The 144,179-nt window shown below is 41.2% G+C and overlaps 1 protein-coding gene, 1 long non-coding RNA gene and 1 pseudogene across 2 annotated transcripts; 2 read left to right on the top strand and 1 right to left on the bottom strand.

The window, feature by feature from the left end:
* The first annotated feature begins 31,626 nt into the window (after nucleotides 1–31,626).
* LOC101529915 (GTP-binding nuclear protein Ran-like) lies at nucleotides 31,627–32,258 on the top strand (annotated as a pseudogene).
* Nucleotides 32,259–69,516: 37,258 nt separating this feature from the next.
* Nucleotides 69,517–106,262, bottom strand: KCNK1 (potassium two pore domain channel subfamily K member 1). Its single transcript, XM_004578530.3, has 3 exons — nucleotides 105,031–106,262; nucleotides 73,761–74,156; nucleotides 69,517–70,694 (listed from the first exon to the last, which is right to left on the bottom strand). The coding sequence occupies exons 1-3, from the start codon at nucleotides 105,383–105,385 to the stop codon at nucleotides 70,435–70,437; spliced, it is 1,011 nt and encodes a 336-aa protein (XP_004578587.2). The 5' UTR covers nucleotides 105,386–106,262; the 3' UTR covers nucleotides 69,517–70,434.
* LOC131481260 (uncharacterized) lies at nucleotides 91,327–95,018 on the top strand. The gene is made up of 3 exons (XR_009246192.1): nucleotides 91,327–91,465; nucleotides 94,332–94,547; nucleotides 94,794–95,018. It is a non-coding gene; the product is annotated as an uncharacterized LOC131481260 (long non-coding RNA).
* Nucleotides 106,263–144,179: the final 37,917 nt, after the last annotated feature.

Raw genomic sequence — 144,179 nt, 5'->3', positions numbered from 1 at the left:
TCTCTTCTCTTCCTGTCTCTTTTCTTTTCTTTAAGATTTATTTATTCATTTTGAAAATCAGAGTTACAGAGAGGAGAGGCAGAGCAGAGAGAGTGATAGCTTCCTTCAGCTGGTTCATGCCCTTGCTCACCACAATGATCAGAACTGGACCAGGCCAAATTCAGGAATCAGGAACTCCATCCAGGTCTACCACATAGGAGACAGAGATCCAGACATTTTTAGGTCATCTTTTCTGCTTTTCCCAGGTTATCAGCATAGAACTGTGTTAGAAGTGAAACATCCAGGAGAGGCACCAGAGCCCATAGGGGATGCCTGTGCTGCATGCAAAGGCTTTATGTGTAAGGCTTAATGCTGCACCCCTGTCTCGCCACCCCTGAACCAACAACACTTTTCAGGAGACCCCTTTGTCTGCCTGACAGATTCCTCTTCTTGTCACTTACATGTGTATTTCTCAGGGCCTGGTTCTGGATTTTCTGCTCTTCTTTCTCTACGGTTACCAATTACACTTGCAAAATTATTCACCCCAAATTTTCAGTTACTACTATTTCCTGACCCTCAAATCTAGAATTCCAATACAGATGTTTCTCCTGAGTCTCACTTCCATGTCTGGTGGGCATCTTTGATTCATAATATCCAAGGTTGATCTTGGCCCTCTTAGGAAAGTTTGGTTCACTATTGCCTTAGATGACACCATGCTGGCCTAACAGGAAACTTTCCCTCTTGCCTATTCATCCAAATGCTTAATTTCTTTACACCATGTCCTCAGAAAGGACTTTAATTTAGCATTAATTCTAATCATTTACTTGAATCTGCCAGCATTTCCTATTCTCCTTCTCAGACTCAATTACCTCACAGTGATGAAATAATATTCTATCAGTTGGTAACCTTTTATGAACAATTCATACAGTGTAGGCCAAAGTCATTTTCCTTAGAGGAAGTGAAGAAAGGATGTATGATGGTACTAGAAAACCTTTTCTTCCGTTCTCCCAAATCACTTGATTTTTATTGTAATATGATGATATTCTTTTGACAACTGTTGGGCACATCCCTATTCTGGGTAGGTTCAACAACAAGTGCTAGTGATGCAGAAACAGAAGGTTGGCCTTGTCCCTAAGATGCTTACAGAGAAAAGGAGGGCAGTGACAGAGGAACCGTCTCTATTCACTAGATAGTCCTTCAACAAATAGCCAGAGGGTCATAGGAGAGGAGTCCGATCAGTGCCATGTGGCAAAATTCCTGGAGGCAGTAAAATCTGAGATGAATTTCAGTTCAATGGGTTACTCATTTCTTTTTTTCACTTCAAATTACTTCCCAATTGTTCCTTAAGAACAATATGATCAACTATTAAATTGAACATAAAAAATCCTGCTTTTATTATTGTAAACATTGGAATCCTAGAGTTTGGCATAGGAAGAAGATGATACAGACCAGATAAAATAGAAATTAAGGGCCCGGCAGCGTGGCCTAGTGGCTAAAGTCCTCGCCTTGAACGCCCCGGGATCCCATATGGGTGCCGGTTCTAATCCCAGCAGCTCCACTTCCCATCCAGCTCCCTGCTTGTGGCCTGGGAAAGCAGGAGAGGACAGCCCAAAGCTTTGGGACCCTGCATCCATGTGAGACCCGGAAGAGTTTCCAGGTTCCCGGCTTCGGATCTGCCGTTGTGCTCACTTGGGGAGTGAATCATCGGACGGAAGATCTTCCTCTCTGTCTCTCCTCCTCTCTGTATATCTGACTTTGTAATAAAAATAAAATAAATCTTTAAAAACATTGAGAAATTAAGAAGAAAGCCAGCTTCACCAGACTATGTCTTATTTTCAGAGAATCAGATGGTCAGGCCAGCTGCATTCTGATGGAAAGACAGACTAGGTGCTACATTGAACATGTTCCTGGCCTGCCCCATTTACAGATGCCACTCCTTATTACTGTGAGAAAACACAGCACATTGTCTATGTAAATCACAGAGCAATTGTATCACAGAGAGCAGTGTGCCACCTCTAGCTTTCTGAGAACCATGGTAGCTCAGAAGCTCCCTGGACCAGCATGAGTAGGTTACAGAAAAAAGAACACCCCCATCCTAACTTCATGTGTGGCTGTTGAAAAGCTTCATTCTAAAATTCAACCTACAATCCCATTTTGATTGCTGGCACACGCGGTGATGTAAATTGATGAAGAAGCAAGTCTAAGCTTGTCATCTTCAGAAATGTCTTCCTCGTTCTATCTCCATCTTATCTTTAACACTGCAGAAAAACTGAATGTACAAGTGGATAAAAGACATGCATAAAAACTAGAACTCTGACCCACAATACTCACCCATTTGCCAAGAAAATCAGCCCATTATTTACAGTTCCCTCATCAGAAAGCCAGCCTGCTATAAACCAGACTTTTCAGAATCCAGCCTGCTTTTCTAGTAACTATCCAGGAAGCAAAATAATAGCTCCTATAACAATCAGCTCCAAATGTCTAGGACTGATTAGTTTCAGCACCAAACACAGATTGTGATGACCTTTGAGATCCCGCCAAATGACAACCCATGTTTCTCTGTTTGGATCACAAAGCCTTTGTGTGGAGGTATCAACTCCCCAACTGGAAAAGTCTGAAAAATGTTCATGCTTACAGACAAGAAATTCATACAGGGTTCAAATCAGAGGAAGAGGAAAGAAATAATTTTCTAGAATCTGTATGCTTTATAGGAAGAGGAGATGTTACCCTTATTTTGAGACACTTGCTGAATTTCAAAGCTGAGATCATCGCCAAGCTGCTGCAGACAACATAGGTTTAAAATCCCAACTTTGGGGCACAGTTTACAAAGATTAGATGCAGCTTATAGCTGTATCAGTTCACTGCAGGAGCAATTTATATCTGGAAACTACCAAGAAATGTGTCCTTCTCCAAATGTCATATGATTTCTAGCTACTGGCATAACTAATTCAGTCTAACGTGACAATGCTTGTGTTCAGAAACAAGAAACAATAACAATGGGAACAAAATTGGCAATATAGTCCAGGGGGAAGTGTCATGTGTGTGACCCAATCTCACGAAAGCAACATTTTGACAAATAAGAATCAATAGACTTTAATGAATGCATTTACCAGATGCAATCAATGATTACCACCAATGAACCATCTGATTAGGGTCATAGAGTATGCCTTTAATTCACTTACAGGTTGATAATCAAAAGCTGAGCCCTAAGATTCTGGTACCTTTTTTGAACATATTCAATTATACATCCAGCACTGCTCATGACATAGGACAACAGATACATCCTTCTGTCTTCCATGGTTGTGGTAATAAATATATGGTAGAAGAATGCACTTATGAGGAGAGAACTCTGTGATGGGCTATGTTTCCTCTAGAAGAAAGCTTAGACTTCAGAAGAGGGAAATGACATCACAGCATGCTCTAGAACTTTCTATAGTACACTTTTCACAGGGTAGTTATCCAGCACTGGTATGTAAAGTTGGTTTCATTTATTGTATGTGGAGTTTATATCGGTGATCTAGATTATGATGAAATGCAATATGATTTTGCTAAAATGATTTAGAATTTTGACAAGTTAACACTTTACTGCTTATTGGTGAGAATGGTTTTACCAGGGCATTTTTTTTCAGGGCCTTGCTTTTATTTATATTTTTGGGGGGTTCTTTTTTAATTTTATTATTATTACTATTATCATTTTATGATGCAATTCCATAGGCTCCTGGTATTTCCCTTATCCCAGACCCAATTCCCCCCCCCCGCCCACCTAGTTCCTCTACATCATTACTAAAGTATAGTCTTCATACACAGTCATATGTCCTTCATTGCGGGCATGGAAAATGGCAGAGAGTCCAGCCTTGTTTTTAAAGAGGAATTTTATATACTTAGTTTGCACAAGCCCAAAGCACATGAGGTTATTGAAAGAGCCAGTTCTATGCTAGGCACCACCGCATCTCATCTCCAGTATAGATTTATTAGGAAGGAGCACCAGGAAAGACAACTGCTTCTGAGTGGATTACATCTCAGGAAAGAAAAGTCTGTTTTGAAATCCTGGCTCAGTGTTGTACAAGACAATTGCTCCCTCCCATACTCATGATGAAATGCTTAGAAAAACACAAATTCTCTAAGATATTTTGAAGTCTGTTTTGTGCTCTGTCTGGTTGTTATATCATGATGGGACAACCCAAAATAATGTTTCTCACATATAGTTTACAATATCTCAAAACATCTGATTCATAAGTTCCAGTATAAAAACAGGATAAACTTTCTAATTATGGCTGAGTTCCACAGGAAAACTAAAATGGAATTCAGGTATGGTAACAATTAAAGCGCATATTTATTTTGCATTAGATATTTCATTATGAAACTGTGTCACATAATACAATGTAATTAATGAATTAAAAAAAAGAATGAAAAAAAGATGAAGGTAACGTAGAATTTCCTATTGGAAGAGATCTGTAAAGAACATTGTTTCTCTCCTGCTTAGTCTAACCCACTTCTGTGAACTACTTCCTAGTCCTAGAGAGAAGACACCAAATTCAAGAGTACTTACAGGGTGTTTGATAAAACTAGGACAAAAAAAACCAGAACCTTCATGAAGGTGGGGAAGACTCACCCTCCCCCCCATGGATACAGCCCCCTAAAGGTGGCAGGGAGTGTGGCCTTGCTTTGATGCTGTGAAGGTCAGCTCTTTGTGGCCCCTGGCTACCGTTTCAGCACTGTCTCTGTGAACAGTTCCCACAACTGTGCCGCTGGAACTGCATTTATGAGAACATCAGTAAGAAGTGTGCTTGGAGACCTCGTGGGATTCCTCATGGGACTTTGAGAAGAAAAGAGATGCCCCGGCAGGGGGTGGGGAGAGAAAGCACTGAGATTCTAATAAATAATGCACACATATGCTGAGAACTCCTGAGGAAGCGGGGATCACAGAGACATCATTTATTTAAATAGATGATACCACTTGTTCTATTCATATGAAGTTTGTGCTACTGATTTGAGATTAGGTGTTACTGATTTGATATTTAATATTCATTTTGCATTTGTTTCATTGCTGTTGGGATGGAGTTTTGCTGATTTTTCTCAATTATTCTTGCTGATTTCACAGTGATGACAAAATCTAACAGTAAGTTCAGAATCTCCACCAAAAGACAATATACACATTGGGTACATGGCTGAAGTCAGTATTTGAGGGTTGGAGGCATAGTCTGCAATTAGATGAAAATGAACGACCAATATGCAGACAAAAATAGTTATCTTGACCATAACAATGATTCACGGTATTTTATTTATTTACTTACAAAGTTCAAGAATTTTCATATCTCTCTAAAATACAGAGAGGTTGGCGCACACCCCAAAGGTCCGTGGTGTCTGGGACTGGTCCAGATCAGTCAAATACGATCAAGGTCTCTTACATAGGAGGCTGGAATCCAATTTACTGAGCCATCATCAGATCCCTCTAAGAATTTTCAGTATCAAGAAGCTGGAATAAGGCACTCGGAAAGCCAGGCATTCAGATACAGGACACTGATGTCTTCAACAGCAGCCTAAATGCTAACTCCAATTTAACAGACATTTTAGTGGGGTTCTGTTTCTGCCAGGTTGTTAGAGCCGTAGAGGAATAAAGCGCTACCTTTTTCCGATGAAGGCGAGCAATTTGAACATAGATGATTTCAAAGCAATTCTAGGAAAGAGAATTTGTGGAAAAATAACACCTCTTGCCTGAGGACTTGGAAAGGTTTTACTAACAGGGAGACAGTAGAACTGTTAATTTGAAGGAAAGGTGTGAATATATATTGTGTTAATCCACTAAGCATTCACCTGCCTGTGCTTAATATTCTACTGGATGTTCCAGGAAATATGACAGAAGCATAGACAAGGTTCTTGTTCAAGAACTTCCCTGCTCATGTTGTTTGGATGTGAAATACCATGCCTTAAATCCCAAAAGCAGAACAGAAATAAATATGGTGGTTCTTCAGAGAAAGAGACTCACATGGCAACTCTCCATAGGTTGTCTTTATTTCTTCCTTTGTAAAAATTAATTTGCCTGTATATTTTGTATCATCAACTGTTCTTCAGGTATTATATTCTGAAATACAACATTTGTCTGACATTAGTCTTTGTGCATAAATTATATAAGTTTTGTATGGATGTATGCTTCCTGTGTGTTGCTACCTGATCCTGGCTTCAACATTTTAGATATCAAATTCACCCAAATTTGCATCTCAGTGGTAACAGACATCCATTATCTTCATTTCTAAGGGAAGGAAAGCAAGGGCTCAAACAAAATGAAACAGAAACAAACACAGACTTCTATCTCATGGAGTAAGTTTCATAAAAAGAATCTCAATATTTTATGTATTTCAGGAATGATTTTGAATAAAGGATATTCTTTGGTGTACAAGAAAAAGAAGCTAGGTATCAGTTCAGTCAATATGCATTAAAACTGTCTAAAGGTAGATATAAAAATCCACATAGGCATTCCACTTTATTGCAAGAATGAATTGGTACAAGCACAGGATTCTCTATTAGCACATTCCAATCATATAGTATTGCCTAGATTTGTACATTTCTCTAAACATAGGAAATACTGACCTTCCCATTTCTTATATCAGATAGAAAACCAGAAAATACAGGAAATACCATTCCAGATTTGCAATGCTTTTCTCAGGCATCTTGGAAATAGTATTTGTGGTGATTTAAAAAAAAACCACACCATTCAGGGTATGTAGGATTCACACCGTGCCTGACACAACACAAAGAATTATTTCTACTGGTTTACTCTACTCATCTTATTAAAAAATCCTGTAAGAATCAGTGAAAATGCAGTAGTGACTTAAGTTCAGCAAAGATTGGCTTTTTTATGTAGAAAAAATTTTTAAAATAATAAAATGCAAGAATTCTATGAAAGCTATAACCACACATGTAAGAACTGAGTACTAAATCTCTTTTTTAATGAACTTTATTTTTTGGAGCAATTTTAGGCTTCCAGAAAGAGTTGAAAGTAGAGGATTTTTCAAGTGCTACCTCCACCCTTCCCTTTCAATTTACCCTTGTTTTTAGTATCATACTAGCATGGTATATTTGTTGCAATTGAATCAAAATTGATAAATGTTCATTAACTGAACAGGATTCACTATTTGCATTGTACATTCTATGGACCTTGACAAACGAATAATGATATAAAGTTATAATACCATACAGAAATATCTCTGTCCTAAAACCTCCACCACACCTCTAGTAATCACTGATTTTTACTGCTCTCCCAATTTATCTTTTTCAGATTGTCATTTTATATATGGCTTCTTTTGAGTGATGCCTTCGAGTTAGGGTTTCTTAGGCAGCAAAACTATTCCACACTGTTGCAATAGGCATTTGACCCATCTGCTCATGTTCCCCCCAACCTCAAATGAAGACAGAGCGTTTTTAAGACAGCAGCCCCTCTACTCAAAATACTAGTTGCCATCCCAAATCATTTCACTACAGCTTTCTTAAGAGACAGAAACCATTTCAGTTTATCTTTGCTTTTGCTGTTGTTGTTGTTTTTTTTCTCATAGAGAAAGAAAGGAGTTCATGAATAAAGATTAAATTCTCTTTTCTTTCAGCTCCCTTAGGAGCTCACAAGAGATCAAAACTCAGTCAGGTACATGATTATTTGTCACAAGGTCCCCTCATCTCTGAGAGAAGGGCTTGTTTTCCCAGCTATTATCTATAATTAAACAGACTCTCATATATTAAAAAACTCTTCATGCACATCAGATAATGCTGCCCAAGCTTTTCCCCCCTGTTACGATTGTTTTCTTGACAATCATAAATCATTTTTCCTGTTCTTCAGATGAAGAATTAAAGATTGGGGGAGAAACAAGAATTCCAGATTGAATTCTGAGATGAGACATACATGTACTCCCAATCAACTGATTTAAAGTGTTTGAATAGGTATTATTTGCTTGCTTGTTGGTTAACTCTTGTGTATACGCTGGTGGAGGGTATTTTTTTTTTTTTTTACATCTAATTAAGTTGTTTGATCAGTCTGATAGGAATGGCAAGTAAGAACTTGTGAGAATTCAACTGTAGACCACTTTCAACTGAAGTTTTATTTCTTTTGTAAATATAAGAAGCTTTCAACTAATTTTTAAAAGATTTATATCTATTGGAAAGCTAGAATTACAGAAGAAGAGAGAGAGAGAGAGAGAGAGAGAGAGAGAGAGAGAGAGAGAGAGAGAAAGATTCCATCTGCCAGTTCACTCTTCAAATGACCACAACGGACCAAAGCCACGAGCCAGGAACTCCACCCAGATCTCACATGTGGGATACGGGCCCAAGAACTTGAGTCATCCTCCACCGCTTTCCAGGCCATTAGCAGGTAACTGGATCCGAACTGCAGCAGCTGGAACAGGTTCCCATGTAGGATGCTGCCAATGCAGGCAGAAGTTTGACTTGCTAAGCAAGGCACCCAGCAGTTCTCAACTGCCGAGCTTATATCAATGCAGTCTTGTTGTCATGGGAATGCAAACTGCCGATGTTCTATAAAATATGTTCTCAAGTAAAACTTCCTTTTTTATAATTTCTTGAAACTTTGAAGTGTCACTGTTATTTATTTTATTGATAGAGGGAATGAGAGAGAGAGAGAGAGAGAGAGAGATTTCATTCACTGGTTTACTCCCTGCTTTGCCAGGCAAAAGCCAGGAGTCAGAATTCAGTGTAGATCTGTCACACAGGTGGCAAGGACCAAAGCACTTGAATCATCACCTGCTGCCTTCCCTCCCAGAGTGACCATTAGCAGGAAGTAGAATGGGAAGAAGAGGCAGGACCCAATCAAGCACCCCATGAGGGGTGTGGATGAACCCAGCAGTTGGGCCATACCCATGAGACATCTTAAACCACCTGTGCCATACTCACCCTGCAAATGAAACTTCCTCTTCATTTACTTTCTTAGAGTTACTTGGTAGAATGGTGAATTCTGGTTAATATGGATGAACTAGCCTAAAATTTCGGAAAATTCAATTCTGAATTACTGATGCTTTAGGCTGCCATGCAAAAATTTGTGGAGACACCTTAGTCCCAGTGTGGGAGCCATCACATGCTCACCTCCCTAACTCTCTCACATTCTAGAATTCTATGGAGAATTCGAAGTCTGCTCACTACAAATCAAGGCAGCACTGTCTCTAAAAAGAAAGAGGTGGAAAGAGATTGCTGGAGACTTGCCTTCTTTTTGAGCTTACGGGACAACTACAGGATTCATTGAGGCTATGGACTTCATATTTCCACAATATTCACTGTGTATTTCAAATGCAGAGTTCAGTTGTTGGAACCTACCCTTCTGCACCATAGGGCCTCATCAGCAGGCTGAGGTGTTTCTCCTTTAGATCTCTCAGGATAACATTGTTCCCAATAATTCATTTCCCATTCTATCTCTTCTGGTCTCAGACTGCTCCCCTACTTGGTGTGTGCCATCAGCTCTCTGAACATTGTTTCTGCTTCATTGCTTGAGTTAATCATTGAATTTTCTGTATAAAGATGATTTTAAAGTAGTTTTGGTATTCTTTCCTCTTCTTCCTTTTAGTCGTTATTATGGGAAAATGTAGGAAGTAATATTTGGCCTGACTATTGGACAAAATTATCACAAGGACCACTTGAGAAAAAGAAAGTGTGAGGTGGTACATTTGCAAGGGATTATTCTTGCCCATCTTGTGTTTATCTTGTTTTCATGTCTAAATCACATTTTTGCAGCATCTATCCTGGCCTGGCTTAGCTTGTGCAAGCTCACAGGAACACATTCATAAGGTGTGAGGAGTTCTGAAGTCAGCTATTAAGCCACTGATAGCTTAAAATAAGCTGTGGTGGAAGTATTTACACCATAGGAATTGGCAAAAAATGCAGCTGGAGAGAGGCAGCATAGCAACATGCCATAATGAATAGGAAATCATTGCAAGCTGAGCAAGTGAGGGCATGAATTCTTTGATGCTAGCTATGCAATGAGGACTTGAAGGGCAAAAGTGACTCAGCACAGGGCTGCAGTCAAGTGCAGGTGATTTAAGATGTCTGTGTGACTTTCATTTGCCCCACAATGTGGTCATGGTCTTAGATACCAGGAGAAAAAGATATTACGTAAGAGAAAGGAAGAGAACCATCATCTAATGTCTGTAACCTATCCTTGCTGGATATCACATGACAAAATAATGGGTCCCAATCGCCCATTCATCCATCTACAAATACCAGGGCTAGCTTCCAGGTAGCTGTCCTGCACTGCCCTCCTCTGAAACATTGTCTTAGGTTCAGTTTCTCAAAATCCCATTTGCTGTTGTTGCTGCTTTTGTTTTATTTTAAGAAATACTTTTTTGGACACTGATCATTTAGTCCAAAGCCTTTGTCCAATTACATAATTGGTTCCTTAGAAAGTGCTTTAGAGGTTGACTCCAGCATAAGGCATGCAAAGATTCAGGAAACAAGGAAAATATGACTGATGTTGAGGCTACATGAGCCCTTCTCAAAATATCAAGGGACATAGGACTTGATCGGCAAATGGCTTGGGGAAGTTTTAAATGCACACACCTCTGCTAAAGGGCAGAGCAAGCAGTGTGCAGTATATGGGGCTGAATAAATAAAGCTGCAGTGAAGAGCCCATGAACTGGGTCACCTTATGGTGCAGGAGTGTTGCTGGGCTTGTCGGTCTGTGACTCTCCAGGGTCAGGAGGCATCCAGGGTGCAGCAGGGCTGCCTTTGAGGCAATGTGGGACCCGCAACATCTGGTGTGTGAAAGCAGAGACCCCAGGACACAAACGGTATGATGTAGATCTCAGTCCTCTGTTTCAGAGAGAGTGCGGATTTTAGCTTCTGCATTGACATTCGCATGTACGCACCTTGTGCCCATTCTGTTTGCCTCACTGAAAATCCTCACTCCCTTCCGCCTTCTCACGCTGTTCAAATGCACACTTAGCAAGCATGTTATAGTCTACTGTATTATGTATCAACAGAAAATATAACCCCAAGAGAATGAATAGAGTTTTCCTTCTCATTTATATTAAGTTGAAATGATACTTTTTAAGAGAAAAAAATTTGTAAGAGAGCCAAGAAGGCTATGCTCCAGGATAGTTTCCCTCCCATTGTCCATTGTCCATGAAGTTAAAAAAAAAAAAAACCTTTAAAATAACGTCTACCTTAGCTTTTAAAGCAAACGAAGTGAAGCATAGTTTGTCACCAACATCGCGCTAACCTGACAGCTGTGTTGTGCTCTTGTGCAGCCACTAGAGGGAGCACAAGTCAACTAACACGCTGTGTCCTCAGAGCCTCGGGAACGTTGGAGGATGGTCACAACTAAATGTGGGAAGATGTGACATCCATCCATCTTGGCAGCTGCTCTGTAAAAATACTAAAAGAACTGGAAAAGAACTAGGTCATAAGACTGCGAGTGCAGCCTCCATCCTCAGCGTGCCCATAATTCCTGGAAACTCTAGGCACACCAAGAGGGGCCAGTAAAATACTGGTCTTGATCCTGGGTGAAAATCTTAAGCAAAACAGAATCCAGGGACACACAGGGCTCAGGAAGGACAACCTCTTCGTACTCTCCTACTCTGGGGCTGCTGGAACATGTGTGGATTCCAAAGTGGTATAGGAAGGGTGTGTGTGTGTGTGTGTGTGTGTGTGTGTGTGTGTGTGTGTGTACGTACTGGACACAGACTCTGATTGGCTAAATGTTTCTTCCTGTGGTCTGTCCACTCTCAGGAGCTGGCGAACGTCTCACAAGTTCCAATCACCAGGAACAAGGAGGGCAGCAGCCAGGTGCTCTTCGGTCTTTCTAAACTAAGGTGAACAGAAAATACTGTCTACACTCATTGGGTGAAATAGATAAGCAGTTTATTTCTGCCAGGAAAACAGTAACATGCCCAGGTTACATGGTCACTTTCTCAATTGTTTTCTGAAAGGAGGACTCTTCCTTTTTCACACTTAAACTTCAGAGCAAGTTAGACACCCCCAAAGGATGTTGGATGGCCTAACAAAGAAACCCAGTAAGTCGATGTTAAAGAAAATATTCATATGAGGAGGCAGTTCTTAATTTCATTGTCACTTATTTAGTACCCACTACAGGCAGTTGGGTGAGATACCTTCCAGGGGTTGGTGGACAGATAAATGCATGATGTAGGAGTTTGCCATGTGGTGGTCATTCAATTAATGATTTTTGAATGAATAAGTGAGTGAATAAATGAATGAATTCCCTGATGGAAGAAAACCCAGAATCCCAAGGAATCATGAAAGAACACATAGTCTTGACTGGGGGGAGAGTGGGCTAGGAGGAGGAAGCACTGAGCACAGTGGGAAAAGATGGGACTTGATCAAGTCCTGAAAGATGATGACAGCCCAGGGCCAAGGATACGGGTGTGGCAGGGAGCAGAGAGATCAGATTCTCTAGGCAAAGAGAGGCAAATGTCTCAGCCAGTGGATTCTGGAGAGATTTCATCGCGGTTGGAGTGGCAGAATAGACAGCAATTCAGGATCGTTGAACTATCAAAACCTCTTGAGAACTTCATGGCATTGTGAATTTCTATTTTTCTTCCTGCTGTTGATTTTATATTGTGACTTTTCATTTAATGGGATGTATGATAACTGTATAATGGAGACTGTCATGTCCAGATGTGAGGGTACAATACATTGGGCATCTCTACTTCCAGATCAAAAATGGACTCCCTCCCCCCAATGAAACTGTTTACTATATCATTACACTGGGATCTGGACTCTTTGCCATTGCCCATGCCTGCAATGATGGACATATGACTGTTTATGAAGAACTATACTATAGTTAACTCAGTGGGGGAGGGGAGGAGACCTGTGATGGGGATAGGGGAAATCCCAAGGCCTATAGAATTGTATCATAAAATGATAATAATAATTTTAAAAAGAGAAGCAAATGTTTAGAACAAATGTACTGAAGAAGCTACAGGTTGCTTAGTGTAGAGGAACAGAAAGATGAGCAAGATATTACAAAGGTCTTTAGGTAGAAAAATTCATTCACGGGTGATTCTGACATTTGATAAGCATTGGTAACAGTAACAGCTAACAACTAGGACAACACCAAAGGCTCTCTGCATGTCAGCATTTTAAATTTCACATCCACCTTTGGTAGTTATTCTTATATTAATATATTTTTATCTATAACTACCCTCATTTCCAAGAGAAGAAAGTGAAACGGAGAGAATTTTTCATTGCAGTCTCATGAATTTAATGTGTTATTACCTGGAACCTAGTAATATTTCAAAGATGATTAAATCCTTTTATATGACAAAGGAAACAATTGAGAAAGTGAACTGGCCTGCTCTTATTCTACAAAGAATGGAAATTGGAAGTTAAACACAGTTTGTATTCCAAAATAGAGTCTCAAGCAATTTGCAATTCTTGTTTAAATTATTAGGAGATCTGGAGCTATTAGTTAATCTACCTTCCAATATACTGTTTAATATAGCACTGAATAAATGATGAAAATTGGCAATGAATGAGTGAGCAACTAATAGCTCTGATAGTATTTGATTTATTTTTCTTCAATAAAGTTGCATAAGCCAATCAGCTGCCTGAGTTAGCATGGCAAACAATCTTTTGTAAATGCAAAGCTGTCCTTTTTTTCTTTTTATACTGCCGGGATTTGCTTGATTGTTGGACATCAAATAATGATGTATGGTTCAAAAGAATGAATACTTTGCCATGTTCATTTATAGTACAGAGTCTGCTACAGGTTGACACATGGCTTGACCTCATTTATGCAACACTGATAAGCTATTCAGAGAGTGCAGCTTTAAAATGCTGCACCATGAAAATGGCAGACTGGAGTTCATAGATGGACTTTGGACCCAGCAGTAATACAGCATGTATATGGAGTTTGAAGAAACATATTTGCCACATGCACAATCATCTAAAACTTACCTTCATCATGTATACTTGACAGGTGAAAAAAGTGACTTGGGAGAAATAATAAGCCAATGTTTACAAAATAAGGTACTGTTTTGGTGTACTGTGTTGTGGTGAAGAGACTCAACTATTTGGCAAAATGAATATCCTGTGAAATGGATGTGCTCATGAGTATCGAAACAGATATTTCAGATGGCTTTAACATAAATGAGTGAAAGCTGCTGCTATTGGATTAATTTTTAAAAGTGGTCAGCATTTTGCTCATTGAAACAAGTCAATTCCAAAAAGACAAATATCGTATGTTCTCTCTGATATAAGGCAACCTTTATGCAAAATATAAGGTCAAGAGCCTTTTCGATACTGTTTTTGCTACCTCTCAGAGGGTCTGACAGTTCTGTTTTTATTTCCATGCTTTCAAAAGTTTTTGTTTTTCTTAATTTCATCACTGACTCATAGATCACACAATAGCACAGTTTATTTCAGGAAGGTCTTTGATTTCTTTTTCATGTTTTCAGTGACACATTGGTCATTCAGTAGCATGTTATTTAATAAAATTTTCTATTTTTCTCTCTGATGTTGAGTTTGTTTTATGGCTTTTCACCTAAGGGATGTATAACTGTGTAGTAGAGATTATCACACCCAGATATGAAGATGCAAAGATACAATGCTGTGTGCATCGTTACTTGCAAATCAAAAATGGACTCAATGAAACCAGTGAATGTATCTTGACAATAGGATGCTGAACTCTGCCATTGTCATTCCTAAAAATATCAGGATATACTTAAATAACAGAATTATGGACTTATGACTGATTGTGAAGGACTATACTATTGTAATGATACAGGGGAAATTAGCTGAGGGGTGGGAAGCAGGAATTTGGGGAGGGGCAAAAGGAAATCCTGGAGTCTATGGAACTGCATCATGGGATGATAAATAAATAAATTGTAAGTAAATAAATAAAAAAAAAACATTTTAAAAGTGGTCAAACTTTAATTATATGCAAAATTTAAGAATATTTTTTTCCAACCCATTTTGTGATCTAAAAAAGTGATAATGCATCACAATACAGAGAGATAAAAGATTAAAACAAGAATAGGCGTTCTAACAAAAGGTAATATAAGTAGTGAATGATTGGAAAAGACGTTTGAATTCAACAAGAACATAAGATGCACCGGTTAATATATAACACTTTTGAAATGGTCATTTTAATGCATTTATTGGCAAAATAGCAAGTCAGTTTTACATTTTTGGAGGACTGTTTGGAATATTTAAAATATTTGTACTAAAACATGTCAGGATGAAAACTTTGTTGTCAGTAGGATGTTTATGTTGGAAGCATGGGACAAACTGAAGTTGGGAGTAGCACTGAAGGGGAAAGAAGCATAAAAATAAAAGAAATTAGGACTGAGCCATCACATTTTTGTGTGAGCATAAATATAAGGAAATAAAGGCGATTGAAACAGTTGATAGAAGAAAGAATACCTGACTTCTATATCATAGCAGAGGTATTTTAAAGTCTGTCTTTTTCCAGGTTACTCCATTTCAAAGACTTTAATTTAAAATACATATCCTAAGAAAAAGCTAGCAACAAAAGAACATGAAACATGGTAGTGTATAGTTAAATGGAACATTGCACCTGTAGATGATGGGGTATTATGCAGGCTCTGAGAATCTGAAGTTTAACTTATATAAATTCATAGTGGCTTACTACATAATTACTTTTAAATGGAATTTAAAGCTCTGTGTAGTAGTGTCCTCGTTTTACTTTAAATATACAAATAAGGAAAGAGCAAGAGTGTAAATCTAACAAGATTTTGGTGGTAGTTGTGTATAAAAAGCCAAATGATGATTCAGTGGCTAAATTTCTCATGCTACACGTGTCAGGATTCCATGTGGGTGCCAGTTTGTCTGAAGCTGCTCTACTTCCAGCTCCCTGTTAGTGGCCTGGGAAAGCAGCAGAGTATGGCCTAAAGTCTTGGGACCCTGTACCCATGAGGGAGACCTGGAAGAAGCTCCTGGCTCCTGGCTTCAGATTGGCTCTGCACCAGACATTGTGGCCACTTGGGGAGTGAACCAACAGGCAGAGGATCCTTCTCTTTGTGTCTCCTTCTCTTTTTAAATTTGCCTTGCCAATCAAAATAAATAAATCTTTTAAAAAACAAATAACAATTAAAAAAAATAAAAGGCTAATGCAAAAATTACTTCTATGTTTCTCCAATATGATTTTCTGTATTCCACAAACAAGAGATTAGGTACACTTTTTAAAGTTGCAAGTAAATGAAAGGTCAATTATGAAAAAAGATAAGACAAATAGATGGCTTGGATTATTTTAATGTAGAAAGAATACAAACACCTCTACTAAGGTTTTCTAGCTGAATGTCACCAAGCCATCTATCTGAAAGTTTGGGACTACTTTCTGCTTGTGTATCTCATGGTCTTAAAAAGCCCTCTGTAGTTTGCTTGGGATTAGATAATTCTAACTCAAATTTCATCTGCTCTCAGGACCATAGAATGTCTCATTAAGTAATCATTTCTCATCTTATTCTTTTGAAAAAATATTGCGTTTTAATTAAAAAAAAAAAAAACAGAGCCACAGAGAAGAGACACAGAGAGAGAGAGAGAGGAATTTCTACCTATTAGTTCACTTCCATATAGTCCTCAGTGGCTGGAGCTGGGCTAGTCTGAAGCCAGGAGAGTCTTCCAAGTTTCCCTTTGGGTGCAATGGGACACAAGGGCCTGGGTGCTCCTATGTTGCCTTCCATGGCCATTAGCAGGGAGCTGGGTAGGAAATGGAGCCACCAGGCCTCAAATTAGCACCCACATGGGATGCTGGCATCTGAGGCAGAGGCTTATCTCTCTGTACAACGGTGCCATCTCCACTTTGTCCTCTTATTCAAGCACTTGCCTTTATTTGTTCCTAGCCAATGCCTTGAGTCAGCAGCAACTCATATTACCTTATAACTTATGTACATAATTCAGACTTCCCTAGAAAGTAGCACTGCCATTTAAAACTTTTTGCTATGCTCTTTGGAAAATTCCAGAACATTTTGTACAAGAGCAATTAAAATATGAAGGCCCATATTCTCCCTTGGGTAATAAATCATTCACAGACTGACTTGTCCCTTGTAAATTAGTGCTTTGGTTAAGTTTAGTAGCTAAAATTAAGGCTCTTCTTTGTGAAAATTCACTACGAGCTTTCGCAAATGGCATTAATAACTTATACTTCGAGTTGCATCTAGAAAAATCTATGATGACTCATAAAACAATGTGTGTATTAATGTATTTATGAATATTCCCCCTACAATTAAAATATTCAGTGTCATTGGATGGAGACAATATCCTCATTTATGGGCTAAATACTACTATTTTTATAGATGTAAATCTTAGTTATTATAAGAGTGTTTGGTCCTTCAAAGCTCAATACTTACTCTTCAGTGTTAAATTTCTGGGATTACATAAACATTTAAATGAATTTAAGTAATTCAAAGCTAAAAAAGTCCTGCTGAATAGTTTTCGTTAATCTATACTTTTAGTGGCATCTGAGTTTGGTGGTACAAAATGAAGTGGCAGTTGAGGAACACTGCGATCAGTGAAAAGGGAACGGATGTTGATAACACACTCTGTAGCAGAGAGGTACAGTCATGGCCTCCATCTACAAGTCAGTAACACGAGAGCAGGAAAGGCAGAGTAGGTGATACAGGTAGGGGAGACTGCTATACCCCTAACTGGTTTAATGGACGGCAAGTCTTGTGAATGTTTGTCTCTCCTCTTATCTACTCACTGCCCTGTCTCTATGATGTGATATCTACCTATCAGGTGAAAATGTAAATTCCAAACTGAGCTGTGTACCCAAGCTTTAACAGAACATCCACCCCTGACACATAAACACTGTCACAGTGTATCAACAGATCAAGGTATTCTTTGAAACAGTTTTTTTGGCAATGCCAGTTCATTTTGTGAACAAATACAGACCTTCAAGTGACTCTCTAATCTTCTCACAGCCACAGTTGTTAAACTGCCCCCAGGATTGACACACATTTCTGCCTTGGAGTAATGTTCCCTGAAGTCTGTTTAGTATTCTTAACTCTCAATGAACTCCATTCACCAACTTCTGTAATATCAGAAGAAGATGGGTCATTCTCTAAACTGCCAAGCATGTCTTATCAGGCACTGAGTTTGTGGTAGGTATGAGTCAATTCTCTTAATGCTACTAGTAATCTACTGAGCTGGTGTTTTAGTACCACTTTACAGAAGAAAAAACTGAGAAATTAAGTAGAATTTTCAAGGTCATATAGAGAGAAGTGAAAGATTGGAATGAAAGCTCGGCCTGTCTGGTTCAGACACCTGTATTCCTGTGGCTCCAAAGGTTTGTTTGAAACATTTAAAAATATATATATATATATATTTGAAGTCAGTTACAGAAAGAGAGAGAGCCAGAGAAAGTGATCTTCCATCTACTAGTTTGTTTGCCAAATGGCTGCAGGCCAGAATGGTCAGTCAAAAGTCAGGATCCAAAAACTATCCAGTTCTCCCACATGGGTAACCCAAGTGCCTGGGACTCAACTGGAAGCAAAGCAGCCAGGATCTGAACCAGAGTGTCAATATGGGATGCCAGTTTTGCAAGTGGCATTTTGATTCCTTGTGCCCCCATTCTGCAATGGTTTGGAGCAGAGCTGAGCTATGATCGGGAGGCAGAATAGGTGTAAATACCTCTTACTGTGAACCATAAAGAATACTATGGTACTTTTTGAAAGTAAATGGTGTTGGAGAAGAGGCCATGTGCAATTAAGAAATAAGAAATGAGACAGACACAAGGTAAAGACTGAAAGCAGGTGCCAAGAAGGAAGTCCTCTTCACTAAAGCCTCCCGACCTCAATCCTTTATTGAACTGCTTGGGGAATCAAATTGCAGCAGCTGATATGACACAAATGTTGGTAATCATGTTGGTATTCATGTTAACCAGCGGATGCTTGATGATCAGGAAGCAACAGTGTGACCCATGCACGAAGTCAGGACCTTACTCTCTCAAGGATATCCTGAAACACACAGTCCTGTGGCCCAACTACAGGCCCTCACCCACAGGCCCCGCCTTGGTCTCGGATTGTGTGTGTGTGTGTGTGTGTGTGTGTGTGTGTGTGTGTGATTATAAGCAGTCTAATGGATGATTGATTAATGATCATATCACAAGGTCTTATTACAAAAGGTACGAATAATTAACCACTGCCTGAAGAATTTGACCTCGGTCTCTGGCACCAGCAGGCTGTGAGCTTACGGTTTCAGACACAGTCTATCCTGCTCTTCTTTAGCAAGTCACCCTGTTATTTTTTACAAACTGCCTGGGACAAAAGGAGACTCTGAGCTTCCCAGATGTGTTAGTTTCAAATGTCATGAAAACTCCAGGTTCAGATCTTGTAAGCAAATTTTGACACTCCTACACCACAACCAGAGAGCAGGCTACCTGGTACTTAGTACTTATTTTCTCAATGACATGAAAGACATCTCAAATGTGAAGAAGTGATCTTCCCTCCCATGTAGGCAAATCATAATGCGTCTACATACAAGACCTGGGTGTCTATGGTTTTATGCTGGCCTTGATACTAATAAAGCCTGAATCTAGTTGCTCTCTGAAAACTGAAAAGCAAGGACCACAAGGGAAATGTTTTCTATTTCAATTGTGGTGCTGAAGATGTGATTATATGTGTTTTCTAAAAATTATCAGGCTAGACATTGGAAAACGGGTGAATTTGTGTGTGTGCAAATGATGCCTCAGAAAAGCTGCTAAAAATGAGTGAAGAAAAGATTGGATTGTTGATCTCATTCAAGTATTAGAAACATTCTTGAGAAGCAGAAGACAAACTTGAGCAATGGCTCAAGTGGGGATCAGCTCCTGCCTTGTCCTCTTTTTATTACAGATAAAAAAGACATAACTAGGACACAGCAAGGTGTTAGAGTTTCATCTGATTGGTGAGACAAACTGAGGCAGACCATTTAAATTCTGATTTCTAAAAAAAAGATTTATTTTATTTGAGAGGCAGTGTTACAGAGAGGAAAGGAGAGAAAGAGATAGAGGGTGGGAGAGAGATCTTATATCCATTGGTTCATTCCCCAAATGGCTACAACAACCAGGGTGACACCAGACCAAAGCAAGGAGCCAGGAACTTCCTCAAGGTCTCCCGTATGGGTACATGGATCCAAGCATTTGAGCCATCTTCCTCTGTATTAGTAGGGGACTGGATAGAAAGTGAAGCAGTGGGGACTTGAACTAGTGTCCGTACGCAAGGCTGACATTGCAGGTACAGACATAACATGCTATACCATAGCACCAATCCCTTGGGTAGTTATTTTATTTTTATTTTTGGATTTTATGGTACAATTCTGTAAAGTCTGGGATTCCCCTCCTCCCAATTCCGACCCCCTAACTGATTTTTCCCATATGGTCACAACAGTCTTTGGTAGTTACTTTAAAATTCGTGCCGATAAAAGTCTGAAAAATTAAGACTAAAAATAGCTGTTATATTCTGAACTATTGGTTAGAAACACATTTTATTGTATACTGTCTTTCAAGAGGGAATCACAATTCCACCCCTCCAAGAAAAAAATTGGAAAAATGTTAGAAATATTTTGCCAGGTTGGACAAAGGAAAGCTACACCTCAACCCATGTGGGCAAAGAAACATGAAGTTATTCATCCAAGGAGGTTAATTACTGTCATGTGTTTCTGAGATGATTTTGCACTCATTCCTCTCACTTTTTTGAATAATAAAGGAAATTGTGATGTTTGTATGATATTACAGATCTAAAGGAGAGACTAACATTGCAGCACAGCAGGTTCGGCTACCACCTGCAGTGCTAGTGTCCAATTTGGTGCTTGTTAGAAAATTCACCACTGCTACACGCTTTTTTTTTTTTTAAAGATCTGCCTATTTTAATTAGAAAGGCAGATATACAGAGAAAAAGATCTTTCATCCACTGGTTCATTTCCCAAGGAGCCCCAACAGCCAGAGCTGAGGTGATCTGAAGCCAGGAGGCATGAGCTTCTTCCAGGTCTCCCACACATTCTCTACTGCTTTTTCAGAGCCACAAGCAGGGAGCTGGATGTGAAGCGGAGCAGTCTGGACATGAGCCGACACCCATAGGTAACCCAGCAGGATCAAGGTGAGGATTTAGCCACTGGGCTATCGCACCAGGCCCTGGCTGCTGGAATTTCAATCCCACTCCTTGTTAATGCACATGGAGAAAACAGCAGAGGATGGCCGAAGTGCTTGGGACCTTGCTTGCTATGAGGGAGACCTAAATGGGGTTCCTGGCTCCTGGCCCACTCTTAGCTCAGCCCCGCCCAATGTGGCCATTTATGCCTGAGCCAACAAATTGAAACTCTCTGATATGAAATGTGATGAGTTTCAACTTCCTTGAAAAAAATTTGCAAAGTAAAGCACATTTTTTTGTTAGACTGAGCGTGTCCACTGAGGCCCTCAGCAGGTATGCACAGGAGAGGACAGCAAGAACCCAGGTATTGGGTAACACTCTTAGTGAAAATCTAACCTATGTGTCCATATTAGTTGTTCATGCTAAGGATCAGGCTATCCTCAATTTGAGCAGTTCAGGAGTTTATCTTGTTTTCAACTCCTTTTAACTCTCACTAACTCTAGAATGGCTTACTGAATAGAATAATACATGCAAATGGTTTTGGGCACCACTGAAGGGAGGCATTGTCTCAACATGGAAGTGGAAAAGCGGATGTTTGTGCTAAACTCTGAGGTCCCCAGAGGAAAACAGAGCTGTGAAAATGCAAATCAACTCTCTGTCCTGGGTTGCAATCTTAGTAGCTGGGAAGGAAGCAAACCTTGCTGCTCTCTCTGGTGGGCTACCGGGAATCTCTTTTTTCCAGTCTGGGGAGAAACATACAGTTTCTGTCAAGCTCACACTGTCAAACATGAGAAAGGTTGGCTCTCAGGGCAACAGTTTTGGAAAACATTACTCAACCTCTAAACACCAAGGACCTTTCCCTGCCCCCCCCCCCATAATAACAACAAAAAGGATAAAGCAAACAAAGACGTTGACAACAAAAGACACAGTGAGGCTCCTAGGACCCCCAAGTTTGGATGTTCTCACTGGTGGCTGAGCAGTTAGGTGACTTGAAGCTCCTTGAGACTTAATTCAGCAACATCGCCTTTTTCCACAAATTAGTAGGTCAAGGAAGATGGCTTAGAATTACATCTGGACACAGGGATGTGCCTCACTTTCCTTCCCATCACTCTAAATGATAGATGTCTCTGAAAACTCATCAATTGAGGCGATCCCCTATAATCTGCCAATCCTAAATGCTAGAGGCTGTTGGAAACATTAAATGCTAGAGACTTCTGGGAGATACAGTTTAAGCAGTAGAAGGGTAAAGGAGTACCTGAAACCAAACCCCTATACTGTAAAAGCAAGGCCCAGGGCCATGCTCTTTTCCCTTACCCCAGGTATCCTGGCCTGTTCTTTTACCAATAAGAATTTGCTGATGAAAGAGGGTGATTCTGCCTGCTTTACAGGTTTCTAGTCAGCAGGCTCAAGGAGTCATTTGACTCTCCGAAAGAAAGAACCCCAATGGCTGGTATTGTCCAGAATTTCAGGTCTGGCCAGAAATGTAACTACTGAATTCACCAATTCTTGTAACCCCTAGACACACTGGAGCCCACCCGGCCATCACACATTTCTTAAAGAGCCTGACATCACTGACCAACCAAAGCAGGTCCATGACTTCCACTGGCCAATCAGTAACTTGGACATGAGCTGATCACACATCACTCAGCCCCAATTCCGATGTATAACAGCCTTCACCCATAACTGCTCTGGGAGGGTCAGGAATTAAGCAATAGCCGCCTGGCCCTTTACTCTGTGTTTTGTGATAACATTTGCTTTTTTTCTACCATCCCAAAGTCAGTGATTGGTTTTCTGCATGCCAGGTGAGCGGACCCAGTTTAAGGGTTCTACATCAATGCCCCCAACCAGTTCGGGGTGTTGTTTGGTAACATAACTGTTATCAAGGGACTGTGCTACTATGATAGTATGGAGAAAAATGGTGGGAGAAGAAAATGTAGAGGGATGAAGAGAAGAGGGAGAGATGAGCCCCTATATGTATGAAATTGTATTATGGAAAATAAAAAAAAAGAAAAGAAACCTTTTTTTAAAGTCAGGCCCAGACCAAATTGTGGCCAGTGGTCTTCCATGAAGGAGATGGAGCAGAGATGGTAATTATTCTGCCTACAGCTGAGAATATCATCAATCCACATTGACTGGATTGACGCAAAGCATGGGGCATAAAGAAAAGAGTGGCTGGGGCAGACCTCCTGTGAATCTCCTCAGGTGGGGTGCTGAGCTAGGAGGAAGGAGACCCGAAGGCAAAAGCATGGGATGCAGAGTCATTTTCTCAGCCTGACTTAACTTCCTCATTTATCCTTTTGCTTCTTATTCTGTTTCAATCTCTGTTTATATTGCCTTTTCTACAGTGGTTGTTTGTCATACTTCTTTCAAGGCACCACTATGAGCCTTGCCCTGAAGCTGACAATTTCTGCTCAGAAGCTCCTGAATCACTGCCTTCTGGAGGAAACACCTGGCTTCCATAAAGCTCAGACTTTGTACCTGCTTTCTCTGTCACTTGCTTTTCCCTCTTCCCCAGAATTAGACGAAAGTTACTTTTTCACTCATTCCTGCTCTCCTCTGCTCCTTTGTTTCTAGCCTTCACTTTTTCCTGAGCTCTAATATTGCTTCACTTCCTAGGATTCATAAATGATGAACTCACACCGCCTCAAGTTCTGATCATGAACTTCACAGTTATCTTCTCTGTTCCCTACCACCATTAAAAATAACAACAACAATGAAAACCACAGCAATATCAAACCCAGGTTTTCCTCTAAAGCCTCTCTTATTTTATTACCCACACTTCTGTCCCAATATTTATAATTCTGTATCATCTCTAACATCGAAGAGGCCCATTATTAGGATTTTAAATTTCAGGCTTTATCCAGCCATGACATAGGAGCGCGATACTTCACATACTACATACACTCAAAAAGAATCAAAGTCCTGATCTCACCATACAGCTTGTCTTCTGAAAAGCTTTAGCTGGCTTGGACCAGAAATGGTCACCCCTGTTTGTCACTGTCTGCTCACACTACAGGGGGCTGCTCTCATGTCCCTCACCACCTAAGAACATTAGGCTGGCGTTGCTGCAAGGCTGGAGAGACTATAGGCCTCTCAGTGCAGTGTCAGAGTGAGAAAGGCGTTCGTGGCTAAACCCTGTCCAGCAGACTTCTGTGCTCTGGAGTTCCTGCCAGGACCTGCCACATCCATTTCTCACCTTCCATTAACCTGCCATCCTTTCTGAATCATCTCCAAGGTAAAGAATCAGGGAAAACCAGTAGTCTTCAGCCTTTCATTTTTTCCCAGAATTAAAAGAGAACAAGAATGAATTCATAAGTAAAAATTCCATAAAACCAAAGTCTTCTAAACTGTTAAAATAAAATTTAAAATTGTTATTTTGTATTAATAAAACTTACAACAAAAAGTAAAAACCACCTCAGTAGCACAGGACGTGGAAAAGTGTATAGTAAATATCACACCAAAGGCACAGTCCATGGAAGAAGGAATTGATAACCTGAGTTTCATTAAAACTCAAATTTTTTTTGGACATTAAAATGTATATATATATATATATATATATATAATGGACATCGTTAAGAGAAAGAGAAAACAAACCACAGACTGGGAGGAAATATTAGTAAAACAAATATTTGGTAAAAAAAAAAATCCAAAATATACCAAGAGCTGTCATCACAGAAGGAAAACAAAACAGCTGAAAGCTGCACCTGGGTTAAGGTGATAATAACCTTGGGGTAAGTGAGGCTTCTGCTTCTGGTGCCAACATCTCATTTGAGCACTAGTTCATGTCCTAGTTGATCCAGTGGCCTGCTTGTGGCTTGCTTATGGCCTGGGAAAGTAGCAGAGGATGGTCCAAATGCAGTCATGTGGGAGACCTGGCAGAAATTCCTGGCTCCTGGCTTCAGCTTGGTCCTTGACTTTAGATCCACTACAGTCGTTGTGGCTGTTGATGGGATGAAGCAGCAGATGGAAGACATCTCTGTGTCTCTGCTTCTCTCTGAAACTCTGCCTTTCAAAATAATAATAATAATAATAATAAAATAAGATACATTTAAAAAAATACTAGTCCCACTGGTTAGCTCAAGAGTTGGGGTGGTGATGGACTAAGCTAAGTGTGATTAACGAGCCTGCCATCACTCATGGGTGAAGGAACCGACAACAGTCTGGGCTGGACAAGGCAGCATCACCTAAATGTGCATCCTGAATAGAGTGTGGTGTGGGTCGGGCTGCAATGTTCACCAGCTCATACAAGGCCAAATGGAAGGCCAGACTATGCTGGACACTGGCCTAACACCCACTGGCATGTATGAGAACGGGGTCTGGGAGTGGGTCAAGTGGAGGAACTTCGGAAACTCCCCTGGTGGGTCATAGCTCCTGCTGGTGAACACATGGTCCAGACCTGGGGGTTGGACAAGCTGGGCAAAGGAGTGCCAATGGCTGGCTAATGTGTGGGTTGGTAATGGAACAGGGTGGACCGGGTAGGGCCGAGCAAACCTTAGTTCACAAGCAAAAATAGAAATCAGGATGGAACACAGATCATGCGGGGCTAGGCTCTTACACCTACTCGTCTGCATGAGCCAGGGATGCTAAGCCACAGCATCTAAGGCAAAGGCCAAGACAAGTGAGGGACTATGCCAAGCTGAGTCAGAACAACCACTGGCATGCATGCAATCTATGGCTGGGAACAGCCCCGTTTGGGGAGCTAAGGGGACACCCTAGCTGGGTTGGGGTTCCCACTGAGGAGTGCGGGGGCTGCATTGGGGGCTGCATCCTGGTCTGGATATGGCTATAGTCTCTCTTGGCACAAGTGTGAACTGGGACTGGATGCACCAGGCTGGGCTAGACTCCAGCACCATCTGGTATTCTGGAGGACCAGGGTAGATGTATGACGGACTAAGCTAGGTCTCTGCCCTTACTGAGTCATGTGTGAGCCTTGGCTGGGCTGAAACATCCAACAGTAAGAACCAGAATGGGTTGAAGGCCAATCAAGAAAGGCGACTGTTACTGCCGGGACAGGAGGTGGACTGAGTAGGGCTGGCTCATGCACCCACTGATATGCGCAAAATCTGGCATAGGGAGAGGTTCTGATGAAGGAGCCTGGGCAACTCCTCTGGCAGGACACAGTCCCTGCAGGTAAATGCAAGAAGTATGATAAAGGAACAGCCCAGACCCGGCCAGGGAAAGGTACCCACTGGCATACATTTGGTGCTGATGAAGCACCAGAACAGTGTGGGTTGAACCAGGTAGGGTGGCAACACATACCAGTACACACTATGGCTGGGATTGGATGCCTGCTGGGCTGGGCTAGGCTGTAACCCTCATCAGATGGAATTGGAAGTGGGCCAGGCCAGGCCAGGCTACAGCATACATCCAAATGCCGAGGTGAGGCGGGCCATGCCAGACTGGGTCGCAGTGCTAGCAGGAACCAGGGAGGGAGGGGGTAAAGTTGGTAAGGGGAATGTGGAGGGCCTCCCTGCTGGAACACCTCGCTCACTGGAGAGCATGAATTGGGATGGGGGCAGAACAGCCCGGGCAGGGCTACAACGCTTATTGGCCTCATGTGAGCCAGATTAGGGAAGAGCCAGGCTTGGTTGACTGATCCTACTGGTGCAAACATAAAGCAGAATGGCTGAGGGCTGGTTGGGCTTTGCCACAGCATCAGATAACAGATGCTGGCACCAGTGGCTAATCTGTCAAGTTAAACTACAGAACCATCCAGAAAGTGCATGATCCGGGAGTGGGAGTGACCTAGGAGGGAAATAGTGGGCACCTCCCTCTTGGGTTACCACTCCCACTGGAGAACAAGAAAACCAGGCCTGGGGCAGGGGTTGCTGGACAGAACAGCACCCACCAGCATGTGTGTGGGCTGGATAGTGGGGCTGGTTGGGTTGAACCAGGCTTCAATGCCCATTGACATGTATGAGAGCTGAAGGGGATGTGTGACAGACTAGACTAGTCTGCTGCACATACTGGCAAGCATGGGAAGCAGGGCAGGGGGTGGGCCTGGTGGGGGTTATTGTGGGTCACTCCGACTAGACTGCAGCTCCCACTGGTTTATGTGAGGGCCGAGTGTGTGGAGGACAGAATCAGGCTGGACTATATCACCCATTGATTCCAGTGGAAGACAGGGCAGGAAACAGAACCAACTCAGCAATTTCAACTACCAGCTGATTGGGACGATGGACTGTACCAGGCTGTGTACTTGCAAGTACACACAAGAATCTGGGCTGGGATCACCTCAGACAAATTTTCTTTGGGGATCTCCCCAATCGAACTGCTAGACACAATTTCTAACCATGAAGAGAAGTGCAGGTTTCATGGTCTGCCATGGAATGAAAGTGTCAGAGCCAAGCCTTCTCAGAGGTTCAGACGGAGCAGTGGACAGCATAACCAGGTGCACATGGAGGATATGGTAGTCTATCGGAACCTTCAGAGAATACCTGGCACCACAACAGAAGACAGAACAAATCAATCAACTACCCCAGCCATATGTTGGCAGTGAAAAACTGGACAAATGGAGACTCTAAGGTGACTATGTCAATCAGTGGCTTCTGCAGCGACTTCGTTGTGCTTGGAATGGTGAGATTCGCAATTCACAACTGTTGAACTATCAAAACCACTTGAGCAGGTCCCTCAGAGCATGCCCCACATCAGGGACCTAGGATGGGTGGGAGGCTGGGTCGAACTTCTCCCTTTATCTCCCCCTTTACCCCAGATACCGAAAAAAAAAATGTAGAAATAATAGTCTTACCCACTTTCCTTAGTCCTTGAAACTTCGTGCCCTAATTAACTATGTAAAGATTGTAAAAAATAAAGAAAAAAAGATGAATACGCCCCTAGTCACAACAAAGATGAAATGGCAATGATTGGGTGAAGGCTATGGATCTCTAACTTTTAGTGCATAGACTACAGTAAAATTTAATGCAGTATTGGACACATGTATGCTTTTATGATTTCTTAAACCACAAGGTTGTAAAGCAATCTGAGTTTGTTTCTTATATTGGGACTCTATTATAATAGTGGTGGAACTTCAGGGGAGTTTTTTAAACGACAGAGCCAGAAGCCAGGCGCTCCCTCCAGGTTCCTCCAGTGGGTGGCATGGTCCAATTGTGTGAGTGATTATTGCTGCCTTTCAGGGTCTACCAGAGCCAGGAATCAAACTCAGGCATTCTGCTATTTCTTCATCAACTTCATTCAACTGTTAGCTGAAGGTTCCACACCTTTACGATTCTTCATTTTCTATTTATTGCATAATTTTTGGAAGTTGTCTGTTGATGCGTATGAAGGTTTTTTTTCTGTCCAAAAATGATGATAGGCAGAATGACCTAATTTTTCTTTTTTTCTTATGATTGTAAATTCACTAAAAAAATACATTGCAATAGTCCCGGTAAAAGAAATGCTAGCAATATAAGTTTAAAACATTTTTTTCACAAGGTTCTCTCATTATGTGTCCTAGACCATAAATCATACACTTGGTTAAAAAAAAAAAGTAAAATTACAGACATATTGAAAACTCAAATTGGTTTTGGTTAAATGGGTAAAGAAGTTAAACAGAATGTGTTTGAGGAAAGCTGTTTAATAAGACTTATAAATAATGGAAGAATTTATTTCTGCTACTTATTACGTGAAGGATTTTTGCCTTGTACTTTATAAATATCATAATCACTCTCATACACAATTCAACACCAATTTCAAATTCTTAAAGATAAATTAGCTTTGGAGAAAAGTCAGTAAAGATGATGCTGGAAATGGCACTGCTGCTATCTACTCTTTCAATGCAACCGTTCTCCTTTTTTGTCTTATAGAAAACAGTAAGAAAAGTGTAAAATATTCAGAAAAACATAAAGCCAAGGCTAAAATGACTTATAATCCAATCATTTAGCTAAATGTGATTTTGATCTTTTAATACATTCTCTTAAAAAGGTGCACATAACAGCAAAATTAAGATCATACGGTATTTCCATTTTGCATTTGTGTGTGTGTGATTAGCTTTATATCAGGAAGTTGTTCTTGTTACTGGACATGTCCTTTCAGCAACTTGATTTCTATTGTTTTTTTACTTTAGTGACAGAAATGTGATACAGATATATTTTTAAAATATTTATTTATTTTATTAAATAGGGTTACAGAGAGGGGAGAAAGGAGGGTGGAGAAGAGAGACATACACAGAAAAAGAGAAAGATTCCATTTCATTCTCTATTACACTACAGTTCATGGCTGTAATGTCAAGGGCTGGATCAGGCTGGAGCCAGAAGTCTGGGATAGCTTCCAGGTCTCACATATGGGTACAGGGACCCAAACATTCAAGCCATCTTTCACTGTCTTTCTAGGCACAACAGCCATGAGCCGTGATCAGCGGAGCACCTAGGACACAAACCAGTAGCTACAGGAATTCTGATATCCTATGCAACAGCTTGACTAGTTATGCCACAATGCTGGCGCTGATACAGAAATCTTAACTGATGTCTTAACACTAAGCCAATTGCCAGCATTCCAGCTTGATTTTTAGTTGTCAATTAACATACCAACATAGAGATGTGCAATAATTTATTTAAAGCATGTCATAATTTTGCAACTATTATTTTCATTTTTACCTAATACTTCATAAAATAAATGTTTATAAATTAAAATCAATGACTCAGTCTTGCAATAATAGCAGTTGGTTGTCTCTCAAAGCCATCCTTTCTTTTCCAGTCCCATCATTTCCCATTTCTCTTATTTGTCCAATGACTCTCTAAGCAATGTCTTTGTCCTCAGACTTTCTTCCTTCAAATGCATTTTCTGTAAATTAAAGTAATCTTCAACTTTAATTTTCATTGAAATTTTAAAGTTTGAAAACATATTTTTAGCAAGGATTTGGAGAAATTGAAACTCTTACACTACTGGGATCTCAATTGATAATTTTCTGTGAAGGGAATTTTGATAGGTCTACAGGAATTATGAATTCTAAATTCAAAATTTATATAGCTTCTGCAATACCACAAGTGATATTAAGGTGACTACTAGGAATTCAATCTCAGAGCCAGCACTGTGGCATGGCAAGTTAGGCTGCTGCATATGATGCTGGCATCACATGTGGGTATAGGTTTGTGTACTTGCTAATGTACCTTGGAAGGCAATAGAAGTTGGCCCAAATATTTGGGCCCTTGCACCTGTGAGGGAGACTCAGCTGAAACTTCTGGCTCTTGACTGTGGCCTGGTTCAGTCTTTATCATTGAGGTCATTTGGGAAGTGAACCAGTGGATGAAATTAATCTCTCTCTTTCAGTAAATCCATCTTCCAAATAGATAAATAGAAAGAAATTCATCCAGGAGAGACTCAAGATGACTAAATAGTGAGAAGTTGTGCTGAAATCAGCCACAGAAAGAAAACAGGAAAACAAAGGAAGAATTGAGTTCCCAGGGGACTGATTGGGAGCCATTTTCATTGGAAAAGTGGCTAAACAGAATAGTGACCTGGGGGCAGCAATGAGAGAGGACAGACACACCCCTGCTGGTTGTACCACCAGCCACCACTGCATCTATGCTACAAACATCTGGCTGGGAAACACTATCTTGCCAAGAAAGGGTAGGAAGGCAAGTGCCTTGGACTCTGTCACTAGCCACTTTCACTGGGGAGAGTTCTACAGACCTGACTTCAAACCCAATATGGGGATCTGACAGGAGTCTGAGCAACTGCTTTGCTCTGGAAAGGAAGTCATATCACTCCCCCTGCCCCCATCAAAGCTCCACTCTGCTGTGGTAGTCATTACTGGGTTCTGTTCTGACTTGGGGAATGGTGCGCAGTCCTGTTGCTGCGAGTGGCTGCCAGAGCAAGATAGAGCAGTTTCCAGGGCAGAGAGCAGACCCTTAACGCCTATGGCTGTAGGAGTTCTGGACATAGGCCCCAGAGCTGAAAACCTTTTGAGTTTCACTAGATTCCTGTGCACCTGCATGACTTTAACATGGAGACTCAGAACTCCCTGCACACTAGGAACAAAAGTACCAGGAGGTATAGTAACACATTGTGAAATAAGTTGGTGCTCTGGGTGGCAGGTGTGCTTGAGTCGGTGAACCATGCTAGCACCATGAGCTCACTCAAAGGTGGAATTCAGTTACTTCATTTGCTTGTGGAGAAAGGCAGGGATTTCTGGTACACCAGTCAGCATTAACTTCCCATTGACTGTAGCCAGACACTCCACTACACCCTTCTTGGGTATCACCCTGTATTTTTGCCCCACCCACAAATGGTGACCAGAACTCCCTGATCCTACCCTGCACACAGCACTAGGGCTCAATTCTAAATTATAGGAGGCCCATGGAGTCCCGGAGACAAATCTTCAGAATTAAAGTATTCATTCAAAAGGAAAAATAAAAATTCCACCAGATGAGAGAGAAACAAGAGATACCTCAGGTGTGAAGAATCAATGTAGAAGCATGAACAAGAATATCAGTATAACTCCACAAAAGGAACACAATAATACATTAGTATCTGACTGTGAAGAAAGGAGAATAATGAAATGTCCAGTAATTAATTTCAAAAGAATGATTGTAAAGTTATTCAAGAATACAGGAGGAGCTTCCACCATCTTTCCAGCCATAGTTGGATGGGCTCGCAGATGCTTTTGGAAGACAGCGCTATGACAGCCATGCAGGCAGAGCCCCAAATACAGTTCAAACTGGTGCTGGTCCGGGATGACCACACCAGAAAGACGATCTTCATGATTTTCCATCTGACCAGCGAGTTGGTGTAGAGGTCCAACCGCTCATATTCTACACCACTCAGGGCTCCATCAAGTTCAGTGTCAGTGATACAGCCGGCCAGGAGAAACTCGTTGGCCTGTGGAATGGCTACTACATCCAAGTCCAATGTGCCATCATCATGTTGGACGTGACGTCCAGAGTGACATACAAAAATGTGCCCAACTGGCATAGAGACCTGGTGTGTGTGTATGAGAACATTCCCATTGTGCTGTGTGGCAACAAGGTGGATTTAATTAAGGTCAGGAAAATGAAGGTAAAATCCATTGTCTTCCACCAAAAAAGAACCTCCAGTACTATGACATTTCTGCCAAAAGTAACTACAACTTTGAGAAGCCCTTCCTCTGGCTTGCTAGAAGGCTGGTTGGAGACTCCCGACTTGGAGTTTGTTACCATGCCTGCTCTTGCCCCGCCAGAGGTGGTCATGGACCCGGCATTGGCAGTGCTATAGGAGCACAACCTAGAGGTTGCTCAGACAAGGGGCCTTCCACATGAGCACGACCACCTGTGAGGAAGCGAGGCTGGAGTCCAGTGTCAGAAGTCTAGTTTTATAGGCAACTCTCCTGTGATGTCAGTAGGGCCGTGTCGGGGCCATCTCATTGTCTAGCTAAGCAGAACATATACTTCATCTGTGGAATGCTGGAGGAGATGAATGGACGCTGAGTGGATGTACCAGTTAATAAATATCTGCAAGTTTTGAACTTGCATACTTAGTTGTTGGGAATGCAGCTGTTTTCTTGTCAAGTTTCAAATACAAGACTGTTTATCAGTCACATCACAATATCCAGTGGCAAAATATTACTTGTTACTATCATTCCTATTCCTTTTCATTTAGAATCAGAATAAATCTGTATTTCAAATATCTAAAAAAATAAACACAGGGAAACAGTCAAATGGAATTAGAAAATCATATGTGATATGGATGAAAATTCTACAAAAAATATTCTACAAAAAATGATTATTAGAAATGCAATACTTTAGATAACAGTCAATAAACCAGAAAGTCATCTTGTGAATGTACATACATACATACATACATACAAATAAAATGAAATGAGTTTATATAAGGTTTTAAGTCCCATTTTTTCCTGGAACAATGTAAATGGGAATCGATCTAAATGTTTGTAAATGAAATAAATGCATCTACCCAATGGAATGCGATAATTTAATTTTTAGAAAATTCTTCATATGCCAATATGGAATAAAAATCAAGATATTCTTTTTAAATTTTTTTACTTATTAGATTTTATTTATTTGGGACTCAGAGAGCCAGAAGGTCAGGCTAATAGAATTTTTACGCAATTGTTCACTCCTCAAATAGGTAAATAATTCTTTTTTAAAAAGTCCCTCTAAATCACTTCTCCTGTGAGCTCTTCCTTCCCACTTCTTGCCTTGTGCATGAATGGACTTGACTCCTAGTGCTCTAACACCTGTCTTAGTGCTTTGGCTTTATGCCATCACCTCAGAAGGGCAGCCTAGTCATGAAATGGCTGTTCAACCTATGTTCCAAGTCATGGCTAGTACTTTAATCTGAACGGTGTGGCTCTGTCTTGCTTTATCTTTTTTCAAGTGAAATCCTCTAGTCATTGCCTACTTTATAATTCCCAAATTGTCCTATGGTGAAAAAACAGAGGCTAATTTCCAGAGAGATATATAACATGGGGCATGTTTCAGGGCTTACTCTGTAATAATTAGTTCTTGTTACTTTTCTAAATGAGACTTTCTTAGTTTTCTCCAGAAAGTGCAGCTTGGACATAAAACAGTAATTTCATCAACTCTCCTCAGAGTTAAATCGGCATTACTTTTCTTGAGTTACAAGTGGAAAAGTGGAAATGCAGACTGTGTGCTAAGCATATGTTAGCCATCTAACAGTTATTCATGCACAATAGCACCACTTTTAATGTTTTATTCCAGTAGATAACTTCTCACAGATTTACTAATCCATGTGTCCTCATTAGTAATGCTAGTGACATACAAGGTAATGAAAAACTTGACTAAATACAAGCAGCGAAAATTAGAGTTTAAATTGTTGCATGTTTATATCTATGCATATTATAAAAATGCGTTGTGGAAGGTCACTAAGTTGAGAGTCTGAGTGCTGGGCCTGTCTCTGATTAAAAGCTGTCATGTATCTCCTGGATGAATGTTCCTGAGTTCCCCTAACAAATATTTGGGAAAAAAATTCATGAAATAAGAAAAAAAAAAACTTAAAAATGATTACCTTGTAATTCAATCCACCTAGTCATCATTTTTCCTAGGGACAAGGTATCAGTACTATTTAACAACTGGGAAATTAGGTCAGGGTTATGTAGCCACTAGATGGATTGGAAGGCAACCACACTAAGATGGAAAGTATGTTCAGATCTGTGCTCTGGGCGGGGGGTGGGAGGTGCGGGAGGAGCACCCCAGATGAAGTTCCTGGCTTCTGGCTTCAACTTGGCACAGCTCGGCCTGATGTGGCCATTTGACGAATGAACCAACAGATGGAAGATCTCTATGATTTTTTTCCCCTCTCTGTCTCCCTGCTTTTCAAATATAAAAAGAATTAAGATACCATTGTATGATACAATATTGTCATAATAACTGAGAAATTAATAATAACATAATAAATTTAACATGTTTATTTCCCTTATGAGACACAAACTATCTGTGCCAAACTTTCTGTACATAAAAGCTTCAGAAACCGACACTATGAGGAGGTTAATACATGCATGAACATGAGTGTATTCTACAGAGGTAGGGTTTGATTTGGCTGTCACACATGCATAAATTCATGAAAGAAAGCATTAAAAAATAATAGCACTGAAGCACATTTTTACAGGACTTTCTGTAATTTTAAATCCATTTCGGTTCTTTTGCTGTGACACACTGATCCTCTATCAGACAGTAACATAGTTGAGCTTCACTCTTCAATTTTTGCCCATTAGTCCATGGCATCACAACCGCTCTGCTGTGGCAGGACTGGCCCTGCCAAGAGCACAGAACGCTAAGCGAAAAACTGCTGCTATTTCTCCTCATTCCCAGAATGATTAAACTGTCATTTACATGTTGTTTCACCTTTTCTCCACTTGACTACATGCAAAACGGAAGCAATTTAAAATACCCTATAAATGAAAAACAGCAGCAAGCTGCCTCCTTTTTGGTGTGGGTTGCCAGGAATATTGATGCAGGTTCTTTCTTAAAGCACTGGGCTAGGCTTCAGCCTAACCCCCTCTTGGAAATGGTCAATTTCATGTGGGTAAGTAAATGGTAAAGTGAAGTCATACGAGAAAGTACTACAAAATGACAGCCAGAGGCTAGAAAGGCAAAACAGCTGATTGAAATTGGGCACTTTCTCTTTTGGTTAATGTTTCACCGAAGCATTTTATTTCTTTTCCGATCACTAAAGATAAGGATCTAATTTCTTTCCCATAAAAACTTCAAGGAAGAGCCAAGTAATAACATTAGTTATTCCGAGGATATTATCTTTGGAAGAGTTAAGCAATCTTTGATGTTAGAAAAAAATAATTTCTGATCATCTCCTTTTATTTTAGCACCATGCTTTATAATTTTTCCCAGTACTTCTCTCATGCTTTATTTTTTCCTCAGGAAGATTCCATGAGAAGCTGTTTTCCATGTATTAATTTCTATTGTCAACAAAGAGATCATTATGGATCCATTTGAAGTAAATGACCTCCTTTCTCATTTCCAATATGACGCTGTATACACCTCACCTGATGGATTCCTAGAGAGCTGAGTTATGGTGCAGTGGGTTAAACTGCCACCTGTAATGCCAGCCTCTATTATGAGCTCTAGTTCAAGTCCCAGCTGGTCCACTTCCCATCCAACTCCCTACTAATGTACCTGAAAAAATCCGTGGAAGATGGGCCAAGTGCTTGGGCACCTGTAAACGCATGGAAGACCCAGATGGAGTTCAGGCTCTTGGCTTCAGTCTGGCTAGCTCTGGTCATTCCAAAGTATAACAGATTTGTCTCTCCCCATTTCCCCCTGTAACCTTAGCTTTTGAGAAATTACATACGTCTTTTTTTTTTTATTAATTATTTTGCATTATGTGACAGTTTCATAGGCTCTGGGAATCCCCCCACCCCTCCCAACGCCCCTCCCCCCGGTGGATTCCTCCACCTTGATGCAGTATTACAGTTCAAATTCAATCAAGAGTCTTTCCTTGCAAACGTACATACGTCTTTTTTTAAAAAAGATTTTATTTTCATTACAAAGTCAGATATACAGAGAGGAGGAGAGACAGAGAGGAAGATCTTCCGTCCGATGATTCACTCCCCAAGTGAGCCGCAACGGGCCAGTGCACGCCGATCCGATGCCGGGAACCTGGAACCTCTTCCAGGTCTCCCACGCGGGTGCAGGGTCCCAAATCTTTGGGCCGTCCTCGACTGCCTTCCCAGGCCACAAGCAGGGAGCTGGATGGGAAGTGGAGCTGCTGGGATTAGAACCGGCGCCCACATGGGATCCCTGGGCGTTCAAGGCGAGGACTTTAGCTGCTAGGCCACGCCGCCGGGCCCACATACGTCTTTTTAAAAAAGGTTCAAGAGTTGAGTTTCCAAGCACCTTCACCTAACATTGTTCCACATATTTCCACAAATTCACAAAACAAACAGAACTTCCTGCCTGTCACCTGTTAGTCATTGCTAGCAATGGAGGGAATCTTAGATGAAATTGCCTTCGACCTCCATCCTTCCTAGCATCCTACCTAATGTGAAAACAAAGTGATAGCTTCTCTCATCAACTTTGATTGTTATGTAGTCAAACCTTACATAAATCATTTCATATTGCTTTCTAGCTGGACATAATTTATATGCTGTCACATTAATATATGTTGCTGCCTTAGTTGACTGGATTTAAAAATTGCTTTTACTAATACGGTGATTCATTTTACCTCAAGCTTAAAGAAGGAAATGTTTGTTTTGAGATAAAAAAATAAAATTCACATTTGGCAATAAGATCATAGAGTTCAAAAATATTATATTGATCCTACAAAATAAATTAGCCAACAAAAAGATGACTCCTTCATCTCTGGCATGTTGTTTAAAGACTGTCAACTTTGAATATATTTTAAAATGTGTTTCACATACTATATAGTCTTCAATAGAAAAGTAAATTCTAAGTGTCCATTAGAATAGTATCTATAAAAGAAATCATGGAACTAACTACATCATTGCAATATCACTTATCTCAAGCACAATAAACTGGAGTAGAAAGTAGTCAAGATTATAAAAGGTTACTTCAAAAAGTTTTGGAAATTAGAATTGATCACTTTGGTGCAAAACATTTTTTGAAATCACACTCATGATGAATTTTCAAAGTTCATAAAAACATGTATTTGAAAAAATATTCATGCAGGTATATGACTATCTTCAACACAAGAAGAGGTTTTTAATTATGATGGATTGTTACATTTAATACAAAAATATGAAAATCTGGTATGTATGTGTGCCACCGCCCAGCAGCGACACTAAAATGACGGGACATACTCTGAGCGTCTGGGAAAAGCCAAACCGCAACCGGACCCTTCACTGCCAAAAGCAGCTGCGTTTAAACCCTTCTCTCCGCTGCCCTTTTCTCCATTGGCCTTAGCTTTCCTCCCTGCTTCTCCAGCCCTCTCTCTGCCACCCTTTTTCCCACCCGTCCTTCTTCTGCTTGTCCCATCTTTCTCTGCCGTAGTTCCCCTGTCTTTCTCATCGTCGTCCCTGTCTTCTCCATCATCGTCTCTCTCTTTCTCGTCGTAGTCTCTCCGTCTTTCTCCGTAGTCTCGTCGTCCCAGGCCATCCTCCCCGCTTTTCCAGCCCTCTCTCCACCAATCCCAGGAGCGGCTTTAGCACCCCACTCCCCACATATATGCATTTAATAGGAGGGCCATTCCAGAAAATAGCAGAAGTGAAGGTATGAAGAAACTATTTCATAATTATTTTTAAATCTCTCCTATCTCAATAATTGATGAAGCACTTTGGAAAAATCAATAAAAATGGTAAAGTGACAATAAAAGCAATCTGGCATAATTGATATTTATAGAACCTTGTATCCAATAACTGGAGAGTAAATATCCTTTTCAGATCTTCTTGAAACATTCTCCAAGTCAGACTACACACCAACCCATCAAATAAGAGACAATACATTTCAAAGGATTAAATTTATACAGAGAACACTTTGTAATCACAATAGCATTAAGTTATACATCCATAATCATACAATATCTGTCTACTGCCAAGGAGTAGTCTTCTAAACAAAACAAACTGAATTTCCTTGGATCAGTAGGATTAACTGAGATCATCAGAGAGGAGTAACTTTCAGAAGAGAGAGCCATAACTTCATGTATCTAAGAAGTCTCACAGCAAATTACCAGAAAATCCTAAAATGTAAGAGACCTCTGCTCATGTCATTGTCACTACCACCAGATCTAATTAGAACTGTGTGCACCTACCCCAAGACATTAACCAGGGCAAAGACTTTGATCTAGGACTTCTCTAGAAGAAACAAAGCCTATTCTGTTCTATCTCTAGTCATCCATTAAGTCAGTTTCTGTCTGACACTCGGTACCCGCCCACATATCCTTAGATTCCCAAAGCTCTCATTTCTTAAGAATGAAGATCATCATATTTTAAAACCTTTGTCCTGTGTAATGGACTGTGACTCCTTTCTGTGTGTGGCTTTTTGAGCTCTGAACCTTCTCTCACTTGTAGGAAGAAGGTGTAGAGTACCCCCAGCCACAAGCAGAGGGCAAAGGATGTGTGAAGGACGAAGAGAAGCCCAATGAGAACTAAGGCAGGATGGGGGCTCTCCCGCGCACAGGATGCAGTGTCACTGATGTAGCTCTCTCATTGGCATGCAAGCTGAAAAAAGGAGCAAAAAGGGTGTACTCTCCTACAGGCCAGGCTTTGTTTGGTGGGACAGGGAGTAGCTCAGTTCCTAGTGATCCTTGCTGTGTGGCCTTCCTTGGCATTTCTCCAGCCCAGCTGAATGCCTGTCTTCTCTCTGTACTATTATGACGTAGCCCTCTAGCATATGAGGTCTTCTTTTTTTTAAGATGTATTTATTTTTATCGGAAAGGCAGATTTACAGAGAAAAGGAGACACAGAGAGAAAGATCTTCCATCTGCTGGTTCTTCACTGAACAAGGGGTCGCAGTGGCCAGACCTAAGCCGATCTAAAGCCAGGCACCAGGAGCTTCTTTTGGGTCTCTCATGCAGTGCAGGGTCCCAAGGCTTTGGGCCATCTTCTATTGCTTTCTCAGGCCACAAGCAGAGAGCTAGTTGTGAAGTGGAGCAGCTGGGACATGAACTGGTGCATGGATCCTGGCACATGCAAGGTGAAGATTTAGCCACTGGGCCATTGTGTCAGGCCCAAATGAAGTCTTTTTAGACATGTTTGGGTTAATAAACCTGGAATTGCACACAGTACAAAATAAAGTAGGAATTTCATAAATGAGAAGGGATCTTTATAAACGTAGGAAAGAAGAGAGAAAAGAATGGGAGAGAAGGACTCAGGGAAGCAGGACAAAAGAGAACAACACTGGGAGAAAGAAAGGTGACAAAGAGAAATGGAAAATTTCAAGTAGGAGTTTCAAGGCAAACCTCTGACCTTGAAGATTCTTTCTCTGCTGATAATGACTTGGAATTTCTCAGGAGAAAGGTAGGGCCTCTGAGCACTCACCTTGCTAAAATTCTCTCTTGCGACTGCACCATGCCACAGCTCTAGCGAATAGCATCCATTCTTTCGCATTTCCTCCCAGCACAGCACTTTGAGCACAGAGTTATTCTGGGTGCCACAGCAGCAGAGATCAATGCCTGCTCAGTGTCTCTGACCTTGCTCGTGAAGAGGAGCTCTTTCAGGTGACACAAGTACAAAAGGCAAGTGAGCAAAGCCATGGACATTTTGATCTGCTAAATATAGACTGGCACTTTGAAAAATGCTATCTTGGCTGCTGCTCTGCCTATGAGGAAAGACATGGCGGTCACTGCCAAGGGCAAAGATACAATTTTGGGGGGACTGTGTGAGACTCAAGAACCTCTAAGGAAATGAAGCAGATCTTTTACAATGTATCCACTGGATATTACCATAGTAGACTCTCTGCATGTTGCGTTTCCTCAAGTGGCTGTAGAATCCTTTAAAAACAAACAAGAAGAAGCAACAAAAAACCAGAAAAAAAATCTCTGTTGTTTTTCAGTAGCCTTGTAATTCGGGAGGAATGGTCAATGTGGTTTTATAAATGGGGAAACTGAGGGCTAGGGGCTGGGCATCACTGTTGCTGAATTCTTCTGAGGGAAGCAGATGTTGTGGCAAGCAGAAAAATGGTCATGTGAGATAAGGCCTCTTTCAGAAAGCAGAATGGCATTGCAACAAAAGGGCAGATGGCTTTTAACAGCATTAAGTGGCCAGGATGCCAGCGAACTGGATTCCTCACCGGCTAAAGCTGCACTGGGTCATGAAGTCTCACTCAGCTTTGTCCATCTAGGTAACAGCAGAAACTGGAACTCAACAAGGAATTATTTATCTTCAATCTACAGCTTTTACCTCCCAGCCAGTCATGTGGCTCCTACTCTAGGTGGCGTGAAAAACTGATTGCTCAAAGCCAAGCTGTGAGTCTCCTTGGAATTTTTAACAGGTGAATGAGGCATGAAGCTGGAAGGGAACAAATCAGAGTGGGCAATGTATTATATCCCAGTATCTTTAACTAAGATACACAATGCTTCCTTATTCAAAACCAAAATAGATGTCTCATGCTTCTATGTTTGCATCACTGTACTAAAATATAGTAATAAGTTTGTATAGACAATTATTTTTTAAGATAAATGAGTCAGCTACAGAGTTTCATTGTGTCATGAATTGTGGTATCAGAGCGTTTAGTTCAAACACATCTCTACCACTCATGATGGAGGTGACATTGGACAAGTTACTTAGCTTATGCCTCCAAAAAAAAACAGGCGGGGAGCCAAAAATAAAGCTGCTGATACTCAGAATATTGCATCATGTACATGTAAGCTGGCACTTGGTAAATTGTGGGTAAATCACTGTGGTTCTGACTGCAGAGAACAGAGAGAAATGTAAAGAGTTTGTCTTTACAGAACTGTGCAGAGAGGCACCGAGAGAAACAGCATTACCTGAATTCACTCATGACCAGGAGCTGTGGGCAGTTAGCCCGGAGAGGTCTAGAGTCTCTCAGGCAGGCAAACAGGGCCAGGTTCTACGGGACTGCGGTGTACTGAGTGTCCTCAGAATGTTTTTACTCTTTGCATGAACAGAACAAGGATGTCCTACGTTCTGAACCCTAACTTGTAGCAGCTCTGGGAGTTAGCAGGGGCCTGGAGAGTTGCCGTCCAGCTATGCACACAAGCCCTTTGCTTGAGCACAGTGTGGCTGACATGTTGATTGCAGATACTGAGACACACAGGGTCTCTAGAGACTCAAGTCCCGTGCGAGAGAAAACTCTATGTTTGTCCTTAGTCCTGTGCCTTCCAGAAAGAAAATCAGATCAAACAAGGGCAGTAATAATCCCTCCTGGCAGGAGGCTCCTTTTTAATCTTTTAAACAGTGTCTGCAAGGTAGGATAAGGAGCCCAGCTGCTGGATCCTGAATAGAATTACAAACGCATGTACCCATTGGACATTCATTCATTTGCTCAGTGAACACTTACTCAGTGCTGATTGGGGGGAAAAAAAGGACTTGGGATAAGTATTCGGGTGGTTCAAATGTTGTTTGGCGAGATACTGAGTGTCTAAAAGCAGTCACCCGTAATGACACAGCCAGCAGCAAGAACTGCTGGATCCAGTTCTAGTCTCTAATGGCAAGAACCACCCAGGTTCTATTGTGATGGTGTCTCTGGGGAAAGACCTCTTAGAAGGGGTTCTTTGAGACAACGAATCTCTATTTTGTGGGTCCACTGACTTTGGAGTAAAGATAGATACACTGAAGTATAGCCTCCCAGGCAATATTGAGTGATCCATTAATAGAGCTCAAAGTCTAAGACAATCACATCACTAACTGGATGATTTTTCCTGCCACATCTCTGGGAGAGGGTGAGAGAAACAAAGGTAGGGGTTGTCAACACCGTTTGAAAACTGAATTATCATCAGTGCCCTGCCCATCTTCTGCAGCACAGGAGGATAACTCTCCAGAGAGCTCAGAGACTAAAGGAAAGGAAAACACTTTTCTTCCCCATGCCACCAAGAGATTAGAGAATGTTTTACTCTTTCATTTGTGAGTTTTATATATACCTGACCTCTAAAAAACTGTAACTATCATTTCAAAGCCTGAACACCAAAAGAGAAAAAAAGTCTTTTCTGCATAGACAGAACTTTGCTCAAATTCTCATGGATGTAGTCTTGAGTATCTGTGCTTCATATTGAAAAAAAAAAAAAAAAACAGAGAGAGAAGGAAAAAGAAAAGCTGAAGCTAGAAATTTATAAATTTGGCTACTTGGAATTTGGACAGAACTTCCTCTGAAAATCAGTACTTTTAAGTGAAAATAAAAGGAAGTATCATTCCAAAGAACCTGTTCCCTAGTTCTGAGACAGTAGCAGGAACAGCCAATGACAGCCTCTCAGATAACTCTTGGTGGTTCCTGGCTCTTGACACGTGTGCCTTTGAGCAGTCCTTTCTCCCTGAGCATAAGAGTCTGAGTACTATTTCTAACGAGTAACGAGAAAACAGCAAAAACAAATGGATGTCACTTCTGACATTTAGTCCCAAAAAGACTCCAACTTTCCAGTTGCTTTTCCCCCCCGAACCGCCCCTTCCCCTCTGATCCTCACTCTGAGGAAGAAGTCCTATTGAGAGACTACTAGAGATACCAGAGTTGGCATATCCAGCTATCAGCCAAAGTGGCACTGCATCCTACAACAGCCACCACACGAGGGTGCTTAGAAGCGGACCTTCCTCAGCCAAGCTTTCAGATGCAACAGCCCAGCCCTAGGACAGCTCTGAGAGACCCTGGAGCAAAGGATACAACTCATCTGTACTTAATTCACAATCTACAGAAATAGTGAGATAGTCGATACTATTTTCAAATTAGTAAGTTTTTGGATAACATGTTTTACAGTAAGATAAGGATACTTCGGAAAATTTGTAGAAATTGGCAATGGGATAAAAAGACAAGTTATCTTCTAAAAAGATTGAAATACATGATTTTGTCACATTACAAAGAATTTTTGAAGACTGTATATAGGAGTTTCAAAATCCTTTTACACTGAGATAAACATTTTGTAATTTGTTTTTCATGAACTCTCTCTGTGTGGTTCTCCTTCTCTCTCCTTTGTAACTCTTTCTCTTAAAAAAACTATTCTTTTTTTTAATTTAAATTTATTAGAATTTATTAGGAACACAGTTACACAGAATAAAGTTTAGAAATTCACCAATGATGGTCAACAATATGTGCTTCTTTGTGGCTTTTTTTTAAAACCATAGTTCTCATGATTCAAATTTATTCATATTTCAGTTAGACTTAACACAGCTTCACAATGTGGACATTACAGGATTCCCATCAATAAAATTAATGAACACACATTTCGGATGAAAGGCATAGAGCGAATAGAAACTAACACATTGAAGGAATTGCAATAACTCTGAATTTCTGTACATTACAAAGGAGAAGGAACAGAATCTCTAAGCAGAAAAGAGGCACAAATATCATTTATGACTACACACACAAAAACACATACATCCACTTCAACATCTATTCTTTAGGGAAATGGCAACATGAAACCAAATGTCAACAAAATGAGAACACGCAATGAAAACAAGAAGCCATTTCCCAGTGAAGCTTATTAAAAGACTAGGTTTTCCTGTTTGTTTTCCCCAAGATGAGTAAAAAGAGGGATGCTGGCTGGGGGGGATGCTGTTGGCTTTGCTGAAACAACGTCACAGAGTCACACTAAGAGTAACCCAAAGAAAAAGGGTCCTATCCAAGGTACGAACTAGTCGATAAGCAACGGTGAATTTGAGCATACATAGAGTCACGGACTTTTAAATACAATTACTCATGTGCAAGTACCACGGTCCATTTCTGCCTCAGAAACTTCATAACTGAAAAAAAGAATACAAGCTCAACCAAGGGGGGTGGTTTGAGAACCTAAGGGAAAAAGTAGGTGCGATACAGTGTGATAACAGAATTTGAAACCAGTTACATAGATGAATTTGAGGGTTGCCCTGCATCCGTAATCTTTCTAACTAACCTCTAAGGTGGTATACCAGGTATGACGTATTTCCCAAAGGGAATATACACATGAATTTTTCAACATTTATTATGCTGACACAGGCTTGTTTTTTTTCTTTACTCACAGAAGTGCTCTCAATATCTCCATTTAAACTTTGTTATAAGTAAAAATTCAGTTATTTTAAGAATATAAAAATCAACCAGGCATCACCTTTTTAAGGCAATGCACTGAATACCATCCAGATATTAAAATTCCAAGTGAAAACAAACTAACTGAATAAAAAGAAAGTGTTTAGAATATGCTTAAAGCTGCATACTTGCCTCTGAATCCATTATTTCAGCCTTGTGTGTATTTTAATTTTTGAATTTGAAGAGTTACGTGCTGCCCTGGTACTACGTGAGCTCTAGTTTGAAAAGCTAAAAATTTCCCAATTTTTAGGATATATAGCTTTAAAAACACTATTCTTTAAAAATTTTTCGAAGTATCTTATGAAGGAGACCAAAAGAATATTTCAAGGTCCAGCATCTTGGCACAGCACATTAAGCTGCTACCTGTGATACAGGCATTCCATATGGAGTTCTGGGTCCTCCATTTCTGATCCAGGTCCCTGCTGATAAACCTGGAAAACAGTGAAAGGTGGCCCATTGCCACGCACGTGGGAGACCTGGAGAGTCCAAGGTTTCTGCCTCTAGCCTGACTCAACCCCAGCCATCTCGAGAGTGAACCAGGGATTAGATCGTTGTCTCTTTCTCTGTGTCTCTGTTTTTCTCCCCCTCTCTCTGTGATTCTACCTTTCAAACTTAAAAAAAATAAAGTTTATAAAAATTAAAAACCTCTAAACCTGGAATGGCATTATTCAAAAATTAAGAAGACAAGTCATATTCTCTGGAAAAATAATTGCAAAACATTTTTAAAAAAAGATTTGCATCCAGAATACATTAAAAAAATCTGTCAGGGCAATAACTAGTATTTTTAAAAGAGCAAAATATTTGAACATAAACTCACCAAAGAAAGCACATAGATCACAAATAAACATATGAAACAACACAAATGCAACTGAAAGTCATTATGCTAAGTGAAAAGATCCAGACAAATTTCACTTACATGACATTTCAGAAGAGACGAAATAAAAGAAATGTTAAAACACATTAATTAAGGCATGGACTGCAAGGATATGAGAAAATGCTCCATTTTAATTAAGATGATAGTTCTATAACTACATATATTTGTCAAAACACATCCAAGTGTGCACTTAAAATGGTGTTGTGTTGTGTAATCTACACAGCAGTAAGTTGGCACAACAACATTGTAAAATGAAGGACTTAAAGTTCAAAGAGTTTAAGTTAAATAAACAAGCTCACACAGATTCCAGGTAGGAAAAAAACAAAACAAAACAAACAATAACAAAAACAAAAAACCAGCTTTTAAATCTGGATTAAACGAGTGTAGAAAAATTCCCAGGGGGCATTGCATTTGGATCTTCAAGTCTCCAACAGGGTCATGCCTGGGGTTTTCACATAGTGAGGGAGCCATGGCCATATGGGTGAACCATATGTAGGTGTTTTGGTTGTGACCCCAATTCAGGCCCTAAGCAATAGCCAGATATGTGAAAGAATATGCTGCCAGATGGTTCTAGTGCTCAGCCACTGAATCTAAGAGCAAACTTCTCTTCTGTGCCCTGTTTGAATTCTACAACATTCACAAACATATTAATACAGTTTCTTCTGCCTATAGGTCTTGGGGTAGTCAGTTATGTAACAATGATGACTGAACATCGGCTATGGTAAAGAGCCTGAGGTTTTGTTCTTTTTTAAAGATGTATTTCTTTTTTAAAGATTTGTTTAATTTTTATTGGAAAGGCAGCTATTATAGAGAGGAGGAGAGACAGAGAGTAAGATCTTCCATCTGTTGGTTTACTCCCCAAGAGGGCCACAACAGTTGAAGCTGAGTGGATCTGAAACCAGGAGCCAGGAGTTTTGTCTAGGTCTCCCACATGGGTGCAGGTTCCCAAAGCTTTGGGCCATCCTTGACTGCTTTCCCAGGTAACAGGCAGGGAGCTGAATGGGAAGCAGGTACAACACTGGCCTCTAGAGATAATAATTTAGTGCCTATCTGGGCATCCCTTAACAAAGTCAAGTGACAAACAAGTTAACCATCAGAATGTGAAAGTAGAGTTGAGGCATTAATCTGCATGAATTATAGCCCTTCTGTGGAAATGTACAGAATCAAGCTTTTAGAGTCAGGAGACATAACTTATTCATGTCACATCAATAACATCTTTTGCCTTCATTCTTCCCTCTCCAGGCCTGATAATTAATCAGTTTCTATTAACAATAAAGCACAAAGGTGGGGAAGAGATGAGGAAGGGTAGGTATGGTGGCTCGGTGGCTAAATCCTTGCCTTTCATGGGGAGGGATCCATATAGGCAGGTGCAGTTCATGTCTCTGGCTGCTCCACTTCCCATCCAGCTCCCTGCTTCTGGACTGGAAAGGCAAATATAGGATAGCCTGAGGCCTTGGAATCCTGTACCCATATGGGAGAACCAAAAGAATCTCCTGGCTCCTGGCTTAGAATCGACTCAGCTTTGGCTGTTGTGACCACTTGGGGAGTGAACCAGTGGATGGATGAGCTTTCTCTCTGTAAATCTCCCTTTCCAATACAAATAAATATATCATATGTAAATAAATAAATAAACAAACAAATAAATAAAATAAAGCAAGCAAGGGCTGGTGCAATGGCTCAATAGGCCTGCCTGTAAGTACTATGGGCTCTGGTTCATGTCTCAGCTGCTCCACTTCCCATCCAGCTCCCTGCTTATTGCCTGGGAAAGCAGTCGAGGATGGTTCAAAATATTGGGCTCTTCCACCCATGTGGGAGATTGGGAGGAAACTCCTGGCCATTGACCATCTGGAGAATCAATCAGTGGATGGAAGATCATTCTGTATGTGTCTCCTTCTCTCTGTAAATCTGCTTTTTTGATAAAAATCAACAAATATTTTGAAAAAAAGTAAAACAAAATGTAACATTTTTAAAATATCATTACTCTGGCTTAACTCCAAAGATTTATGACACAACTGGGTCACAAATTGGAATGCACTGAAATCTTTAATTTCTATATGGAAAACCATCCTCTCAATACACATGTGACTGCTATATCAGTACAACATGAACTTTTATCATGGCATATCTCTGGCTTTTTAAATTTCTTTGTACAATAGCTTGTACCATCTTAACTGATACATACAGAAACCTAGCAAAAGCCTTACCTACTAAATTGAGTATATAGGATTTATAAATTTGATTTTTCTGGTAGCATATAAATTACTTACTAAGCAGATAATAGGATTCTGTTCAGTGCCATCCAATACATGAAAATGACAGAGTAACTCTAAGACTATTCAGACATAATAGAAGACATTTAACTCTTATCAAATATATATATAAGAAGTTAGAATGAATGTAACCAAGCACAATTTTTATTTTTTGAGAAAAAATATTTTATGGAGCTGGCACTGTGGTACAGTGAGTTAAGCTGCCCCCGGCAACGCCAGCATCCCTTATGAGTGCTGATTTGAATCCTAGCTATTCCACTCCTGATTTAGATCCTTGCTAGTGTGCCTGGAAAAATCATAGGTGATGGCCCAAGTGCTTGAGCTTATACATCCATGTTGGAGACCTTTCTGCAGTTCCAGATTCCTGGTTTTGGCATGGTTCCACCTCAGTCACTGAGGCCATTTGAAGAGTGAACGAGTGATTGGAAGACCTCCCTCTCTTTCTTATTCTGTCTCTCCTTCTCTTCAAATCAATAAGTAAACCTTAAAAGGAAAAAATTTTTGATATTCATAGTGATTAGTAATGCTCTTTCTAGGCATACTCCATCAAAAGAAGCATCTAGTACTAGAGCAAAATAAAGTAATGCTATTAAAATAATGTGTTAGATACAGGAGAATACAGTAATATAGGGTTAGTTTTAAAGTTATGGTATTGTTTTGTAGAGATTTTTAGAATGAACAAACGTTCATCTTAATGAAGAAGAGCAGTGAGTGATTCAAAGAGAAGATCTCTTGAGACAACTAGTCTATTGCACAATAGGCCAATTAACAGGAAATTGATGGAAGATTCCAGAAACAACCATGAGAATCATCATCTGGGCCAGGGACAGCACAACTGTTATAGTGGTAGAAGGTTTAATTCGGGTTAACAACCTACAGGTGGACATGTCTATGAGGGTACCAGAGTTGTGATCTGCCTGGCAGGTATGCCAGTGCATGATATGCCACATAGACTAGCTCTGGTTTTCCATAGCAAGCACAGCTATCTGTTCCTTGCCATGCATCTTCCTTTTCAACTTTGCATGTTATTTGGCCTTGGAAGTGTATTCATGACTATTTTAAAAGTAAGACTCCTCCTTTACAAACATTCAATTGTTTCATACTCTTGACAATTAAGCCCATCTTTTAAAAAATTACTATGCATTTATTCATTGGAGAAGCAAAGAGAAAGAGAAAGCTCCCAAATTTACCAGTCACCCCAAAAGACTAGGATTAACTGATTCTCCCACATGGGTGGAGGATTCTCTGATTATCAAGGATCTGGAGTAAAGGGCTGGAGCTGTGTATCAAATTTTGGTGCTTCAATATGGTACCCAAGTATCTTCATCAATAGGCTAAATGTTCATGCTCAAATCCTGAAAGCCAAATGAGAAGATGGAGCTGGTTGATTGATTCAATATAAGGTTTCTTCTTTGACAATTATACAAGGTATCTATGACTAGTACAGGGTGACCTTGGCTCACAGATGCAGAGTGGCTAGTCAGAGTGTCCTGTACATGCTAGAACAGCTCTATCAGTCAAGAAAATGTGACAGGGCCTTCAGGATTATACATAGCCCAAAGCTCAGGCTACTGTACATCTGACTAGCAGAGGCATCCTTCGTCATTAAGAACAGTTCATCATGTGTTTGCAACATGTGACAGCATTCAACCTTCCTCTGTCCATCTGCCTTGCTGAGTTGTATGGAGAAATGATTCATTCAGATATGACTGAAATGACAAGTATATGATTTATCAATGCATTGCCAGGCCTTGCACCAGCAAGAACTGTTTTCATGGGCCTATCTTCAAGGATCCACTTTCCCTGGGAGCAGCATCATTGATGAGCTTTACAATGTTCTAAGGCTCTACACATTCAGCAGCAGCACGGGGTTTATTTTATCTCCTAACTGAGAAGTCTTAATGGAGACCCCAGTTGTGTGCTTTGTACTGAACTATGTGACCACGATAGCGCCATCACCTGGATGACCAATCTAGACTGAAAAGTGAAGATAGTGACAAGGACAAAGGGAGGGACACACAGGAACAAATTCTTCCTCCTGACATCAAGGGATCCTAAGATACTTTCTTCAGCAACATTGGTTTTCAGTTGCAAGGAACGGGTTCTTCATTGCATTTTACAAAAAGCACAGCCTTGGTAACCAGGCCCAGAGTAGCTGTCACATAACTGCCAGCTGCTGAGTGAGGACAGCTGTCAAGGTCTCCGCTTTCCTTCTGCATGTGAGTGGGGTTCCTGTCAGGTTTGACAGCAGGCTTTGAGGTCAGAGGGAAACAGCAGAGTACAAGACTGACTCAGAAGAGCTCATGGAGTACAAAAACACTTCATCACTTTAGCAATACAACAATCCCTAGCTGGAGATGTTTCCTTCCACCTGAATGCAGCAGTGCTGGTATGTTCTATTTGTTAGGAAAGCATCTGGGAGCTGAAAATTCTGCGGGAAGGGATCTAGGGAGAATCAGCACTTCTCAGTTTAAAAATGCACATGGTTGGGATGTGAAAGATGGTGGATAAAGCTTGCCTGTAACATGTCGTTTGCTCTCCCATCCTAGCATTGCTCACATTGACTGGGTGCTTTTTGCTTGTTGTGGCACATTGCAGTATCCCTAGGATAGTTTTATTTCCTGTGGAATTCAAGGTACATTCACATTTTACTTACTTCAAAGATGATATAGAAAATAACAGGTCATGCAAGAGTGGAACAAAACCAGGACATCCACTCACTGGTCCTATGCTTGGAACAGACTGTTGGGGTCTGGGAGTCCCGGGGTGTGCCAAGCTGTCATCCTGTTTGTTGGAAAAGAACCCCTACTGCACAGAGCAAATTGGCGGATTGAGTCTGAACTAATTTGCAGACTTATCAAGGAATGCCATGAATACAATCTCATTTCCATGGCACATTCATGCTTGAGAATTTGGAAGCTGAATTTTATCATTTGAGAAGGAGAGAATCTGTCATGTGCCTTGAAGAAAGGACACATTTTAGCTTCACAGAATGGCCAGAGCAGTAGTAGGTGGATTGATGTGTAACAAAGGCCTCGTTTCTGTCCAAAAGTCTCTCTTTACTGAGACAGCAAAGATGCCCCACCTCCCCTCTGGCTCTTTTGGCATCAGCTGCTGGGCTAATCAATTTACAACTGGTTTACACGAAGGCTAGTCCCAGTTTCTAGACACAGTGTAATATTACAGATTCTTATGATTTGGCTGGGACCTCTATCCTTTCAGCTGGATCCCTATGTGTTTAATTGGGATCATGACAGCAAATATTCAATTCATGGCAACTGAATTCCAACACTTGAGTGCTTACTTCATCCTATATTGTTCTACCTCCAAGAAACAAAACTTTTGAGCAATTTATACACTAAGAATACATTTCTAATTTTCAAAAGCACAAATGAGACCACAAAATTAGAGAAGATATATTCTCATCAATCTCTACCCAAACTTCAAAGTTGAGACTCCCTTACTCTTCATTCCAACTGCAGTTAAGAATAGAGATATTTTAAAATTTTATATAAGTTTTTTTGGCTAAAAGCCTTTCCCCATAGGAATTCTGTTTGTGATCTTGCTCACCACACTGAAATCTCAGCCACTTATTTTTAAAAGTTATTTTTATTTATTTAAGGGTCAGAGTTACAGAGAAAGGAAGAGAGAGATGTGAGAGAGAGGAACGAGAAAGAGAGAGAGAGAGAGATTTTCCACTTGCTGGTTTGCTCCCCTAATGGCCACAATGACCAAGGATGAGCCAGACCAAAACCAGGAGCCAGGAACTTCATCTGCATTTCCCATGTAGATACAGGGGTCTAAGCATCCGGGTCATCCTCCAGAAGCATCAGCAGGGAGCCGGATCAGAACAGGAGCAACCAGGACTCTAATGCTGCCTATATGGAATGCCAGTGCTGCAGATATTAGCCCAACCTGCTATGTAACATCATTAGTAACACTCCTCATCCCAGCCCCCAGACACTTCTTAGATGGCAAAAATTTCAACAGTAATCACTTGTGGTAATGGCACTGGCATATAGCCACTTATATAAGACACTAGGATGGTGGGAGTGGGTCACACCAGCTACCACAGGAAGAGATGTCCTTGCCTGGTGATTTCTTCAACAAATACACATTGATCATATAGCAAATCTAGGGACAAAACAAAACTCCTGTTTTATGGAATTTGTATTCTTTGGAAGAAAAATAAGCATACAGTAATAAAGCAAATGACTAGCTATTCTTAAATGGCTTGAGTGTGACGAAAATACTTACATACATACATACTAGGATGTGGGAGCGGGAGGAGAATCTGGGGCAACCCGAGTTGCTATGAGGAAGCTGAAGTGGGAAGAAGGATGAGGACTGAGACAGCCATAGTATGATCTGGGAAGTGGAGCAAAGCAATGTCATTTGGATTTTATTTTCCCATTGGATTTAAGAAACCACCTTTGAACCTCCAAAAAGGAAGACAAATATGCTGCATTTATCATTGTAAATTGACATTGATTTGAAGACACACTTTGGTTAAAGTGGTATATGTTAAGGGGAAAGTGTTTCATGTAAGTGGGTAAGCTGCTCCTTCGGCTGCCCATGACCCGTATGGAAATGCTTGTGTTTGAAGCTTTGTTATTCTTTGCTCTGTATCCTATTGCAGTTTCCTGCTAATGTACTCTCTGGAAGACAGCAGGTGATAGCTGAAGCATGTGGGTCACCCTGGATGGTTACTCACATTTTTTTCTCCTATTTCTTAAGGCGTTGTGGGAATTTTCAAGTATGCATAAAAGTGAAGAGAATAGGGCCTGATCTGACAGCTCAATGGCTAAATTCTCACCTTGCAAGTGCCGGGACTCCATATAAGCACCAGTTCGTGTCCTGTCTGTTCTACTTCTCTTTCAGCTCCCTGCTTGTGCCCTGGAAAAGCAATAGAGGATGACCCAAGTCCTTCGGGACTACATCAAGCTGAGAAGCTTCTGTACAGCAAAGGAGATGATCAACAAAGTGAGGAAGCAACCAAGAGAATGTGAAAAATCTTTGGGCATTACACAACTGGTAGGGGACTAATATCCAGGATTTACAAAGAGCTTCAGAAACTTGGTGACAGCAAAACAAACATTCCTATGAAGAAATGGACGAAGGAAGTGAACAGACATTTTTCAAAAGAACAAATTCAAATGGATACTAGACATGAAAAAATGCTTATGCTCCCTAGCAGTCAGGGAGATACAAATGAAAACCACATTGAGATTCTAACTAGCTCCAGTGAGATTGGCCTATATTCAGAACTCTACTAACTGCCTGCTGGCATAGATGTGAGGAGAAACTCACTCTCCTTCACTGTTGGTAGGAGTGTAGGCTGGTACAACCACTATGGAAGTCAGTATGAAGAGTGCTGTAAGAACTGATAATTGACTTGCCATATGACCCAGCTACGCCATTTCCGGGAATATATGCAAAGGAAATGAAATCTGCATATGAGAAAGTGATGTGCAATCCTACATTTACAGCAGCACAATCTGCAACAGTAAAAACAAGGAAACAACCCAGATGCCCATTAAAACAGGAGAAGAAAAGAAACTGCAGTATATCTACTCCATGGAATACTACTTAGTCATTTAAAGGAATGCAGTTCTATCATTTGCAACCAAACAATCCCAGTTTGAGACCATTGTGCTTAGTGAAATAAGTCAAGCTCAAAGGGATAAATATCATATGTTCTCTTTGATATAGGCAACCTTCATGCAAAATATAAGATCAATAGCTCTTTCAATACTGTTTTGTTACATCTCAGGGGGTTGACATTTTCATTTTTATTTTCACTCAATCAAAAAAGTTTTTTCCTCTAATTAACCTCCTCACTGACCCATAGGTTACACAGTAGCATCCTTAGTTTCAAGAAGGATCCTGATTTTCTTTTTCAATTTTTCAGTGACACATTAGTCATTCAGTAGCATGTTCTTTAACTTCATGCTGTTGTTAATCTTCTATTTTTTATTCATATTGTTGATTTTATTTTATGACTTTTCATTTAAGGGGATGTATATAGTAACTGTATAATATAGACTATTACGTACAGATGGGAAGATAACATACAGTATGCATCTCTACTTTCAAATCAAAGAGGAATTCCCAATGAAACTGTTAAATATATATTGACAGTAGGATGCAGGATTCTCTGCCATCATCCATGCCTACAATGTCAGGATACACTTAAATAACAGAATGGTGGACTTCAGACTGATTGTGAAGGACTACACTATTGCCATGATATGGGGAAATCAGTGGTTGGGGAGGGGCCTTGTGGAGTGAGGGGGAAGAAAATCCCAGAGTCAATAAAACTGTATCATAAAATAATACAATAAAATAAATTTAATTTTAAAAAGAACCTATCAAAGGACCAGGTACATAGTAAATTCTTAATAATTACACATGTCTTTTTCTGATACTCACCATCACAGGGGAAAGGATGAAGACCCAAACATGCAAAAGAATTTTCTCAAATCCCTTTGGAATATGGAATCTATATGAAATTAAATAATGCACAGAAATTATCTTAATGTTACATGGCATATAGTAAGTATCCCCTTAAATGTAAATTCCATCAAACAAAGATATTTGTTTCTTCTGATCATTACTATGACCAATGCACATAGAATTGTCTACTGAACTGTAGAAACACTGTAGTACTAGCATTTGTTGTAAAAAGAAATACTAGTTCTCTTTTCTCATTTCTAGTTTGTCATTCTGTGTGACCTTGGCATCAAAACATTTCTGCTCCTATGTATCTTGCTTGAGTATATTGTGGGTTCAATTTTTGCCACACACAAAAGATAAGGAGGCTTGGAGACAGCTTCTGTTCAGTGGTCTGACAAAATCATTTAATAGCAAAATATAAAAATATACCCAGGGAAAATGAGAAGCATGCAGTGTAAGTTGCAGCCAATTTTTTTCTGGGAAAGGGATTAGGAGAAAATATTGAGATTGGACAGTCTTACTCAAGGGAGCAGTTTTGAAACAATAGCAGAAGGATCTAGAAATAAATGTCATGTGGGTACATAGCAGGTGGTGACATAGAAGGAGGAGAGAGGAAGCAAAAATTAGAAACAGCAGGGACAAAAGCTGTAACTGGCACAAGCACAAACACTGAAGTGGAAGCTGGCACTAGAGCAGGATTAGGTTGTAGGAACACCAGCTGACTACCATCAGGACAAATGAGCCTCAAGTCAATGCTAACAATGGCAAAAATAAAGGAGAAAGAGAATGTCACCTGAAGCAGAAGTGATTTTAAACTTAGAAGAACACATCATGTAACGCTCATTCATTCATTCATTCACTCATCCATGCATCATTCGTTAACTCCTCTAATAGCAGTGCATGTGGTAGGCACTGGGCACTGGGCCTGGAGTTTCTGTGATAGCACTTACAGTGGAAATGTTTACCTGGTATGTCAGACTTCCTCTAAATGTATTAACAGAATAAACAAAAGAAGATTTTGAACATGGTTCTTTTGGACACCAAGCACTGTTTATTCTTCTTTTTTTTAAAAAAATATTCATCCATTTTTATTTTGAAAGATAGATGTGCACAGAGCAGAAACAGGGAGGTAAAGTGAGAGAGAACTCTTTCATCCACTGGGTCTCTCCCCAAGTGACTGCAATGGCTGGAGCTGAGCCAATTTGAAGCTAGGTACCAAGACCTTCCTCTGAGTCTCCCATATGAATACAGAGCCCAAATACATGAGCCATTCTCTCCTTCCTACCCAATATCTAAGCAGGGAGCTGGACGGGAAGTGGAGCAGCTGGGATCTGAACCAATACCCATGTAGGATGTTGGCATTGACAAGCAGAGGATTAGCTTGTTGAGATGCCACACCAGCCCCCTGTCACTGTTTCTAAAGGAACACTAGGACTCCCAGATAGGGTAGCTCTGTGGGATTATTAGGACTGTTTGTGTTGTATTTACAATGCTTTTATCAAACAAAAGAAGTCTCCATTTCATTGTAAGCTTTTTATTAATATAAAAAAGGCAGATTTCATGTTTCATAGGTATGATTTAAGAAGATAACTATACTTTCCCCAGCCTCTACCTCTACCCATTTTATTCCTTACTTACATTTTTGGTTTAATTTTTGAAAAAACGTAATTTCAGTCCATTCTGTTATCACAGGTAACCACTAAGGTAATATTCTCAACTGGTGCAATACTGATCAATAATCAATCTTGATCTCTTGCTCTGGATGAATCAGAGATGAGTGGATCAATGCTCCACAGAAATGAGGAGTTAGGACAAGGTCTACAATAAGTAGTCTTTAGTCAGTGCACAATCAGTGAGAATCTGCTCCCTAATACAGAATTCTATGACTCACTCTGAACATGGACCGAAAGAGCACAACATCGTTGTTGAAAGACTTAACTGACAAGAAAGCCTATCAGTCATGTGTTGGTCTTTCCTTATTTACTGATGCAGACAGTGCTGAGGTTGGATGTGACTGGAGCGTGTTCCCCAAGGGGTGAACAGTTGGAAGCTTGGTCCCTCATGTGGTGGTGTTAGGAGGAGGTATGGGACCTTTTAAGAGCTAGGGCCTGTTGGAAAAACAGTAGACCAGTGAGGGGACCACCCTCAGAAAGAATTAATCTAGTTCTTGTGGGACTGTGTCTAGTTCTCATGAGAGGGTGTCAGAAAAGAGCAAACCTGGCCCTTCCCTGTTCTCTCTAGCTTTCTATCTTGCCCTTGCCAGGTACTTGCTTCTTGCACTATGACATCATGCACCATGTGAGCCAGTCAGGGAGGCCCTTGCCAGAACCAAGCAGCACTGGCTCACCTCTGGATCTGTGAGGTGAGCTGAATAAAAAGATGTCTTCTTTATAAAAGACCAGCGTCAGATATTGCAGTATAGTAATGGAAAATGATCTAACACAGAGGGCAAATTACTGATGGCTGTTCCTAGTGTACCTTAGCTACATTGGCTCCCATGCCTCAGTTCACCATGAGAGTGAGACTCCTGTCTACTCATGTGATCTCCACCAATGCCATGGTGGGCATTTTCTCCAACCTCCACCACCGGGCAATGTCAAAAGTCCTGATGCTACCAGGCCTTTTCTGACATCATCTCAGGAGGACTTGAAGAGGAAGGGGCCTCGTTACCTCAGTGGAGTGGAGTCAGATCCTACTGACATTGTATGTGTAGGGGAGTGGGGTATGAGTAGACTGCGTATTCTCTGTTGAGCAGTCCAGAGTTCTGAAGCAACCTTCCCTATCACCACTCTGGTAGTCATTGAAGCACATCATGCCAGCCTGGGGAAGGGAGCAGCCCACACTCTCTGCTAAATATGCACTTGTGGGGAGGGTGGCACCACAGCTGCTTCCCTGTGCTGGTTGGTTGGTGTGTCTTCCTTCAGCCCACTGCCTGCTTCTGCCCACTCTTCAGAGTCTTTCTGCCTTTATTTTATACATACAAGAAAGGTTGTACCTAGAGGAAAGAACAAGGTAAAGCATCTCTTGAGGCCATCTTCCTGGATGCAGTATTCCAAATGACTTTCAAAAGTGGAAACAAAGACAAGAGAGGAGCTGGGGGGAGGGCAATACTACAAAGAAGGGAAATAAAATTTAAACAGTGAGGCTGACTGTCAAGTGCCACCATGGAACCTGTGCTAACACAGAATCTGCAAGCTCTTTGCAGGCTCTTCTAAATGATGTCACCTTTGTCATTACAAAAGTGTCCAACCACCTCAGAAGGTGATGAGACTGTTTGGAGAAAGAAGACCAGATCAAAGGCTTAGAAGCAAGCTACTGAACGGGTTACAGCCATGTTTGGGAATTCTAAGCTGTGGTTATTACTGTTGTCAGATGCCGTTCACTCTGAGAAGTGGACAGTCGCGGAGTGGAGCCCTCCGTGGTCCAAGGCCTTTCGCCCTTGCTTTGACTTGCATTCCCATCACAGGTACATCTCACACCCAGCTGTCATCTACACCTGGTTCCCGAGAGCCCTCTCTGGTTTGCAACGATTTGGTGAAGTACTCCCCCAATTTAGGTACTCCCATACCTTGAGTCTAGAACTGATTTGTGGGAGGAGGGATCCAATAGTCTCCCTTCTAGGAAGCAGAAATATCTCAAGTTTCGAGGCAGTGTTTGGAGTCCCCAGACTCCCAGGCTTTTCAGGTCAACCACTAAGAAGCCAAGGTGAGAGGCTCACCTTACCAATTGGCTGATGGTAAATGCTGTTACCATTGCATTCCAAGTCTGGCCCAGCCTGGAAATGAGAGGATTACAGATGACAGATGGGCAACTAAGTCCACCTTGCTGCTACATCTGAGACTCTTTTTCTTTTGGAGAGTAAAGCAGTGACCACAGATGATGATCTTTGAATTATCTGTGGAGGAGGGTTGTGGGGGAAGACACACCTCTCCTTCTTGGCGGAATAAGGGACTCCCAGGATGATTCTGTGACTGGGAAGCAAGCATGGTCTCTTGAACTGTTCTTACCCATCTTTAGATCTGATCATGTATTTCAAATTTCAGGTCACATTTCAAATGAGTATTTTAAAAAAGTGTTAGCCCAATGACGATTTACATTTAAATAACTTGAGCCACCTATTCTAGTAGCATTCAAATTTTATTTTAATTATCTCCTCCTGAGAAGACTCTTATTATAAAGAGATGAATGGCAAAAGAGCTAGTGAGCTACACAGGGAAAAAGAATAGCATGTCGCTTGAAGAGAAACAATAGGACAGTTTCACTTAATGTGTTTAAAATAGTTGAATCAGAAGAGCTAAAAAGTTAATCTGTGTCTGTAACCTGAAAATGATCATATCATCAGTAGCACTACAAGAACCAGGCAAAATGTAGCTTACTCTAAACCCATCGTGCCCAACCCAATGACACAGTTCTATTGATAAAACTAAACATGTTTTGTATTTCTAGAGTCTCTTTATTTTAGTCACTACACTATTTTTCATTACTCTAGTGAAATGGCTTAAGTAGGATACTTTAAAGTTATTTTTTAATTTTTATTGGAAAGTCAGATCAGAATTATAGAGAGAAGGAGAGACAGAAAGAAAGATCTTTCATCCACTGGTTCACTCCCCAAATGGCCAAATGGTTGGAGCTGAGCCAATCTGAAGCCAGGAGCCAGGAGCTTCTTCCTCAAAGTCTCCCACGTAGGTGCAGGGTCCCAAGACTTAGGGCATCTTCTACTGCTTTCCCAGGCCACAAGCAGGAAGCTGGATTAGAAGTAGAGCAGGTGGGACATGAACCGGTTCCCATATGGGATCCCGGGATACTTGTAATGAGATTTAGCCATTGAGCCATCATGCTGGACCCCTGAAGGAGGATACTTCTATTTTTTTAAGATGTATTTATTTTTATTTGAAACTCAGATATACAGAGAGGAGAGACAGAGAAGATCTTCTGTCCATTGACTCACCTCTCAAGCAGCTACATCGTCTAGAACTGAGCCGATACAAAGCCAGGAGCCAGGAGCCTCTTTTGGGTGTCCAACATGAGTGCAGGATCCCAGTGTCTTGGGCTATCCTCTACTGCTTTCCCTGACCACAAGCAAGAAGCTGGAAGGGAAGTAGGGCCACCGGGATTAGAACCAGCACCTATATAAAATCCCAGGGTGAGCAAGATCCCAGGACTCCAGCTGCTATGCTATTGTGCCTGGCCCAGGAGGATACTTCCTGAAGAAAAGGAGTCTTTGTGCACCAAGAAAGAGCATGCACCTAATCAATCCCTTTTAAACCTGAAATAACAGAATTTTAATTATTTCAATAGGTAGTATAAAATATAAAATCCTCTGCCTACCGGCTAGAGTCCTTGCCTTGCTCATACCGGAATTCCATATGGGGGCCGGTTTAAATCCTGGTGGCCCTGCTTCCCATCCAGCTTCTTGTTTGTGGTCAGGGAAAGCAGTTGAGTATGGTCCAAGGTGTTGGGACCCTGCACTCATGTGGGACATCCAAAACAGGCTTCCAGCTTCTGGCTTTGTATCAGCTCAGCTCTAGACGGTGTAGCTGCTTGGGAGGTGAGTCAATGGACAGAAGATCTTCCTCCCTGTCTCTCCTCCTCTCTGTATATCTGAGTTTCCAATAAAAATAAATACATATTTTCAAAAAGAATCCTGGGCCTGGTGTCATGGCCTAGCAGCTAAAGTCCTCGACTTGAATGCACTGGGATTCCATATGGGCGCCGGTTCTAATCCTGGCAGCTCCGCTTCCCATCCAGCTCCCTGCTTGTGGCCTGGGAAAGCAGTCGAGGATGGCCCAGAGCACTGGGACCCTGCACCCGCATGGGAGACCCGGAAAGAAGTTCCTGGTTCCTGGCTTTGGATCGGCACAGCACCGGCCGTTGAGGCCACTTGGGAAGTGAATCATCGATGGAAGTTCTTCCTCTCTGTATCTCCTCCTCTCTGTATAACTGCCTTTCCAATAAAAAATAAATAAATCTTTAAAAAAAATAGTATTCTCCTTCAGGGCCCTGCATGTGACTGGAACACCCTCCCTTTCGTCTTTCCCTAATTCCTCTCTGTTCACCCATTGATAAGGTCAAGTGACCCCTTTCAGGTTCCCTGAGCACAAGACTGCTTTCCTGCTGAGTTACCATGTTAGATGGTGCTAGTCACAGCTTAGTTCCCCTGTGACTGACTCTGAGACTCAGGTTTGTTCCTATGAAGCATGTTGATCAGTGTTTCTGAAGCAACCATTGCAAGGGAGAAAAACAAAGGAAGCAGGTGAGAACACAGCTGAAGCAGATGTCTCAGATGACTCCATGGGGTGCAATGGCACTGGATGAGCTTTTGGACTTGTTTGGGATGGAGTAGAGGGACTGGGCCATTGTAACACCTGTAATTATTGACAGGAATAGGTGGTAGTTTCTGGACTTCTTGATTCTGCTATGGAGGAAAATACACTGTCTTCATTTCAGGGATGTCCAATACAGAAGAGAAAATCACAGACATGATGGTTGTTAAGCACAAAATGGTCATCACAGTACTTGGGTAGACAAAATCGGAGAATGAATGATATGTGGACTTAACGGAATACCCAGCACTGTCATCATCAAAAAGAATTGATGTGCACTGAGGTTCATACAAAACTACAACTTCACCGGGCATGCGTTTATTTTTTCATTAATGCTTCAAATGGCATTCAAATATTCCGCATAGTTCCAAGAGAAGTGTTGTGAACATTAACTATCTTTGTGCAGTAAGAGAAAGCAAGTGAAAACAAATTCATGGTTGATAGCCTGTTTGTTATTATCTGGACATAAATCATGGTGAGGCAGAATAAAACGTTGTTTTAGAATTCTGTCCCTTATAGTAAAGGATTGTAAAATGATCTTCACTCTGAACAGGTTTCATCACCCCAGATGCAGAATTAAATCTCAGCACAGACCCTGGGGGTTCGCTCCTGAGGTCTGGTCTCACAGCATGGAGGGCGCAGACAAATGCTCAGTCGGTCTGCAGGGTGTCTAGGATAGACGAATGGATTCATCTGACAACAAATCTCCAGCAGTTAATGAAGTGGGATAAAAATATGTAGCATAATGTCTGCTAGAATATCCAGATACAATTGACTCTCTAATTAGCCAACAGCATTTTATCAAAATAACCTTCTGAAAGGAAAACTCATAACACAGAAATAGGATGACATTTGATGTCACATTTGTGTTTATGCATATATGCATATTAATGTTATATGTAAGAATTATGTAGAATCCAAATATAATAAGTAGATATGACTAAACATTTCAGAGGTTGTAGAGAGGCACATATCCTTTACTTCTAGTTACTAAACTGTATACTTATTTATTAGCACTTTTTTTTGTAGGCACTTGAGTCACCATTCCTTTAATTCCAATGTCAAGACTAAAAGATTCTCTTGGTTTCCTAATTCAAGTCCTGCTCTCAGAGACCCCTCAAGCCCACCTCGTAGTTAACTATAATTGTCTTGTTCCTCAGCTCATGTGGGTCTTTCCACCAGTTGACACGATGGTCATCTTTGAGTCCAAACATCAGGTTTGTACACATAATTTTATTTCTGTGTAAAAGATTCCATTGTGCCTCACTGCACGTTGTTGACAACCACCTCTCCTTCCTTTCCAGAGGATGGTTATTTTAATTTCAGGTTGAAAATTTCCATGTGTAGTCTGTAGTCTTTATCCAGCCAATATCCCTTCTCAGAAGATGTCAACAATGGGGATATGGCCTCTCCAAGACAGAGAGGCTTGTGGAGGCCTGTTCACTGTTTCAGTTCCTTAGATTCCAGGGCAACAGCATAGTGAAAATCGCCAACCATGACTCGCCCTCTCCTCCAAAAAAAAAAAAAGCATCAACCATTCTTGCTCTGTAATAGAGGTCTGTCTGCCAACTGCAGCACCAGCCATCAATTACAGCAGCCTTTAAAATCTAGCCTGGTCACTGTGCAGTTGGTGGGGATCAGCTCCATTCCAGCATTAAAAGTCACACTGTCCTAAACCATGATACACCACATAATATACCACATATGTGTTAAGAGATAACAACTGCTTAGAGGAAGGTTTTTATAATTTAAGGGTGAAGCATAAAAAGAGGGTGAATGCAGCAATTCAAGCCAATGATAGCCAGGTAGCACAAGATCAAGTAAAGCAGGTGGTAACAGCGTAACACACAGATGTGTTTCACCATTCATGGACATACTGCAGCTCTGAGCTCTGGGTTTCTATCAGCTGCTTAGAAAGGAGAGAGTCAGTGCCGAGTTATGTATGTGAAAACATTTATGTTTGTATATATATGCCATTATCTAAATATTGAAAGCAAAAAGATGTGGAACCTCACAGCTCAGCTGATTTCTTCACTTAATAAAGCAAAAGGAAATCACATGAAGATTCAACTGATTTACACCAGAGGTGAGCAGTACTCTGATCTTCACGCCTAGAGGACAGCAAGGTGACCTTGGTGTTCAGAAATGACATTTCTAATTTAGGGGAATTTGCCAGGTAAATTAATCCCCTAAAACAAATCTCAGTTCTATTAGATGAAAATACAGTGGTCCTCCTTTATTTGGGGTTTTGTTTTCCCAAAACTGAGGTCAATTGAAGTCCAAAAATATTAAATGGGTAATTCCAGATATAAACAATCCAAACAGCTTCTACTTCACTCTTCTGCAATGCTCATCCTATTGTTAACATGTATTGCTATTAATCTAGTACTTCGCCTGGTTTATAAACTGAGTTTTACTATAGGTATGTATGTAAAGAAAAGGGTGTGGTATGGCTATAGTTCAGTGCTCCCCACACTTTCAGGCATCCGGTGGGAGTCTTGAAATGCATCCCCTGCAGATCCTGGAAGCAAACTGTGTGTCTTAGTTTACTGTTTCCTTAAATGAAATACTTTAAATGTGATTTAACATTGTGATAAAAATTGGGTTATTGAAACACCAAAAGGCATGTTATGCCTGCATAGAATACCCTTGTGCTGCCTAAAGGCTTCCTTTCAGTCTTCCAGGCTGGGCAATCAGGCACACTGCTTGCCAGTGTGTAGGTATTTGCAAACATCTAAAGGGTTTCTCAACAAAGTTACATGATTTTCTGTGGGTTGAGAAACCAGAAGAATGATTTCAGAACTACGTTTGAAGCTGCCTGAGTATGCTGAGTAGGGCAGAAAGGACTTACCTCTTATTCAGTGTATTTGGCTGCTAGGCCATGAAAAATTCTCTTACTTCAAAGTGATTTTATGGACTGCAGGCTTTTTATTGTATTTTAGAAAGCCAAGGTAGCTTGACAGTGCACATTAGGTAAGTGAAATATTATGGATTTGTCTTCAGCATACAGTTTCCTGTTCACCCTCATCCAAATTTCCTTAAGCTAAAACTCCTGAAAACAATGAGTGGCTACAGAAGAAACTAAATGTATTATGGAGTCAGATAAAGGAAATGATCAACACTGTATCCTTTTGATATCAGCTGTGAAGTTGCTAAATTTTTGTTTCTGAAACTACATCCTGAGGGGGCCATCTTCCCACATCAAGGACAAGAGGGACTTCGTGGCAAGGAGTCCCAAAATGAACATATCATGCCATACAACGGGGACACTCCACTCTTAGTTATGAACAGAATGTCACCCTCCAGTGCATGCCTGTGCCAATTTATAGTGAACTGTTATTCTGGGTAAGTATTAGCTATATATTTTTTGTAAGAGACATTTAAACTACTGATAACTTTAATAGGTTAAAGAGGCTTTGTAAGAATTTTTCCAGTATTCTTGAGGTCTCTCAATTCATAAACACACAAATCCCCTCATTCATTATCTAAAAGGCACAGAATGTGAGGCGGGTGTTTAGTCTGGTAGTTAAGACACTGTTCCTTCTATTGGAGTGTCTGGCTTGAAGTCCCAGCTCTGTTTTCAGTTCCAACTTCATGCTTATGCACACCCTGAAAGGTAGAGGGGATGGATCAAGTGATTGGGTCCCTGCCACTCAAAACAGAGACCTGTATGAGTTTCTGGATCATAACCTGTTACATGGTCATCTGAGGACTAAACCAGCAGATGGAAGCTTTGTCTGTTTCTCTACCCTTCAAATTAAAATTTGAAAAAAAGTCAGTCACAACAATGCATATGTCTAGAAGCACACAGTTTGTAGAAAGTATAAGTATGCTCATGTTTCAGGAAAAAGAATAAAAAGAAAAGCAGTGGTTTTATACCTAATCATTCCCAGACATTTCTTATCTAATATCACACCAAGTCAGTCTGTTTAGAAATCTGCCCTCTGTTCTTCCCACCTGTCTTCCTCTTTAATCTTTGAACAAGTCTCTTTTTATGTGTCTTGAGGGGTTACTGCTGCAGAAAGAAACCACAATCTTGAAGGTGGAATGAGCTGGCCAAATCTTTACAGGATTCTTTTGGAGATTGCTTCCATGCCTTGGTTCATGTTCCAGGGGCCTTACAGAGGTTGAGAACTTTTACTCTGCAGTACTCAGTTCTGTCCTCAGAACCAACATTCCCTATCAGGCATTGTTCACCTCCAAGTACACACAGGATAGCACTCTGTTTAATGACAGTGATCTCTGGTGTTGTTCTGAAATTCAGTCCAGCAGGGGGTCTTGAACCCATTTCACACTTACCACTCAAAACCCTCCCAATTCACATTCCCCACCAAGTGCAGTCTCTCATCTCCCACTCAAGTGTCCCCATTGTCAGTCCTAACACAGTTCTAGCACACTGTCCTTCTGGCCACTGCCCTGCGCCAGTGGACCCCAGATTCATCTGGGAGGTTGATTCAGAGCTCCTCGGGGTTGACACAGCTCACTCGTCCCTTAGTATGGAATCTGGTCAGTGGCTGAGAACAAAAAGACAGGAGAGGGCACTCAGCTCTGTTGCCTATCTGTCAGGGCAGAGAAAAGCTCAAACTCCACTTCTGTGTTTGCGTCTCACCCTTCACACTAACAATAGCAACAATGTGAAGGGCTTTGACGTTAAGTGTATTCTTTGCCTCCAACTCACAGACACTTCTTGAATGAAGTCCCATGCTCTATTACTTATTAATGACACTCAGATTCAGAATTTTTCCCTTACGTGCTTCCTCGTTTTCTGTACTTTGAATCCTCTCTCATCTTAAAGTCAAGTAGTTGTGGCACATCAGTTGTTGTTTCTTGCACTGTGTATCATATAATGGCACCCTCCAAGTGTAACCCATCACCTGGGAGATTCATAGTGCTCAGCACCTCAGGCTGCTGCGCCATACCAGACATTGTGATCACAAGAAACTTTGCATGATCCAAGCCTCTGGGCTCTTCCTTCATCCATAATCAGTAGAGGCAAGGTCAGAATGCAAGAAATGGGACATGTCTTCCAAAACTTCGGCAAGGAGCTGCCGATCCTGAGGTCAGCATGGCAGAAGCAGGGAAATGCATAGTGAGCTGCCAAATTGGGATGACTCCTGCTTGTAGTCTCCAGATGTGGTTTCGTTGCTTCAAGACAAGACATGATTTTATGCAATAAAGGATCGTGTTTCATAAGTCAGGGGATATGATGGTCAAATATCTCAGGGCTGGTAACAGTTTGCTCTTGATGCTTGACACAGCAAATTACAGTGTGAGTGACCTAACGTGAGGAGGCACTACCCTGCAGTCAGAGTGCTTGGTTGTCTCATTAGCTTTTTTGTTTAATTGTATAAATTTTATTTTTGATAATTTTTACATATAAGATTAGGGTGCAAAGGGTCAACAGCTAGAGGAAAGTGGGTGAGATCATTGTTTTCACATTTTCTTTTTTCCTTCCTGCATCTGGGGGGAGGGGAGAAATAAGGGAAGAAGCCATACCAGCTTCCCAACCATCCCAGGGTCCCTGACGTGGGCCATGCTCTGAGGGTCCTGCTCAAGTGTTTTTGATAGTTCAACAGTTCTGTATTACTGCCAATCTTGCCACTCTAATAACGATGAAAATTTCTCCAGACTCCACTGGCTGACATAGTCTACCTTAGACTCTCCATTTGCCAAGGAATTCACTTTCACTGCCAACATTTGGCTGTGGGTAGTTGATCGATTTGTTCTGATCTCTGTCCTTTGTTATGGTATCAGGTATCCTCTGTAAGCTCCACTGTACTGTCAAATCCTCCATGTGCATCTGCAGATGCTGTCCATTGCTTTGTTCATGGCCACTGAGGAGGCCCAGCTCTGACACAAGCATTCCACAGTCAGGCCATGGAATCTGCCATTTTCTCCATGGTTGGAATTCTGAGTCCAGTGGTTCAGTTGGGGGAGATTCCCAAAGAAACTTCATCTGAGGTGATCCCAGATCTGATTTTTCTACGTGCATGCTAATACATGGTCCGGTAAAGTCTGTCGCCCAAATCGGCTTTCATGTACACTGTTAGTGGAAATCGCTGGGTTGGTTTTCTCCAGTCCTGTCTCCCACACAAATTAATGAGTGTTGTAGTTCAGTCTGGTCCTTCCCACCACACACTCGGCCCCCACGCAAACCAGTGGAAGTTGTAGCCTATTCAGAGTGACCAGCAATAACTCCCACCAGGCCTGCTACCTGCCCTGGTTCCTGTGTTTGCTATTATGAACAGCAAACTGGTCCTCTCTGTCCCACATCCCTTTCAGCTCTCATACTTGTCAATGGGCATTGAAGCCTAATTCAATATAACCAGTCACCCTATCCATGCATACACGTTCCGTCAGATGTCACTCTCTGTCTAGTCATGCCTGTCCCAGTTCTGGTTCTCATGCTCACTAATGGGAGTGGCAAACCAAGAGGGAGGTGCTCACTGTTTCGCTAATGTGTTCACTTCCACTCCTGCATCTTGTACTCTCCAGGTAGTACTGCAGTTTAGCTCTACAGAGTTTTTCCTCCATGCTAGCATCTGCTAGCTGATGCTGCGGGAAAGCCTAACCAACCCTCACCCACTCTGGTTTATGCATGTACCAGCAGGTATAGTCCATCCTGCCTGGCTTCCCTGCAATGCAGTTTACATGCAGGTCAACAGGTGTTGTAGACCTGCCCAGCCTTATCTGGCCCCATCCCAACTCATACTCTCCAGTGGGAATATTGGCCCAGCAGGGAAGCTCCCTGCAGCCATCCTACTAGGCTTGCCTGCTCTCCCCAGATCTCACGTGTGCTGGTTGGGCATTGCAATCCAGTTGCATGGCCTGCCTCACTCCAGCATTTGCCAGTGGGTGTTGCAGCCTGGCCTGGCCCGCCCCCAGTGCCAGCTCACGCTGGTGAGGACTACAGTCTAGCCAGTCCAGGCAGCCCCCAGTCCCAGCCCTAATGTGAACTGGCTGGTATTGCAGCCCACCCTCGCACGAACCACACACCATTCTGGCTCTCGGATTTGCCAGCAGGTAATATGAACTGACTCAGCCTGGTTCACCTCCGACCTGAACCAAAAGTAAGCCCGTGGGTACCATAACCTGGCCTGGTCTGGGCTGCTCCCTTTCTTGATTCTTGTGCTCACCTGCAGGGACTGTGTCCCAGCAAAGGAGTTTCCCAAGCTTCTCCATCAGAACCTCTCCCAATGCCAGATCTCACACACACTGGTAGCTCTGTGGGCCAGCCCTACTTAGTCCACTTCCTGTCCTAGCAGGAAAAGTAGACTTTCCTGACTGGCCCTCACCCATTCTGGTTTTTACTATTGGATGCTACAGTGCAGCCAAGCCTAGTCCACACCCAGAGACAGCTCACGCATGTCTCAGCAGGGCAGAGACTTAGCCCAGCCCATCCTACACCGATCCTGGCTCTCATGATCACCAGTGGGTGCTAGAGTCTAGCCCAGTCTTGCACACTCCAGACCCAGTCCACACCCATGCCAAGGGAGACTGAAGCCATGTCCAGACCAGACAGCAGCCCCCACTCCGATCCCGGCGCTCTCCAATGGGACCCACAACCCAGCCAGGGTGTTCCCTTAGCTCCCCAACCATGCCTGATCCCAGCCTCAGATTACGTGAATGCCAGTGGTTGTTCTGACCTAGCTTGGTATAGCCCCTCCCCTGTCCTGGCCTTTGCCTTTGAATGCTGTAGCCTGGCCTGGCCCATCTGGCCCCCCCAGTCCCAACTCTCACTGGTGGGTGCTGCAACCTGGTTCTGCTCAATCAGTTCTCATCACTGGCTCATGCAAACCAGTAGGTATGGCAGCCTAGCCCAGCATGACCTGCACTCCAGCCTTGTTTCTGCACTTGCCAGTGGGCTATAGTTTGCTTGGTCCCACCTGGTCTACCCCCTTCCAAAACCAACTCACATACTTGCTGATGGATGGAACTACCATGCCCAGCCTGCCTGACTCCCAGATCTGAATCACGTGCTCATCAGTGGGAGCTATGACCCATTAGGGAAGTTTTCCCAGGTTCCCCCACTTGGGCAACTCCCAGACCCAAATCTCACACATGCCAGTGGGTACTTCGCCCTTACCTGGCATGGCCTGCCCCATCCGTCCCGGCCTTTGTATGATCTGGTACAGCCCCACACCCTGTTTTAGGATGCTCATGCAGGTGCTGCAGCCTGGACTTGCCCCACTTGTTCCCAGCCCCAGTACCTGTGAGTGTCAGTGAGTTCCATGGTCACACTTAGCTCAGCCCATCACCATCCCAACTCTCAAGCTAACCAGTGGGACTTGTATTTCCACAGGTTTGGGCCCACATATCCCCCACAGAATCTGCCCCCAGACCTGGTTCACTTGCTTGCAGGTTGGTGTCCTGGCCAAGTCTAATGTGATCCATCCTCTGATGTGACACTCATGGTCAAGTACTGGGATCTAGCCCTGCCAGAGAGGCCCATCGCCATAGCTTGTGTGTGCACTAGCGTGTGGTGGTCAGTCATGTTCCATGCTAACAAGCCCAACCCAGGAATCCCATGTGGGCTGGTGTATCAGTCTGACCCATAAAGATCTTTAGGTCTTTCTCCTCCAAACCACCATGTCTCAGTCTCCTTGTTTACCTGCAAGTGCAGTGGCCTTGTCATTGGGTGTCTCTCAGGATTCATTCTTCAGCTACACGTACAGTGGCCTTATTCATGGATGTCCCTAGGCAGTAATTCCCCCAAGATCCCAGAGCTTGCCACCAGATGTCTGGCAGACAAAACCTGGTGCTGGTTTGCACTCTGGCTGCTCCTAAGCCCAGGACCTTACCCCCCGCCTAGCACCAGTGGGTGGGGAGCTATGATCCCCAGTAGAAAGCCTGGCCCAGCATGTGTCTGTGGCTGGTGGATCCAGACACCCGTGCCATTGCTCAGACTTACCTGGACTCTGCCCACTATGTCTCATTAGCTTTTAAGCAACCAAACTCACCACCTGGGAAGCTTCCCATGGGAGATTAAGACTGGCATAAGGTGTCACAGGCATTTGTTATCACACTGAATCTCTCTTATATTTCCTTCTAAAACATTTAATAGTGGAGTAGCCATTTATCCTAGAGGCTAAGATGTCAATATCCATTATTGTAGTAACTCAGATTAATATTTGGCTCTATTCCTGACCCTCTCGCTTTGTGCTAATGCACACCATGGGAGGCAGCAGTGAGGGCTTGTGATGTGGACCCCACAGGAGAAACCTAGATTGTATTCCTGCATCCCAACTTTGGCCCTGGCCCAGATCCAACCACTATAGGCATTTGAGAAGCAAAGCATTGAAGGGAGCTCTTTCTGTTTCTCTGACTCTCAAGTTTAAAAAAAATCAAGTAGAAAGTATTAATAGTGTTCTGTGTACCTCAATTATGTGCTACCTTTAGGGTTCTTGTCAGAGAGTGCATATATTGCATACTCCTTCACAGAAGAAAACACTTAATCTATTAAAGCACAGGATTTCTATCAGCTATGATTTTTATTTATTTCATCTTATATAGTCAGATTAATGTAACATAATCTGTTTACTTGAAACTTTTATGTTCTAGTTCTGGATTTTAGTATTAGGTTACTTGTAAATCACAATGTATTTTCAAAGCAAAATAGCTTAACCTTTTAACAGGTCCTATTCTTCATTGCCTGCTCACTTCCAAAAAAGGACTTACAAACATATTTACACATCTGATATCAAAATATTGCAAGAAAATAGAAACATTTATTGTGACAGAGCACTGCATTATTCCTGCTTAATTTTCTTATTTATCTTCTACAGCAATTACAATTGTTCAGTATAAAGAGAAATCAACAGAAAAAGAAATATCTATAATCTTGGATTAAGAAGTAGTATTCTGGTAACCTAAACTCTATGTACAGGATATAAACATATTTATATTTTACATGTACACAGTTAATGATTACCTACTCATATAAATAGTAGACTTAACCTACAAAAATAACCATTTAGCACAGCACATGCAAACTAGAACACAGAAACCTATTTATAAGACACCTCTATGCCTTTCAGTTTTAAATATAAATGTCACTGCTATTTAGCCATCAGCTAAATCATTTAAATGCAAACCACAAAGTCCCCAGTTTTAAAGTATAAAATAAGATCCTATCCACAGCTGCACACTGTTTCAAACTTTTTCCTTCTAGCAGTAAAGTCTAGATAATTCTACCATAAGTGAGTTAAAGGCACACAGCCCATTTCTTCAGAGAGCAGACCTTCCTCCAGGCCCAAAGCTTCTTTTGTTCTATTTTTCCTTCGAAAATATTGCAAACAGTAAATATCTAATAAGATAACATCCCCTTGGCATTTATAGTCTCGTAAAAATGAACAGTGAAGCCTATTCCTCAGGCCCTGACCCTGGGTACCCAGTATGATGCAACGAATCCTGTGTTCAGTGGTTGGCAGAGCCATCTGTACAGGCAGATGATGGAGTGGCCACAAAAGGCTCATTCTGCTTCTGATCCTCTTTCATGCCTGCAACTTGGTCTGTGATGGAGGAGAAGGACAGCTGGTCGTGTTCTATAATGTGCACTTGATCTTCGTCCTTGTCCTTCTTCACATAGAACATTTTCCTGAATTTTTTCAGCTCATGGAGTTCACAGAAGGTTTCCAGAACCACCAACATGGCAATCAGGCCAAGTAGCAGGTAACCTATGAGAGAAACAGTGTCAGTGGCATCTAGTCAAAGCCAACTCCAGTCTCACATAGCTTACTTAACTCAGTTCCCCACAAGCCAACAGACAACTCCACCCTGGTTTTCTAATTTCTATGAACATTTTGACATAATGGGCTTCAGGTAGAATGATCCAGAAAAAGATAATAATGATTGATTTCGGCTCCTGTGACCTTGGATTATTTAGAATCTCAAGAAAAGCAAAAAGTTGTGTCTCACATAGCATTGTCAAAGACAGATAACAAACTACATCCACCAAAATGTGACCTTCGTCCAAGGAGGTCTTCCAGACCTGCCTTGTTAGTGGCCACAAAAAGCCAGTGACATTTTAGAAACATCTGATTTACGATGGGACAGTCACAAGAAAGCTTGGCACCTATTTAAGTCCTTAATACTTTTATTGTTATCTCTCCTACATAGTAAGAACTTTAGTAATAGAATTTACAACTTAAGCTATATTTAAATCCCTTTAAGACTTGACAGTGGATTAAGGCACTGGGAAAGTCACAGCTCTTGTTCTTGGGATCCAGTTCCACCTCTGCTTCTAATCTAGCTGCCTGCTAATGCACACCCTGGGAGGCATGAGATAATGGCTCAAGTCACTTGGGTTCCTGTCATCCAGATGGAATTCTTGGCTTCTAGCTTTGGCCTGGTCTAACCCTGGCTGTGGACATGTGAAGAGTAAATCATTAGATGGAGGATTTCTCTATGTATCTTTCCCTCTTTCTTTCATTCTGCCATTCAAGTAAATAAATGGAGGAATTTTAAAAAGTAATTGGTAACAATATTAAATAGATTCTTGTGTGTGGAAGCTTACATCTGCAATTAACCTACAAAACTATCTGCACGTGGAACTTAAACTCATTGTGAACTGAAGCTGTCTGTTAAACGACTGTCATTTTTGAGGAATATGTTCCATTCCCTGGTCAACACTCCCAGAATCTGAAAATTAAATGATAACTTTTGATTCTGAAACAATGCAATTCATTGAAATTTGTGATGAGGATATGATAATCTCATAATTTTAACAATCGATTATTTTAAAAATCACTTTCCAGAAAAAAAAATGTTTTCCATGTAAAGAAACAAACAAACAAAAAAAAACAGAAAAGTTTAAGCATAACTAAAACTCCCACTTCATATCACAGCAGAAAACATTTGAGGAATATTTTTTATGAAACACATGAGCCAGGAAAGCTGGAAATGGCAGAAAAGGCTGATTAGCTTAAGAATGCAAAGCTTTGCTGTCTTCAGAGCTTGACTCTAAAATTTTATAATAATATGGTACACAGAATATACTTTAGACTGATTGAATCTGTTAAATTTCCTTTATTGTTATTTAATCAATAATCAAACTTTTGAGTGCTGACAGAAGCATCCATAGGATTTCGAGAAAAAGCTATGGTATCTTTTTATCCTATCCAAACTAATATACTTTTAGAACATTCATTTGTTAAATACTCAAGTTCTTAACACTCAAAGCATAAACTGCAAAAAATATGGGCTACATTGTAGCAACAATTAAATATAACACTTTAGTATTAAAAAAGGAAATTAAACCATTAAATAAAACTTATGAGAAGATAGCTTATAAAAAGTATAGCCAATAACTATAATCACAGAAACATTCTACTTCTCTATCATGAAAACTGTTAAAAAAAAAAAAACTTACTATTAAATGAAAAGAAAGGTAAAGTTACCTTTATTGTGCTATCAACTTTACGCAAACAGCTCTATAATGCTCCTGGCTGATACCACTCCCAAAGCACTGAAACTGTAGTATTAGAGCATTATAAACTGGCAATGCCATTTGGAAAGCACAAGCTCATATGTTTTTGACAAAAAAAAATATTCATTTTTGGGCCACCAATTCTCCTTCCCAGAAGGATATCAAAGTAGGGGAAAGTATAAAAATACTAAGAGGTTTATTGCAGTATTATTTGTAATATTCCAAATTAGAAGCAACTCCAATAAATTGACAACTGGGGCATGGGTGGATGATGATACAGATACTTTGTGAAATATCATAATGACTGAAAAAAATAATACTTAGAGTAACTGAAGGAAGTAAGAAGCTATCTTTGTAATCATTTGGCAAACTTCTGTTGGACTTGCCAGGCACTATTCAAATCGTTTAAGATTTCTGAGTGAAGTCTTTGTTCTGAGTGAGCCTGCGGTTTCATGGAAATGTTAAGATACACACAATCCAAGCATTTGTGAGGCTGCAACTATGGGACCGGGCCAGGACAGGGCATGTGACTGCCTGCAAACCTGCTTTGATTTCCTAGAAGACTTGGTCTGAACCATATCACAAACTAAAAATAACATGAGAAAGCAGAAATGAAAACAGTAGATACACCATGACTGACATTTTATACATCTTGAAAAACTTGGGAAAGTCTCATTTAAAAATGAATGGTTTCTCAAAACTGGGTAACACATTTTTCAAAAATATTATATTGAATTAAAAATATACTTAACTATTATAAGCCACTGGCCATCTACATTTTAATGCCTGTTTTATTTCCTGCATGTAACATTCTGAAAATAGTTAACATAGGCTAATATCTGAGAAATAAGAATCAGATGGATAAATGAGCTTAGCAATTGTTCTCAGATTTTCCTAGTAAATTAAACAACATGATTGATGGTAACAGGCTCTGAGATCTAGCTTTGCAGACATTAAAATATTTAAAACAGTAGAGCAATGTTTTATTTTTATTAAAAGTTAATCACCAAATATATTTTGTTTGGGGCATTTTTAGGCAATATGGAAATTTTGATATATTTTTGATGCCATATAGATCTTACATTATTAGTAAGAAATTGAGAAGTCATTTTAAGATGTCTGGGAAAACAAGTCAGTCGTAACATTTTTACATAAAAAGTTTTTAAGGGAATCATGAGATGAAATAAGATGAGAAAAATGGAAAATGTATGAGTGAGAAACAGAGCTTTTATGAATGCTTATTCATGGGTAGCCAACGGGAGCTTAGAATGATGAAACAGAGACAAAAGGTGCAGTCTTTGCCCCGGATACTCACACGTGATGCCAATCTTGTAAAGCTCTCTGAATTTCTGATTGTAGCCTTCTCCGGGAACATAATCCCCTAAGCCAATAGTGCTCAGGGAAATAAAGCAAAAGTAAAAGGATTCAAGGAAGTTCCAGTCATCCTCCAGGACAGAGAATACAGCGGCTGGGATGAAGAAGAAACAGGACACGGTGATCAGCCCCAGCAGGACAGCATGGACGATGGCCACCACCTGCTTGGAGAAGCCCCAGCGGACATGGAAGTAGAGGACAGGTCTGCGAGTGATGTACACAGTGACACGCTGGACCACAGCTGTCAGGAACAGGAGCGTGAAGGGAATGCCAATGACCGAGTAGATGATGCAGAAGGCCTTTCCCCCATCTGACAAGGGCACAGTGTGACCGTAACCTGCAATGACAGAAAGGCAGTGGAGGTGAGTAGAGCACAACACAGGTCTGCCCATCTTCTTTCAAGCCAACGAGAAGGGGAACACGAGGCTCTAAAAGATCAAGCGTAACTGTTGGGCCAGTGAAGTTCAAAAACAAATGTCATAAATTTGGGAGTCCAACACCCTTTGCAAACTCAGTTCAGCTCTTCCAACATGCCGACTCTGTTTTAGAATGTATTGTTTGTTGGTTTGTTTTGAGAACCAGAGACACACACTGAGAAAAAGAGAAAGGAGACAGGCTTAGCGTAATAGCCTAGCAGCTAAAGTCCTCATCTTGAATGCACCAGGATCCCATATGGGTGCCACTTTGTGTCCCAGCTGCCCTACTTCTCATCCAGCTCCCTGCTTGTGGCCTGGGAAAGCAGTCGAGGACGGCCCAAAGTCTTGGAACCCAACACCCATGTGGGAGACCCAGAAGAGGCTACTGGCTCCTGGCTTCAGATCAGCTCAGCTCTGGCTGTTGCAGCTGCTTGGGGAGTGAATCATCGGACGGAAGATCTTCCTCTCTGTCTCTCCTCCTCTCTGTATATCTGACTTTCCAATTAAAAAAAAAACACACATTTTTAAAAATAAATAAAATTAAAAAAAAAAAAAACCAGAAAGGAGACAGCATTCCCATGGGTAAGTTGGCTCTGCAAATGCCTACAGTGGCAGAAGCTGGGCATAATCTGAAACCAGGAGCTGGGAACTCACATTGGGACTGCTGCATAGGTGAGAGAGATCCTGTTCCTGGATCACCACTGCCTCCCAGAGACTGTGCTCAGAGTCAGGAATCACAGGAGGGAATCAAACCCAGGCCCTCTCAGAGAGGGCACAGACCTCTTCAACAGCAGATGAAAAAGCTTCTGAGTTTGAATTCACTATCAGGCTGGTTCTGTCTGTTTCAGAGTGAAGGTTCACACCATCTCCCACCACTGGGAAAAACTCATCATGGATACCTCCTTTCCCAGGGTTGATGTAGCCACTTCTCACTGGCTTGGGATCCTCACTACTATTTAAACACCAGTCTGCATTCATGTCCAGAAAAAAAATCACTCCTGGAATGTTCTAATAGAAATGACTAATATGTAAGAGTGTATGCATGGAAATAAGATAAGAGTACAGTAGAAGTGTAGGGAAGCCTCAATTAAGAAATACCCATAAGAGGAAGGAAAATAAAGATTAACTTATACCAGGCCACAAGGTAAAGCAACACTTAAAAAAAATATTTTGCCCAACTATCTGGTTAAAAGGCACATTTAGGAAGCTGCATATTCCCTCCTGTTATTTCTACATATTGAAAGATACCACAAATTGTCCCAAATAGTTTATAAATTACATTAGAAAAATCAGAGCACATGTCTACTTTACTGTCTCCTAGCTTTGTATCATTTCCAAATCAAGCCAATCAAGAGATTCCTCATGCAACAACAGCAAATGAGAGCAAGAGAGAACCCTGGTAGGCAGAAAGCATGGTAGGCAATCTTAAAAATCTCCTGAGCATTTTATTCTGAAAGGACTAACATGTCTGAACAAGTCAATTCAAGGAAAAGCTAACTAAAAGCATTTTTTATGAAACTGGATTCCAAAAACTCTCACATATGCAAGTGTAATTGAAAGGTGCTTTAAAATCTACTCTGTAAAATATATGCCGCTTTAAAATAAGCAATGATAAAAAATTCAGTTGCAGATCCCCCAAATTCTACATGTTGTATACCTAAGGCCCAGGAATATGGCTCTTTAAAAAAACTTTGATTGTTCTTAAATTGGTGTTCTTAAAGGTGTACCATTCATGAATAAATAATAGCAAGTAATAGAAGTCCTCTGGAATTATATGCAAATTTTAACATTCATCCAGATAAACATGTTTTTTGCAGATAGAGCCTAAGTTTTCATTCTCATATGGTGCACATGTCCCTAAATGGTTAAGAATTGCTATTCAACCATCAGATCCTGAACCCATCTGGTCTCTGCACACCCAACAGCTCCAGCAATGTCATGGCTAATCTTAAGAGAGAAATGGGCCAGTTGGAGTATCTAGAGATAACGTGAAGGACACAATATATGGGAGCAGAAAAATCTGAGCAGTTTGTCTTAAGCAAAAAAGGTGAAATAATGAGACGTGTGAATAAGGCAGCCCACACCACAGAAACGCCAGAGCTAATGGAAACTATGATTTCACCCACCTACTAAGAAAAGATGTTCTGATATCTAAAAGTAAAATCTGAAAACGGAATTTTACTTAGCCAAAGACAAATGGAAAGCTTATTACAAATTTAGTTACGAGCCCATGACTAAAGCAGCAGGAGACAATAATGTTTAATACAGATAGAAATTCTAGTAGAGACCACAGAGGATGGATGTACGTTTGGTGAGGATTTTGTAAAGGTAACGTGGGATTAGCTGAGTCAGTGGGACTCAGGCTACACAGAAACCTGCAAGTCCATGCTTTTTTTTTTGGCAGTGTTTTCACACACTAGCGTTACTAAAAATGTGGCATACCAATTTTGCACAGCCTACTGTTTTGAACTTTCATGATGTAGGTTCTAGTAGGAAAAAAAAAGTAAACAAACTTCTGGAGTTAAAATATTTTAGGATGCCATTTTTACACCCAGGTTTTGACAGCTCTTTCTATTTGAATGGTAACTGAATCTTATTTACTAAAATTCCATCTCCAAGCAATATAGATAATTGCAACAGGATCCTGGAATTTCCCTCTGCAGTAATGGCATTTTTATTTCAATAGTGTATCCTCACTGACAGATTAAAATTCATCATATACAAATCCTCCCTGAAAGCCATTTTTCTTCCCTTGATGTTTGCATAATTTTTGTTAATAGAAAGTAAAATGTAAAATTCATGTCTCATTTGTATTCTCTACACTCTTAGTGCAGACATCTTAGGAAAACACTCCTTAGTACTGACCACACAGCAATTCTTTCTCAGCAGACAACTTCAGGCACCAGATGGAAACTTCTAGTCCTACTGAATTTTAATGAGGTGGTTAAAAATTTACTCAAGTTCAATGAACTGCATCTAAATAAATTGTGAGGCAAAGTTCACATTTTTAAATTTTATGAAAAGCAAAAGCCATTACAGATCACAACTTTGCTAGCAAAGTGCTAAAAAAAAGTCTAAATTCTTTAAATTTTTTGAAATCATTTAGAAAGTTTTAGGGTTCAAAAAGTCTACTGAAGAAAAAGCTGACTCTAGGACTTGAGTTTGGATTCTGTGATCAGTTCCCATTTGTTTATGTCCTTGTATTCTGGCCTCTAACTCCACAATTGCTGGGTTTCTAGCTACGATGTTGCACTAGTGGGTATACTAGAGTACATAATTGGTCATTGTGATGACTGACAGTTTCCTATAAAATTTGGCTTCCCATTTGGCTATTTTTAATTAAAATAGCCATGACATCCTAAGAGCTAAAATCCAATCTGTAGCTATGCCATGCTGGACATAGCTCTTCTGGTTTTCCTGATATTTATTCTCATAAATGAGTTGCAGGATAATCATTTTTGGTTTCTTCTTTAAAGCATCAGAGCAAAGCAGTAAATACTTCCTTCACCTGGACAGATGCCTTCAAGAAAGTTGTGCTTATGACCCTGTCCATAATACTCCCAATTAGTTACATTTTCTAGTATGCTACAGAATATTGTCTCCCTTCTATATAGTGTTGGCTTTAAAGAGAGAGAAAGAGAGAGAGAGAGAGAGAGAGAGAGAGAGAGAGAGAGCTACAAAAGACTCCGGCTCTGAAAATAAGAGAAATATTCATATTGGCTTTGTCATTTCCTCTTCCATACAATGAATTTTACTTCCCAGCCTCAATTTAATATCTTTCCTGTTGGATTGTGTGCTCCTTTGGAGGGAAGACTATGTCTTGTACTATAAAGCTCTCTAGCCGCCCCCCTCCAGCCTCATTGCTACCTAACTCGCAGTGACCAGTATCACTGAAGTTCAATTCCAGAGTCCAAAGGCTTGAAAATTGTTCATCAGTGACAGAAGAAAAATGCCCCAAAGAGAAAGTTCCCAAATTCACTCTTCCGCCATCTTGTTGTTCCACCTGGACCCTCAACAGACGAGATGATCTCTACACACTTGGTGATGGTGCTTCACGTTTACTCTATCTACTGACCTGAATGCTAATCTTTTCCATTAACACCTTCCTAGATATTACTACCCAAAAGAAATGTTTTTAGCTATTTAGACATCCCTTAGCCCAGATAAGTTGACATACTTAACCATCACTACTGGGAGAATTGTTTTAAAATATAAATTTCATTCTTCTTCACGTATAGTGAGGCCAATAGGTCAGGACACAACTGCCCTTGAAGAGAGAGCGTTGCTATCACTGATCCTGTGAACAGGGGAGAAGAGGCCAGAAAGACAACACAGGGAAGCACCAGGTCAGTCGGGAGACAGAGAACAAGGGGAAAAATCTCGCCATGACTTCTGCAAAGATAGGGCAAGGCAAAATAAGCAAGCGTTGGGCAGACCCTGTGAATAATTTGCTCAGGCTCTCAGGCTTTCCTAAGTCATGTGGTACCTTGTGTGGGGTGACTATGGTAATGGGACAGGGGCCCCTTAGCAACAACCCAGGAAGAACTCAATGTACCGAATAGGAACAGCAGACACTGCTTAAAAGATCACTTCACAGATACTATGATGAGCTCCTGGGACCTTTAAATTACCATGTGTTTGTTATTCATTAACTCTTATCTACCCCCCGGGGAAAGTGTTTCTATGAGAAAATAAATACAAAACTTTTGGCATATTGTGACCCAAGCACTGTGCACTGAGCTTTGGCATTTATGAACACTATTTCCTTAAATCTTCACATTAGCTATTTGAGATAGGCACCTGTGCATCCCTACGTTACAAAAAGGACTACGGGGTTTATTTAGTTTACCAAATACTTAGCAGTAAGTACAAGAAAGAAGAATTTGAATAATTTTCTCACCAATGTTTTAATTCTGGCCAGTAGTGAGCAGTGGTGAAAAGAAACAAGGAATAATAAGGGAAGTGACCACTGACTATTTGGTAAATTAAAACTGGAGAAATCCCTGGTACTTCTAGAATAAAGTGATCCTTTGAGAGCTACTGTAGCCAAAGACAGTGAGTTCAAAGCTCAGCTTGCCCAAGTGAGATGCTTTCAGACACCTGTTCCAGTCCAGACCTATCAGCCTTTGATGATGAATGGACCACTTCATCACAATTCTAACCCATCTGGGGGCTTGAAAGATGTTAGCCTGACATCTGCTTGATCCAGTCTGTATCCCACTGTCATGCAAACCGGGGTTACTCCCTGGGTTTTTTGAACATGTGTGTTCCCCACTGTCCTAACCTAGGTGTGATATCTGGGACAACCCCAGTTTACCTGTCCCAATTCCACAGGATCAGGAATAAGAGGGTTCATGTCATGGTTGCAACATAAGCCTCCTGTAGGCACCAGCACTGTGCTGCAGATGAGACTGCCAGCACATGCCCTGGCATTCTCACTGCATTGCTATTGGCATGTAGTGGGCAGCAGCTTCCTCCCACCCCCTGTAGGAGTCAGTACACCTGCATGTACCTATGCTCTCACTTGAGTGTTTGTCTCACACATACACACCTTTCCACCCTGGGAGCCTTCTGAAGAGAGAAAAATCTGACTCAAAGTCTGATTATTGCAGCAAATACACAGATGAGGAGAAATCACACAAATACTCTCTTTGTTCTTTCTTTTCCTAGAAACATTTGGCCTTTTCTTTCTTTTTATTTCAACTAGACAACAGAGGGAAGAAAACTGAAGAGCCCATTGGAGTTGACAGATCCAGTTATTCTTAAATCCCCGATACCTTACCTCAGTCTCTCTTCTGTTAAAGCATTATTTTCCTCTAACTGCCACTTTCCTGGGGTTTACCTTCAGGTCTGACATAAAATTATCCTATAGCCATCACTACCCTGAGGTTTACAAGCGATTATATTATAAAGGCTTCTCAGTGACGCACTTCTAGAAGAGGGTTTTAATATTCATGTCGTAGCTATTTCTCCCTGGACATGGGTTCTGTGCAAGCAACTCAGCGTAAACATCTACTCCCCTAAAAATAGTCAGGCACCTTGCTCTGTGGAAGACAGGTTTAAAAGGTAACAAGAAAAAGTGTCCAATGACAAGAAGACAACAGTTATTTGTGCTTATTGCTATATTTACAACTCCTCCCTTCCCAAACCCACAAGTAATCAATACAGCTCTTGTTGGACCCCAATACTTGACTTTAGACTAGAAGTCAAAGAGGTCTTAAATTCTACTGTTGTGCATTGGGATGGCAGGGCCCAAGATGTATTACCCAATCAAACCAGACGTCCACTCCACCATTCAGACTCTCATGATCATCACTTGCTAAAACCTTTGGTGACCCTGGGAGGAAAACACAGTATCTGTTTGGACTTGGTGGGAACCTACAAGTTTTACAGGCAGAGGATGTGGTAATAAAGCCAACATGTCTTCTTTTTTGTTTTTAACAACTTCAGCTAAGGGGATGGACAGGCTGATGACAAATTAAAAAAAACTAAGCAAAGTTACATTTTAAAGAGTTTACTTGACCAGTCAGCAATTCATGAATCTTGGCAGCATAAAGTATTTGCAGAAACAAGAAAAAGAATTTGAAAAAAAACATTTGATTTACTACAGCATAAAATTTCTAACTAGAGAGTAGTTGGTGGTTTCTAACTGATATAATTCCTAATTCCAATTTACTTTTAAAGCACCAGAGCTACCCTAGACTAATGATGTCCCAATCAGTACTTAAAGAGGATTCACATTTCCTACGCTGGCATCCTGGTTCTGCCTCTTACTAGCTGTGGGGCCCTGAACAACATTATGGCTTGGATTCCTCAGCTGTGAAATACAAATACCGCTTCCTACTTTATGTAAATGTTAAAGGATTCAGTAACATAATCCATGTAATACAATCAGCACTTCACATATGAAGGACCTTGAAGGTTAAGTCCTCAGCTGATGCTGAAAAGATGCAACCAAGAGAATTACCTCAATAATACATGTGCTTTTTGCGGTTGGCTCCACTATTCACGGGGATACTAGTTAGAAGTTTTGGGTATGTTACACTCAGCTCTGAGCACCCATTTTAATTTTCTCCAAGTCCTTCATGATATCTTCTTCCATACTGACAGATATTATTAAGATTATCTCTGAAAAGAATTGCAAACTTAAGCAGCAAACAATACTCAAGGAACAAACTGATATGCAGGAACTTTGTTCTGCAATCTGGGAAGATACGTACATTCTCAAAATCCTGGACAAGTAGTTAAAAAAATTGTTGGTGGCAAATAAAACACAACTCAGCATCTGATTTCAATAGCTTCTGGTTTAAATTAGGGGCTAGAATCCTCCAGACTGACTGCAGTGGCAGAACACACACAGGATGGAGTGCTAGATCCAGAACCCTGATCTGAAAGACATGTGCTGGCTGGGTTCCTGGAGATTTGATCACCCTTCATGCAAGGGTGGTCAAATACCCGTGGTTAAGACACACAACTTTAAAACCACTTGTTTCACCAATGAAAAAACTACATGTCACACTCCTTATTCTAATTAATGGACTTTTTAATCTAAATCTTGAGTTGTTTGTTCAGTCAGGGCATTTCAGATGTTGACTAACTTCCCATGGGGTATATGTCTCTAATTAGAGAACTTCAGATACTAACTTCCTACTTTTAGGTTGCACATTAATTGATACAAATTCTAGCACACTACTATATCTATGTTGAAAGATGCAACATGAACACATAGCATGATATCTACACATTTTTATATGGCACAGTATTAACCACAAAAGCTGATCAAAGGAATAAAAATTCTTTGAAAGGAAGTGTGAAACCATGGGCTCATAGCTACACCTGTCTCTTCTGCTTTGTGAAAGAGACTGGGCCACTCATGAGCCCTACAATCTCCCATCCAGCCATTGTATTTCAACTAATATAACATGTCTGTATTAGCCAATTTTTCATTACCATAGTGAAACTGCTGAGGCACAATAACTTAAGAACAAAAGAAGATCATTTAGCTCACAATTTTGGAGACTGAAAATCTAAACAGCATATCCTTGGTTCCTGTGCAGGCCCCCAACTACATAACCTCATGGCAAGAGGTAGCATAGCAATGCTTACAAATGTGAGAAGGACTGCACTGCCAGGCAGAAACCCAAAGAAGTAGGGAGTGGCCAGCTTTGTTCCTTTCCTGTTACCAGGCTCTACCACATTATCTCCGATCACCACTTCTGGGGGGACCCGGCTTCTAATGCATGAAGCCTTATTGGACAAACCTTGGAAGTGTTCCCCACTCTCCACTGCAAACCCACTTCTCCCATTGAACCTATTCCTCTATTCCCAAACACTAGTGGCAAAAAATAGTTAATACTCAGCCAACATATGAGGGTACTTCAATGCATTTGTAGAAAAATGGAATTAAAGGATGCTTATTTTGGAACAAAAAGAATGCTGAACTCCATGCATAGTTGTTTCATAAGCATATGAGTTACCTATAATTTGCAATTTCCATAAACTTCAAGATCCTTCATATAAACAGATTTCAGAATTTTTGCATCAAAACAAACTTATCGGGCCTGGCACAATAGCATAGTGGTTAAAATTCTCACGTTGAACGTGCCGGGATCCTATCTGGGCACCAGTTCTATTCCTTGTGGCCCCACTTCTCATCCAGCTCTCTGCTTGTGGCCTGGGAAAGCAGTTGAGGACGGCCCAAAGCTTTGGGACCCTGCACACATGTGGAAGACCCAGAGGAAGCTCCTGGTTCCTGGCTTCAGATTGACTCAGCTCCAGCCATTGTGGCCACTTGGGGAGTGAACCATTGGATGGAAGATCTTCCTCTCTGTCTCTCCTCCTCTCTGTATATCTGCCTTTCCAATACAAATAAAATTTAAAAATCTTTTTAAAAATAAATAAACTTACCATTCAAAATAGTATATGTTTGGGAAGCAAGAGGAACAAGAGACAAAGAAAGCTTCCATTTGTTGGCTCAGTCTCCAAATGCCCAAAATAATTGGAATGGAGGCAAAGCCGGAGTCAGGATCTAGGAATGTAATCCAGGTCTCCTAAATGGGTGGCCAGAATCCAGTTAATTATTGGAGTCATCCCTGCCTCCCTCTGGATAGGAAGTTGGGGTCAGATAGACCGAATGCCCATTCTCCAAATTTATCTTCTAATTCTGTCTCTATAGAAGTTTTCTCAAGAAGATTCTCATATCATGTTTCACATATATGAACTGCCAAACTCACCCTCTAACTCATTCTTGTTCTGAGAATGGCCCCACCACCCATCCACCCCCTGCCTCAAAATCATCTGCACCTCTTTGTGCCTTCACTGACATTAAAGGGGACACCAAGAGTCTTGATTCTGGGAGACTTTCCCATTCCTCACTTTTACTCTATCACCGTTGTAATGTCTTAGTTCCGTTTTTTATACTATCCTGTTCAGCCTACCACACCACCACTTTCACCACCACAGATGAGAGTGCAGATTCTCTGGACAACACTTGGGTGCTCCACAGCAATAGGCCCAACTCGTCTGTCTGGCCTGTCTGTCTGTGTTGAAACTGAAGTGAACCAGGACACAGGCTCAGAACATCTCCTGCCCTTTCACGGGTGCATGATTTTGTACACGCCACACCTTTCATCACTCTGACCTATCTATAAAGCTCCCAGGGTAAGTCTGTGTGCACATACCTGGCAAATGGGACCATAATTCCTTTCCTGTCTCTGCCACATGTTGCCAAATAACACCCCAGACTGGTTGGAGGCATTGTTGTACAATCCCTGAACCGGGCCTGCTCACCCCATGCACAGAAAGCCAATCACAGACTTTGGAGTGGTGGAAGAAAGTAGGTTTTTATTACAGTGCTCAGAGCAAGGAGCTGGGCAGCTATTGCTTAATTCCTAGGCTCCCTAAATAATCAGAAGTGAAGGTTCTAATAGACAGAAAACTTTGGGCTTGTGAGGTACATGTGTGCAAGGTTCTTGATTGGTCAGCAATGCCATGATCTTTAGTGAACTTACAAAGGTCTGCCGGACCCAGCCCATCTGGGTGGTTACTTGAATGCAGTTACATTTCCTATAGAATTTCCAAGAAAGAGACACTGGCCATTAAGGTTCTGATCACAAACAACAGGAGACTCCTTGTGATTAGAACCTTGTAGAATCAGTTTGCCTTTCTCTCAATTTAGTGAATGCCTTTTGATAAAGGGCAGGCAAGGAAACCTTGTGCCAAGTGAGACAAAGATAACTGGGAATAGGCAAGCTCTCCAGTTCTTTCTTCATGTCCCCCAAAGCTAAGAGTGACAAGAAGGAGCTCTGGCTAAATAGACATAAGTGAAAATCTGCTGGAGAAAAGCAGGTTTCTTCCTGTCTATATATCACAGAGATAAAACAGCTGCAGTTGGGTGGCCATGCTGTATATCTGAAGGAGAGGCATGGGACAAAACAAACACGGCAGGACAGAACAGTAAGGCTAAAAGGGCCTGGGGCACCAGCCAGGCTGAGCTGAGACCAGTACTTGCAGGTGGCCAGTCCTCATAGTCTAAAGGAAATTGCAAGCTCTTCCCATAAACTAAAGTCCCTGGAATTTGTGATCTTTTTTACTGCAGCTGAAACCAATCTTAATAGGTACAGCCTTTTGTATTATAATAATCTGTCATCATATCTCTTAGAAGTTCCTTGATTCCTGAAACCGTATCCCTCTCTCTAGTCATCTCTCTAGCTCAGAAACTCCAGCCCAAAGGCCTTAAGAGGACTCAAAACTATCAGGAGGCAGCGTTTGGTTCAAGAAGTGGCCTGTTCTGGCAAAAAATTCTCCACCAAGACTCAGACCTTTCTCCAAAGACTTATGTAAAATGTTACCAAATTCCATCATGAGGAAATGAAATCACATAATTAAAAAGTACCGTTTCAAGTCAGTTTATGTTATCATTAACATCTACCTATGATTCATTACTTCCGAGTCCATTTTTATCTTCCGAGGAAATTAAAATGGTCTGTTAACTCCAAGGTAATCACTAGGTAGGAAACACAGATAGGCTTCCTTGTAGCAGCTCAGTGTTCAGCAGTAAGAATTCTCTTTGCACATTTATAGCTCCACCTGCCCATCTGGCAACAGATAAATCTCAAAGTGAAAGTTATGAGTGATAGCAATACTGCATGACTGATATTTGCTGTAAGCATTCCCATACCTTTTAGACACCCTACGTGGTTCAAAAAAGCAGATATAGAAAATTCCCAATGTTCTGTTAGACATTGAAAGTCCTTATTTTTGTCAGATGAATGAGAAAAAAGCTTGGATGTGAAAATGAAGTCATGATATCTTAGGGTGGGGAAAGGACCCCACAAGGCAATAGTAAAGTCAAAAAATAAAAAAAGACAAACCCCCTCAAGACCAGAGAAAAACACAGCAACACCCGTTGGACTTCAATAGATAGTTCTTAAAAGAAGAAAAACAACTGGCCAACAAATATATGAAAAAAGGCTGAACATCAAAATTATAGTAAGATATCATCTCATCCTTGTCAGAATGCTAAAACCTAAAACAGGGAGAGCCAAAACATGCTGGCAAGGATATGGAGAAAGGATAATACTTACACACTGTTGGTGGTAATGTAAATTAGCACATCCACCATGGAAAAGAGTGTGGAGATGCTTTAAAAAAAAAAAAAACTAGAAAAAGACTTGTCATATTGGCTCAGTGCAATGGCCCAGTGGCTAAAGCCTTGCTTTGCATCCACCGGATCTCACAGGTCTGTGTTCCGGCTGTTCCACTTCCAATTCACTCCCTGCTTGTGATCTGGAAAAGCAGTGGAGGACAGCCCAAGGCCTTGGAACCTTGCACCCACGTGGGAGGCCCCAAAGAAGCTGCTGGTTCCTGGCCTCAGATTGGCTCAGTTCCAGCTGTTGCAGCCACTTGGGGGTGAACCAGCTTATGGAAGATCTTTGTCTTTGTTTCTCTTTCTCTCTGTAAATCTGCCCTTCCAAGAAAAGTAAATAAATGTTTAAAAAAAAAGAAATAAAGACTTACCAAATTACCCAGTAACCCCTCTACTGGGTATACATCCATAAGACTTGAACATTATGAATCAAAGATACCTTCACCACCACGTTTATAATAGCACTGTTTACAATGGCCATAACTTGGAATCAAAAACAAGCTGATTGGATGAGTGGATAAAGAAATTGTGGCATAGACAGTGCAATATAATTTACTTATCTTTAAAAAAAGAATGAAATTCTAACATTTGCAGCAAAATGAAAGCAACCAGAGGACATAATGTTGAGTGTAATAAGCTAGAATCAAAAATATTCCATGCTTTTCCTTATGTACAGGAGCTAAAATTAAATAAGCAAATGAATGAAAAAGAAGTAAATAAATGTGTGTATCAGTATTGCTGCAAATATGGCTTTGCGAAACTTGTTTTATATCTTGTAAAATCAATAGTTAAGAATGTTATACTGGTATACAGTTTTAATGATCTGTGATTACCTTAAAATTTACCATATATGAGTGAAATGGTCATTTCCATTCAACTTTTATTTACAGCTGTTGTCTCTATTCTCACTAAATGGATCTTTTTGCTTTTTTTACTTGCTAAGTTCTATTCCCATCAGACTTTTTGCCATTTTAACATGCTATTTCAAAAGCTAACAAAAGAGAGATAAAAAGGGAAAAAGAGTGGGAGAGAAGGAGGAAGGGGGAAAAGAAGGAAATACCATGATGCTGTTAAACTGGGGTGAATCTGTTAACAACTAATTTAAAATTAAATGTGAACTTTTTAAAAAATGAATAACAAAAATATGATGTGAACCTGCTATTTACTCCTGTATTTCAAACCTTCCAGAGACTGACTTATGGTGAGAACTCCAAACACACACGTGGTCACATAAACACTAAAGACTGTGATTTTACAGTGAAACACTTAACTTATTGAGCTATCCTGCGGTGAACATTCCCATCCAATCAAATACATAAATAAAACATTCACATGGGAAAAAAGGTAGCTTTCCATTTACAAATTGTTGACTGCTATTAACAGAGTATTCAAGTCATTTTTGATAAGAAGAAAAGCATCAGTTTCTACTCACTTTAGCTGTAATGAGAATTCCACTCTAAATAAGTGGGCTAAACAATGAGTAGATTGAACTGCAGAACTATTTATAAACAGCAATCTTCATTCTTTTGGAGCTGCACCAAAGGATCAATGCTTTGATTTAACAGGACGTACTTGCAAACCTGTCTACTCCCAGGAGATGAGCTGGGTTTCCTTTCAGCTTTTCCTTCTGTGAGTCTCAGGAAGTGGGTGAGCAGAATCATTAGGAACAGAAGTTTCCCTGGCAAGCCTTATTACCAGAGAATAACAGGAGGCACTTAAAAAAGTCTACGCAACTACGTGCAATACTCCCAATCCCTGGAACCCTACTGTCATCAAGTACCAAAGAGCCTTTGGGACTTAAACAAGAAATTTACATCCTGGCCTCAGATTTCACATCCAGACAGACAGGAGACTATTATAGTCTGTTCTGCTATCCACACAGGAGTGTTTGAACAATCAAAGGAAGTAAGATTAGCAAGATCAGTCTGAATACCCGACAAGCCATGCCGAAACGTAAATATTTTCGTTGTATGTATCTATTGCTTATTGGCTTCTTATCTTTTGCAACGCCATTGCCCAAACACCTGTCTACGTATTATCTTGCCCCAGTAAATAATAAATGGTAAGTGGAACTATTGCTTTCTTGTAGACCTATAGTCTAAAATACTTTTCCCCTGGTACCTGTCATCAGCAAATCTTAATGGCTACATCTTAAATCATGCACTTTTTGTATCTCTTCCTCTCCCCTACCCCCGCCCACTGCCTTTTTTTTTTTTTAAAGATTTATTTACTTTGACTGGAAAGGCAGATTCACAGAGAAAAAGATCTTCTGTAGGCTGGTTCACTCTCCAAGTGGCCACAACAGCAAGAGCTGAGTCAGTCCTAAGCCAGGAATAGATACTTCTCCAGGTCTCCCATGTGGGTGCTGGGTCCCAAGGGTTTTTAGTCCATCTTCAACTGCTTTCCCAGGCCACAATCAGAAAGCTGGATGGGAAGTGGAACAGCCAAGACATGAACTGGAACCTGGGATCCCAGTGCACGTTGCAAGGCAAAGATTTAGTCACTGCACCATTGCAATGGAGCCTATCCCTCCACTTTAAAAAAAAATGTTTTAATTATTTAGAGGGCACAGTCAGTCACAGAGAATAAAGGAAAGAGGGAGGGAGAGAGGGAGAGAGAGATGTTTCAACCACGGATTTACTTCCCAAAAGGACACAACAGCCAGGGCTGGGCCAGGTCAAAGTCAGTAGTCAGAAATACCATTTGGGCTTCCAAATGCATGTCAAGAGCCTAAGTACTAGGCCAATATCTGCTGCTTCCCGCATGTATCAGCAGGAGGCTGGATTAGAAGTGGAGGTGGGAGTTGATCTTAGGCGCCTTAGGCACCCCACTATGATATGCCAGGCTTAATTTATCACTTAGTAATGCACATCCTTATATCTCCTCTTTAAAATCTTCTTGACATCCCAAAAAAAGCCAAAATATGGAGTTTCAGGCTTCAAACACTACTTGTCTCCTTTTCAAAATGTTCACCGAATTAAATGCATTTAATATTTTAGAAAGTAGTAGCCAAAATGTTAGAAAACTGGCATGCAATTTAATTTTTCCAGATAGTTCTACTTGAAAATATAACCATAAATTTTATCTTATAAAATTGGTATTTTAACAAATGTAACAAAGTTAACTATTCTCAAATTCAATAAATATTCTTCAGAAATACAAACATTAAGTTTATTGGACTCTTCACATTTCCCAACCAGATTATGTTAATTGGGTTTATTTTAATGTGCTGACCTACATGAAAATACCCCGAGGAAGAATCCCTTTAATAACACTTTAACGGAGCCTCCACCTAAAAATATTGTTTTTTAATACATCTGATTGTTTTAAACCCAAAAGAAGAAGGTACATGACAAGTCTTTCAAATATGAGATTAGATATGACTAAAAATAGCCAGTATTGCTTGTAACTTTCTCTCCTTGTTTCTCCAGGATTTTGCTGTTACTTTCCTGTGATTCATTCACTAGCAATCAATAACATTTTCACTGAAATGGACTAAAACCTAAGCCAGCAAGAATTAGCTGAGCCTTTGTGAATGCCGAAGAGGAAGTTATGTCAGAGTGCTGAAGACCAAGACATTGGGAAGATATTCAACCATGTTTGATACCACAGAGAAGGCTATCCTAGCACAGATTTTTATGAGCTGCCTACCAGATGGGAAACTCCCAAAGCCATGTTCTGAGAGTTGAATTGCAAATGAAGGAAGGTGAATTGGAAGACCCAAAAAGCAAAGGTACAGGTCATGAAACTGGCCACTTGGATCCTTCAGAAAGGAAGCACAGAGCCTCCAGGCATCACAAAGAGTGGCTGGGATGGCAAAGCACCCAACTAAGTGAAGGAGAAGGCAACCATGTTGAGTGGGATGGGGGTCAGGGAATGTAGTGTGTAGTCAGCAGCAATAGTAATGACTGCAATCACTAGACCAGATACCCTTTTGAAGTCTAAGCATAAACAGGGGCAAACCATTGCAGGAGATCAACAACAGTACCTACCCTGGCTCCTGGCAGAGATCACTAACAGTTAAAAGAGGAAATGAAACCCAATACTGAGAGGGTTGTGAAAGACTTCTAGCCTATTAATCGACCATACCATGCACTTGGTCAAAATTGCCAATAAAACATTCTCTTTGATCTATGCAGGGAGCCTGCTTGTTTGCATGACAGAACTTATCAACTTCAAATTAGGGCTGGTATTTTTAGGAACAAAAAATAGAAAACAAGGTCACTATGTCCATGTAAAAGTGAATTCATGCGGAACGTATCATCAGAGAAATTATTAACTTAGGCAACAGCCTCCAGGAGGAAAAGTGTAAGAATTCCTTGAGCTGAGAGGCCAACAATTGTGTTAGGGTCTTTAAAAAGTTAATGGAACTATAATTTTGAGAAAATGATGCCTGGCTTTGCAGTAAAATTGATATTTCCATTGCTTTTTTCCATGAACTTTTTCATGTGCCTCATAGTAACCCATGCTTAGGAGAGCTCAAAGTAATGTTTTTCTTTTCCCCCAGTACATCAGCACACATAAGAAGCAGAATATGGAAGTGGCACATTTGCTATGGCATCCCAGGTGTGATGACACTTCCAATGAGATTAGGACAATGGTACCTGAAGACCAAACTGGAAGACAATCTGAATTGTTGGAGTTCCTGGATATTACATCTCTCCTTTCCTCTGCAAAACATATTGGCATTTAGTGGGCATACAGAATAATTGTAATATCTGAAAATATGTCAATATTTGTACAAGAACACAGCTAGATTCTTCCCCAACCTCAAATGTACAAATAAAGACATGAATGAAGGATGGAAAGACTCAAAAACAAACTATTTCATGGGTTACCCTTACACATACCTCCTTTTAAAACATTCCAAGTAGAAAATACGAATTATGGTGACTCAGAAAACAAAGTGTTTTTCAAAACTATCATGTTCACCAGCAAGGATACAAGTAAGAGTTAACATATCACATACTCTCTTTAAGATATCAGAACGCATGCTGAGTTAGCTGTTTTTGCTTCTGAGCTCGTAACTGTGGGCTTAAATTCCTATCATCAAAGAGAAACACCAAGATGTGGGCCTAGTGAAACGGTTGTGCCTTTCCAGGAGTAATTCTCTTCCTTTTCCTCAGCTGCTAAGCAAACATGAGACGTTCAGTGAGAATCCCCAAAAATGTCTGAGTACCATGTTTGGTGGCATAGAGAAACACAATCATAATCAGTAACCATCATGCCCATTAGGAGTTAGTAATTACCACACAGGTAAAGGAAAACAGACTGTGGGTGACACACAATTTCCAGGACCAGAGATAATGCATGACCTTTTCTTTTCCTTTCCAGGAAAGCATGTTAGAATATCCACAATTATGACGTCTTCTTAGGACTAATAGTCAACCTCTCTAATTGTTGTAATTAAGTGTTTAGGAAATACCAACACTCCACCTCTCGTTTGCTGTAAACAAGCTCTGTGTGGAGCTTCTGCAGCACTCTTAACTGCCTTACTGGTACCTATGACTAAGGAAACTTACCAGATGGAACAGATCTGACATGAAGATTAACAAGAGTGGATCCACAGAACTTAGATGGAAGGTCAGTGAGAAAATCAAAAGTGTGAGCAACTTTGCCTAGATTTTCAAATATTTCCACTTACCAGTGTATCTCTATCTCTCAGACTTGCCTTGATTACTGGGACAATCTATATATACAAAGGGTCAATATGGGACTCATTTCTTACGTTTCCAGCTTTCAAATACAGTAGCAAGGAGAAAATGGAATGTGATCATATGTGCACTCAAAAGTAAAACTGTCATCAGAAGAAAACAGAATAAGACAATAAACAGTTTTGTTCTGAGTAATGCCTTTTCCTCAAAGTATCTTGAGTTTTCATACAGTAGCTCCAGCTTTCCAGCTTCTTGTGAAGCAAGTATTCCCTCTGTCATCCTGGGTGTCTTTGAGCAGATACAAAAACACTATGAGACTAAAGAGAAGCAAGACATCCTTACTCTGAGTACAGGTTACTGAAAATTATCTTGAACAACTACACAACGCAAAAACCTGTATTGATAATACCCATGCTTCTTTTAAATGAAAGAGTAAAGAAAATCTTAATTAAGCTACAATTTAGTAGTGCAGGTCTGTCCTGAAGTTGGGGTTTTACAATGAAAAAAAAAAATTACTTAAAAGCCAATAAATAGAACAAACATGGTGGTAATGCCTGTGTACCTATGTGTGCCTAACTGGCATACAATTACAAGTTGCACATCCTTGGAAGCATGTTCATCATCTCATCTGTGATAATTCTAGGCCAGGGATCCAGTTCCCTATAGCCCAACTAAATATCCACAAAAGTCACACAAAGTCACATATGCCTAAGGAGGTGAAGGAGCACAAAATTGGGGCTCATTTCCACCTACATTCATTGCTACATACATTGCTACATACACATCCAGAGAGCAGAGAACACTAATCCACTCAGCCTTGGCTTTGCTATTCACCTACATCTCAAGTGTCTGGCAAACCCAGGACAATCTCCTGAATGCCACTGTGCCCAGAGGCTCTGCGAGAAACATCTGCCCATGGCTTTCTCCTGTCCTGAAGACTGTCTTCCCATCCTGGTGGTCTGCTGGTCAGCGATATCTCTTTGGTGCCAGCCATATGGGGTCTGAATGACTACAAAAACCTCAAAGCCATGTTGCCTGAATCCAGCTATTTTCATTTCAAACCGATTCATACGCCAGGCCATGGTCAGAGAGCAGGCCCAGCAGCCTGTTAGCTGTGGAGTCATGTGCAACCTGTATTCCTTATCACACCTCCATGTTCAAGGCCTCACCCTGCCTGCCTTCTGACAGACAGCTCTCAGTTCTCAGAGGCTGGCACCCTTACATTCTTCTTAAGACAATGTTCACTTTCACTTCTGCTATTTGTGCTGAGCATATGGCCCTGCTTGACATATGTTCATGGACCTCTTGCATTCTCATCACTTGATCTATCCTTACCCATGTAAACAAGCAGATGCAACTAATTCACCTCCTGCATGAAGCTTCTCTGACCTCTTCAGCCCATATCCACTTCCCCTTCCAGATCCCATAGATGTCCCTAGGACCCCACACAGAACAGGATTTAAGTCCCTACACCCTACTGAGTTGTCTATAGTGCAGCCTCCCCAGCCAGCTGTGGGCTTTGTGAGATCATGATTTCCCCATTGTGCTGTTTTCCCAGGGCTCCTCTTGCATACAGAGCAGGAACATAATAGCCAATAAACTAGCCAGGAAATCCTCCAAAGACATAGAGTAGACATGGATTTTATTCAGCCTTTCCATTGTTGCTTCTTAATTTTCAAGGAGGCTATGTACTCATAATGTGATAAATTAATTACATTAATTACACTTTACATACTGAACATGATAGCATATTCTAGCCTACCTTCAACATTCTCAGATCATATTAACCTATAATTAGTCAAAATCGTCTAGCATAAAACGTAAAGAATTAGACATAAAATGAAATATCCATAGGCTACTTTCTACTAAACACATGTGGCTTTAAAAGTGCTGTAAGGTTGAAAAAATCTTAATGGTACCAACAGAAGTTTGAGTCCATCGGTATAGTTGAAGGAACCAATGAATTTTAGTTGATGATGATTTGTCTGAAGAGAACTCAGACCCCCCACCACAAGTTCCTCTCCCCACATTTGCTTAGTCTACATAGGGTCACTCAGTATAGAGGAACAGAGATGTTTTTCCTAAAAACCCATGAGTCTCACTTTTCATTATGTCTGGCTGTACTTTTTCATTCTGTGAATTCAGTCTCACATCTCATGAAAATCAGGCTGAGCAGCTCCATGCCCTGGTGCATTATGGGTCTGAGGGAATGCTGCTTTGTGAGGCTCCTGGCTGGCTGGCCAGTCTTGTGGGGACTAAAGCATTGGAGAGGGACAGGTCAGGGTCCAGAAGAAATCTCACAAGACACTCCACCACCCTGTGTCAACAGCACACACAGCTGAGGCTCAGGTGAAACAACGAACACAAAGAGAGTTTTGGGTGCCACAAGGGAGGAAATCTGCCTGGGCAGGTTCAGCATTCATTGTATTTCTTCAGTCTCCTTGGGTTTACCTTGAGAGACAATGGAAGCTCAGCCCAAGGTGCTGAACGACAACGCAAGCTTCAGTCATGTCCCAGATGCTCCTTAACTTTCAATGGAGCTATGTCCTGATCAGCCCTCTGTAAGTTGAAAATATCATGTCAAAAATGCATGAATTGCACTTAACCATAGCTTAGCCTAGCCTATCTTTCACACGCTCAGAGTGCTCACGTGAGCCTATAATTGGCCAAAATCATCTTGCATAAAATTTATTTTGTAAAAGAATAACAGAACACTGCCTGTTTATTCTCTATCCCCCTTTTCTTTAAATTTGATTTTTTTTCTCTCTATCTCTGGCTTGATTCTTCAACATTAGCTGCCTTGGCGGTGATGGTGGAGGGCGAGAGGGAGTAGCAGTGGATGACAGATTGCTTATCCACGCCACAGCACTCATCACTGCTGCTTGGAGGTGGGATTCTGCACGGCTCATCCACATCGCCCACCTCCCACTGTGAGGTGCATCTGCTGGAGCTGGCCTGTGGGCGACAGGCTGTTTTCCTGAAATGCCTCATGTTGGAGGGCTGGGTGGCAGGTGGGTAAGTGATGTGGGGGCTTCTCACCCCTGTTTGGAATTTCTGAGTCAGTCTGACAGGAGGCAGCTGTGGAACAGCCGCCCCAGCTTCTTTAATTAACTTAATCCAGCTAACCAAGGCCTTTAAATAATTGAGTGCCTTGGTAACTAGTGCTCAAACATTTGAAGAATTTCAGCAGCAAGTATATTTTAACCTTTTAATATTCTATTTTAAAACGGTTCACTTTCCCTTTTGTTATTCTCAAGCTGAGGCCACATCATAAACATATTATTTGAGGAAAAATAAAGGATGCTTAGAAAATCGATGAGCAGCAAAGAATTAGATCTGCTTTCACTGTTAAGACAGCCAATGTGAAAGCATATGGAAGAAATAAGAATCATACACGTGGTTTCCTGAGAGGCATATGACAATTTTCTTATCTTTTACAAACTGTAAAAAGTATATACGTGCTCATTTGAAGCTGACAGACTCCTAAATTGCTAAGTTATCTTGTGAAAAATAGTTTTATTCATTCCTTGACAACTTTATTTGCTATTATCTACTTCTGAAACATGTATTAAAGACATTTCTTATTGTTGTTCTTTAGGCTATGTAAAAATGTAATTTTCATACTGAACTATTATTCAAATATTAAATATATTACTATGAATATAAAAAATACGAAATGATTGCTTCCTCTCTTTTTTCCTCAGTTTTCCACAGTCTTATGAAGTATTAAATTGGGAAACAATAGTGCAGTTCAAGCATTCTTTCTTAGAAGTTGGACTGCTTAATTAACACTGTTATTAAATATATTCATAAAATGACAACTCAACCTAGAAATTCACATTCTCAATCTAAAACACCTCTTCTAATGATTGACATTCTGTTTCTCAAGGCCAAACTGAGATGTTAACCCTCAAAAGCTTTCATGGGCAACCACGATCAGATCATCAACCAATGCAATGCCACCTGAAATCCTGGTGTGCTGCCCGAATGGGACACACTGCCATCCACCCCCAAGAATGGTTCTCTCAGCGTCACATTAGAGGTGGGTGTGTGCCTCACACAACCTCCCTACACATCCAATTGGCAGCTCAAGCTCAATGGTTCTAAGTTCTAGACCCTCCATCCCAATTTGGCTCCTGTAGCCTTCTCTCTTTCTACCAAGAGGAACTCCAAGCACTCCAAGGGTTTAAGACAAAAGTCTTGGAAACATTTTTTACTACCTTCTTATGCTCCATGTCTAATCCATCAGTAAGTTCTGTTGATTTTGCCATCAATACATGTCTAAAATCTGAAGATACTTCAACACCCACTTTCACCTACTTGAAGTCGCAAATTGGCTTTCTCCAAATTACGCTAATAATCCATCTATCTTAGTCAGGACCACCTAGCTGGAACAGTCAGATAATATTACTGTTTTGCTCAAATTCTCCCAGTGTTTTCCACCTTACTCAGAGAAAAGCGTACAGCTTTACAATGGCCTTGGAAGTGCTACACATCTGCTCCTCCCTTTCTCTGTATCTTGTCACTCCCCCTTTCACTCAGCTCCAGCCGTCATGGCTTTCTAATGGTACATTCAATAGAAGCCTTTGTTCCAGAACACAACCACCCTGATAAGGATCCAACACTCGCTCCACCTCCTCCAACTCTTTACTCAAATGTCATCACCTTAGTATGGCCTTTCTGGACACCGTAGTGCAGCCTGCAATCCTAGAGGCCATCACATCTCAAGCATGCACTAATTCTACGCTCCCCATGGAACTTTGCTGCCTTTGCTGTCTCCCAAGCACTTATCTTTCAGACTGTTCATTTTACTCATTATCTCCTGAGCAGTATCTCCCTCCTGCACTAGATTGACTTTCCCAGGAGGGAAAACACTGCTCCATTTGTCCACTGCAATATCCGTAAGTACCAGGAGTAGTATCTGATGAGTGTAAGTGCTCGATACTTATTGAGGAACAAGAGCCTTTCTTCTTAAGTCACTTAAGGGAAAGTGAGCATTTATGAGTCTCTCATATATAATTGCTTTCAGATAAACAACTTCAAAGTTATTTCAGCATTTAGTCCTCTGTTTCCTCATCAAGACGGTAAAATTCTATCTAAGGTTTCCTGGAAATGAACAGCATGTTCAGAACATTTTTTTACACCAAAGATATAGACAATAAAAGAAATATGCTTCAAATTGCCCTTTCTAAGCACCTGTGAGGTGTCCAGCAAGGCCAACACAGTCCTCATTCTCAAAGGAACTATTTTTTCTTGAGGACAGAGAGGAAAACAAATAACCTTAGTAAAGGTGATAGTCTTCTACTAAGAAAACTAGAATTTTCCAAGTAAGGTAGCATAAAAAAATATTAACGGAATCAGACAGTAGACAGCTAGCTAATGGATCAGGAGAAAAGAAGCTGGGAAAGGGACTCAGGAAAACAGAATCCCCTAAAGAACCTGCTTCTAAGTTCTGTGAGAGCCACTCTGCACATGCCCTTGGATAGCACTCTCCCCTGGGAGAGGCACTTGTCCCACCTACCCCCTCCTCAGTACATAGTTGTCACTAGAGATATCCTCTAGACAGCACTACAAGTCAGGCAACAAGCCTCAAGAGGCTTCTCCAAAGCTGAATGGAGAGGGCACAGTAGCATCCTTTGAACAAACAGTTTAGTTCAGGTCAGAGTCTAAGCATGAACAAGGGATGAGAATCATAATTAGAGGTTCCAACTCTTGTTTCTCTCATGCAATCCACTGACACTCAGGGACGTGAAATTTAGCATTTTCATCCTTTGAAAATCCATTAGAGATGTTTCTGTTGTCTCTGGTCCAAATCGGCCAGCCAGGATGCTGTGAAGTCTGCATTGTCTAAGTCTCAGAGATGCCTGGGAGATTTCTGTCTAAAACCCTCTGCTGGGTACTAATCGCTGATTCTACAGGGGCTTCGGAGAGTGGGCTTTTCTTTCACAAAGTAAGGTAAACCCCCATCACAGGAGCTAATGCAAAAAAGTGGAGCTTGATCCCCAGCTTAGACAGCAGCAAGTTAAAAAGCACTGGGAATGTACTACATAAGCAATTCATCTCATCAACAAATCAATCAATTCTGTACTGCACATTAAACAAAAGAATCATGAACACAACCGGAAAACAGACAAGCCCTGTCAGTCTGATTTCTGCTAAGGAAGATAATCATGCAATCCTTTCAGGTGCACCAGCTCTACCTCCAATGCCCTCCAGCTACTATTTTCATTATGATCTCAGGTCAGGGCCACACACAGCCAATCAGAGTAACCCCTAACTCTGAGGACTGCACAAACAAAAAGGAATCTGCCCAGACTGAGCAAGGAGAAAAAACAATGTCCAGGAGATATTAGGATTGCGAAAGTCAAGAAAACACTCAAAAGTTTTGAGTTTTCCGCTAAGTAGATATCCTTTCTCCCACACCAATGACAGGCAACATGAACCCAAAACAATGGAGAAGTTAAATACTTTCAGTACTTCATGGACTTAGCTGTAATTGGCATCAAAGAATGTCTCTCAAGAATCAAATCTAGCATGTTGCAATTTTCACTATGCCAAAGACAGCATATGAAATAGATGGTATTTCCAGCCCTGAAACCAAGCTTGTCATGTTGAACCATATGGTAGTGCCACTTTAAGAACTGAGAATTGGCAACTGCACATGCTTCCACCTAACATTACTCTCCTACTCTATAGGCAGTAGATGTCACCCAACACACACATATACACGTGTGCTCACACACACACACACACAACAGTCCAAGAAGCAAGCCATAAAACAACTTGTCCTGAAGGACCTAGAGTTTCCCTTAAATTACTGGTACAGCAGAAGATTTTGTCTTGACAAGGCTTAATGAAAAGCAATTAAAAAAACATAATTTCTTTCAAATTATAGCCATGTATAATAGTAACAGCATGCTATATAACAGGCACAGATAGCAGCAAATATATCATTTGGAAAACAAAACAAAAGCCCAACCATCCCGCGATTCACTAAAAATCTGATGTTGTATAAGCAAGTACAGGTTTGCAACATTTGAACACTAAATAAATCTTGGCTCTCTTCATCTAGAAAAGTTTCTCGAATCTATTATGCACTCCTCTACCTGCTTAAAGAAAAGCAGGCTGAAATATTTTTCTTGATGGCTCAAGAATAACTACTTGGGGTTCTACAACAATGATGTACTGTTAAGATACAAGTAATTTATTTGCTATAATGGTAAAATCTCAAAAATCCTGTCTTGTGTTCCTGTATATATTTGGTTTTTGTACACCCAAAGGTGAAGTATCTGACAACAAAATCCCACAGCTGGAGTGTTTCACAAGGGCAATTGAATTTCTCAGAGTTCAGGAGACTGAGTTCTGGGAGATCAAACTGCCAACAGGTTGAGTTTCTTTTGCAGCCCCTCTGGCTGGCAGACCTCACCCTCTTGCCGTGTCCTCATTTTTACTTAAATGAAGACTAAACCATTAGAGGTTTTGTCTTCAAACACTTCCTGAGGACTGGGGTCAAGAATTCAACGTAGGAATCTGTGAGAGACACAGTTCAGCCCAGAACAACCTCCTCTACACAGATGCATCATAAAGCTTCGACTCTTAAATCAGGCCTGCCTGCACCCAAATGAAGCCCCACATTACTCTTAGCTTTGGGGCCTGAGCAGCAAATCCATTCAACCTAAAGATCGGTTTCTGTAAAGGGATGATGATGATGGTACCTACAGCTTCTGGGTTCCTTGCAGGATATGGAAGATAGCATTTGTAAACACTGTCTACTGCTCAACAAAGGGTTTTTCCAAACAGCATTTTAGTTTTATTACTTAGGTTTTCTGATAGCTATATCCTTTTTAATCTGTTAGGATCTCTCGGACGCAGGGAGGGAATCTGAGAGTGGACAGGGCAGTGAGGTAAGTGGGGAAAGTCTTCTTGGAATTGTACCCATGAAGGGCCTAAAATCTGTTCTTTTAATATTATCTAAAAAAAATAACAACCCAGCACTACAAAGCATGTCAGGAAAAAATCAGCTTAGTTTTCTTTTTATAATAAACAAGTAGCAATCTGTTAGAACTGAATTGAACTTTATGTTATGTTTAAAATACAGACCAATACAGGCTTCTTTTAAAATAATCTGAGCTCAGTACAGTAGCCTAGTGGCTAAAGTCCTCACCTTGCACATGCCAGGATCCCATATGGGTGCCAGTTCTAATCCCGGCAGCTCCACTTCCAATCCAGCTCCCTGCTTGTGGCCTGGGAAAGCAGTCAAGGACGGCCCAAAGCCTTGGAACCCTGCACCCACATGGGAGACCTGGAAGAGGCTCTGGGCTCCTGGCTTCGGATTGCGGCAGCTCTGGCTGTTGTGGCCAGCTGAGGAGTGAATCAACACATGGAAGATCCTCCTCTATGTATATCTGACTTTCCAATAAAAAAAAATTAAAATAAATCTTTAAAAAAATCTGTTACAGACTCCAAAATCAACACATATAATTCAATATAAAGGCTCAAAATCCAGACCATTGACTCTGCTCCAAATAAGGATCACAAGCCCGTGCACAGGATTTCAGATCTAACTCTGGATCATACAGAGTTGGCTTGTTTATATTTGTCCTCACTTCTACTCCAGATAAAATATAGAATTTATTGCATGTTTTAGATAAGATAATCAATGTGACCTGCAGCTTTGTCACCACTGGGAGGAAAAAGGAAAAAACAGTGCCATAAAATCTACATAAAGCTAACCCACATCCTACAATACACAATCACTTATTTGGAAGTGGTTGCCGCTGGCAATGCATAATTCAGATGCTGCATAGCACTTAACCCAACAGCACAAAGAAGCCTAAGAACCTGAATTGTCTTATAGAAAGTTTGCCAAAAGCAAGTAAAGCATTCAGAACTACTCTCTTGAAGCTCCTTGCACAAATCATTCTCATGTAGAGGTCAGCAAACTTTTTCCATAACAAATCAGATATTTTTGTCTTCATGATCACATGGTTTCTAACATAGCTACTCAAACTTAACACTACAGTGGATAGCAGACATACACTGTAAGCAAAGGAGTCTAGTTGCACACCAACAAATTCTTATTTATGAACCATGAAATCTGATTTTCTTAATACTTCAGTGTATTAAAATGCAGAATTTCCCATTACTTCAAAATTTCTTTATTTGCTTGAAAGGCAGACAGAGATTTTCCAGCTGCCAGCTTTCTCTTTCCATGCCCACAACAGTTGGGGCTGAGCCAAGCTGAAGCCCAAAACTCCATCTGGGTCTCCCTAATGGGAAACAGGTACCTTACTACTTGAGCTTTCTCACCTGTTGCCTCCTTGGGTGAGCATTCACAGGAATCTGGAATCAGGATCAGACAGTTGCACCCCATTAAGAGATACGAATGAACCAAGTGGTGTCCACTGCTCCACCAAAAGCCCACTCCCAGCATTTTTGTTTTTATTTTTCACACCACTTGAAAATTACTGAAACCATTCTGAGCTCAGGCTACACAAGGGCAGGTGACAGATCAGACCAGGTAGAAGGGTGGTCATTTGCCCTGCTCTATTCTAAGTACTCAGTAACTGCTTGTTGATGGTAATAACACACTTCTACTGAACATCGGGTGCAGACCAGGGAGCAATCCAACACTCCACTTCCGTGATCTGTTTGGAAAAACTGCCAAGACAGCTCCACAGCTGAGTCACAGATTACAATAAAGCAAGCTCCGCTGAGTTCTCTTACTGAATAGGTGAACTATGGTTTCCAAATATCTCTGCGCCAGAAGGGTAGGTAAGGCACCTTCCTGACTAAAGGTACTATGGCTACAGATGAAAGGAAGCAGGCTCCAAGCTGTCACGTGGCTCCCTCATTTACAAAGCAGGGACAAGCGATGACAGCTTCTAAACTGCATGAATACAAAAACTCTGTTTGCGAAAACATCATCATCATCATCCCACAGCCTAGGTTAGAGAGGATGAATAAATAAGTAGACTTCCAGTAAACCAACAACACAAATTGTTATTAAGAATGACTGACGTGGGGCCTGGCACAGTAACCTAGTGGCTAAAGTCCTCACCTTGCACACGCCAGGATCCCATATCGGCGCCGGTTCTAATCCCGGCAGCTCCACTTCCAATCCAGCTCCCTGCTTGTGGCCTGGGAAAGCAGTCGAGAACAGTCCAAAGCCTTGGAACCCTGAACCGCACCCATGTGGGAGACCCAGAAGAGGTTCCTGGCTCCTGGCTTTGGATAGGCTCAGCTCAAGCTGTTGCAACCACTTGAGGAGTGAATCAGCAGACAGAAGATATTCCTCTCTATCTTTCCTCCTCTCTGTATATCTGACTTTCCAATAAAAATAAAATTAAATAAATCTTTAAAAAATTAAAAAAGAATGACTGACATGGCTCAGAGTTTTCAAGGGCTACTATAAGACAACTTTATTACTTAAAAAACTCTGTTCTTCAAGTATCATCTATACCTTGTTTTCTTAATCTTTGAGAAAAAATCATATATATATATAAGTTATAAGTTATATGGGAAATGTTATCTTTTTTCCTTTTACATGTACACAACCTTCTCTTTAAGAATCATAAGAAAACACCATACTCTTTCTCTCACTCTTACATAAATCACGATCGCTCTGTTCATGTTAGGTTTTTTTAAGTCAAGGGCAAAAGAATTTGGGATATCTACTCCAAATAGGGTATTGTGGCATTTAAGGAGACAGAAGGAGCAGGACGGTCACAGCCACCTTTTGTCCCTTAAAGTAATTCAGAAAGGGATCCTCTAACCTCCCTAAGATGAAGACATTCATTCCAGAGAAGTGCACCATGGCCTGTGCCTGGAGGACAGGGATGTCCTTGTCCATTTCTGAAGGATGCTGGGTCAGCAAAACTAATGTTCAACAAGTGTGTGTGATTCTCTGTCCTTAACCTCTCTGATCATAGGTGCCTCACCAGCCATGAGCCCTGGAATGACTCCACAACAATTAAGAGGCCTTAGATGAGCAGGGAAGGAAGGGAAATCACCAATCTACGTCTCCCTCATGAAGACTTCAGCCCTTGATTTCGAAAACTGGATCGATGTACTTTCTTTGGTTAGAAATAAATACATAAATACATAAATAAAAATAACTGCATTCTGACAGATATGTACGCACAGAGCTGCTATATGATGACTGCCAAGGACAATGCCTTTACAGTGCCCAATAATGTCATTTAGAACAAGAAAAGGTTTGATTATATTGTTTAAATCTGTGACGATTTTCTCAGCAATTCACCATCAAGGGAACTGGAAGAGTTTAAAAAAAAACTGAAAACCTCAAACTAATAACCATCTGAAAAAAAAGCAATCTCTGCAAATATCTGTTTTCTGGTTCTTTTTCCAGAACATTTTTGTCTCAGTAATTAAGAATATTAGATTTACTCTAAAAATTGTCTTAACTTTTGGCACAAACATCAGTGTTTTGAACTTCTAAAGAACGTCAACTTTGTCAAATAGTGGATGAGTACAAAACTAACAAGCAAATATCTTCCAGACTACTTCTATTCACGTAACCAGAGTTCATTCGTCTAACTTTACAAACCCAAAGGCAATTTTTTTCACTTAGTTTACCCCGACCCGACATGCCCTTTGCCCGATTTCCTGAATGAACTCTTGTTTTACAGGAACGCAGGAACCAACAAGGTAAACTTCATACCAACTATCTTTATATGCTAAGAAAAATGGCAGCGATTATCAAAATTTAATCTTTGCCCTTGAATTAGGTCCATAGAATGTGATCTTCATCAGGAATAGCAACACTCACCCAGGAAAAAGCAAAGATTGGTTGCTTCCCTAGCACTGTTTCATTCCTGCTCCACTTTCAAAAGGCCATTGCTAGGAAAACCCTGAAAGCTGTCATCACTGTTAGGAAGGTTTATCCCACACTGTGACCTGGCTGCAAGTGCCCTGGCCAGGTAGCACCAGCCCAGGGCTCATTCACTTCTGTGAGGAGCGAAGGAGCCTCTGGCACCTACACCAGAAAAAGGCAGGGCAACTTCTAAGCTATCTGAGAATACCGCCAGGGCAAGGCCACAGAGACAGTGTTTGGCACAGGAGCGAACATTCTTTAGAAAGTGAGGTAACAGGTCTGGCTTGTTTGGGGCTACCTTAAACACAGTTTGAAAAACAGCAATGGCAAGCTACAAGGACACTTCTCTTTAGGATTAGGATAAAGTTACATCAGTTTAGTAATTCACCCTGGACTCAAGAATGTTTCATGTGATCTATTGTATTATTATTATTACTCATGACCAAATCATTGCCACAACAGCCACGTGGGTAGAGCCTCAGGAGGATCATACATAAATGAATCCTGTGAAGTGGACAAGGGCTGGGAATGAAGGATGGATTGGGTTCCTAAGGGTGGAATCACTTGTGAGGGTGGGGAAGAGAAGTGGAGATTACACAGTGTTACTGCACGGAAATTTCAAGGCCCAGAAGCCAGCAGCACACAGGTAATGAGGGCCTGGGTGACCTTGTACACACCAAGACCGGCTGCTGCCAGGACTGGACTCGGGGGACAGAAGAAGTAACTGCGCTAAAGGCGCCTGCAGCACCCCAGCCCAGGAACCTAGGCAAGCCACAGCAGAGGAAAGTTGAGGGCCATTCATGTCCTCTTGCCGTCCCAGCGCCCTGGGGCAGGCGCCTCTTCTTCCCTGGAGGACTTTGCATTCCTGAGCATCCTGCCACTGAGGCTTCCAAGCTTTACCATGAGACTAGCACACTTACAGTTGAAATCCCTGCTGCATCAAATGTCCCATTTGGGCACACCGGTGACAACCCAAGCTCCCCTCTCCTCTCCCTGCCCCTTTGATCGGGATGTGCGCTCAGAGGTCACGCGCCAGAGGCCGAGTGATGTCACCCGGCTACTCCTAAGCTACCTACCACGCACCAAAGAGCCAAAATAGGTATACAAGAGCAAAAGAGAAGGTCACCCTTGGGAAGGTGACCCGTGAGCAAAGAAGTGTCAGACTCGGCGACCTCTGGCCTCCACAACCGATTCAGGAGGAGGGTGAGCGCCCGCGAGCAGCGGCCGGTGTCCCCAGCGCTTGAAGGCCAGCGAGCTACAGTTTCCAACATAGCGGATCGGATGGGGGCAAGGTGTTCCCACCACTGAACTCAGAGTATGGAGGCACCTGCGGCCGCTCAGGCGGAAGGGCGTAGGGACCATTTCACTGGAGTTACAGGCGACAACACCCAAGTCTAGTTGCCAGTCCACCTTGGCGGTTTCCGGCTCGCGGCACCTGCCCTTCCCGAGTCACTGCAGAACAGGCGCGGAGAGGGACCACAGTACCTGGGAAAGTGGGCTCGAGGAGATAAGAGCACCATGGGGGCTGGAAGGATGGTGGGCCGGGGTGCCCTAGGAGCAGGTAGGCTGCAGAGGCCAGGGGCTGGACGAGTCAGGCAAGCCAGGACGTGGGTGTGGGGCGCGGTGGCAGTTTTCGGGGGGCTGCGGCAGCCTCCTACCTGTGGTGGAGAGTACGGTGCTGGCGAAGAAGAGCGCGGAGGCGAAGTCCCAGTTCCAGTTGCCTGAGGCGTTGCTGCGCACGGACACGCCGTAGTTGCTGGCCTCCAGCACCCGGCCCAGGAACTGCTCAAGCTGCTGCTCTGACAGGCACTCGTGCTCCTCCACGAAGCGCCGCTTCAGCTTGCGCAGCTCCTGGCGCAGCAGGTCCTCATAGGGCAGCTCTACCGAGGAGAAGACCACGGCGCCGAAGACCAGGTAGAGCAGGTAGCCGAGCACCAGGAAGCCGAAGCACCAGGCCGAGCGGTGCCGCTCCACCAGGCGCACACACGAGCTGCCGGCCAGGGACTGCAGCATCTTCACCGCCACCGCCACCGCCGATGCCAAAGCCAAAGCCTACGCCGCAGACCGGCCCGAGCGCGGCCTGCCGCCCCCTCCCGCCCGGCGCCGCTCCCGCCCCGGCCCGGCCCGGCCCCACGCCTGCTCCCGTGGCGCGCTCGCACGCCCGCCGCGCTCCTCCGGGCAGCGCCGTCTCCCTGCGATTGGCTCCCTCCGGCGTTGTTTTTCTTCCTTCTTTTCCTGTTTCCTCGCAATATAAAAAGCCCAGATGATGTGGCGCTGACGTGGTTGCCAGCTCAGGTAACCTGAGAGTCGGCGGAGACCGCGCGCAAACTTGGCTGGTGCGCGGGGACTGAGCCGCTGTGAGGCCCAAGAGTCCCTCTGCCAGGAGAGTGGGGGCGCCAGACTCCCCTGCCCGGCTGCCTCGACTCCTCCTGCTCCCTTTTCTGGGGTCTGAGAACCAAACCCGAGCGGATTGCGGACCTCCAGCAATGCGCCAGCGGTCGGAAACCCCTTGGTACCAGCTCCTCTAGCTTCTCCACTTTATTTCGTCCCAATCAGCCCTGGAATAGTGAGCACAGTGACACTTGCCTTCTCTGTGTCATTGACCACACAGGGAAGTAACCTGGTGTCAGAGGTTGCCTGGGTGCCCGAAGTCTCCTCCCACCCACGCATCCCCTCCGTAGGGGCCCCTGCGAAAGGCTCTTTCAGAACTCGGAATCTTTTAATGAAGGAACATGGGTTTTGCCATAAAGAAAGTTTCCAATGTGTTGGTGACTACTGGGAACAGCTGGGACGGTTCTTTGTAAGGCCAAGCAAATATAGACGCAGTGAGCGCCTTGTGGAGTTAAAAACGGGTGTCCCCTTTCCGGAAAGGTGATTTGGCGCTGTTTCAGAACCTTGAAAGACTGTGTACGCCCTGAGTGATGTGTCCTAGAAAGCGGCAGCCCAGCCTGTGAGGCCAAGAGGCACACAGGAGGCCATCCAACAAGACCTATATATATGTCTATACATATATATATATATGCATGCGTGCTCCTAAGCGCCACACACGTGCATGAAATAATGCAGAACCGGAAACATTCTAAATATTCCGGAGAAGGGAACTGGTTGAGTAACTTATGGTATCTCTACAGTGTGGATGTCATTAAGGTCCTGTTTGAAGACTGCTGAGGCAAGAGCAAAACAGTGCAGTTTCTTGGACTTGCTCAGTATTTGCATTTTACATTGTAAAACAGAATTGTTCAGTGTAATACATAGATAGCATGCAAGTAAAAGCAGCTAACTCCTAACAGTTGTCTTTGACTGATAGTGGAGTAGGTCCGTGAATTTTGTTCCCTGTATTTTGAAATAATGTTCAAATTTCCTGCAGTGGATGTATTATTTTGATGATGATGATAATAAAAAGACCAGTAAGGGGGAAATAAATTGGGAGCAAGTGTTTGGAATAATGATTAAGCCACAGTTTGGGACATGGCTTACATGTTAGAGTGCCTTGCGCTAGGTGACTTAGTGAGTTCACCCAGGAAATGAGGAAGCACCATTTTTCTGAGGGGTAAGAGCAGGGAAAGAAAAGGAATACTGATCAAGACACGTTGAAATGGAGGCAAATAACATAGAAGCACAGCTCCCCTTCCAGCTCCAGCTTGCTGCTGATGCACTCGCTGGGGTGCAAGCGGATGCTAGCTGAGGTCCTTGGGTCCCTGGCACCCTTGTGAAAGAGCTGGATTGAGATCCCTGCTCCTGGCTTAGTCCTGGTCATTGTGGATGATTTAGGAATTGAACCAGAGGTCAGAAGCACTTTCACTTCCTCTCTCTCTCCTCTCTTTCTGCCTCAATCTCAAAATTTTAAAATATAATTAAAAATAAATAAGTATAGCTGAGTTGGAACAATGATTTAATTTTAATGTAATACCTAGCTGAACATCTGTCTACCTCCTGGGTTTCCTAAGAGTCTCCTATTCTGTGTTTTCATCTCCACTCACTGAACTGTCTAGTGTCATCACCAGTGACTAACTTCCAGTGAACAACCACCCTTGTCTGCACTTGAAATTGTTCTGGTCAGTATTTCCTTTCTTTCCTTGCTCTTAAAATTTTATTTTTTAATTTTTATTGTAAAGGAAAGACAGATTTACAGAGGAAAGGAGAGACAGAAAGATCCTCCATCTGCTGTAGTTGCAATGGCCAGAGCTCAGCTGATCCAAAGCCAGGAGCTTCTTGGTCTCCTATGCGGGCACAGGGTCCCAAGGCTTTGGGCCATTTTCCACTGTTTTCCCATGCCACAAGTAGGGAGCTGGATGGAAAGTGGAACAGCTGAAACACAAATTAGTGCCTATATGGGATCCTGGGGCATGCAGGGTGAGGATTTAGCCATTGAGACAATATACTAGGCCCTCTTTCCTCGCTGTTCTCCTACAGGAAAGCTGTACTTCCTTACTTTTCGGATGGTCACTCACCCATCCTCAATGTCTCAGCCTTAGGGAATGCTGGCCTCATCTTGGAGGGCCCAGAATGGTTCCTTTTCTGCAAGCCACTTGCCCTCTACCTATAGACCACTGCACATCTCATTCCTACAATGTCCTCTGCAGGGTGCTCAGTACCTCCTGCTCACCCCTGCCTTATTCTTGGTCTCTGCCCATTTCACCTATTAGTGGACTTCAGTCCTTAAAGCCTACCCCCCTTTCCCAGAGACATACTCTCGGAGTCCTTTGCTTCTCATGGTAACTTTTGTCCCTCTATCTCTGTTCTCATGGCTCTTTCTCCATCTTAGGAATACCGTTTCTATCCTTTGGGGCCTAGTTTAAAGACCATGCCTCACTTCATTCATAAAACTTCAGCTGTCCCAATAGGATGTGATATCTTCCTCCTCCCATAATCCCTTGAATGTCAAAGTTGGTGGGATACCATGATTAGCTGTATATACATGTGTAGTTATATCCTCACACACACATACATGTATCTGGCAACTACAAGACATGGTTGCGAGTTCTTTGACACTCCTCTTCAAACAGTAGAGACCAGTGAGGATGACATTAGATGATTTCCACAGCTCAGTATAAGAGGTCAGCCCCTTCTAACCTTGTTCTGTTGAACTCCTCATTTGGTGTTCTGAGTTATCACGTAAGACACTTGATCATCTTGAGATTGCCATGCTGAAAAGTGTTGTAGGTGACAGTCCTGGTTGAACCCAGCCTTCATGCAAGCCTTACTCAGACTCTAGACCTGAATGTGGCCATCTTCAACTTGCCAGACCAGGCCGTTCGCCCTGCCAGATGCCGCTAGGTGACTTACCTCTATCCTTGTTTCTGGAACAGAAGAATTTCACAGGCAAGATCTGCTTGGATCCAGGGATGTAATTAACTGGGTGTGATTTTAAGCCATTAGGTTTTCGGGTAGCCTGTTATATAATGATAGAGAACTGGAACAACATGTGTGTGGACTCTACTGGATTTAGGTAATCATTGTTACAATTTTTCTTTTTAGGAAATTTGTCCTTCCCTCCATATTTCACCTCTCTGTCTGAGACTTTGTCTAAGTTTACACTACAAGCATGCCAAGAATACCAAATACTTTACAAGCGTGCTATCCTTAGGCTCATGGAGATATTATGGGAGGGCTCTGAGGGGGGCATAAGTCCCACTCCACATGGTGAGGTCAATTAAGTACATTCTAAAGCCAGTTGAGTGTGTGACTAACATGCAAAGATGTCTAACAACACTGCCTCTAAAGGATGACATATGTGCTGATGATGCAGGTTGCCTGTCTACCTACCACTTCCTGGCCTACTACTCTAGACAGATTCACCTATCTTCAACGAAGTTATCAAATTTAGAAAAATGAGGATTCCCCCTCCCCTTCTGATGTAAGCTGAACCACAGGTAATTTATATGTGTCTCATTATTGACTGACTACTTCTCTCCATACCTACTTTCCCACAGGGATTCAGGGGACTTTGTTAGCTGATGTTTCTCCTGCCCCGTCCTTATCCCAGGGTGCCAGAAACTGCCCTCAGGTATTACTGGAAAATCAATGGGAGCATAGAAGAAAACTCAGAGTACAAAAGTACACGAGAGTGCACTAAGCATGGGGTGGAGGGTGTGGACTGAGTGGGAGCAAGGCTAGTTCTGCTTTTCTCATTAATATTGCTGTTATTTGGTATAACCTGTGAATTGGTGGCCATTCTCACACTAAAGCTAATGATGGAAATGATCACTATTGTGTTTTGTGGCAATTAGGCATAAATAGGTATAATTATCTTAACAGGTTGAGATGATGATAGTGAAAAAAATTAACTATGCAAGCAAGTTTTTTATTTGGGTTCAAAAATTGAAATTCATAAATACAGGATTATAGGTAAACCTAGTCGACCAGTAACAAGCATGGAAATTTAGGCTTTATGATTTGACTTCTGGGCACATGCCCCAAAGAACTGAAAGCAGGGACCTAAGCCAATACCTGCACACCCAAGTTCATGGGAGCACTATGCATAATAGCTGAAAAGTGGAAGCAACCCAAGTGTCCATCAGTGTGTGAATGGATAAACCACACAAATAGAGGTGCCTCTGAGAATTGCTGGCCTGTGATGAAAGATGATCTGGATGCTCCAAGCCTGGAGTCCCTGACTCCTGACTGGTGCCATACCACATGTCCAGGGACTCAGATCAGACCTTCAGCTTCTTTGTTCCCAGGACTGAAGGTGTTTATAGTCTCCTAATTGATAGAGAGGTGGCAGTCTCAGGAGTACAGATCCGGATTCATCCTCTGGATGCAAGAAGAACACGTGACAGATGACTCCTTTGCTGGCCCTCCTGCCTTTGCAGGCCCAGGGCAGTCTGTGTGTCCCTGCCTAAGCAGTATACACACTTTCCTTACTGCATGTTAACCATTGATCCCAATTGTGTTACCCAAAAAACTTGGTGGATTCTTTCTCAGCTTAGTGTAGAAATTTTTTTTTTTTTTTTAAATATTCATTTATTCATTAATTACATTGCATTACATGACACAATTTCATAGGTACTGGGATTCCCCCCCCTTCACCCCAAACCCTTCCCCCATCATGAATTCCTTCACCTTGATGCATAACCACAGCTCAAGTTCCGTTGAGATTCCCTAATTAAAAGTTTACACCATACAGAGTCCAGCATCCCACTTGTCCAGTTCAAGTTCAACCGCCTCTTAGGGAGGCCCTCTCAGGTTAGTGTAGAAATTAAAAAGCCTGGAAGTGACTGCAGACAGAGGAAAAATAATTGATTTGCAAAGTGACCAGATGAGCGTGCAAAAATGAAAAGAGAAAGCACCTCCTGGGAGAGGGCCAGGAGATTAACTGCCTCTTGAAAGGAGAAAGGGAGAGGCACCAAAGAGTTTCCAAAGGGTCTTGGGAGTTTAAGCATCCCTGATATCTCCTTGTCTGGGCTGGAAGCTGTGGGGAAGATGTTCTCCTCTGGTGATCTCTCAACTAGTTAGGAAATGGCTGGGCAATTTTTGTGCTACCTACTTCAAGGTGTGGCCAGGATTTTAGTGGGCTCAGATGCTCTCAAATTGCGTTTTACCCGTGAGTCACTAAAAACATAACTGATTCCTGCTCACCTATCTTGTAACATACCCGCCATGAGTACAAAAGGAAGGAAATGGATGGAATAAAGGGCTTTCCTAGAAGCAAAGGAAGCAAGCTTGCTGAGAAAGAGAACAAATGAAATGGGGAGCATGTGATACTCCCTTTTTAAAAAGAAGAAGCAGTATTCTAATGCTTTCCTTTACTCGCTCTCTGTCCATGTTCATTTGCAAGATGCCCACTTCCCCAATCAAGCATTTTCCTACTCTACACTCCCCAGCCTCTGAATTTTCCAGTGCTGCTGTGAAATGATGACAGCCGTATTGATCCTGTGGTCACTTCCATGTACACTCATCAACTTCTCCAAAACAGACCATGCATTTTAGTGTCATTGAAAGCAAGAGCAATCATGCCAGATGCAGGTATAGGATGTACAAAGGAGTCTATTAGCCAAGCTTGGCAACGGCAGTGCCAGCTACCCTAGGAACCAATAGCATGTTTGGAGTCTCACCTTCCTAATACTAGCTGCAATTACTAGGCAGCCATTCGTCTGGTGATAACAGAAGTTAGAAAATGAAAAGTCACGGTGGCAATCCAGTCTGAAGAGGAAGAAATGGTCATTACCATGAAATCCATCCATGTGCTTGCTTTGGCAGCACATATACTAAAATTGGAACCATGAAATCCATCCATTAAAGACCTATAGTCCAGCTTCCCCAGCAATATAAATTATCCTAAAAATTGTGAAGCAAACAATTTGAACACATTTACAAAGCTGCAGTCTCCCTTTTCTGGCTTCTCTGCCCATGTTCTGTTATTGTTAGACCTCACCTCTCCTGGAACTCTTGAAGGTACATCAATTAGAAATGCAAAGCATTTTAGCATTTGCATCTTCACCGATTCACCCAAGTAGTGAACAGAGGGTGAGAAATGTAGAGATAAGTGAACCATGTTCAAGGACTACCTCTGTCATCAAAGTCTGTCTATAGGAAGCAGGAGAGCAAGAGGTATCTAAGAAGCCAAGACCTGGAGCATGAGTGCCAACGCATGGTACCAAGAGAGAGTCCCTTCCCAGTATAGGCTTTTATGGGGCTTCAGAGGGGAGTGGTTACACAACACACAATACTGCCCCCTCCCAGGACCCAGGTAATAATGGGTATGTATTCTGTATGCACAGGTAGGCAAAAAGTATTACATAGGCGAGAGAGGTGTGGCTTCCAAACTTGTGCCCGTGAACTAGTTGCATAAAACCATATCATTAACAGCTTGGCTCACCCAGGCTTGGTTATTCCCATAATCACATATCATTATAGTATGGGAGGTTGTGGTCCTGATGAAGGAAAAAAGAGAAAATAGGTCACAGATGGTATCTTTTTCTTTTCTTTTCTTTTCTTTTCTTTTCTTTTCTTTTCTCTCCTTTTCTTTCCTTCTTGAGCAGTCTGGCCCTAGGTGCTGTGTATCCCCAGTGCCTTCCATCTCTTTCCAACCAGGATGACAGCACCTGAGCTACAGACAGCAATACAGTTCAGGAACTACTGCGTGTGCATGTGACATCATTATCAATATAGGTACAAAGTTCTGGGTGGTATCAGGAAGCTTTCCAGTTGTAAACAGCTTAATGCTGAGATCAGTGGTGAGAACCTGCCTACTTAGAGTGAAAGTATTTACAACCGGTGACCTTATCCTGCTGAACTCTACAGCCAGAATTACTGAGAAATATCTCTAGACTTCACTCCCTACAGTTCTGAGTTTGATGTGTTAGCTCCATCCCCTAGATCCTAGAATAATTTAAAGCAATTCCCTGTCTATCTTGTGCCACTTTTCCACATTTCAAATGCATTCAAATTGGGTCTTCAAGTAGTCTTCTGTAGCTGAAGACACCAAAGCCATCTCTGGTCCTTCTGTATTTGTACTGGATACACTGAGTCCGTTGGTCTCTAATATATACCTCCTGATATTACTATTTTTAATGAGTAAATGCTTTGCCTGTCCCATTAGATCTTGTACTCTTTTTTAAAAGATTTATTTTTTTATTTAAGAAAACAGATTTACATTGGGAAGGAGAGGTAGAGAGAAAAGGTCTACCATTCATCTGGTTCAAGAATATTCTTTCACATAAAATATGTACAGTATTTATCTTTGATCATTTGATTAGTAAGTAATCACAATGATTGTTCTTTCCTAAGGTGACAGTATTTTGTCCAGTGGAAAAAGGTTTTAACACCATGGCCAACAAACTCTTCACATGCCATTAATATCTGTTACTGTTTTCAATGTGACAAAAGTGGTTGTTAGCACAAGGGGACCTAGACATGGAATGATCTATTTGAGGTAGTTTTACTCCAGGATTCTTCATAAATTGGACTTCTTAGTTTTTTTTTTACCCTGAAGGCAAAAATCTTGGGTTACACTTTAAATTTTTTTTCTAGCAGTTATACTTTGGGCAAGAGCCATTTAGCCTTTTTTAAAAAATATATTTATTTTTCATTGAAAGGCAGATTTAGAGAGATGGGGAGACAGAGAAAGATCTCCCATCCTCTGCTTCACTCTACAAATAGCCACAATGACCAGAGCAGGCTAGTCTGAAGCCAAGAGTCAGGAGCCTTTTCCAGATCTCCCAGCTGGGTTCTGGGGCCCAAGGACTTGAGCCATCCTACACTGCCCTCCTAGACCATTAACAGGGAACTGAATTAGAGGCAGAGCAGCCAGGACTTAAACTAGTGCCCATGTGGGATGCCAGTGACACACACAGAGGCTTAGCTTGTTACATCAAGCACTAGCCCCTAGACTAGACTATTGATTCTTAATCATCTTTTTAAAAAAATTAATCATGTTGCCTTACAGGTTCTTGAGGTCCAGATCCCAATGAATCAAGTCATGACCTCATCACTAGCACTTCTACTTAGATGACGGATAGATCCCAATCCAAAGACATTCCAAGCAGAGATCATCTGCCTACCAATCTAATTCATCACAAATGTTTCAAACACCAGAGAGCATTTTAATGAAAGTAGGGGTGGATGGCAATTTTGAGCTGAGCAAGGGTGCTTGTAGGTGAGACTGTTATGAATTAAAAACAGGAGAGATTTGACCATCATTGTGTATTGCAAAGAAGAGACCACTGTAAAAGCTTGGATTAAAGCAAAAGAAAACAGAGGGGATGATAGATAAAGAAAGATGGCACATTTCATAGTCATTCATTTACTTAACAGATAAAGATGGAATATCTCCCATGAGAGAAGAAATTTGCTTGTTTGAGGAATATCGTAGTAAGCAAAATTATTATACTTCTTGTATTAGAAGAGCCTGTCCAGAAGAGTCAAACGTTAGCTAAATATTCAATAAAATATTAAGAATGAAGTAGAGGGAAACATAAAGACATAATAATAAAGTAGATAATAAGGTATTATATATGTAACAAGGTATATAACAATATCTAACTGAATCGGGAATTCAGTGTGGGCTGAAGTGAAAGTTAATAGGGATCAGGTATGGGAAGAAACCGGGGGGCTCAGCAAGGGGGCTGGAATTGGTACTGAAAAAGGTTAAAAATACAAGGGGTCACATAATGCAGGAACTTACAGAGCAAATGAAAAATTGGGGGCTTTTTTCTTGAGAATCCAGAGGATTCTTGAGAATTTCAGTGTAACAATTTCTATTTCAAAATGAGCACTTTGCAATGTGAATAAGGGGTCTGTGCAGAGGAGGAGATGTTGATAGAGCCATTGGAAGAGAATGGGCCAGGAGAGGCAGGCTGGCTGGAGACACCGGTGTGTGGCAGTGCGGGAAGGAAGGATCATGTATGTGATGTGCTTGGCTGCAGCCTCAGTACGTAGAACAGCCTGGCACATGATAGAATCTCAGCAAGTGGTCACAGGAATGAAAATGAATGAATGAATGTGGGCAAAGGGGCACAGACTTGAGAGTTTCCAGTATTAAGGGCTGAGTGATCCGGTGTGGTAAGAAAGGCCTCAGGATTCTAGCTTGTGTATCAGTGTCCCTGGTGGTAGTAGCATTAGCTGAAATACTGAACACAAGACAAGAAAAAAAGGTTGCAGAGAACCGTAATAATTCCAATGTAAAACCAGCTGAATTTGAGAGTCTTTTCAGATATGCAAGAGAATGTATTTCACAGGCAGTTGTGTATACAGGCCTTGGAGCTTGGCGCATTCTCGGTTTGGAGACAAAAATTTAAGTAATAGGTTACCTAATATTCATATATGGACTATTTCTAGGAAAAGAACAGTTTGGGGTGTAGATCTGGGAATGGGTGGCTGAAATGTAGTGCGTGTGTAAGATTAGTGGAGCATGATTACTGTAGCAAAAATGGTCGAGGACATAGGAATGTTGGCTGGTGGATGGAACATGCCCATGGATGTTAAAAATCTTTGCAGGAAACGATAGGAGCTAAAGTGCAGAAAGGTGGCCTCACTCAAGTACCAAAGTCTTCTGGGTCCTGGTGGGTATTTGGTAAAACAACAGAAACAGGCTGACAGATGTCCCGGAGTACTGTGAAGAGACACAGGGAAATAAACAAGTATTAAACTAGACTTCAGAAGGTTCAGCTCCCCTTTATATGGGATCTGCAGGTGAGCAAATCACTCAACTTTCTAAACCTCTTTTTCTTTGTTATGTTGAACAAAGATGAATAGAGAGAAGTAATAGTAACCTATCTTCTGTCCATATCTATAGTGAGAATCAAGGAAAATAACTTTTTCTTCATAGCCAGTAGGGCAGAGCTGATACTGGTTTTCTTGGAGCATCTGTATGAAAAGCCCCAAGTATTCTGAAGACAGAAGGCATGTTGTGAGCCTGGAATGTGCTTTCCAAACTCTCTTCCTAAGGGAACACACTCAAGCTGCAGCCTGAAATACTACAGAGTGGACATGAACTTTGATTATAAAATACTAAAATATTTGAGGCAAGAATGATTGACCCTAAAATCAAAACTTAAACACACAGTATAAATAAGTTAAAATTAAAATAAAAGCTACAGCTCAGTAACTGAGTTTTTCAATGGTTAAACATGTGTCTCTATTATCTAACATACAGAAGACAATTGGTTCCTCTTTTCAGTATAAACCAGAGGGTAAATACATTTTATTCAAGAAAAATATAATTGCATCAAAGTAATATGCATGGAGTTTGTAGTATATGAGTACATAGCTGATTTAGCAAGTAGAAACTATTAACAACTAAAATATCATAGGGCTCCCCACCTAGATTCTTTCCAGAATCTCAACCCCTAGACAGTCTCTCCAGGTTTTGGTGAAGCCATATCCATAACTGGCCATCTTTATGGGTCCTTGTCTCTACAACACCTCAAATAATAAGGCTTTATATTTCTTCTTCTTTGTGGCAACAGAGCTGTCTGTCACTCAGGAAATCAGAGTTTTATTTTACTATTTTTTGTGCTTGTCATATATTTGCTTTTAAGGAAAACCTATGGGATTGGCAGTCTCTCCCATGGACCTGCGGCCACCTGAAGTGCACACTAAAGTTTCTGGGAGGCAAGATCTCAGAGATGTCACTTCGCCCAAGATTTCTATCCGTCAGTTAATCAACCTGACACTACTCCAGGAAAAGGGACTGGACAGATGGAATTAAGATTACCAACCACTGACTTTAAAAGATTATCCTGGATTATCTGGTTAAACCCAGTGTAACCAATAAGCCCTTTAACATCAGAGGAGCAAGGCTGAAGTCAGACACACGAAGAGGCAGATGGGAATATCAGAAAGATGTGAAGCAGGAGAGGGACTTCAGTCTTTGATGCTGGCTTTTTGAGGCCCCTGAGCTGGAACACTCATTCACAATTGTGAAAGTCCCATTCACGATTACTGGGAAATGGAAACCTTGGTTTAAATCATATTGAAGTAGATTCTGCCAGCAAGTCACAGTGAGACTGAAAGAGCCTCCAAAAATGGAGCAGCTTTGCCAATACCTTGGTTTTGTCCTTAGCCATGTTGTACTCAGATTTGTGAGCAACTGTGAGATAATAACTATAGGATTTTAACCTCCTAAATCTGTGATAATCTGTTATGGCATCAGTAGAAAACTAGTACAAGTAAGAGGTGTGTTCCGCTTGGAATGAATGTCCTAAATTGAAGTGCTAGTTCTTGCCCCAAGAGCACCTGTGCAAAATGTTCCATAAATTATGTGGCCTCTCCTGAGTTGGTTCCCTCAGATGAAATTTAGGACACTGTTAATTAGAATGTCCAGGACTTGGAGGTAGATATATATGGGGAGGATTGTATTTGTAAGACTTAAGAAAGATCATTTGAAAAGTACTTTCTAAATTAAGAAATACAACAGAGATATTAGTTTTAACAGGGAAATTTTGTCTGTATTTCTCTATAATTATTAATAATAACCAAAGAAGAAATAGATTCTTTTGTATCAGCTAGATTTTCATTACTATAGTGAAACAGCTGAGACAAGCAACTTCAAAAAGAAAAAGGTTTATTTGGGGACAAGTCCACTCTGTTGGTGATGTGAGCAGAGTCCCAAGGCCATGCAGAGCATCTTATGATGAGAGCAAGTGTGTGAGTCTATCCTGTATCTGTGTAGACCTTTATGAAAACACGAGGGCATGACCATGGGGTGTCATCTGAATGATCCAGTCCAATCCAGTCACCTCTCAAAGACCCTATGTCCCAACACCACACTGAACAAAATTCCCACCCTCTTAGAACTATTGGAATAAGATTGGTGATCAAACCTTTAACACATGTGCCTTTGGAAGATATTCAACACCCAGATTAATATCGACATAATGGCATGCCTGTGTTTTTCTCCTGCCTGTACTGTAAACCTGTTCTACCAGGGGGATTGTTGTAAATATGGTCTATAATCAAAAAGACGCAGCTTATTCCAGAAACAAAACCCCTAGGAAAACAAACAGGTATAAATTCTTTTAGCTTTCCCAACTCTTGTAATCTTTAAGTACATGATACCCCCTATGGAACCAGAAGAGGACCTGGGCTTATTTACCAAGACCTAATCCTTAATTTAGCAGAAAGATAACCACAGTATTAAATTTAGCCAAGAATAATAACAACAATAATAATAATGCATATTACTTATTTACGTATGTTTTTTGTTTAAAAACCGAAAAAGAATTCTGATTTTTTCCTTACTTCATTTCTCCCCTTTCCTTACTCATTATGTAACCCATAAAATCTTGTAGATCATTCATACTTCCAGTCCTTGTGGACTATCTGTTACCAGTCTAACCTTCCAGACATAAATAATTATGCAATGCAACAAAAACATGAGCCAATTTTCCCAGGCAATGACACAGGTAGTGATCTCAAGGCTATGGTCCCTGAGAAAAGGGCAACAAAATTCTAAGACTCAATGAACTGAGGAAATAGAGAACACTGCACAGGGCAACTGAAGTGTTTGGAATTCTAGCAGTTTCATTGACAAGGAGCCTGGTGTAATGGCTCAACTGGCAAATCCTCATACTGTAAATACCTGCATCCCAGAGAGGGTGCCAGTTCATGTCTGGGCTGCTCCACTTCCAACTAAGCTCCCTACTTATGGCCTAGGAGAGCAGTGGAGGATTCCTCAAATCCATGGGCCCCTGTACCCACATGGGAGACCTGGAAGAGACTACTGGCTTCAGATTGGCTTAACTCCGGCTGTTGTGGCCATCTGGGGTGGAATGGCTGGGTCATACTGTAGATCTATTTTCACATCTCTGAGGATTCTTCATACAGTCTTTCATAATAGTCGTACTAGTTTACTTTCCATCTACAGTGGTTCAGGGTACCTTTTTCCCACACCTGCCAGCATTTTCTGTTCTCTGGTTTTTAGATGATGTCTATTCTATCTAGGGTGAAGTGAAGCCTCATTTCGTTTTTATTTGCATTTTCCCGAAGGCTGATGATCTTAAGCATTTTTTCATGTATGTTAGCTATTTGTATTTCATCTCTTGAAAATTGCTTGTTCATAGCTTTTGCCCATTTCTTAATTGGATTATTCATTTTGTTATTATAGTTTTTTCAGCTTCTTTATAGATTCCGGATATTATTCCTTCATCAGTTTCATAATTTGAAACTTTCTCTCATTTTTTTCAGTTGCCTCTTCACTTTGTTGAGTGCTTCCTTTGCTGGGCAGAAGCTTCTTAGCCTGATACAATCACATTTGTTTCAACTTTAGAAATAATTGTCACAGTAAACCAAATACCAACCTTAATCATCTTTGCCACTATTCCCTGAATATATGATGCACTGTAGACATTTTCATTCTACATTAGATGAATCATTGGCTTAATTTCAGACCATTTCTCTTTCTTTCATCAACTGTTTCTCCTTTTTTCCTCTTAGAATGAATTTCACATTGATGTGGTGCTTTAACATTTGTGGATCACTGACATATCAATAATTCATTAGATAAATTCACATTAGGGTAATTTCATTACAATAACCATGTAAGTAGGTCAGACATTATTACCTAGCTTTTACAAATGAATGAACTGAGAATGAGAGATATTTCTTCAAGGGCATCCTAGCTCAGTATTCTCATTGTCACAGACAGACCTCTCCTTTGAATTGCAAAGTCATGGAGCATACTAACAGGGCTACTAAAGTCTGCTCAAAAAACAATCATGATGTATGGTTGATATATTAAAATGAAACCTAAAGGCTTGGTAATAATAGCTTCCTGTCACTATTATTTTGTCATCATTCAAGGACTTTCAAGTCACTGAGAAATATATTTGTTCCCTGCTGAAAACCATATGAATGCAGATGACAGTAATCAATGAGAATGATTGGTGGTTACATTTAGAACAGTAAGCATAATCTGAAACCACAGTAGTCACTGAAAATAAGAATTGATGGACCACAGCCACTATTGCTGTGGTTTTCACTATTCTAAGGATTTACTGTCTTTTCAATTCAGACTTTTAAGATGTCAGAAATCCCCCTGAAATGAGCCCAACTGTTAAAATGAATTTGGCATTTTTGCACTAACACGTCAGGGAAAGACAGAGTTTTGTAACTGCTTTCTGTTTCATCTAAATATATTTGGCCAGAAAGGCAAGAAATAAAAACACTCAATGATGCATGATTTCAAGCAAAATAAAGTTTTGGGATTTGATCATTATAAATCCATAATTGTCCCAAGTACTTCCTTTGATTGTTTTTAGTAAATATTGTAACACTTTACAATGTTCTATTGAATCATGTGAAGTTGTTATTTTTACAGATAAAATGAGGATTTAAATGCCATTCATTCTATATGGTTCAAGCTGATTTAAAAAAAAAATAAATGCAAGGTGGTTAAAAATCTACCCATTGTACACTTGTACAATTCTCTGTGGAATCTTAAAACAAATCTTTACTTTTACTTCCCAATCATTTCTTATTTTTTCAACAGAGTATCCTTAAGCATGAATTTCTCCACAAGAAGCTACACTTCCCCACTCCATCCTCCAGTTAACACCACTATCAATACGTAGCTCACACTCTATGAGTCATTATTAAGAGAAAACAGGCCAAAGTTTTTCACACAGAGATTCCCAAAGATTAAAGACCTGAGACTCAAAGTTGCTGCCCAATAAATTCTTAATCCAATGATAGAGTCCTTCATTGCTCTATGTTTATTAATCAACTACAGTGAATTAAGTGATAAATATCAAAAACTGTGTTCTTTATTCATTGTTATATTTATGGTTAAAAGAGAATCCCTTCACATTCTATTGTACTTAAGTTAAGACATTTATTTTGTGCAATTTGAAATACGGTGAATATAGCCTGTGGTTAGCTGGCCTATGAAATGAGAAATGATTATATATACATTATGCACTGTAGGACTAAGGAAATATTGCCATGGAAACTATGATGTTGAGTTTACAAGTTCAAAATTTCCACTTAGGAAGTTATTATTGCAGAATATGTTTGTGCAGAAAATTGGATACCTTCCTCAGAAGCAAGGAATTACATTTTCATCTAATTAATGAAGTATGCTTGGTGTTAGTCTAAAATGTCGGCAGCATTTGTCATTTTTTTTCTGCCAGCTAACTAGACCAGGTATTTTCCAATCAAGACATCATTGAAAAAATACTGAAAATTCATGTCACTGTGTATATTTACTACTATAGATTTTCAGAAGAATAAGTGAAAAGTACAGCACCCTAAATATTTTTAGTGTACTTCAAAAATAATTAAAAAGTCTATTGTTAAAAAAAAAAGTCTATTGTTTTTAGATTCTTAACATGGCAATAGCAGCTCTCTTCATGTTTCTATTCTTCTAAAAAGTTTGCAGAGATCATTTACATAAAAATATGACTATTTAACCACTCGTCATCACTCAAACCTGCACCTGTACCAGTAATAGCAATGGCTATATTTATCCATGTTCTGTCTTAGAGTAACGCCCATTCAAGATTTCCAGCAGACTTTAGGCATAGTGTTTAATTGTGGTATGGTATTATGAAATATGTTTACGTGTTCAGCTTTCATCCTGCTTCCAGCAGGATGGAGTCCTTGGAATCTCCAAAGTGACAAGTTTCTTGTGTGTTTGTAGTAATGACTTGCTGAGTGTCTGACAGCCATCAGGTTAGCACAGGCAAAAGCAGGGAGGAATAGAGGGCTGGGACTTTGACTCCATCCACCAGCCTCGCTGGGAGACGAAGCAATGAAAGTTAAGTTGGTCACCAAAGGCCAATGATTTATTCAATCACGCCAATGGAATGGAGCTTTCATGAAGCCCCCAAACGACTAGGTTCAGGCACGTTTGGGATAGCTGAACACAAAGGAGGAAGGTGCAGTCAGAAAGCGCATGGGAGCCCTATACTTCCATGATACTTGAGTAATACACTTCACAGATATTTCTCTACCTCTTCATCTGTATCCTTTGAAATGCATCCTTTACAATATAACCTGAGCCACTATGGCAACCCAACAGCCTGAGGAGGTGATCCTGAGAACCCCAGTTTACAGCCAACACCACAGAAGTTCCAGAGGCCTAAAGTGAAGTAGGGACCATCCTAGGCACTGAACCCTTAACATGTGTGTGCTGCTATTTCATCTGTTGGTTGACAGTGTCAGAACTGAATTGAATGTGAAGTTCCTGATACATCTATTAGTTATAATGGCATTAAGCTGCTTCTGTTTCTAAACATTGTATTCAACCAGTCATAACCTATTGTGTTAAAGTATATCCAACACCAAATATGATTTTAATTCACTTCAATTATGATTATATCATTCTTGTCGCTAAACTCTTTGCTGAGTTCATCAAGTTGACAAAACTTTTTAAATGAATGTTTTCTGGGAATTGTGATTTAGACAATTCATAAATACTATATTAGATTATTTTACTAAGTTAGCAATACGAAAGGTGAACAAATGTGAAATTACAATCAGATCACTACCAAATTGAATTGGATTTTAACCAGGTATTTCATTGGGCCAATACAGTTCTTCTTAACTATTTGAACTACACCTAATCTACAACTCAGTCATTATATTCTTAAATAAACAGAATTGTAAAAAAAGTATTTCCCGGAAGATTTTTGTAAGAATATTCATAGAAGGGCTTGGCAGTGTGGCCTGGTGGCTAAGGTCCTTGCCTTGATCCCATATGGCTGCTGGTTCTAATCCCGGTAGCTCCACTTCCTCTCTCTCTCTCCTCCTCTCAGTATATCTGACTTTGTAATAAAAATAAAATAAATCTTAATTAAAAAAAAGAATATTCATACAAACTTTATTTATAATAACTAAACATTGGAAATAGACCAGGTATCCAGCGACAGGAGGATTAATATAAATACCCATGTTAAAGAATATTACTCATTAATATGTAAAAAAAAGATCACTAACATACACACAAACATAACTGCCAAGAGACATGAAAGATCATTCTGGGACTGTGCTCATCTTTCACATCTAGACAGGAGTTTTAGCTACATACATGTGTCCAGTTGTCAAAACCCAGAAGCTCTTAAGACTTGGATATGTAAATTTTACACAGAAGAAAAAAACCTGCAAATAATTACTGAACTGTGAACAATTATAGAACTATAGTGTTTGGTAGGAAGTGTACTGAAGGCTGTAATTTTGTCTGCAGAGAATAAAAATCAGCTAGATTGTAAGATGAGCAGAGAATAGATACTTAGATAATCATGTATAAAATAGGTCATGTAAAGAAGCAGGATCTGGGGCACTGTACAATGGTTTAGTGGCTAAATCTTCACCTTGCACACGCTGGGATCACATATGGGGAGTTTGTGTCCCGGTTACTCCACTTTCCATTCATCTCCCTGTTTGCGGAAAAGAAGTAGAAGATGGCTCAAAAGCCTTGAGACCCTGTACCCACATGAGAGACCTGAAAGAAGCTCCTGGCTTTGGGTTGGCTCAGCTCCAGCCATTGTGGCCACTTGGGGAGGGAACCAGCAGACAGACCTTTCTCTACATATCTCCTTCTCTCCATAAATCTGTCCTTCCAATAAAAACAAATAAATCTTAAAAAAAAAAAAGAAACAAAGGGAGCAAGACCTAGGTAGTAAGTACATGTTCATTAAGACAGAACTTCAAAAAGTTCCTGGAAAATTGAATTAAAATAAAGCTTGCTTTAGTGCATTAAAAAAAAAAAAACTATCAGTATTTTTTCTCGCTATATGCATTTTCCATCAGCAATTTGAAGACTCTTATCAAATTTCTTTGTGTGAGTTTGACATTGTTTTAATAAAATGTTGGGAAAAGGACAAATTCTCCATCACATCTTTTTTAGCAAATATTGACTATTTATCCTCATCCTCTCTATTCTTATTAATCTATTTATTGCTTATTATTTCTAATACTTTCAAATGTGAATTTTACAGTGGTGATAATTTATCAAAGTTAACTTAAATGTGGGCCTGGAACAATAGCTCAGTGACTAAATCCTTACCTTGAAAGCACCAGGATCCCATATAGCGCTGGTTCATGTCCTGGGTCCTCCATTTTCCTTCCAGCTCCTTGCTTGTGGCCTGGGAGAACAGTTGAGAATAGGCCAAATCTTTTGAACCCTGCACCTACATGGGAGGCCTAGAAGAAACTCCTGGCCCCTGGCTTCAGATTGGCTCGGCTCTGGCCATTATAGCCACTTGGGGAGTGAACCAGAGGATGGAAGATCTTCCTCTATCAGTACCTCCTTCTCTCTGTAAACCTGCCTTTCCAATAAAAATAAAATAAAATCTTTTAAAAGAGAAAATACCTTCTAGGTCTCTGACACCATCATTGGTACCTTATCTACAGTAGTGTTGCGAAAGACAGTAAAGGACAGTTCCTTCATTTTTGTGGAATTTGTAGGATGCAGTGGCACAAATATTAGCCTGTGTTCTAAGAGACAGGACTATCAGCATAGACAGGAAATCTATTAGGAGAATTGACTCATCTGAATCTGAAAGCTAAGACGCTCCATAACAGGCTATCTCCAAGCAAAGACTGTGGGATGCTGGTGTGTGGCTCATTGCAACCTACCACCTCGGAACAGGAATTTTGTTGGGGCCTACTGATGTCCCAGAATCCAAAGGCCTGAAAGCCTGGGGTACTACTGTCTGAGACAGAGAAGACTGCTGTCAGACTTGGCTCCATTTGGGCCCCCAGTGATTGCCCATCCATGCAGGTGAGTGAATCTTCTTATTTGCATCCATTGACTCCTATGCAACCTACCCAGAAGACCCTGGGAGACACACCCAAACCAATGTTTTATCAATTCTCCAGCTATTTCCATATCCAATGATGTTGATACCTAAAATTGATCATCACAACACAGTAATGTGTCATTTACTGATAAGACAATGAGCTGAGAAATGCATTATTAAGCCATTTGTTGCTGTGTGAACATCACAGAACATACCTGCACAAGCTAAGATGGCTTGTGCACAACCAGGGATGTGGTGTTATGGACCCCTTGTACTGTACACTGTCTATTCTTGATAAAAACATCATTATGTAGGGTATGACTCTACTAGAAGTCCAAAAAAATATCTCCATGAAAGCAAGAAATTATGTGTTCACAATGTAAAAAAAAAAAAAAAAAAATCACTTACCCTGTGTCTAAGAACCTTTGAGAATAGTAGGTACTATTTTTCCCATCAACAAACTACTCTGTAGTCTTGAATTTGGTTCTCATGATAGCTTTCTTACCTAGCATCTCATAATCTCAACAACAAACAGGGAACCCTCCAACCATTTTCTTGGACTAGAATAGAGTGAGGGCACACATCTTCAGATGAGATTAGAAAGAAAGAAAAGAAAAAAATGATGATTTTTTTCTCCAATGTAGTAATTTTTTTGCACCCCATGCCACAATCTCCCAGTGAACATCAATGAAAAAAGAAGTGGATAAACAATCAGCTAGCAAAATCTAACTGAAAGCATAATTGACTTTAAAGCTTCACTTCTTTTTGGTGTGAATTTGTATTCATGAGTTCATAAGGTACACTTTTAAGTATATCTAATAGTTCTAGATGAGAGTGCTTGTTTAAAAGTATTTGACTTCTTCAGTCAACTTAATAGCCTGCATGAAACTAAATATATCAGAATTTTATTGTGTTTTAAAAATGTGTTTATTTAAAGTCTTAGTGACAGAAAGTGAGTGAGACAATTTCCATTCACTGGCTCATTTTTAAATACCTACAAAATCCTAGACCAAAGCCAGGAGCCCTGAAATCCATCTGTCTACCACAGGAGTGCAGGTCACAGGTACTTGGGCCCTTAGCCTCTATGTGCTCAGGTATGTTAGCAAGAAGCTGGCTCAGAAGCAGTGTAGCTGGACTTGAACTGGCTCTCTGACATGAGAGGTGAGCACTGCAATGTTAACCTTCTGAATTCAACATTCCCGCTCCTCCCAGGATGTTTTCTTTTCTTTTTAAAGGTTTATTTTATTTTTATTGCCAATTCAGATATACAGAGAAGAGGAGAGACAGGAAGGAAGATCTTCCATCCCATGATTCACTCCCCAAGTGAGCACAATGGCCAGAGTTGAGCCGATCTGAAGCCAGGAGCCAGGAGCCTCCTTTAGGTCTTCCACATGAGTGCTGGATCCCAAGACTTTGGACTGTCCTCGACTGCTTTCCCAGGCTACAAGCAGCAAGCTGGATGAGAAGTGGGGCCACTGGGATTAGAACCAGCACCTATATGGGATCTTGGCACAAGCAAAGCAAGGACCTTTAGCCACTAGGCTACCACACTGGCTCCAGTTTTACTCAGTTTTTCCCAATACTTTCAGAGGGCTTCTAGGCTTTGTTTTCTAATCTACTGAATTCTTTCTTATCTTAAAAACACAAGCTCTTTGTCTAAAACCACTGTTTTCTCTGATTCCTCTGTTTTCATAGAGTTGTTATTGTTTCATGGCAGAAATATTCTGATTGTTTCTTTGTATCAGAACAAGAGTTTTTATTCCAATGACACTGTGTGCCCTGTATTATCTGTTTCCCTCGGGGCCCACATTTAATCTTTGTTTTGATCTTTGTCTTCAATCCATGTTCTCTTCATGGATGCTTGATGTTCCTTGCTTATTAAAGAGAGACCAAAGGATAGTCAAAATGAGTTTTGTAATAGTGGTCCTCCAATCTAAGTCTCTCCTAAATCTTCTTGACGGGAAGGAGCTCATCGATGTGGTTGTGTGGACTGAGTATGATAGAAGATGAACATGCTGGAAAACGTCATGACAGTGTCAACACGCACAGGAGGTCACAGGCTTGATTTGGAATGTTTGAGTGAACTCTGTCAGCCAAACTCTAGAAACAAAAGCCCTCACTTTATCCCATTAACACATTTGCTTGATTATGATAGTGGTGAGAGTCCATTGAAATGAAGGATTCTCAGGAAATGAGCCTATCAGTCTTAAAGTCTTCAAAGCTCCATGTTCAAGGAATAGGGGTGAGCCTGATGTAGATTGAACCACAGTAAAACTGGAGCCTACTTTCCATCCTGCTCAAGATTTGGCATAAAACTCCTCAGAATGAAGAAACACATGTTACAGGGATACTCTAGTTTCAACACGAAATCATACAAGAATGTGGCAATAGCCGGAAATTACTGCAACAACATTTCTCAGGAGCACGGCATCAAAACAATGGCACTTGGTGCCTGTGTTACATCAGAGCGCCTGGCTCCAAGTCCCGGTTCTACTTCTAATCCCAAATTTTTACTAATGTGCATCCAGGGAAATAGCACATGATGGATCAAGTAGTTGGGTCCCTTCCAACCACATGGGAAATCCAGACTGAGTTCTTGACTTAAGTCTAGACCTCCTCTGGTAATTGTAGGCATCTGGGGACTGGCCAAGAGATGTGTGATCTGTGTCTGGCAGGATTTTTTTTCTGTCTCAAAGGAAAAAAGATAATAGCAAATAAATGGATAATTTATTATTATCAAGATGAGTTTATTCTGTGAATTTGGGCTTTTTAAGATTTATTTTATTTCATTACAAAGTCAGATGTACAGAGAGGAGGATATACGAAGAGGAGGAGAGACAGACAGGAAGATCTTCCGTCCGATGATTCACTCTCCAAGTGAGCGCAATGGCTGGAGCTGTGCTGATCTGAAGCCAGGAGTCAGGAACTTCTAGGTCTCCCATGCAGGGGCAGTGTCCCTAGGCTTTAAGCCATTCTTGACTGCTTTCCCAGGCCACAAGCAGGGAGCTGGTTGGGAAGTGGAGCTGCCGGGATCAGAACCGGCACCCACATGGGATCCTGGTGTGTTCAAGGTAAGCACTTTAGCCGCTAGGCCACGGTGCCAGGCCCTATTCTGTGGATTTGTAACATGAGAATTAATGTTACTGGTCATATTAAGTAAGTAAATATATGATCATTCAATAAATATTTTGTATATACTTAGTAAAATTCAACATTGTTTTATGATGGTTTCCAGCAAAGTAGGAATAGCAAAAAGAAGCCATAAATATGTTTCTGTAGGAGTTACAAAACATCCATTGCTAGCATTTTGAGTAAAATACTGAATGCTTTCTTTCTAGGAAATACAGATACTCATAGGAACCATTTCTAATTACATTGTCCTACTTAGTAAAATAAGTAGATAAAATGTATGTAAGTTTTATATTGCACAAATATTGTGATTTTCTGTAGATGAAGTAACTATGTACATCAGATACACAAAAAACCCCAAATTTATTTGGAGTACAAGTCGAATTTAGGAAGATCATTATATGCAAGGTGAATATGTGCTCATCAGTTGAATTTCTAAGTACTGAATCAAGTAATTGAAATTTGAAATCTAATAACATTTTCAGTAGTATCAATGAATAGCAAATGCCTAGAAACCAATGTAAAGAAAAATGTTATAGTAGGCAGCACAATAACTCCCTGAAGATATCTGTCTCTTAATCCATGACACCTGTGCACCTGTACCTTACATGACACAAGGGACTTGCAGATGCAATAAATTTAACCACTGTGATATGGAGAGAACTTGTTGGGCTATTCCAGTGCACCAAATATAGCCACATGGGTTCATGCAGTTAGAAAACCCTTCCTGGCTGTATCTGAAAGGGATATAAAGACAGAAGTGTCAGTGAGCTGCTGCATTACTGGAGAAAGGACACCACAGGTCAAGGAATTCAAGTGGCTTCTCACAGTCAGAAAAGGTATGACAATGAATTGTCTTCTATGATCCACCAAAATAACACAGCTCAGCTGATTCCTGGTCTTAGCCTTCAGGGACCCCTTTTGAACTTCTCACCCCTAGAACTTTCAAACAATATATTTGCCTTGCTTTAAGTCAGTGTTTGTGGTGACTTGTTGCAGCATCGATTGAAAACTAATACTGATTTTGGCAGCAAATTCGGAGTACTTTTGCAACAAATACCTAAAACTCGAGAAAGTATTTTGAACTTATGGGCAGCTTTTGGATGAGTTTTGAGGAACACAAGAGCACAAGCCAAGATTGCCTTTCATAGACTGGGTGGGAATACCGTGTTAATGATTCTATTACTGACAACTCAGAAAGAAATGAGGGGAAAGTAGAGGAAATCCACAATGTATTATAGAATATAAAGGTCATTATACACAGATTGCTACTAACAATATGAATGCTAAAGGTAATTACAGGTATTCAAGCAGAATTGAAGAACATATTGCTGGAAAACAGAGAGAGATTAATATCATTCAGAAACTGAATTTTAGGCTGACTTTTGTCTTATTTGGAAGCAAGAATTAAAGTGCTATTAATTTGAATATTTGGCTGAAGAAATTTATGAGCAAAGTGTGAGTGACAGCCTGATTGGTTCTTGTTTTTCATCAGGAAATATGAGAGAGAAAAAAAAATCAATAGAAATTAAATTTAGGAAATTCTTAGTGATTCTAGACTGCTATAAGTACTGGAAGTTGGGAATTCTTGGGAAGACATGTTCTTGAAAGAATGCTAGGAGAGTTAACAGATACATTGCTTCTCGGCCTTTTGACTAAGATCAAGTGAGAGTAACCAGACAATTTTAACTAATGCATCAGAAGGAACAAAGGTCACTGCGTTTAGTCAGGCAGAGAAGTTTCTGTGACTCATGGAGCTGCCCAGCCAGTTTCACACAAGCCGGAATTAGAAATGAAATTATCTAGAAAATACTTGTGGATGCATCACTTAACAAACTAGTGAATCTGTATAATGTACATCAGTGATCACAGGGTTCTTAAAAATTTTATGGCCACAGAAACACCGCCAGCTTGGTGGACTAGAAGACAGAAAACAAACAAAATGAGGGAAGGTTGCAGGACTCTTAAAACTTTATAGGCAGATTAAATACTCAACTGCAAGCATAGTTACACCTTTATGGAAAAGGAAGGATGACTCAGAGGACAGCTTTGACGGCCCAGACAATAGAATTCTGACCCCAAATGGCAGAGCTACAAACCAAAGAGGATTATTTCCAGGTTTTATACCTGAATTGCTTTTTCCAACTTCATTTTGAAACTGTTGAAAACTTTTTTCTCCTATTTTTTGCTCTCAGTTTTAAAAATAAGAATATCTATAACTGGTTTCCATGCCTGTGCCACTTGGTATTTCTGGAGACAATAACAAATTTGCTTTCTATTACCTCAAATTTGCAAGTGGAGAAGAGTTTGTCCCAGTATGATTATACCCAAGGTCTCAGCCAATTCTGAGTTAGGTGAGTTAGATGAGCTGTTGGACTATAAGCTGTTGCAATAAAGTATTTTTAACTTTGGGAATACTGGATTAGAGGAATATATTTTGCATGGAGGACAGAGATAAATCTTTGAAAGCATGAGGTATGTCTGTGATAAGGCTGTATGTGGTGACTGCGGCCTCTGTTCTACCACCAATGAGAAACTGAAACTTGACAACAACCATGTGAGAGGGTTTAGGGGTAGATTTTAGTGATGACTTCTAGGTGACTATAGCTCTAACCACATACTTAATGGGCCCTTATGGGCGATGCTGAACCACTCAGCTAAGTTGCCTACAGATTTGTGACCTTCAGAAACTACATAAGGTAATTAACAGTTGTTTGAGAAGTTTTGGGATTCTTTGTCATATAGCAAAAGGCCTCCCCCAAAATCCATAATTTAATCATCTTTTAAAAATTAATATGAATACAATAAAAATGTCCACTCAATTATGAATGAATAAAATGGGTGCTGGCTGGGATGGGCTAAACCGAATCACCTGACAGCAGGAGATAGAACTAGGAGTAGGCTGGACCAAGCCAAGCTGCAACACCTGCTGGTGAATGCCGAAGTGAGGTGAGCCATGCCTGTCTGGGCGGTGGGTGCCGGGTCCATGAGCCCCACAGGTGGGGTTCCGGTGGGGCCTGGGTCAGCTGGCCCATGTCCTTGGGTCTACCTGCGAGAACTGGCTCTCTTCACTGGAAAAGATAGAGCAGTGGACAGCAGGCCCTGATGAACATGGGTGAAATGGCAGCCATTTGGTCCTGCAGAAGATATCTGGTACCACAGCAGAGGAAGGAGGACAGAACAAAATGGACAACTACCCCAGTCAAACAATCAGAGCAAAAATGGAGGCACTAAGTTTGAGTATGTCAGCCAATGGACATTGGAAAGGAGTCCTCATCTTTGGGTCGGCAAGATCAAGAGCATTTCAGAACTATAGAAACTACCTGGGCAGAACCCTCGAAATGTGTGCCACATCAGAATCCTGGGCTGATATTGGGTGGACATTCCCCATCCCCAGGTGCTGGAGCAGTTGGGAGGCTGGGTGTGGCTCCTTCCCCCAGAAAGAGGAAGAAGAAATAGAAAATTTGGAAACAATGGTCACACCCACTTTTTCCTAACCCTTGATCTTTCCACCCTAACCAACTATGTAAACATCATCAAAAATAAAGTTAAAAAAATAAAGAAAAAGAAAATTTGTTGAAGACAATGTCTTCTTTCATTGAACCTAATCAATGAATATAAAATATCAAATTACTTAAAATTAGTTTGCTTTCTATTGACATGAACATTTGAACAACACATTCTGAGACAGGAGTACAGAGGCCCTACTTTTTTTAAGTATAGCTTGAAGTTACAGGCTTGTCCTTTATACCTAGTTGTGGCATTTGAGAAGTGAATCAGCTATTGAAATCTCTTTCCCTTTCTGTCTTTAAAGTAAAAACACACCACAAACTAGAAACAAATAAATCAATAGAAATTTGAAAGCAGAGCTTTCTTGATTTGGAAATGCATATTCTGTAAATACTAAAGATTATGTTTCACTGAACTTTTATGTTAGAATATTTAAAATATGAATAGTCTGGAGAGCTCTGGAGAAGTGGATTTTCCTACAGAGGGCATTCTGTGGCTGTCTTCTTAGACTGGGCCCCATGGCTTTCATCCCCCATATTTATAGACTTGTTATTCCCCTCACGTTTCCTCAGTGGGCAAGAAGACACCATTGTCAGAGCCACACATACAAAATCAAATTATTATGTATTATTTTAAATTAACACGAGGGGGTGGTGCGATGTCTCAGTGGCTAAATCTTCACCTTTCAAAAGCTAAGATCCTATACGGGTGCCAATTCCTGTCCAGGCTGCCCCACTTCCTATCCAGCTTCCTACTTGTGGCCTGCGAAAACAATAGAGGATGGCTCAAACCCTTGGGACCCTCCACCCTCATGGGAGACCTCGGGGAGGCTCCTGGCACCTGGGTTCAAGCTGCCTCAGCTATGGCTATTATAGCCGCTTAGGGAGTGAACCAGTGGATGGAGGATATTTTTCTCTGTATCTCCTTTCTGTGAATCTGCCTTTTCAATAAAAATAAACATCTTTAAAATAGAAAAAGAAATTAGCACAAATAAAATTCATTGTCATTAAATTTTTGCAACCCTTTTTTGAATATTCTGACATTTTCTTATTATGTTTGTATTCTAGGATCCAACTCTGAATCCAAATTTGGATCCAAATTTGAGAGATGCTTCTTGGACAAGCCTTTTTCTCCTTTTTAAAAAGGTTCACTTATCTGAGTGGCAAGGAAAGAGAGAGACAGAGAGCTTCCATTTGCTGATTAACTCCAGAATTACTTAAAATGGCTCCGGCTGGACCAGGCCAGAGGTAGGAACCGGGAATTCCATCCAAGTCGCAGGATGGTGACAGTTTACAATGGCTCAAGCCATCTCCTGCTGCTACACAGGATATGCATTAGAAAGAAGCTGAAATTGGAAACAGGCCTCCTAACTGGTGTCTTAAACACTGAATGAAAAGCCTGCCCAAGACAAGTCTTCTTGAGGGTTGGGATCACACTGTTTTTCACAGGAGCATGGAAGAATAAGACCCCAGATGTGCTGTGGACTAACACTTGACTTCAACATTGAACTTTCCCTCTGCAGTGACTACTGTAATGGTCCTGCAGAATGCCTTGGTCAAGTCATCTCCCCCTCTTCCCCTACCTTCTTCTCTTTCACTTATTTATTTGTGAGACACACCCAGGCAGAGACAAAGAGAGAGATAGAGAGAGGCAGACATCAGCACTTTTTGCAAGTATTAACCATCATAATACACATAAAGCATGAAGGGAAAGATTTGTCCACAGTTAAGAGTTGCATACATCTGATAACTGCAGCATCTAATGGAGCAGTTTGAAAACCTCTGTTCCAAAGCATTGGAGTATTTCTCACGCAGCTATGCATTACGATACTGTAGCACTAGGGTTAGGGGGAGATGAAACTGTACATTTACATCATATACTTGATTTTTACTAGGGGTGGGAGGTGCAGCAACAGCTGTTAATCCAGGCCCACACTTACAGAAGGCAGTGATTGCTTGATGCACCCTAGAGATGCCTCCATAGTTCACTCATTTGTTCTCTTCCCCAACACCTCCTCACCCACAGCCCCTCTTTGCCTCCTCATGCATTTCCTTGATTATAATCTCTTCTCTGTGCAGAACTGTTTTATTGGCTCAAGTTGGAAAGTGAAAAATCACTGAGAAAACATATTTAGTTAGTATGATGTTATAACCAGGAAATTAAAGTTTAATGTTCTTGTTCTTTCTTGAAATTATTTTCCTTGTTCTTAACTGCAGAAAAAATGAGTGGTTTACTTTGAACATAGGCACGTTTGACTACACAGGAAATTGCTTTGCTTTCCAAGGATTGCAAATCGGAAGTCACTTATATTAAAACACCCCATCCCATTTTAGTTTCCTACAGATTGCCATCAGAGGAGAACACATACTCTATCTGTTCTCTTATATTAAAAAAAATCTTCTTTGCGACATCTTATCCTTTTGAAATTTTTTAAAGCAATGTAATGATTGAGGGCACAGCATAAAAGGTTTCTTTTTATGTCAACATCATGCTTTCCTGTATTGATGGACTTCAGTATATATCTGTGTACTTGAAATTAGAAGGAAAACTAGCTTTGTGGATGAAAAGGACATTATAAGGATCTGCTATCACAACCCACAATGTTACATCCTGGGGTTTGAATTGTCACATGTTGTTCTATTGCTAGTTCTTGTTCCATTATTGGAAACTATACAGAAAATGTCAATGGGCTAATCATAGGATGTGGTTAAGAACTTGCATTTTTTTTAACATACTGGTTACTCAAAACCATGTCAGTTCCATAATGTTGCAAATTGCTGTTGATGTTATATTGGGACTCTTAATTGACTGGGATGATATTCTGCCAGCTTTAACTTCGGACCAGAGATAGTCTCCCCAAGAAACTGTTCAACCCATCTGGACAATAAATAGCTGGACTCTATGCTTGGTGTATGTTTGCAAAGAAAGAATCTTGATTGAATTTGAGCTGTAATGCTGCAACAAGGTGGAGGAATCCACCAGGGGGGAAGAGTTTGTGGAGGGGTGGGGGGATTCCCAGAGCCTATGAAACTGTCACATAATGCAAAATAATTAATAAAAAAAAGAAAACTATACAGAAACAGCTATATTGCAACTAGAGAAAGAAATAACTGGAAGGCAGTGATACATTATAAACACTATGGTAACACACCAAAGCCCAAATTGGAAAACTCTCTAAGTACCATACCAGTATCCTGTATGTCTAAAGATAGGGCTTAAAAATCTACTGCTAGGGGCCCAGCGGCGTGGCCTAGCGGCTAAAGTCCTCGCCTTGAAAGCCCTGGGATCCCATATGGGCGCCGGTTCTAATCCCGGCAGCTCCACTTCCCATCCAGCTCCCTGCTTGTGACCTGGGAAAGCAGTTGAGGACGGCCCAATGCATTGGGACCCTGCACCCGCATGGGAGACCCGGGGCAGGTTCCAGGTTCCTGGCTTCGGATCGGCGCGCATCGGCCCGTTGCTGCTCACTTGGAGAGTGAATCATTGGACGGAAGATCTTCCTCTCTGTCTCTCCTCCTCTGTGTATATCTGGCTGTAATAAAAAAAAAAAAAAGAATAAATCTTAAAAGAAAAAAATCTACTGCTAGAAAAAATTAGAGAAAAACCCAAGCTCATTCATTTCATCTTTTTTTTTTTTGAAAGCTCTTTACAGTAAAGCCAATAATCAAGTAAGGTGCAGAGGCCAGTTGGATCACCTACCTGGCTTCTTCCAGCACTCCTGAGGGCCTGGGAGTGTGAAATTGCAGGGGATGTCACCAGCTTGGCAAGAGGGGATCTGGGGACTTTTACCTAGGCAGGTGGAGCAAGAATGGAGATTCCCAAATATGTTTGATCCCAGGCAGAGGTAGGGGTGGGGGATAGCGGGCAGCCTTAGGTTAGCATGCTGGCATAGTGTGCTGGTGGCACAGGGTTGAGGAACTGTGAAAGTGCTTGGATTCTGGACAGACAGAGGGATAGGGTCCCAGGCCAGCATGCATGCCAGGACCCTGGCAGGTGGGCAGAGCTCCGGGCAGCATGCCACTGGAAGACTGGGTTTGGAAAACCAGCCTGGGCAATCCATGTGCTTCCAGGCATAGGAACTGTTGATGGCTCAGGGAAAGGGGTAAGGAGATGTTTGGGAGGGAGGACCACTGAGGGAGTATGTTGCAGGCGAGGAATGACTTCTGAGGAACTTCCACCAACAAAGCCACTGTACTTGCAGATAAGCAAGGTGGCTGAGACCAAGTGGTTTTGTGGAAGGAAGCTGGAGGACCTTTCTCGGTCAGACCAATGCACCTGAGATGGACTGGTTAGCATTGAGCACCACCCACCAGTTCACGCTAAGGCTAAGGTTGGGGGTCTAGCTACAAAAGCTAGATATCAGTATCCACCAGAGAGTGTTTGAACAGAGGATGGGTAACGTTAGGCTGAGCAATCACACTAACCAACACAAGAGAACCAGATCTTGAGACATATGTGGGCTCACCCCTGTGGGACTGCAATATCCACTGGCTTGTTCAAGAACCGGGGATAGTGACAAGCTGAGCTAGGCATGACCATGAACTCATCAACTCTCACAGTAGGCTCGGTTGGTCCATGCTGCAGCACCTACAGGTACACCCAAGAACACCTGTGTGGGGGGCAGGCTGGGCTGCAACATCTTTCAGCTTACAGAAAGACTGAGAGAGAGGGATCAGACCATGAAAGTAACAACCTTGCACCCATTGGCACATGTGAGATCTGGGAATGGGCCTAGTGGGGGAACTTGGGAAATTCCCCTGGTGAGCCATAGTTCTTGCTGGAAAGTGTGTGATTCAGATTTGGGTGTTGGTCAGACCAGGCAAAGCAGCTTCACTTGTCAGCAAGTGGATGAGTTGGCTTTAGGGGTTGGGGAGCAGACTGGCAAGGCTGGGCCAAACTATAATGTACTGGCATGTGCAGAAGCCAGAATGGAGGGCGGACCATGCTGAGCTAGGCTATCATAACTACCAGTTTGCATGAAATCCAAAGAAGGAGGGCAGACTGGGCAGAGCTAGGCTGTAGAACCCACACCAGCAAGAGTCAGAACTTGGGGAGGGCCAGGCCAGGCTGCAGCATCTAATGGCAAGGACCAAGATGGGGGATGGGCTATGTTAGGCTGGTTCAGGGCAACCACGTGCATGTGCAAGATCTGTGGCTGGGAACAGGCATGATCGGGGAGCTAAGGGAACACCCTGGCTGGGTTGTGGTTCCTATTGGTGAACACAAAAACTGGAATGGGTGTGGCAAGCCGAACTGAGCATGACTGCAGCATCTCTTGGCATAGGTGTGGACTGGATCTGGGGTGTGCCAAAATAGGCTAGACTCCAGGACCCACTGGTGCTCATTAGAGCTAGGATGGGTGTAGAAAAGACTAGGCTAGGTCCCTACACCTGCTGAACCATGTAAGAGCTGGGTCTGGGTGTGAGCCATGTGGCTGGGCTGTGACACCCAATAGTAAGAGCCAGTTTGGGTGTGGATATGGCAGTCCATTGATGCCTGCAGAGGAAATCAAGTACCATAGCAGAATATGAAGGGCAGAACAAATTGGACAACTCTCCCTGCCAAGTATTAACAGCAAGTATCTGGGCAAATGGAGACTCTAGGGTGATCTATGTTAGCCAATGGACCTTGGAAGGATTTCCTCATCCTTGGCACGATGAAATCAATGGCATTTCAGAACTATCAAAACAACTTGAGCAGAACCCTTAGAGAATACTCCAGATCTGGGACTCTGGAATGACATCAGGTGTTTCCCATCCCTGGGTACTGATGCAGTTAAGAGGCTGGGTATAGCTTCTCCCTTTCTTCCTCCTTTCCCCCAGATATAGGAAGAAAATAAAGAAAATTGGAAACAATGGTCTCATCCACTTTTCCCTATTCTTTGATCCTTCCCACTCTAACCAATGGTCCACATGGTTATGCATCCTTCTCAACTATATAAACATCATGAAAGTAAAATTTTAAAACAACAGCAAAAGCAAAAAAAGTAAGGTGTACAGTTAGAAACAAAAAAGGCAGTTCAATTAGTGATCAACTTATTATATGTTTGACAAGTTTTCCTTATCACCCCAACTATGTTCTAGATGACAAGAACTATGCTAGGAATTAATCAAAAAGGAGAAATTTGTGAATTCTGCCCATTTAATGGAAGATCTAAATATAGTACAAAACTACAGTAAGTTTTAAAGGATTTTGATTTCTTTGTAGTTTTCAATTTCCCCAGTCTATTCTCCTCCAGGGAAGGTATAGTGTCACACTCAAACTTAAAAATTCCACTGTCTCATATGTGTTTAACATATGATTTACTTCAGGAAACGGATGAAAAATCTTCAGAAATTTCAGGGAAAATGCTTGCTATGATGACTCAAAATTCACCAAAATAAACTAATCTTTTAATTATGCTTTCCCATGGAAATTTTTAAGGTCCTTCATATGTCAAAGACATTTTCCCCCAAGCCTAAGGTTACTTTGGAGCAAATAACTTTTTAAGCCAGCATTTTGCAGAATAAAAAATTTTATTTTGGCTTTTTAAGTTGCCAACTTTTAAATTAAGTTAGAATATCAACTACCAAATATTATAGTCTAACATTGACTGATTGTTATTACTCGTTATCTAAAATATACCATTTTCCTCAGAAGTTATTAAAAAATTAGAGATCAGAGCAATCAGAAAAAAATAGGTTTGTAAGTCTTTAATCTTATAGCTGTCTTCCTGTGATTGCTTAATAATATGTTCATCAGTTTTGCTTTGGTCAAATATTGCCAAATTCAAAAACATAGGCATATCTACAAAAAGATTTCCTGGCTCTAGAACCTTTGCAGGAATCATGTTGATGTTTAAAAATGTACTTTACTGCCTTTAATGCAGTCATTACGTTACGCCATGAATCTAATGGAACACTGTTAATGAAGCCTGCCAGACCTTAGCTAAATATTCAGCTGGTGAATATTTCAAGAGGTGGGGTTTTGCTATCTTTTGTTTTACCTCTTTGCACAAAAATTTCAGTTCCCTGAAAATAAGGAAAACTTTGTGCGAATCGCCTCAGCAACTATGAGCCAGTGCAGTGTTGGGACCAGGCGCAGGCTGATTGAGTTGGGGCTGATGGTAGTTCCAAAGGACTAATACTCAGGATAGCAAGAAATAAGTTTCACCTCTCAACACATTTTGCACATTGTTCTGAATACTAGACAACCTTACCGTGAGTAAGAAGAAAGATACAGAGAACATTGACATCAGATTACATCTGGGTGAATATAAATCTTTCTGGTCTAATTTCTCTTTTTAAAAAAGATATTTTTATTGTTATTGGAAAGGCAGATGTACAGAGCAAAGGAGATACCAAGAGAAAGATCCTCCGCTTGCTGTTGATTCACTCCCCAAGTGGCCGCAACACCAGAACTGAGCAATCTGAAGCCAAGAGCCAGTAGCCTCCCTGGGTCTCCCAGTTCCCAAAGCTTTGGGCTATTTTCTACTGCTTTCCCAGGCCACAAGCATGGCGCTGGAAGGGAAGTGGAGCAGTCGGAACATGAATTGGTGTCCACATGGGATACCAGCACTTGCATGGTAAAGATTTAGGATTTACTCACCAAGCCATCACCCTGGGCCCAAAATTTCTTACTATACACCCCTACAAATTCATTTCCTCTGCTACTGCTTCCTGCAAGAAAACATAAATACACTTCTCTTAAGTACAGCCAGAAAGCCCAGGCCCAATGTAATATCAACTATCGAAAAATGAAATACAGATCTACAATCCCTCAGCTACAATTCCTGAGGATTTTCTGTTTGGGGATTTTCTGCTATATACCAGTGCCAATAAGACCTGAGGCATAATCTTAAACTCAAATGCACTAGTAGTTCTCCACTGAAATGCATAAGTCATCACATCATGTGGGATAAAGACAGTAAGCAGCCTCATGTTGCTTTGGGTCAGATTTGCTACCAAATGAGTTCAGGTAGAGTCAGATTTTTGCTACCAAATTAGTTAGGAAAGTTTCAGTTTTGTTTCGGGTTTTGGAATTGTTAAATGAGGAACTATAAAGTATCAACCACTCTGTGTTGTCCCAGGCTTACCCTCTACTTCCCCCAGCCCACCATCTCTGGGGATATATAGTGCAAGTTATTCTAGGCACAGTGTTGGCCTTACGTCTGTTCTGCTAAGGAATTTGCCAGAATTATAAAGAGGACACAATGCCCCTTTCATAGCTGCTGCATCCAAAATTATTCACATAGGATTTAGTTTTTCAAGGTTAACAGTATGGGGAAAGATTTTTCCCCAGGCAAAGAAGTGGTATGATTATCTTGAACTATCAAGTCTGTTCTGTAACTGAAGGTCTCTGATGGAGTGTATAATGATTATTCAACCATGTGATTAGGCCCAGGTGTTTAAACATGTGATAGCTTTGAGGGATTGCAACTGACTTGATGATGCTGAGGCTAAGAATGGATGTGTGGACAGGGATAGAAATAAGGATGGATCTAAGTATTAGGACTGGGATAAGGGTAACAAAGAAACAGGTTTAGAACTAGCAGCAGATGAAGGTTTAGGACTGGAGCTAAGAATGAATACAGGGGCATAGCTGGAGTCAAGGACAGATGTAGGTCATGGCTGGGACCAAAGCAGACATGGGGAAGAAAGCTAGCACTCAGAATAGGTGTAAGAGTGGCCAGCGTTAGAATGATGGACTTACAAGTGCTTATGAAGGATTATACTATTGTAATAATAAAGGGAAAAATCAGTGGGAGTAGGGAAAGGGAGCTTTGGAAGGGGTTAAGGCAAATCCCAGAGCCTATGGAGTTATATCATAAAATTAAAAATTTTAGCAAAAGAGAGAGGCCAGCATTGTGGTATAGCGCACTAAGCTTCCACCTGCAGCACCTGCATTCTATATGGGTGCTAGTCTGTGCTCTGGCTGCTCCATTTCTGGTTCAGCTCCTTCTTGATGACCTGGAGAAACAGCAGGGATGACTCAAGTCCTCAGGCACAGTGTGGGAGATGCGAAAGAAGGTCCTAACACCCAACTTCACACCAACCCAGCTCTGGCCATGACAGCCATTTGAAAAGTGAACCAGTAGATGAAAGATCTTTCTTTGTCTCTCCTTCTCTCTGTAAATCTGTAAATCTGCCTGTCAAATAAAAACAAGACAGAAAGAAATAAGGAATGAGGAGCATGTGTGGGAAACAGGTAGGAGAGATGATAGCATGGGAAGTATCAGTGTGCTCCCCAATCTATTAAAAAAAAAAGTACTTAAAAGACAAATAAAAACTACAGCATTTCTTTGACACACAGTTTTGTTGTAGATCCATTCTAAGAACAGCCTCGTGCTCAGCTGGGAAAGAAGCTCTCTACACTCAAGCGCTGGTACAGCAGAAACCATCCTTGTTAATCACAGAAGCCTTGCAAGGTAGGTGTCACTTCTGTGAGTTAGCAAGCTGTGAAGAGTATTTCAAAGCAGTGATGATAGCTTACACATGCTGGTCAGGCAGCGAAGGTGCATACTTTTGTTCAAATGTTTGCTAGCTAGTGACCTGTTCTGATTTATTGTGGAGAATCCGGGATGACATCCTTGCCAATGGATTCTATGTAGCTGTGGTGCTTGCAGGAAAAGGGCTTGTCCTATTCTGTGTGCTGAGAAGCAGCTGATGAACAGCAAGCAGGGGGAAGCCTTGGATGCCAGTTAAGTGAAGGTAGGACATCGCTCCTGTGATATCTATTTCTGGACTTCTATTACATAACAAAGGAGTCAAGTTGGTGGGTTTTTTGTTTGTTTTTTAGGTAAACTCATTCCTTTTTTTTTTTTCTTTTCTCATGTTTTTGCTTTTGTTTCTGTTTCGTAGTTTCTCACATGGTTGAATCTAATCTTAACCACTACAAAGTAACTGGTAATTTGGGACCAAAAATAAAAAAGATGCCATCTCTTTTGTTGCAAACACTATCAATTTGGATAATTTCAAAAAGACAGGCTTTAAAAGCAAGCAAAAAGATGTATTTGATAGGCAGAGAAACAGGGATAGAGTTTCCCATTATCTAGTTTACTCCCCAAATGCCTGTAACAGCTGGAGGTGAGCCAGGTAAGAGCCAGGTAAAAGCCAGGAACCAGAAATTCAGTCAAGGTCTCCCTTGTGTGTGGTAGAGAATCATTAAGCCAGCACTGCGGCCTCCCCAGGGGCTGGACAGGAACCTGGGAATTCAGGCATCCCAATGAGCATCTCAACTGCTTTGCCAAACACTTGCCTAAGATGGACTTCATAGATGCACAAACATCAGCCAAACTCATACAGCCTCTTGGAAGAGAAAGCCATAAGGACACCTTTTAGGTTGCAGTAAGATTAAGGGAAATAGCAAAACCTGGAACATAGTTTGAACTCAGTCATTTTCCTTTCACTTTAATGCCTTTGATATTTAAAAGCAACTTACATGATTCTTTCAGTAAATGAATCATCAATACTTATTTACCATTGGTGGAAATTCGTATTTGTATGGACTCTGGTAAAAGACAGTTACATTTCTAGCTGAATGAAATATTAAGTGATGTGTTCATCTTGATGTCTCTTGTATTTATGTAAGATTCTTAAAAAGAAGCTGAAAGAGAAAAACATCCATTGAATTTATTTGAATAAATTTTACAAAGCATAGCATTAAGGAATCTCATTAACTTCCAACGACATGTCAAGAATATGGTGAAGGCAAAATTTTGCCTCATGAATCATCTTCAGTGCATCAAAGGAAGTAATCACTGGAATGTGAGAAAATAACTGCAAATCAGGTATCTAATAAGTGATCATACCTAAAATACACAAATAATTTCTACAATTAAAAAACAACCAAACCCCTGAGTAACTCCATCTTTAAAAAAAAAAAAAAAAAAGCCAAACCAGGTCTATGTTGTGGCGCAGAAAGCTAAGCTGCTACCTTTTATACGGGCATCCCCTATTAGAGCTCTGCTTCCCATCCAGCTCCTTCTTGATGCATGTTGGAAAGCAACAGACAATAGACCAAGTGTGTGGAAACTTGCCACATGCATGGCAGGCCTGGGCAGACTTTCGGGCTTTGTCCTGGATCAACCTCAGTTGTGGTGGCAAATGAGGAAGTAAAACAGCAAGTAAGAAGATTCTTTCTCTCTCTCTCTCTCTCTCTCTCTCTCTCTCTCTCTCTCCCTCTCTCTCTCTCCAGATCCCACCCTGATCCCATGTGGAAGACGCGGAAGAAGCTGCTGGCTACTGACTTTGGGTTGACTCAGCTCTGACCGCTGGGGGCCACTTAGGGAGTGAAGTAGCAGATGGAAGGTCTTTCTGTCTCTTTCTCTTTGTAAATCTTCCTTTACAATAAAAATAAATCAATAATTAAAAAAAAAAAGGAAAGAAACTGTGACTAAGTAAAAACCGAGCAGAAAGGAGAAGGACAGCAGGGAAGAGTGGTTAGAATCAGTGGAGTGGCTGAGTCCCTATAATGACAAAATATGAGGGTGGTGATTAAGGACTTTCTGTCATTGAGGAGACTTCTCCAGGTCACAAAATTGTCTCCTAAAGGATTTAAAAATCTCCAGGATCCTGTGAAATCTGGCTGTGTCATTGTCTGTCTTAGTTTTCATGATTGTGTAAGTCCTTACCTGCGGTGACCCTTGGCCCTACCTCAATTTTCCCCTGTGGGGAGGGGGGAAAGCAAGAGAGAAAGAGAGAGAGAGAAAGAGAGAGAAAGAGAGAGAGAGAAAAACAGGCTGGCAAAAGAAATAAATGCTGACTTAATTGAACTTAATTGGTCTCTTTGGACTCACCTTACCCTACCTTAGCAGCAGTGTTTTGGGGTTGAGCCAGATGAACTTCAAAGCACTTCCAGCTGTAATTTTCATTTTGGCACAAGCTCTCATTAGGGCAAAGTCGGTAGTTCCATTTGCAGTATTTTAAGAATTTGAAAGAAAGCGAGGTCACTGCACAGTGCAGTTTTCAGGAGGGTGTTGAGAGAGGTCACCTGCTTGAGATACAGCCAAGACCCCTACCTGCACCTCAATGTGACAGGAGCTGGGCTGGAGTGCACGGTGGAGGGCAGCCTCCTCCATCCTTCTGAAGGCCTTTTTCCACACAAGTAAACATCTCTTTCAAAGGTATGGGGTGTCTGAAGCTTAAATACATGTTTAGCAGACAGAAAAATAAGGTGGGGAAGGGAACAAAATTGTAATTATTCCTGTAGGTAGAGAAAAAAATGCCTAATAAATTCAGTAATTTTCATCTTTTCCTACTCTTTTCATCCAATATTGATCTATGGCCATTTTTTATGCCATTAGACATATTATGAAAGCTAGATTTTAAAAATTACATTGTTGCAGGGAATTCATGCCAAAGACAAGAGTAACCTCGTTTCTTGTTTCACATGAAAGAAAAATTTTCATGCAGACTCCATCCTTGGCTTTCATACAAACTGGTAGTTGTGATAGCCTAGCTCAGCATGGCCTACACTCCAGCCTGGCTCCTGCACAGTGGGTTAAGGCTTGGCCCAGCCATGCCTGAGCTGCCCCTACCCTCACCCCTCACAGAACCAACCCACACACCCACTGACAAGTGAAGCTGCCTTGCCCAGCTTGATCAACACATAAGCCTGAATCACACGCTCACCAGCAGGAAATATGGCCCACCAGGGGTGTTTCCCAAGTTCCCCTACTAGGCCCACTCCCAGACCCAGATCTCATGTATGCTAGTGGATTTTTAGGCTTTTACCAAGCAGTCTGCCCCTAAGTCTCAGCCTTTGTGTGAGCTAGCAGATATTGTGCCCCTGCCCACCCCACACCCAATTCTTGGGTACACCTGTAGGTATTGCAGTCTGAACCAGTCTGACCTGCTCCCAAACCCAGTATCCATGAATGTTGGTGAGTCCCACGGTCATGCTAAGTTTAGCCTGTCGCCACCCCAGCCCTCAGGCAAACCAATTGGTATGGCAGTCCCACAGGGGTGAGCCCACAATCCCCCACAGAATCTGCTCCCAGGTCC

The sequence above is a fragment of the Ochotona princeps genome, chromosome 10 (assembly GCF_030435755.1).
Source record: "Ochotona princeps isolate mOchPri1 chromosome 10, mOchPri1.hap1, whole genome shotgun sequence".
Taxonomy (NCBI): domain Eukaryota; kingdom Metazoa; phylum Chordata; class Mammalia; order Lagomorpha; family Ochotonidae; genus Ochotona; species Ochotona princeps.
Note: the sequence above shows the minus strand (reverse complement) of the source record. Positions and strands in the feature narration are given on the sequence as shown.

Excerpts from the sequence above, each read along its gene's own strand:
- KCNK1 (XM_004578530.3), bottom strand. The coding sequence starts at position 105,385 with ATGCTGCAGTCCCTGGCCGGCAGCTCGTGTGTGCGCCTGGTGGAGCGG. Across the intron at positions 74,157-105,030 it reads CACCGTACTCTCCACCACAG|GTTACGGTCACACTGTGCCC; the intron begins GTAGGAGGCTGC and ends CTGTCATTGCAG. Across the intron at positions 70,695-73,760 it reads TTACAAGATTGGCATCACGT|GTTACCTGCTACTTGGCCTG; the intron begins GTGAGTATCCGG and ends TTTCTCTCATAG.